General features: G+C 43.8%; 2 protein-coding genes across 4 annotated transcripts in view; both read right to left on the reverse strand.

Moving 5' to 3' along the window:
- Positions 1-11867, reverse strand: part of LOC106581425 (P2Y purinoceptor 3) — a 16338-nt gene extending 4471 nt beyond the window's left edge. The window contains exons 1-3 of the mRNA XM_014163482.2: positions 11633-11867; positions 1492-1930; positions 1-1287 (exon numbers count right to left, since the gene is read on the reverse strand). The exon at positions 1-1287 is cut by the window's left edge and continues 4471 nt beyond it. Of these exons, the coding sequence (XP_014018957.1) occupies positions 573-1287; positions 1492-1913 (1137 nt within the window). The 5' untranslated portion in view covers positions 1914-1930; positions 11633-11867 and the 3' untranslated portion in view covers positions 1-572. The remainder of the gene's footprint in view (positions 1288-1491; positions 1931-11632) is intronic.
- Positions 11868-22720: 10853 nt separating this feature from the next.
- Positions 22721-72069, reverse strand: LOC106581423 (myelin-associated neurite-outgrowth inhibitor). Of its 3 annotated transcripts, XM_045704023.1 has the most exons (9): positions 71882-72069; positions 50733-50840; positions 50289-50380; positions 42907-42987; positions 25148-25329; positions 24858-24902; positions 24582-24762; positions 24225-24356; positions 22721-23624 (listed from the first exon to the last, which is right to left on the reverse strand). In XM_045704023.1, exons 2-8 carry the CDS (start codon positions 50792-50794, stop codon positions 24241-24243), a joined length of 759 nt encoding a protein of 252 aa, XP_045559979.1. In that variant the 5' UTR covers positions 50795-50840; positions 71882-72069; the 3' UTR covers positions 22721-23624; positions 24225-24240. The 3 variants fall into 3 exon arrangements, with proteins under 3 accessions (XP_045559979.1, XP_045559980.1, XP_045559981.1); XM_045704024.1 differs by lacking the exon at positions 24858-24902; XM_045704025.1 differs by lacking the exon at positions 50733-50840 and having other exon boundaries at positions 71882-72048.
- Between the last annotated feature and the right edge of the window lie 72110 nt (positions 72070-144179).

Here is a 144179-nt window from a genome sequence, read left to right on the forward strand (position 1 = left end):
CATGCTGTGTTGTCATGTGTTGCTGCTATGCTATGTTGTCTTAGGTCTCTCTTTAAATAGTGTTGTGTTGTTTCTCTTGTCATGTGTGTTTTGCCCTATATTTTTATATTCTTTTTTTTATTTTTAATCCCAGGCCCCGTCCCCGCAGGAGGCCGTTTGCCTTTTGGTAGGCCATGTAAATAACTATTTGTTCTTAACTGACTTGCCTAGTTAAATAAAGGTTAAATAAAAATAAATAAGGCCATGGGATATGTAGGTAATACACACCACCTAGTGGCTCATATAGAAAACAACTAGCAGTGTGCTTGGACATACAGGATACATTACATAATACTATGGCAACCAAAAGCAGTGTTATGTCTGACTACTTCATGCATTTTAGTATACAGTCACAAGCAGACACAGTAGCAAACACACTGACTTGTTGCCATGCTGGCAGTGCAGAAGTCAATGAGGGTTCTGGATTGGTTCTAGCTACCCAGAACCCATGTATCTAGGTGTAATACAACTGTGGACTATGGTTGTTTTATATACTCCTTGGTCCCTTTGTCTCAAAGCGAGTTTACCCTTGATTAAACATGGGATCTAAATAATCTAGGGGTTTTCACTTCCTCACACCTTGGTTCCCTGTCTCTGAGAGTGGTGATCTTGGTGATCAGTATTCTGGTGCTCCTGCGGAACCGTGGCTGTGTGAAGTAGAACAGTATAGGATCTAGAACGCTGTTCATGCTGGCGAACGGCCTGGTGCACTTGTAGATCACTGAGAACAGGTTCCGTGTCTCACACGGAGCACCTGGTAAGGTTCGTACCAACAGGTACATGGTCTTAGTAAGGTGGAACGGCAGGAAGCTCACAGCGAACACCGTCACCACGATGATTATCATCTTCACCGCCTTGTCCCGTTTCTCCTTTGAGGCTGCCATGGTAGCACCCTGATAAGATGGCGAGCGGCAGAGGAGGCGACCCATGCGACAGTAGCACGCCACCACACCCATAAAAGGCAACAGGAAGCCCAGGCAGGTCAGAGCCATCCCATAGGGGTAGTAGTCAGCCGAGTGCTCCGGTCGACTCAGGTCGTAACAGACGGTGCGGTTGCGTTGTGTTCCTGTGGCGGCGTAGTGGAAAGTGGGGGCACAGAGGAGGGCGACCACCAGCCACACACCCCCACAGACCACCCGTGCCAGCCTGCGACCCCCCTGCTTGTGCCAGCCGGCCATAGGCTGGCAGATGCCCACGTAGCGCTGGAGGCTGATACAGGTCAGGAACAGGATACTGCCATGCAGGTTACTGTGGAAACAATAAATAACATCAATGATGTTATAATGACAGGGTTTTCTCTCTACAATCCACTCAAAGATCTGTCCACAGAAAGGTAACATTCAGTATATGACTGATTATTCCCTGTAGGACTGTAAGTATATGAGTTTGAGTATTCTAAGTAATCTATAGAACTATGATATGAATATGTCAGTTAATGAGTAGCTATACTACCTGTAGAACTGAAAGCGGACCAGTTTGCAGGCCAGCTCTCCAAAAGGCCAGTAGTCATGACTGGCGTAGTTGTAGATGAGCAGAGGTAATGACATCACATACAGGAAGTCAGCCGTGGCCAGATTGAGCATGTAGACGTTGCTCCGGGTCAGGTTGGGTCGTGACCTCCAGATCTTCAAGATGACCGCCCCATTCAGAGGCAGACCAATCAGGAAGACCACACTGTAGACGGCAGGAAGTAGGAAGCGTTTAAAATCCTCCTTATAGGTGCAGACTGGCCATGTGACATTGTTGTCGCCCACGGCGATGAGGTATTCCTCCGAGTGGGATTCTGTGTAATGTCCAGAGGAGGAACCTTCTGCTGTGAACATTCCAATGAGGAAAGGTTCCGTAGAGAACACTTCTAGAGAGGATATCGACATGGCAACAGCTTCACATTCTGAAACAGAAGAGAGGCCAGGATGAATCGCATCAAAGTTGATAACCATGTAGTGCTGAGTGATTAATCGAAATGTTGTACTTTTTTGGTTATTAAACAACTAAATGACTGACATCGGTTCAATTACTTGAATTCCATGTATTTTATTGTTTTTGTGTGAGACCAACGCTCTAGAGAGAAATCAAATAATTCACGAGAGAAATCAAGTCAAGAACTATGTGGGACGCTGGGCTAAAGGGAGTTGTAGTTTTCATTCTTGTTCAGAGCAGAAATGTGGTAAATCATTTCCAGGGTGTATAACTAATGACCATAATTCATTGCATCTGTTCTTTCTGGCTCGGACAGAGATGGATACATTTTTATGCTTGCTACACACAGACCCAGGGGCATTATACACCCTGGAAATCTGAGAGGGCACAAAGTACATGAGGATGGCTGGGGGTGGGTGGCTAGGGTCCCTGTCCGTAAGTTGGAGAATTTCGCATTTTCAAACACCTGAAACACCCCTTTCCTGCAATCTAGAGCCATAATCATTATGTTTAGTTAATTCTATGTAAAATACATTTTATTTAAGCATACCTCTTGAGCTGTCTGTATCCTCCTGACTGGTGGTTATTTTGTTAAAGAAACGTAATATGTGAGAATGCTGTTCCTTGACTACAGCTCAGCGTTCAACACGATAGTTACCTCAAAGCTCCTCAGTAAGCTAAGGACCCAGGGACTAAACACCTCCCTCTGCAACTGGATCCTGGACTTCCTGATGGGCCGCCCCCAGGTGGTGAGGGTAGGTAGCAACACATCTGCCACGCTGATCCTCAACACTGGGGTCCCTCAGGGGTGTGTGCTTATTCCCCTCCTGTATTCCCTGTTCACCCACGACTGCGTGGCCAAACACGACTCCAACACCATCATTAAGTTTGCCGACAACACAACGGTGGTAGGCCTGATCACCGATAACGATGAGACAGCCTATAGGGAGGAGATCAGAGACCTGGCAGTGTGGTACCAGGACAACAACCTCTACCTCAACGTGAGAAAGACAAAGGAGCTGATTGTGGACTACAGGAAAAGGAGGGCCAAACATGCCCCCATTCACATTGAGGGGGTTGTAGTGGAGCGGGTAGAGAGCTTCAAGTTCCTTGGTATCCACATCACCAACAAACTATCATGGTCCAAAGACACCAACAGCTGCACCATCAAAAGCATCCTGACCAGTTGCATCACCACCTAGTATGGCAACTGCTCGGCACTCGACTGCAAGGTGCTACAGAGGGTAGTGCGTACGGCCCAGTATATCACTGGGGCCAAGCTTCCTGCCATCCAAGACTTTGATACCAGGCGGTGTCAGAGGAAGGCCCTAAAAATTGTCATAGACCCCAGCCACCCAAGTCATAGACTGTTCTCCCTGCTACCACACAGAAAGTGGTACCAGAGTGCCAACTCTAGGTCCAAAAGGCTTCTTAACAGCTTCTACCCCCAAGCCATAAGAGTGATGAACAGTTAATGAAATGGCTACCCAGGTTATTTGTATTGACCCCCTTTTTTTACGCTGTTGCTACTCGCTGCTTATTATCTATGCAGAGTCACTTTACCCCTACCTACATGTACCTATTACCTTAATTACCTAAACTAACCCGTACCCCCACACATTGACCCGGTACCCCCTGTATATAGCCTCGTTATTGTTATTTTATTGTTATTTTTTTTAATAATAAAAAATAAGTATATATGTAGGCTTTTCTTGCTATGCATTGTTGGTTAAGGGCTTGTAAGTAAGCATTTTTAATGTAAGATCTCGGCACATGTAACAAATAAAAATTGATTTGATAATATGCTTCTCTGCATCTGGGTAAGATTGAAAGGAATGTGAGTCTTAATCAGTACATTTACTAAATGTTTGAATATTAGTAAATGTTTGAATATCTTTTAACTGAACAGACCTCAAAAAGCACAAATCGCTCAGCACTACAACCCTGAGATTTATTTTCCCCCCTTCTACCGACTGTCCTCTTCATCTCAGTCTACCAGTACTCCCCACCAGGTGAGGTAGGAGAATATGGTGTTTTCATAGTAACTCACTTGGTTTAACGATCTCCAATTTCTGGCTGTGTGCTACGGGACCATCCATACGTACAGAATGAATGCATGCATGTCTGTAAGTCGCTTTGGATAAAGTGTCTGCTAAATTGCATGTATATATTAGTGTACTGGTCCAAACCTGTGGACCAAACGCAGCCAAAAGTACAGTATTTTAGCAGTGGGAATGCCTGTCTCTCTGTCAGCCCCCCACTACCCACTCTGATGTTGGACGTCTGTGGTTCAAGATGTGGCATCATCATCATCAATCTCTTATCCTAGCCCCTTCATCATCAATCTCTTATCCTAGCCCCTTCATCATCAATCTCTTATCCTAGCCCCTTCATCATCAATCTCTTATCCTAGCCCCTTCATCATCAACATCAATCTCTTATCCTAGCCCCTTCATCATCAATCTCTTATCCTACCCCCTTCATCATCAATCTCTTATCCTAGCCCCTTCATCATCAATCTCTTATCCTAGCCCCTTCATCATCAACATCAATCTCTTATCCTAGCCCTTTCATCATTAATCTCTTATCCTAGCCCCTTCATCATCAACATCAATCTCGTATCCTAGCCCCTTCATCATCAACATCAGTCTCTTATCCTAGCCCCTTCATCATCAACATCAGTCTCTTATCCTAGCTCCTTCATCATCAACATCAGTCTCTTATCCTAGCCCCTTAATCATCAATCTCTTATCCTAGCCCCTTCATCATCAATCTCTTATCCTAGCCCCTTCATCATCAACATCAGTCTCTTATCCTATCTCCTTCATCATCAACATCAGTCTCTTATCCTAGGCCCTTCATCATCAATCTCTTATCCTAGCCCCTTCATCATCAATCTCTTATCCTTTCCCTTCATCATCAACATCAATCTCTTATCCTAGCCCCTTCATCATCAATCTCTTATCCTACCCCCTTCATCATCAACATCAGTCTCTTATCCTAGCTCCTTCATCATCAACATCAGTCTCTTATCCTAGCCCCTTCATCATCAACATCAGTCTCTTATCCTAGCTCCTTCATCATCAACATCAGTCTCTTATCCTAGCCCCTTAATCATCAATCTCTTATCCTAGGCCCTTCATCATCAATCTCTTATCCTAGCCCCTTCATCATCAACATCAATCTCTTATCCTCTCCCCTTCATCATCAACATCAATCTCGTATCCTAGCCCCTTCATCATCAACATCAGTCTCTTATCCTATCCCCTTCATCATCAACATCAGTCTCTTATCCTAGCTCCTTCATCATCAACATCAGTCTCTTATCCTAGCCCCTTAATCATCAATCTCTTATCCTAGCCCCTTCATCATCAACATCAATCTCTTATCCTCTCCCCTTCATCATCAACATCAATCTCTTATCCTAGCCCCTTCATCATCAACATCAGTCTCTTATCCTAGCTCCTTCATCATCAACATCAGTCTCTTATCCTAGGCCCTTCATCATCAATCTCTTATCCTACCCCCTTCATCATCAATCTCTTATCCTAGGCCCTTCATCATCAATCTCTTATCCTAGCCCCTTCATCAATCTCTTATCCTAGCCCCTTCATCATCAACATCAATCTCTTATCCTAGCCCCTTCAACATCAATCTCTTATCCTATCCCCTTCATCATCAATCTCTTATCCTAGCCCCTTCATCATCAATCTCTTATCCTAGCCCCTTCATCATCAATCTCTTATCCTATCCCCTTCATCATCAATCTCTTATCCTCTCCCCTTCATCATCAATCTCTTATCCTAGCCCCTTCATCATCAATCTCTTATCCTAGCCCCTTCATCATCCATCTCTTATCCTCCCACCTTCATCATCAATCTCTTATCCTAGCCCCTTCATCATCAATCTCTTATCCTAGCCCCTTCATCATCCATCTCTTATCCTCCCACCTTCATCATCAATCTCTTATCCTAGCCCCTTCATCATCAATCTCTTATCCTAGCCCCTTCATCATCAATCTCTTACCCTCTCCCCTTCATCATCAATCTCTTATCCTATCCCCTTTCATCATTAATCTCTTATCCTAGCTCCTTCATCATCATCATCAATCTCTTAGCCTAGCTCCTTCATCATCAATCTCTTATGCTACCCCCTTCATCATTATCATCAGTCTCTTATCCTAGCCCATTCATCAATCTCTTATCCTAGCCCCTTCATCATCAACATCAATCTCTTATCCTAGCCCTTTCATCATTAATCTCTTATCCTAGCTCCTTCATCATCATCATCAATCTCTTATCCTAGCTCCTTCATCATCAATCTCTTATGCTACCCCCTTCATCATTATCATCAGTCTCTTATCCTAGCCCATTCATCAATCTCTTATCCTAGCCCCTTCATCATCAACATCTTGATCATAATTGTCAGTCACGTCTCGCCATCCAAACCACACGTCGGCGAGTATTAGATCGCTAGAGCTGACTTCCAAAGCCAAAGTCCAACACATACTAGGATTCTATTGTCTGAACAGTGACGCATGGTTTCACAACACTTCATACCAGGAATGACTAAGTGAGGGGGAAGGAAAGGGAGTGCCAATATGCCATATCACTGTGTGTGTGTGTGTGTGTGTGTGTGTGTGTAAGATGGCTGAAGTACCAGTTTCCTGGCAGCTGATTAACCTCCATTCTCCCCCCCCCCTTTCTCTTCCCCCATCTCTCTCTCCCCCAAGTCTCCCCCATCTCTCTCTTCCCCAAGTCTCCCCCATCTCTCTCTTCCCCATCTACCTTCTCCCCCCTCTCTCTTTCTCTCCACCACAATCTCTCTCCCTCGCACTCTGTGAATGTGTGTGATGTGTGTGTGTGTGTGTGTGTGTGTGTGATGTGTGTGTCATCACCAGCACCCTAAAGGGCCTTTAGGTGAAGTGTTTACACAAAGCCTCTCATTTTAATGGAAACATCCCTAGTGTGAGCATTTGTAATAAAAAGCTCCAGATTTCCCAGCTAATGTGTTTGTGTTTCAGTGACTTCTCCTTCCAGCTCTCATGTACCCCACCAGACGTGCCACCAGCGGTCTTTTCACAGTCCCCAGGTCCAGAGCAAATTCAAGGAAACGTACAGCATTATACAGATCTGTGCATGGAGCTGCCTTCCATATTATATAGTCCCTATAACCAGGTTTCATAAAACAAATAAAGCAACACCTCACAGCACAATGCTTCTCCCCATGTGACCTACTTGTTATGTGTATGTACTGACATGTGGAGCTGATAGATGCACACACACTGTACATGTTAATGTAAAGTATTTTGTCTGTCATTTCTTTTTCGTTATGTGTCAGACCCCAGTAAGAATAGCTGTCGCCAGCTAATGGGGATCCTAATCAATCAAGTTTAAGCTTTAGCGCCGAACTTTTAAGGTAAGGGTTAAGTTCAGGTGTTAACTTCAAATTCGTAAGGTTAGTCATTAACTCTGAAAGGTTAAAGTAAGGATCAATGTTTGGGACAAGCTTAATTTTTTAAAATCAAAAACAACTTTCTATTGCTGGATTCAAACTTGCAACCTTTGGAATCCAAGGCAGATGCTTACGCCCTAGCAAAACCGAAATCTACTTGAAGGTAACAGCACACAGCGTTGCCCCTAGTGGCCGGTTTTCACATCATCTACTGACATCCTCAGAGATGGATGGACGTCCAATACTGACTTGTATCCCGGGTGACCTGGCTGGAATTTTCAGCAAGCAGAGACAGATGCAAACTCACACACACACACACACACACACACACACACACACACACACGCACAGCTGGGCATTGAGGGAGAGTTATTCACATCACGTGTATGTGTGTGTGTGTGTGTGTGTGCATGCCAAGATTACACGCTATCGCACAGGCAGTGTAACACACTTATTTATAAACCCCATGATCACATGACCCGAAGCAGACACATCAGATAGAGCAGGCTAATGATATCATGTTGAACTTTCTCATGCACAGTGATTACACACACACACACACACACACACACACACACACACACACATCCCTTCCTTCCAGTCAGGTTTCATTACCAATCCTCAACCACGGTCATTAGATTGTAGGAGAGAAAGCAGAGCCTGTTGAATTGAATGACACACACACACACACACACACACACACACACACACACACACACACACACACACACACACACACACACACAAGGCCATATCTCATTCAATGAATTGAAATCATCAAGAACTCTGGAGACAGACATTGCAGCAATAGAAACAGACCCCATCAATCAATCTCAAGACAGTCAAGGTATAACTCTAAAATATACATATGACATATGGGAAAAGTGGAAGATGGCAGGGTTTATTTTGAACCCAAATCTGACCCTCACCTAACCCAGTGGGGACACCAACGCTTCCAGATAACAAGTTGCTTCCAGATTTCTGTATGCTACAGTGGGTCAATATTACAACAACAAACATTATCCACCATTACAGATCACTGTCTTCAGAGCTGGCTTCTCCCCCTAGGGTGACACAGTTAGGGAACAGTTAGGAGAACGTGGAGTAACTGGAAAGAGGCTAAAAGCAGATCTGATGCAGACGGAGGCAGTACTTTGCCTGAGTGTCCTGGGACACAGGTCTGTTCTGCTAAGTGCAACATCAAGCTATAATGACTATCTGATGTCATGACAAGTAGACCAGCTTATTCAGCATGTAGCTCAAAATCAATTCTTCAAACAACTTATTTCTGTCTCCGAAAACTTCAGTCTTACAGCTACGGACTTTCAGTTACACCCAAAAGGAGATCCTACAGGGGCGTTTAGGCACTTATGACTTGAAGAAGACCCACTCTAGTGCATTGTTAAAGGGTTTGTATAGATAACTCTGTCACCGAGAAAGAAGTTGTCATGGTTTTGGAAGGCGAGGAGGAAGTGAATGTGCATCTGTTGAATGTTAAACTACAGAGACATGCAGGACAGATCACAGCAGGGCCGTCGGTAAACTACAGAGGCATGCAGGACAGATCACAGCTGTTGAATGGTAAACTACAGAGGCATGCAGGACAGATCACAGCTGTTGAATGGTAAACTACAGAGACATGCAGGACAGATCACAGCTGTTGAATGGTAAACTACAGAGACATGCAGGACAGATCACAGCTGTTGAATGGTAAACTACAGAGACATGCAGGACAGATCACAGCTGTTGAATGGGCCGTCGGTAAACTACAGAGACATGCAGGACAGATCACAGCTGTTGAATGGGCCGTCGGTAAACTACAGAGACATGCAGGACAGATCACAGCTGTTGAATGGGCCGTCGGTAAACTACAGAGACATGCAGGACAGATCACAGCTGTTGAATGGTAAACTACAGAGACATGCAGGACAGATCACAGCTGTTGAATGGGTAAACTACAGAGACATGCAGGACAGATCACAGCTGTTGAATGGGCCGTCGGTAAACTACAGAGACATGCAGGACAGATCACAGCTGTTGAATGGGCCGTCGGTAAACTACAGAGACATGCAGGACAGATCACAGCTGTTGAATGGTAAACTACAGAGACATGCAGGACAGATCACAGCTGTTGAATGGTAAACTACAGAGACATGCAGGACAGATCACAGCTGTTGAATGGTAAACTACAGAGACATGCAGGACAGATCACAGCTGTTGAATGGTAAACTACAGAGACATGCAGGACAGATCACAGCTGTTGAATGGGCCGTCGGTAAACTACAGAGACATGCAGGACATATCACAGCTGTTGAATGGTAAACTACAGAGACATGCAGGACAGATCACAGCTGTTGAATGGGCCGTCGGTAAACTACAGAGACATGCAGGACAGATCACAGCTGTTGAATGGTAAACTACAGAGACATGCAGGACAGATCACAGCTGTTGAATGGGCCGTCGGTAAACTACAGAGACATGCAGGACAGATCACAGCTGTTGAATGGTAAACTACAGAGACATGCAGGACAGATCACAGCTGTTGAATGGTAAACTACAGAGACATGCAGGACAGATCACAGCTGTTGAATGGTAAACTACAGAGACATGCAGGACAGATCACAGCTGTTGAATGGTAAACTACAGAGACATGCAGGACAGATCACAGCTGTTGAATGGTAAACTACAGAGACATGCAGGACAGATCACAGCTGTTGAAAGGGCCGTCGGTAAACTACAGAGACATGCAGGACAGATCACAGCTGTTGAATGGTAAACTACAGAGACATGCAGGACAGATCACAGCTGTTGAAAGGGCCGTCGGTAAACTACAGAGACATGCAGGACAGATCACAGCTGTCCCTGAACACTAAGAGACCATGTTAATTCATTGTATTTATATTCATCACCAGGTCTCAAAGCACTTTAATCTGTAGGTGAGGAACTCTCCAGATCCACCATCTGTAGCAATGGCACCAACCTGTATAGTCTGTCCATCCCTGACTTAACGTTAACCCTATCAGACCAGGAGAGAGACAGTTAACATAGAATACACACTGCTTCTCAATCTCCCTCCATCCTCTATGTCAACTATTTCTGTGCCAGTGGACCCAGAGAAAGCAGCCACAGGACCCTGACTAATGTCCGGTGTGGTCCGACCCAAAAGGACCTTTACTGATGTGGTCGCTATACACATATTGTGCTTTCTATCACAAAAGATGCACACACAGGTACACACTGACACACATTTATTTTGCTGTAGTGAGGTGTGAAGTGATGTTATAGAGAACACTGTAATAATAATAGCACCAACTGTATATCATTCATCAGCCATGTGTTTTATTCAGAATGAAGTGTTTCTCCTAGGATTTATTTCAGCAGCGGTAGCAGAGTTAGCAGGGATCCACGATAAATGTCACTGCTAAATGCATATAGGGGAAATGGGAAACACTGAGTAGCCTAAACATGTCTGGGACAGAAGTTAGAGCAAGGGTGCTGGGGAGAACAGGCTCGTGGTAATGGCTGGAGGGAATTAGTGGATTGGTATTAAATACATGCAGTAGCCTCCACTGAGCTAGAGGTATGGAGAACTGTAAAACTGAGTGGGTTCTATACTCCATATGCACGACATAGTCCTTACTGTTCCTAATTAAATATTATTGAATCTCAAACACGGTGTGTTCGTGAGAAAAGCGCAACTCGTGGGTTGGCTTCATCAATGTGCTGCTATAAAGTGCACCACCAAAACAGTATTTATCAGAATTACAACAATAGGAGTACAAATTCCCCACCATTCATCATGATACACTGAAGGTTAGGAATACTAGGCTAGTTCATGTTGTTGACAGGTTTAGACAGGTTAAAATAGCTGTGGTTTAAAGGAGGAATCAAACCGAAACATCGGAGACAGGTATGACCGTTGAACTAAACTGACGAGACAGCTAGAAATTATATTCTCCAGGAATCAATGGGTATATATCGTTCATTTAAAAGTTTTTTAAAAAGTAATCTACTACCTACGCATCGTAGAATTCCCCTTTAAGGTATTTAACTAATACTATGTACCCTGCGCATTTAATTCGGAGGACCATTGCCAAAATGATTATATATTGTATGGAAACATGTTCCAGACTACTATGGTATAATGACTACACATTGTGCCAATGAGGTTGTTTCGAGTCGTCTGTATATAAAGTACAATTGTAACACTGTTTTTTACCTCTGTGGCTGCGACAAAATACTGACTTTCTCTGCTGCTGTAAACAAGTGGGAGATCCAAACCTGCCTCGTGTTTTACCAGGCAGTCGCCTAGTAAGTAGCCCAAACAAATGAATACTTTAGTGAGAAAAATCAGTAAACCAATCAATGGAGATCCTTCATAAAGTCCAACTGGTTTGGATATGTTTTTTGGAGCGCCAGAGCGCACGATATCAAAGATATTGGGCGGATTCGATTATGCTGAACCGCGGGGCACCGGTTTGTGGACGGTGACGTGAACGGGCAAAAGGGAGGAGCGCCCATCTCAAATCGAACAGCCTAATCTGCGCTGCTTGGTCATGTTGTCAACAAGGCAGCATGGTACAGAAATATATGGTACAGCATGATACAGAAATATATAACATCTCTTTTCCATAAAATATATGTTTGAATTTTCAAACGAGTTTTCATTGGAAAGGCAGATAAAGCGTTTTAAAAAATGTTTTAAAAATTCATAAAAAGCAATCATTACTCCACGTGCTAATTAGGTTGACTGCAGAAAGATTTTTTGACAGGGGGTGCAGGATTTTTGTTGCTGCCTTTTTTAGTTATGTTTCTGCTTATCATTTCTGACATTTTGGTAGGCTATTTGTTAGTCAACTTGTCTATAATTAGATACATGCAGCTTCTCTTCTGTCATTATATGTTGACGTAGCAGACTAAATCAACCCTTGCTCAACAAAATAATGTAATAGATCGATAGAATGAATGCTTCAATCTAGTTGAGATCAAATTGTATTTCAAGGCCTACCTTCAAACTCAGTGCCTCTTTGCTTGACATCATGGGAAAATCAAAAGAAATCAGACAAGACCTCAGAAAAAAAATTGTAGACCTCCACAAGTCTGGTTCATCCTTGGGAGCAATTTCCAAACGCCTGAAGGTACCACGTTCATCTGTACAAACAATAGTACGCAAGGATAAACACCATGGGACCACGCAGCCGTCATACCACTCAGGAAGGAGACGCATTCTGTCTCCTAGAAATGAACGTACTTTGGTGTGAAAAGTGCAAATCAATCCCAGAACAACAGCAAAGGACCTTGTGAAGATGCTGGAGGAAACCGGTACAAAAGTATCTATATCCACCGTGAAAGGAGTCCTATAAAAACATAACCTGAAAGGCCGCTCAGCAAGAAAGAAGCCACTGCTCCAAAACCGCCATAAAAAAAGCCAGACTACGGTTTGCGACTGCACATGGGGACAAAGATCGTACTTTTTGGAGAAATGTCCTGTGGTCTGATGAAAGAAAAATAGAACTGTTTGGCCATAATGACCATCGTTATGTTTGGAGGAAAATTATGTGGATATATTGAAGCAACATCTCAAGACATCAGTCAGGAAGTTAAAGCTTGGTCGCAAATGGGTCTTCCAAATGGGCAATGACCCCAAGCATACTTCCAAAGTTGTGGCAAAATGGCTTAAGGACAACAAAGTCAAGGTATTGGAGTGGCCATCACATAGCCCTGACCTCAATCCTATAGAAAATTTGTGGGCAGAACTGAAAAAGCGTGTGTGAGCAAAGAGGCCTACATACCTGACTCAGTTACACCAGCTCTGTCAGGAGGAATGGGCCAAGATTCACCCAATTTATTGTGGGAAGCTTGTGGAAGGCTACCCGAAAAGTTTGACTCAAGTTAAACAATTAAAAGGCAATGCTACCAAATACTAATTGAGTGTATGTAAACTTCTGACCCACTGGGAATGTTATGAAAGAAATAAAAGCTGAAATAAATCATTCTCTCTACTATTATTCTGACATTTCACATTCTTAAAATAAAGTGGTGAACCTAACTGACCTAAAACAGATAATTTTTTACTAGGATTAAATGTCAGGAATTGTGAAAAACTGAGTTTACATTTATTTGGCTAAGGTGTATGTAAACTTCCGATTTCAGCTGTATGTACGTACAGTCACTGTGGATATGACGTCTTCGATGCACTTATTGATGAAGCCAGTTACTGATGTGGTGTACTCCTCAATGCCATCGGAAGAATCCCGGAACATATTCCAGTCTGTGCTTGCAAAACAGTCCTGTAGTTTAGCATCTGCTTCATCTGACCACTTTTTTATTGACCGAGTCACTGTTGTTTCCTGCTTCAAAGTGTTTACTATCATCTTCTTTCACGACGTTTAGGGACTGGGGAGAAAATGCAATTACTGTTTATTGTCGAATAATTAATTATTGTATTTTTTTTGTAAGTGATATAAAAACATTCCGACCTTGTTAAGCATAATCTAGTCCAAATATGGCATTATTCCACTATTTGTATCTGTTTGGATCAGTTTCAATGCGTAACTTTTATTTTAAAGGCCAACAGAAAATTCCACTATTGTGTCTAATCCTTATAGTGGCTAGTTTCACACAGCTGTGCTCTCCTTGCATGATATTCTCCCGGGGAATGCGTATGTTTTACGTACACGCGCCCTCGTTCTCGCCGGATTAGAGACGAGGGTTCGCGCGTAAGGAGGGGGAGGGCCGCTAGTTGGGGCCTCACCTGTGACACAGTAAAATATCATACATGTATTTTACAACGTTAATGCTGTAGATTGCACTGCAGTCATTCTGCTGCCAGTATAATGCAGTACATTTACAGTACAGGATATGCTGGTCAACAATGATGGATATTCTTCATCCTGTTCTCTCCAGAGGGGAAAAAAACCTCTAAATAATGAAACGCCCTGCTCTGTCTCAACTTGTTATGCCTTTTTATTGAATCTGTCAATACTGCAGCCTGCCCGCTGTTCAGGATCTGGTGGCCTTGAAAACAATATGTCCTCAACTGAAATATGGTTTAACCTATGTCCTCAATTAACACCATTCTGCGTCAAATTACATAATGTTTGAATAAAATGCACATTTCATGTCTGATAAATTAATGAAGGAATAATAAATAAATAAACAAACAAATGAATACATAAATATATACAGCATATTTTTTATTTAATGTTTTGCACCAACAATGGCATCATGTGAAGTCCGGCATACCGTGAGTTATGGGAAAACACCTTGATAGAGATGGTTAACAATCAACTCAATGAGTCTGGGTTCTGAGATGGATTTATTTTGTGCAATAGCTGCCTTGCATCAAGTGTGTGTGTGTGTTGAAGAATGCAATATCGCCCAATGTTACTTGAGCAATAATGACTGTTAGTCAGAATGAAAACAAGAAGTTCTAAGGACCTGCTGCCTGCTTTGTGTTCCAGTTTACTGAAAAAGGGATTGAGTATCTTAAGTAATCCTACAAGACCCCCCTCGCACCCCCTCCTCACCCCCCCACCCCACAAATAAATATATCATAAGAAGAAATAAAAAGAATACTTGCCCTTCGAGTGGAAAAATGTCCTTACTATGACTATCTTAAGGATCAGACCCTTTTTTTAAATTTTCGCCTAAAATTACACCCAAATCTAACTGCCTATAGCTCAGGACCTGAAGCAAGGATATGCATATTCTTGATACTATTAGAAAGGAAACACTTTGAAGTTTGTGGAAATGGGAAATTCATGTAGGAGAATATAACACATTAGATCTGGTAAACGGTAATACAAAGAAAAAAACATGAGTTTTCTATGATTTTCTTTATTCCATCATCTTAGAAATGCAAGAGAAAGGTCAATATATCACTTAGGAGTCTAGGCGCAATTTAGATTTAGATTTTGGCCACAGCAGTGTATGTGCAAAGTTTTAGACTGATCCAATGAACCATTGCATTACTGTTCAAAATTTGTATCAAGTCTGCCCAAATGTGCCAAATTGGTCAGTTGATACATTTTCAAGTACATGACTATAGAGATCATACAAAAATGATATGGTAATAAAAAAATAACATTTACACACTCCCAGGAATGTCATCAATTATGAATAATTAGCTTCCCTACAGAAAATACACTAACCTTCACACATGTAGATGAGGGGGGGGTCCAAACAGGGGGTTCAAACTGTAGAACCCAGTTCCTACATTTGAATAAAAAAATATGATTTTATCAAACATAACTATGCTACATTTTATCTCTGGGACCCTCAGGATGACAAATCAGAGCAAGGTTACTGAATGTAAGGACACAAATTACCTTCAGAGGTGAATGTATCAAACCAGTTGCCGTGATAAAAGTTTTTTCTTGTGGACTCTCCTCAAACAATACCATGATATTTTTTCACTGTAATAGCTACTGTAAATTGGATAGTGCAGTTAAATTAACAAGAATTTAAGCTTTCTGCCCATATAAGACATGTCTATGTCCTGGGAAATGTTCTTGTCATTTACAACATCATGCTAATCACATTAGCACACGTTAGCTCAATTGTCCTGCGGGGGGGGAAACACTGATCCTGTAGAGGTTAAGATGAATTTACTAACTGTACGTCACTTTGGATAAGAGCGTCTGCTAAGTGCCTAAAATGTAAATGTAAAAATTTGAAAAGTTACATTACAGATACCATAACCTTTAACACATTACCTGACCAAGACATAACTAGCCCTTATCCATGACATTATAACAGCTCATTGTCATGACAATTTATCATGGTGGAATGGGTATTGTTGTGAAGGGTCATGGGATCCTTCAGAACCGGTATTACATAATGTACTGTATACCTGGTTAGTACTGTACATGCAGGGATTGCCGTAACCATTTCTCTCCTACAGGGTGTGAGTGCTGGGATTTATACCAGTTTTTCCACAGTAACCATGTTCCAACTGACTTCTTCTATCACCCTCAGGCCTGGAGCTGTATAACTACTGCATGTCAGCTATTTACCAGTGTGTGATCATTAATGTGACAGCTAGTCAAACAGGTGTGTGTAGTGGTGTGTGTAGTGATGTGTTTTGTCAGGGATACAGGGGAACACTTCACTGACTCTGAATGGTGTTATGATGACAGGGTGAAAGTACCTGGCAGGTATGTATCTACGCAATCATGCACAATGTGACATCCTTCTGTTTTTTTAAACCTTTAATTACCCACATACATTATTGAGAACTAGCGACAGAAAGAACATTAGCATAAGATAGCAATCACTGACAGGTTCATGGAGGATCCCACCCCCACCAGTACAGTGAGTGATTACTATTTACACGGTGGTTGCCAGCTGTACTGCCCCAGACCCTAGGGGAGGATGGACAGATAGCCAGCTGTACTGCCCCAGACCCTAGGGGAGGATGGACAGATAGCCAGCTGTACTGCCCCAGACCCTAGGGGAAGATGGACAGATAGACAGCTGTACTGCCCCAGACCCTAGGGGAAGATGGACAGATAGACAGCTGTACTGCCCCAGACCCTAGGGGAGGATGGACAGATAGACAGCTGTACTGCCCCAGACCCTAGGGGAGGATGGACAGATAGCCAGCTGTACTGCCCCAGACCCTAGGGGAGGATGGACAGATAGCCAGCTGTACTGCCCCAGACCCTAGGGGAAGATGGACAGATAGACAGCTGTACTGCCCCAGACCCTAGGGGAAGATGGACAGATAGACAGCTGTACTGCCCCAGACCCTAGGGGGAGGATGGACAGATAGACAGCTGTACTGCCCCAGACCCTAGGGGAGGATGGACAGATAGCCAGCTGTACTGCCCCAGACCCTAGGGGAAGATGGACAGATAGACAGCTATACTGCCCCAGACCCTAGGGGAAGATGGACAGATAGACAGCTGTACTGCCCCAGACCCTAGGGGAAGATGGACAGATAGCCAGCTGTACTGCCCCAGACCCTAGGGGAGGATGGACAGATAGCCAGCTGTACTGCCCCAGACCCTAGGGGAAGATGGACAGATAGACAGCTGTACTGCCCCAGACCCTAGGGGAGGATGGACAGATAGCCAGCTGTACTGCCCCAGACCCTAGGGGAGGATGGACAGATAGACAGCTGTACTGCCCCAGACCCTAGGGGAAGATGGACAGATAGCCAGCTGTACTGCCCCAGACATTAATGGAGGATGGACAGATAGCCAGCTGTACTGCCCCAGACATTAATGGAGGATGGACAGATAGCCAGCTGTACTGCCCCAGACATTAATGGAGGATGGACAGATAGCCAGCTGTACTGCCCCAGACATTAGGGGAAGATGGAGACAGAGCAATCTTTATTACCATAGATATAGTTTATGGTCATCACCATTAGACATGAATAATAACCTACAGAATCTCTATGGTGATTATTATCTACTAGCTAGGTCTGGAAACTATGGTCCCTATTATCTACTAGCCAGGTCTGGAAACGCTATGGTCATTATGATCTACTTCACCCCATCAGTCTGGGCTCTCAACTTCACTCCTCCATCAGTCTGGACTCTCAGCTTCACTCCTCCATCAGTCTGGGCTCTCAGCTTCACTCCTCCATCAGTCTGGGCTCTCAGCTTCACTCCTCCATCAGTCTGGACTCTCAGCTTCACTCCTCCATCAGTCTGGGCTCTCAGCTTCACTCCTCCATCAGTCTGGACTCTCAGCTTCACTCCTCCATCAGTCTGGCTCTCAACTTCACCCTATCAGTCTGGTTCTCAGCTTCACCTCATCAGTCTGGGCTCTCAGCTTCACTCCTCCATCAGTCTGGGTTGCAGCTTCACTCCTCCATCAGTCTGGACTCTCAACTTCACTCATCCATCAGTCTAGACTCTCAGCTTCACTCCTCCATCAGTCTGGACTCTCAACTTCACCCTATCAGTCTGGGCTCTCAGCTTCACTCATCCATCAGTCTGGGGATGATGACAGCACTGACACAGAACCCTGGGGTTCAGCAGGGCCTGATCATCTTGTCCTAATCTAGGCGCTTGTCATATCCCATCTGGACTACTGCAACTCTCTGTTTGCTGGGCTCCCTGATTGTGCCATCAGTGTGTGTGTTTGCATAGGGAGTGGTGTTTATTGCTAGAAGTGAAAGACCGACATCTCTTTCTCAATAGGTTACACCCACACACACTTTCATGGTCTGTAGGATCAGCAGCAAGACCTCTACCATGTGTGCAATTGGACCTTAATGAAATCTGTAGGCTTAACCCATCACAATAGTCAGAGGCTACGAATTCACCCACCTACCACTACTATTACCTAAAGCAGTTGTAATGTAACCACACCTTACAGTACCCAGCCACTCCCCTGTCCACCCATCACTACTGGTTGTGTTAGTCATACCACTGCTTCTAGTACACACCCACTTCTACTATATTTAATGGAAAGAAACACTTGACAAAAGACAAAATTCCTTTTATAGGAATATTTTAATAGTTATTCAATGTTCTACATCTTACAGTAAATATTATACAATAACAAACTTGGCTTAGTTATGGTACGAAGATCACTAACTGATCTTCAAAAAATAAAAACAAAAAATTAACAAAAACATAAAAAAAGAAATGAAAAACAGATTTACACTTCATATCACAAGCCTGACATGGGTCCGCAACACTGGACCAATAGCTAACATACAATTCAGTTCACGCAATGGTTTGCCACAACGGTATGGTAATGTTACCATTGTTTGTGCAAACTGGGTACAAAACTTCAAGGGGGTTGTTCCTAAACTCGCTCCAGGGATAAAAGTATTTTGGAAGACGAGGAATTTCCACTTTTTGCACCACATTTAGTGTTCAAATTATTATTTTAGAAATCTCCAACAAGTGAAATAAAAAACTGCAGAACATTGAGGGAAAAACACAAAATTAAGTGCACTATTCCTCGAATAGTAGTGTTTTACTTTGAGGAAACTGCTAAGACATGACCACAGAGGCAAAAGAGAGAGAGAGAGAAGTGGGGGAGAGGTGGATGTTTGAGTGGGTATTTAAACATACAAACACCATCTTGATTTGACATAGTTGTGAAGAAATGAAGAGCAAAATACACAAAAACATCAACAACAAATAATCTTTTAACATCTTTAAAGGATCTTTAACTTCTTTCACATTTTAAAAAAACGTATTCAGAGATGGAATGATACAAAAGGCGAAGGACTCATAAGTTGATAGCGTATGAGTAAAAATACCTTCAAATATATCCTCCGTTGAGCTCTGCAGTTAAATGTTAATCAGGGCTGGGGTCAATTCCATTTCCACTCAGAATGAGCTGAAATTCAGTTCCCTTCCTGAAATGACAGCGTTGAAATGGAACTGGCCCGGACCCTATTCATTACATCACTCCCATCCAAAACACAGGCATGCAAACAAGTGTGAGCGAGAAAGTCAGAAACAAGCCCCCTCAGAGTGTGTGGGATAGCGGACCCTCAGACTTGTGCTCTATGTATGAATAATAAACACCAAATTGCAGTTAAACCTTAAATAACACTTATGGTAAAAAGCGCTCAACTTTACACGGCTCAGGAAGTCCAACATATTCTGTTTCCTATTTTAGGCTGAGGTGTAGAATACTGGAGGGAATTCCTTCGCCGTTCCAAAATGATCCCCTTTTTAGTTGCTTTTAAAGCATCAGATGGGTGTAAGCAACATGGTAATAGCTCCACCTACAGTAGCCTTCTGGAAGGTTCAGTGGAGTTGAACAACCATCTTGCTTCAACACATCCAAACGTCTCAGATCAACATGATGTGTGGAGGTAGAGGTTGATGTCAGACTGGGCACCAGACTCTGGTGGGTTAGTGACCCCACATCCAGAGTCCATCCTCAGATAGGATTAGATTGTATTACAGGAAACAGTCCTGCTTACTGTCATCTACATGGTTCCAGTCTGTCTGCCATTACACTTCACTTCTCATGACCTGTATCATCACTTTATCTCTGTTATGAAGAGGTACCAACGCTTAAGGGGGGGTGAGAGAGGGAGAAGAAGGGGGGGGAGAGAAAGCTGGAAAACAGAGCCACAGACAGAGAGAGAGCCACAGACAGAGAGAGCCACAGAGAGAGAGAGAGAGAGAGAGAGCCACAGAGAGAGTACGATAGAGAAAGAAAGAAAGAAAGAAAGAAAGAAAGAAAGAAAGAAAGAAAGAAAGAAAGAAAGAAAGAAAGAAAGAAAGAAAGAAAGAGAGCTGGAACACAGAGCCACAGAGAGAGAGGAGAGAGAGCTGGAACAGAGCCACAGAGAGAGAGAGAGAGGGGAGAGAGCTGGAACACAGAGCCAGAGAGGGGAGAGAGCTGGAACACAGAGCCACAGAGAGAGGGAGAGAGCTGGAACACAGAGCACAGAGAGAGAGAGAGAGAGCTGGAACAGAGCAGAGAGAGAGAGAGGGAGATACACAGAGCCAGAGAGAGAGAGCTCAGAGCAGAGAGAGAGAGGAGAGAGAGCTGGAACAGAGCCACAGGAGAGAGAGAGAGAGAGAGAGAGAGAGAGAGAGAGAGAGAGAGAGAGAGAGAGAGAGAGAGCTAGAACAGAGCCACAGAGAGAGGGGGAGAGAGCTGGAACACAGAGCCACAGAGAGAGAGAGCCACAGAGAGAGGGGGAGAGAGCTGGAACACAGAGCCACAGAGAGAGAGAGCCACAGAGAGAGGGGGAGAGAGCTGGAACACAGAGCCACAGAGAGTAAAATTGAGGAAGAGAGATTGAGAATCAGACCAGTTCCAACCCCGATGGCAGGATGTGGAGGTCATTAAGTAACGAATTATTAGACTTGAATTGAGGAACAGATTTTCAGACAGATCATGTCTGGAATAAACAACAGTTACTAAAATACATCACCAGTGATAGACAGAAATCAGACATTGCTCTCACCCTCCTTCCTTCCTTCCTTCACACCCTCTGGTTTTAGATTCTAAAGGTGGTGGATATCTTCATGTTGCTTTGCAGTAACACACAACCACTCAGTGTATAAATAGACTGCATTGTGATGCATGATGCTCCATGCTACAGTACACCTGAATATGAACCATCCTTATGCTCAGAAGACCACGGAAGGAAAAACACCCCATCTTTTTCTTAACCTCAATATGAAACAGTGGTTGATTAAATAAATGCTCAGGAACAATAAGCCATTTTCTTTTGTTGATATTTATACTAACTAGTACAAACATTATCAGGACTAAGGAAACCTTACTGAACGCTTGATATCTATTGGTTTGTTTTCTTAAATGACGGTTCAAACTGCCTCTCTGTTTCACTACAAAGCCTAGCTACCTGGTACCTAGTAGAAATGATTGTTGTCAGGTTTATTTTTTATTGTGCAACGCTTCCTCGTGAGATTATTACAATAACTCTGATATGTACTGCTGCCACCTCAGAATACAGTAACAGTGAACTCTGATATGTACTGCTGCCACCTCAGAATACAGTAACAGTGATTCAAATGGATTGTGGCTGGATACACAGCCCGTAATCCAGATTTAAGGATTACCAGAATAAGAATTTAAAAATGATTTTAATTCTAAATGACTATAAAATAATTACTGTGCGGTAACCGTATAACGAGGCATTTTATCTTATTATTGCAATTAACGACTTGATCTACTTTGATACACTGTAAATGCTTTGTAATGACCCGTGCCCCACAGATGCTAACTGTGATTCATACTCATCTATACCCTGAAACATGGTATACACACTGTTCCCTGCTGCACTCTCCTCTCCCCCTCCTGACCCTCCTCTCCCCCTCCTGACCCTCCTCTCCCCCTCCTGACCCTCCTCTCCCCCTCCTGATCCCCCTCTCCCCCTCCTGACCCTCCTCTCCCCCTCCTGACCCTCCTCTCCCCCTCCTGACCCTCCTCTCCCCCTCCTGACCCTCCTCTCCCCCTCCTGACCCTCCTCTCCCCCTCCTGATCCTCCTCTCCCCCTCCTGATCCTCCTCTCCCCCTCCTGACCCTCCTCTCCCCCTCCTGACCCTCCTCTCCCCCTCCTGACCCTCCACTCCCCCTCCTGACCCACCACTTTCCCTCCTCTGCCACGTCACCCTGCCAAGTGCTTCCACATCCCTTTAACTCCTAAACATGTTCTTCAATAAACAATCAGTCTGAGTGGTGGTCTAATGTACTGTGTGTGTGTGTTTGTGTGTGAGAGAGAGGGCGTATGTATATGTGTGTGTTTAACTGTGTTGGCACACGTTTGAATCCATGTATGATTATTTGATTGACATTAAGTGATCCTGCTTTAAGTATGACTTTGTGTGTATTTATGTGTGTGTATGTGTGTATGTATGTGGGTGACTGTGTGCATGACCACACATCCTGTACACACAGCTATATAAATATATTCACATTTGATAATTTATCAGTTTAAGCTAAATGATAAATGGCCTCTATCTTGAGATGAATTCAGTAACTGGTAAGTACTGTGACCTTGTGATGATGCATACCATGTCTTTACAGCCACACAGCAGATCTAGTCGTTACAGATCTAGTCAGGCAGCGGATCCAGTCAGATAGCGGATCTAAGAAACAGCTAGAAGCTGGAAGACAACCCTTGTTATCAGAAGTGGAAGATGAACTGAAGATCAGAAGGAGAAGTAGAACAGAGGATATTAACAAAGAGAAAAACAAGAGGTATGCTGTTCCAAGACAGTGCTTTGTTGGAAAGGAAAATGAAGGGATTAAAACAAATAGAAATGAATGAAATCAAAACCCTGTGCTGACATCTAATCGGTAGAAAATTTGGCAGCATAAATTGATGATGGCGTGATGATGAAGGTGGTGGAGGAAGTGTCCAGTACATTCCCACCATTGGAACTGGAACACACCAACAGAACACGGACCACAAGCAGAGCAACAGACACCCATGATTGGTCAATCACTCTGGAGTTCCAATGACAATGGAAAAATTGAAATGATGTAAAAAAAAAAATAGAAAAAAAAAATAAATAAAACAAACAAAAGAAAACAATGCAATGACATATTGGCAAATCAAAGGAGAAGAAAAGAATCGTTGAGTAAAAAAAGAATAAAAAAAAGCAGCTTTTATAAAACACTACAGAATGCAGCAAGTGTCCGTTGCTCTTTAGTTTTGTTGTTGCAGACAGATGTGAGGTTGCCGTGGTGACCATAAGAAGCCCGTGTAAGACTGGAGTAGTTGCATACGTTGGACTCCAGATCTGAAACGACAGAGACAGAGAAACAGAGATCTGAAACGACAGACACAGAGAAACAGAGATCTGAAATGACAGAGATAGACACAGAGAAACAGAGATCTGAAACGACAGATAGACACAGAGAAACAGAGATCTGAAACGACAGATAGACACAGAGAAACAGAGATCTGAAACGACAGATAGACACAGAGAAACAGAGATCTGAAACGACAGATAGACACAGAGAAACAGAGATCTGAAACGACAGACACAGAGAAACAGAGATCTGAAATGACAGAGATAGACACAGAGAAACAGAGATCTGAAATGACAGATAGACACAGAGAAACAGAGATCTGAAACGACAGACACAGAGAAACAGAGATCTGAAATGACAGAGATAGACACAGAGAAACAGAGATCTGAAATGACAGAGATAGACACAGAGAAACAGAGATCTGAAATGACAGAGATAGACACAGAGAAACAGAGATCTGAAATGACAGAGATAGACACAGAGAAACAGAGATCTGAAATGACAGAGATAGACACAGAGAAAGAGCGAGAAGACATTGGATTGATTGAGAGTGGAATGTGGACATTTGGAATTCTAGGATGACTTACCTCTTGGGGGCGGTGTCTACCAGTGGGGAGGGACATAGCTGTAACCAGGTGTGCCCTGGGGCCGGTACTGTGGCATGGTGACGTGTTGGTGAGCACCCAGCTGAGCGTGCTGAGGCGTGGTCAACAGGGTTCCTACAGGACGACACCCACAACATGTCACTTTGTCACTATAGTTTTGACCGTAACATTAGGGTCTATATGACGCAGACCAAACTAATACAACTTACACCAAAAACACAATCATTTTAGCATAAGAATAACCCATTTTGCATTGGAAATGAAATAGAAAATATATTTCATGTTCACGTGATGTCAACATGACGTAGCCACATCAGCTTCCTCAGTCATCTGTCCTACCTGCACTCATAGCCATGGTGGTCCCGGCAACCATCCCCATGGCAGCCATTCCGTTGTTTCTAGGGGCTTGGACCGGGGCGGGGTAGAGGGCTGAGGGCATGCTGTTTGGCTGAACCACTGTGGTGTGGTGGATTACATGTGGCTGAGGCTGAGCAGCATACACAGGCTGGGTGTAATACGCCTACAGACACAGAGACAGAGGTTAGAGTGTGTCTGTGTTAGTGTGTGTCTGTGTGTGTTGATGTGTGTGTGCATGTGAGTAGTGTGTTGATTTACATAGGGCTGGGCCGCATACACTGGCTGGCCATAATACGCTGCTGCCTACAGGGAGACAGAGAGAGAGGTTAGGGTGTGTGTGTGCTTATCAGTACATAAAGGTTCTACTGAGGGTAGATGTTGAGGGAGTAGGGTGGGTGTGTGTATGCTGAGGTTAGGATTGTATATAGGTGTGTGTGTGTGTGTTTGTATAGAAGCTGCTGAGGATAGGAGTAGGGTGTGTGTGTGTGTGTGTGTGTGTGTGTGTGTGTGTGTGTGTGTGTGTGTGTGTGAAGGGTATGTGTGCTTACCTGTGCATATAAGTTCTGCAGGTTCTGCATGCTCTGCAGGTTCTGCATGCTCTGCTGGGGGTAGGCACTTCTGATGGGGTACATGGCTGTTTGGTAGGGGTTGGGGGAGGGGGAGTAGGGTGGGGGAGCTCCGTTCGTCTGGGTGGGGGGCACTTTATACGGAGTACCCGCTGTTGTGTATCCTACACACACACACACACACACACACACACACACACACACACACACACACACACACACACAGAAAGAGAGAGATGAAACATAGTTCCAGCGGCCAAGACAGAGTAACACATCCTTCCTCTCAGTCCTAATGTAGTACCTTAGCAGTGTTCATTTCATCAACAACAATAGTGACAAAAATATTTGTGAAACACCTATTTTTCAGTGGCAATTGACGAGACTTTAACTGACTAAATAGACCCAGAAAAAACTAACTAAATGAAAATTATTTCTGTTGACTAAAACGGGACAAAATCACCTCTGTGACTAAAATCAGACTACTAAATGGACTGGACAAGAGGTTTTGGAGAGATTGAGAGCTTTTCAGAAATTACCCATAATATTACCCATAATGACCCCAACTATTACCCATAATGACCCCATAATATTACCCATAACGATCCATAATGACCCCAACTATTACCCATAATAACCCATGATATTACCCATAATGACCCATGATATTACCCATAATGTTACCCATAATGACCCATGATATTACCCATAATATTACCCATAATGACCCATAATAACCCACTGGCTCTATGTTTTGTTTCTTTCTATCGTCCATTCATGAAGCATATTGTGGTCCGCTCTAAAACTAGGCTACTTGCAGACCTTGTTCAGTCATGTTACCTCATTAACTAGCTATAGCTAACAACCTGCATTCAGCAGCATGCAACGTTTTGGAACGTTCAGATAGACATATGGTATGTAGAACAAACATGCCTCTGACATAACGTTAGGTCTATTATCAGAATTTCTATCTTCAAATATGTTGGTAGGACAAGGCTATGTATGGTTGTGCACATAGAAGTCAGTGATTTGTTTAATATAGTTTAATGAGGCAATACAAATCTGATGTGACTAAAATGAAAGGGCATTTAGTTGACTAAAATGGCCCACTGTTTTTGTCATTTTGACTACAACTAGAGTAAATTTAAAAAAATAGTGCCAAAATGAACACTGCAATAGAATGCAATCTAGTCAGAGTATGACTAGTCAATGTCTCCTCCTAGTGGTAAAACATCATCACTACAGTCTCCTAGTGGTAGAGCCTCATCACTACACTCTCCTAGTGGTAGAGCCTCATCACTACAGTCTCCTAGTAGTAGAGCCTCATCACTACAGTCTCCTAGTGGTAGAGCCTCATCACTACAGTCTCCTAGTGGTAGAGCCTCATCACTACAGTCTCCTAGTGGTAGAACCTCATCACTACAGTCTCCTAGTGGTAGAGCCTCATCACTACAGTCTCCTAGTGGTAGAGCCTCATCACTACAGTCTCCTAGTGGTAGAGCCTCATCACTACAGTCTCCTAGTGGTAGAGCCTCATCACTACAGTCTCCTAGTGGTAGAGCCTCGTCACTACAGTCTCCTAGTGGCAGAGCCTCGTCACTACAGTCTCCTAGTGGCAGAGCCTCGTCACTACAGTCTCCTAGTGGCAGAGCCTCGTCACTACAGTCTCCTAGTGGCAGAGCCTCGTCACTACAGTCTCCTAGTGGCAGAGCCTCGTCACTACAGTCTCCTAGTGGTAGAGCCTCGTCACTACAGTCTCCTAGTGGCAGAGCCTCGTCACTACAGTCTCCTAGTGGCAGAGCCTCGTCACTACAGTCTCCTAGTGGCAGAGCCTCGTCACTACACTCTCCTAGTGGCAGAGCCTCGTCACTACAGTCTCCTAGTGGCAGAGCCTCGTCACTACAGTCTCCTAGTGGTAGAGCCTCGTCACTACAGTCTCCTAGTGGTAGAGCCTCGTCACTACAGTCTCCTAGTGGTAGAGCCTCGTCACTACAGTCTCCTAGTGGTAGAGCCTCGTCACTACAGTCTCCTAGTGGCAGAGCCTCATCACTACAGTCTCCTAGTGGTAGAGCCTCATCACTACAGTCTCCTAGTGGTAGAGCCTCATCACTACAGTCTCCTAGTGGTAGAGCCTCATCACTACAGTCTCCTAGTGGTAGAGCCTCGTCACTACAGTCTCCTAGTGGCAGAGCCTCGTCACTACAGTCTCCTAGTGGTAGAGCCTCGTCACTACAGTCTCCTAGTGGTAGAGCCTCGTCACTACAGTCTCCTAGTGGTAGAGCCTCATCACTACAGTCTCCTAGTGGCAGAGCCTCATCACTACAGTCTCCTAGTGGCAGAGCCTCATCACTACAGTCTCCTAGTGGTAGAGCCTCATCACTACAGTCTCCTAGTGGTAGAGCCTCATCACTACAGTCTCCTAGTGGTGGAGCCTCATCACTACAGTATCCTAGTGGTAGAGCCTCATCACTACAGTCTCCTAGTGGTAGAGCCTCATCACTACAGTCTCCTAGTGGTAGAGCCTCATCACTACAGTCTCCTAGTGGTAGAGCCTCATCACTACAGTCTCCTAGTGGTAGAGCCTCATCACTACAGTCTCCTAGTGGTAGAGCCTCATCACTACAGTCTCCTAGTGGTAGAGCCTCATCACTACAGTCTCCTAGTGGTAGAGCCTCATCACTACAGTCTCCTAGTGGTAGAGCCTCATCACTACAGTCTCCTAGTGGTAGAGCCTCATCACTACAGTCTCCTAGTGGTAGAGCCTCATCACTACAGTCTCCTAGTGGTAGAGCCTCATCACTACAGTCTCCTAGTGGTAGAGCCTCATCACTACAGTCTCCTAGTGGTAGAGCCTCATCACTACAGTCTCCTAGTGGTAGAGCCTCATCACTACAGTCTCCTAGTGGTAGAGCCTCATCACTACAGTCTCCTAGTGGTAGAGCCTCATCACTACAGTCTCCTAGTGGTAGAGCCTCATCACTACAGTCTCCTAGTGGTAGAGCCTCATCACTACAGTCTCCTAGTGGTAGAGCCTCATCACTACAGTCTCCTAGTGGTAGAGCCTCATCACTACAGTCTCCTAGTGGTAGAGCCTCATCACTACAGTCTCCTAGTGGTAGAGCCTCATCACTACAGTCTCCTAGTGGTAGAGCCTCATCACTACAGTCTCCTAGTGGTAGAGCCTCATCACTACAGTCTCCTAGTGGTAGAGCCTCATCACTAGTCTCCTAGTGAAAGTCACCCAGTAAAATATTACTTGAGTAAAAGTCTTTGGTTTTAAATTCTGTATATTAAGCAAAGCAGACGGCACAATTTTCTTCTTTTTTTTCTTGACGGATAGTCAGGGGGCACATTCCAACACTCAGACAATTTACAAACGAAGCATGTGTTTAGTGAGTCCGTCAGAGCAGAGGCAGTAGGGATGATCAGGGATGTTCCCATGATAAGTGTGTGAATTTGACCAATTTCCTGTCAAAATGTAACGAATACTTTTGGGTGTCAGGGAAAATGTATGGAGTAAAAAGTACTTTATTTTCTTTAGGAATGTAGTGAAGTAAAAGTTGACAAAAATATAAATACTAAAGTACAGATACCCCAAAAAACTACTTAAGTAGTACTTTAATGTATTTTTACACCACTGAGTATAGGCATTAGGCAGGCATCTAAAATATTGCTTCCCCCTGTCCAGTGTTTTCAGATTAGAACAGGTAAAGGAGATCAAGCCACTGACATGATTCAGATCCACCACATTAATTACACAATATCTTATTAGCTACTTATATTGCTTTATGCTACATACATTAAACTATTAGGCAATATATAGAGGGTTATTGTGATGTGTCGATGGTTACCCTAGGACTGCTCTATAGACCTCTTTCTGTGTTTGCAAACAGTGCCGCACGAGGCCGATGCGCGCAAGTTGGAGGGAGTTCTTATAGAACGGCAGCAACAAAAGCCTCTATTTACATGTTGCTTTTGAGTGCATTTCGTACTACTTTTGGATTATAATTGGATTTTAAGGCTCGTATGAATGTCCTGCTTAATATAATGTTTGTGTCATCATCGCAAATCAACTGCATTATACTTAAAAAAACACTTCAACCAGTAAAATGGATCTTTGGCTAGCTTTTGTTACAGCCTACATCATTCTAGCTAACAACCGCTGCATCCAAAATAGTTATTTTGAAACGATCACAACCAAATATAATCTTCAAGCAAATATAATCTTTAAGCAAGAAACAAAACATAATTGTAAGTGTACGAGAACCCAAGAAAGTGATTTTGTTTTGAAGTAATAGAACATAAATTTAGGCTATGTTGAATTGGTGCAGAAGGCGATGGCATCTTACTGCAGCCATGAGTCGCACACATCTGTGCATGACGTCAGTGTGTCGTGTGCTGGAAAAGGGTCTCTGTGTAGTACTCTGCTAGAACCACCAGGGGGAAAGCTGACTACTCTATACCAGGGGTCTCCAACCTTTTCTAGCTTGAGAGCTACTTTAAAATAATGAAATATGTTGCGAGCTCATTCGAGCTTTCAAATAGGCACATTATTCTCTTCTCTCCTGGGTCCTTAGCGTACAAGAGAAAGTAGTGCAGTGTTTTCTGTCAATATACCTGTTCAAATAATGGTTAATAAACAACTCTAAGGGGGTCCTATAAAATCTGAGTTTTATATATTCCCAAATTATGTTGTTTTCTCAGTTTTACATTTCCTGGTTTTAGATCGTTTTTATATTTCACTCTCAAAATTACAATTGTTTATAGAGAAAATATGCAATGCTTAAATAAAACGAACACGTTTAGATTTGAGTGTAATTTCCCTTTAATTGCTCATCTAACGTGTGAGGAATGTGCTGGTCTAGTGATGGTTCTGTACTGCTGCTGCTCATTTCATGGCAAAGTTCACAAATAACAAATAATAGATAAATGACAAACACTGAACAAAAAAGTAAAGTAAAGTGTAAAGTGTTGGTCCATGTTTCATGAGCTGAAATAAAAGATCCCAGAAATGTTACATTCGCACAAAAAGCTTATTTCTCTCAAATTTTGTGTACAAATTTGTTTACATCGCTGTTAGTGAGCATTTCCCCTTTGCCAAGATAATCCATCCACCTGACAGGTGTGGCATATCAAGAAGGTGATTAAACAGCATGATCATTACACAGGTGTACCTTGTGCTGGGGACAATAAAAGGCCACTCTAAAATGTGCAGTTTTGTCATACAACACAATGCCACAGATGTCTCAAGTTGAGGGAGCGTGCAATTGGCATGCTGACTGCAGGAATGACCACCAGAGCTGTTGCCAGAGAATTGAATGTTAATTTCACTACCATAATGTCGTTTTAGAGAATTTGGCAGTAAGCCCAACTGGCCTCGAACCGCAGACCGCGTGAATGGCGTCGTGTTGGCGAGCGGTTTGCTGATGTCAATGTTGTGAACGGAGTGCCGCATGGTGGTGGTGGAGTTATGGTATGGGCAACGAACACAATTGCATTTTATTGATGGCAATTTGAATGCACAGAGATACTGTGATGAGATCCTGAGACCCATTGTCGTGCCATTCATCCACTGCCATCACCTCATGTTTCAGCATGATAATGCACGGCCCCATGTCGCAGGTATCTGTACACAATTCCAGGAAACTGAAAATGTCCCAGTTCTTCCATGGCCTGCATACACACCAGACATGTCACCCATTGAGCATGTTTGGGATGCTCCGAATTGATGTGTACAACAGCGTGTTCCAGTTCAATATCAAGCAACTTCACACAGCCATTGAAGAAGAGTGGGACAACATTCCACAATCCCTATCTTTTTATAAGGTATCTGTGACCAACAGATGCATATCTGTATTCCCAGTCATGTGAAATCCATAGATTAGTGCCTAATGAATTTATTTAAATTGACTGATTTCCTTAAATTAACTGTAACTCAGTAAAATCTTTGTAATTGTTGCATGTTGCATTTTTGTTCAGTATACTTATTATATAATTCTGCCAGGTAAGCCTACTTTGCAGTTAACATTTAATTGAGAAGGTTTTGGGGAAAGTATTTCTGTCAACCTACATCAACTGGCTACAGACAGACTGATAGACAAACGTGTGCATCACAGACAGACAGGGGCAATATTTATGGAAATGAATTGGCAGATTTTGAGTTAAGTTATTTTTTTTTAAGCAAATAGTGGCTAACCGGGGGTGGGATAAAGTCAATGTTGCGTTGATTAGATAAAAGCTGGAAGCTTGCGTTGTCTGATACTTGTGAGATTTGATTGACAGTTCGCAGTGGAAAACATAAAAAATTGCATGTACTTTCAGAATTGTTTGGTGAGCTACTCATTTGTGGGATGCGAGCTACTGGTGGTTCCCGATTGACCTGTTGGGGACCCCTGCTCTATGGTTTGTGTAGTACACGAGTAGTACTTTGAGTAGTACTCTATTAGAACCACCAGGGGGCAGCTGACTTGTGTAGTACTTTGTGTAGTAATCAGTTAGAACCACCAGGGGGCAGCTGAAGATCATACTGCTCAGAGGATTATAGAACACAAAGCCAAGGACACAGGAACAAAGAGAGCGAGAGATGCTGAGGAGCTCCACTGTGCATCACCATCAGCCAGCTCTGAATGGCAGTTACACAAGCATCAGCATGCAGCCGATATCAGTCTGTGTTATTGTGTCCAGTCTGAAGGCCATGGGTGAATTAATATTATGTGGACAATATATTAATCAAGATGTTGCCCTCAAAATATGACTTGAGGGGGGTAGGCTATTCAGAACGTTGAAGTCTAGTGCTGTAGAAGAAAACATGTAGTCCACAAGTAACCCGCCAGAGAATCACTAGGGCCGGAAGGTGGAGATGAGACAAGGTTGTTAGCTACAGATTCTGGGAAAAGAAAATGAAAAGCCACTTGTAGCTCCGATGCAATCATTTATTCGCCAATGTTTCAACAGCAAGCTGTCTTCTCCAGGGTAGCTTTAGATTTCTACCAAACAATCCTTGGCCAAACCTTAGACATAATCACCTGAACTGTACACATACACACTGACGTCCTAGTCTAGTGGGCCTGCTGTTCCACTAACACAGTGTGTGTGGAGCATGAGGACCACTGCTAGCCCATCTGCTGTGGACACAGACAGGGGGACAAACCCTCCCATCAGGGAAGCTGTCAGTCACTATCACTCAGACCTTCAGAATATAAACTGGCCAGCAATGCTTTTACCCTCCACCTTCTAGACCAGGGATGGGCAACTTTGATGTGGGTGGGAGCCACAAAAAAGCTGAACTCATCACCAGGGGCCACAGTTGCATCTATCCATTTGGTCTGCGTGCTCACATCCATTTGGTCTGCGTGCTCACATCCATTTGGTCTGCGTGCTCACATCCATTTGGTCTGCGTGCTCACATCCATTTGGTATAGGTTGGAGAGAATTGTTCGGAGTTCTTAATATGATATCTGAGTGAGACTGACTAAGAAAATAAATGGGGGCCCCCCCGGCCGGTAATTCAACCATGATTACTAAGTTTAGATAGCTGGCCGCTAGGCTAACTTAACAATCTAAAACATGTTAGCTGACATGGGTTAATTGAGTGACTGACATAAAAAGAGAAACTGCTGATACACAACCACATTTCTAAATTCCACCTAGTGAATTCTACTATTCTAACGCTCAACTGGAAATTTAGACCGCGACTGATCTGATTGACAGCTACAGTAGTAACTCCTCTACTTCCTAGAGCTAGCTGACAGCTACAGTAGTAACTCCTCTACCTCCTAGAGCTAGCCGACAGCTACAGCAGTAACTCCTCTACCTCCTAGAGCTAGCCGACAGCTACAGTAGTAACCTCTACCTCCTAGAGCTAGCCGACAGCTACAGCAGTAACTCCTCTACTTCCTAGAGCGAGCTGACAGCTACAGTAGTAACTACCTCCTAGAGCTAGCTGACAGCGACAGTAGTAACTCTACCTCCTAGAGCTAGCTGACAGCGACAGTAGTAACTCTACCTCCTAGAGCTAGCTGACAGCTACAGTAGTAACTCTACCTCCTAGAGCTAGCTGACAGCTACAGTAGTAACCTACCTCCTAGAGCTAGCTGACAGCTACAGTAGGAACTCTACCTCCTAGAGCTAGCTGACAGCTACAGTAGTAACTCCTCTACCTCCTAGAGCTAGCTGACAGCTACAGTAGTAACTACCTCCTAGAGCTAGCTGACAGCTACAGTAGTAACTACCTCCTAGAGCTAGCCGACAGCTACAGTAGTAACTACCTCCTAGAGCTAGCTGACAGCTACAGTAGTAACTCCTCTACCTCCTAGAGCTAGCCGACAGCTACAGCAGTAACTCCTCTACCTCCTAGAGCTAGCCGACAGCTACAGTAGTAACTCTACCTCCTAGAGCTAGCTGACAGCGACAGTAGTAACTCTACCTCCTAGAGCTAGCTGACAGCTACAGTAGTAACTCTACCTCCTAGAGCTAGCTGACAGCTACAGTAGTAACTCTACCTCCTAGAGCTAGCTGACAGCTACAGTAGTAACTACCTCCTAGAGCTAGCCGACAGCTACAGTAGTAACTACCTCCTAGAGCTAGCTGACAGCTACAGTAGTAACTACCTCCTAGAGCTAGCTGACAGCTACAGTAGTAACTACCTCCTAGAGCTAGCCGACAGCTACAGTAGTAACTCCTCTACCTCCTAGAGCTAGCCGACAGCTACAGTAGTAACTACCTCCTAGAGCTAGCCGACAGCTACAGTAGTAACTCTACCTCCTAGAGCTAGCCGACAGCTACAGTAGTAACTCTACCTCCTAGAGCTAGCCGACAGCTACAGTAGTAACTCTACCTCCTAGAGCTAGCTGACAGCTACAGTAGTAACTACCTCCTAGAGCTAGCTGACAGCTACAGCAGTAACTCCTCTACCTCCTAGAGCTAGCCGACAGCTACAGTAGTAACTACCTCCTAGAGCTAGCCGACAGCTACAGTAGTAACTACCTCCAAGAGCTAGCCGACAGCTACAGTAGTAACTACCTCCAAGAGCTAGCCGACAGCTACAGTAGTAACTCCTCTACTTCCTAGAGCTAGCCGACAGCTACAGTAGTAACTACCTCCTAGAGCTAGCTGACAGCTACAGTAGTAACTCTACCTCCTAGAGCTAGCTGACAGCTACAGTAGTAACTCCTCTACTTCCTAGAGCGAGCTGACAGCTACAGTAGTAACTACCTCCTAGAGCTAGCTGACAGCTACAGTAGTAACTCTACCTCCTAGAGCTAGCCGACAGCTACAGTTGTAACTACTCTACTTCCTAGAGCTAGCTGACAGCTACAGTAGTAACTCTACCTCCTAGAGCTAGCCGACAGCTACAGTAGTAACTCCTCTACTTCCTAGAGCTAGCCAACAGCTACAGTAGTAACTCCTCTACTTCCTAGAGCTAGCCGACAGCTACAGTAGTAACTACCTCCTAGAGCTAGCTGACAGCTACAGTAGTAACTACCTCCTAGAGCTAGCTGACAGCTACAGTAGTAACTACCTCCTAGAGCTAGCTGACAGCTACAGTAGTAACTCTACCTCCTAGAGCTAGCTGACAGCTACAGTAGTAACTCTACCTCCTAGAGCTAGCTGACAGCTACAGTAGTAACTCTACCTCCTAGAGCTAGCTGACAGCTACAGTAGTAACTCCTTCCTAGAGCTAGCTGACAGCTACAGTAGTAACTACCTCCTAGAGCTAGCTGACAGCTACAGCAGTAACTCCTCTACCTCCTAGAGCTAGCCGACAGCTACAGTAGTAACTACCTCCTAGAGCTAGCCGACAGCTACAGTAGTAACTACCTCCAAGAGCTAGCCGACAGCTACAGTAGTAACTACCTCCAAGAGCTAGCCGACAGCTACAGTAGTAACTCCTCTACTTCCTAGAGCTAGCCGACAGCTACAGTAGTAACTACCTCCTAGAGTAAGCTGACAGCTACAGTAGTAACTCTACCTCCTAGAGCTAGCTGACAGCTACAGTAGTAACTCCTCTACTTCCTAGAGCTAGCTGACAGCCACAGTAGTAACTACCTCCTAGAGCTAGCTGACAGCTACAGTAGTAACTCTACCTCCTAGAGCTAGCCGACAGCTACAGTTGTAACTACTCTACTTCCTAGAGCTAGCTGACAGCTACAGTAGCAACTCTACCTCCTAGAGCTAGCCGACAGCTACAGTAGTAACTCCTCTACTTCCTAGAGCTAGCCGACAGCTACAGTAGTAACTCCTCTACTTCCTAGAGCTAGCCGACAGCTACAGTAGTAACTACCTCCTAGAGCTAGCCGACAGCTACAGTAGTAACTACCTCCTAGAGCTAGCTGACAGCTACAGTAGTAACTCTACCTCCTAGAGCTAGCTGACAGCTACAGTAGTAACTCTACCTCCTAGAGCTAGCTGACAGCTACAGTAGTAACTCTACCTCCTAGAGCTAGCTGACAGCTACAGTAGTAACTCTACCTCCTAGAGCTAGCTGACAGCTACAGTAGTAACTCCTTCCTAGAGCTAGCTGACAGCTACAGTAGTAACTACCTCCTAGAGCTAGCTGACAGCTACAGAAGTAACTACCTCCTAGAGCTAGCTGACAGCTACAGTAGTAACTACCTCCTAGAGCTAGCTGACAGCTACAGTAGTAACTACCTCCTAGAGCTAGCTGACAGCTACAGTTGTAACTACCTCCTAGAGCTAGCTGACAGCTACAGTAGTAACTACCTCCTAGAGCTAGCTGACAGCTACAGTAGTAACTACCTCCAAGAGCTAGCTGACAGCTACAGTAGTAACTCCTCTACCTCCTAGAGCTAGCTGACAGCTACAGTAGTAACTACCTCCTAGAGCTAGCCGACAGCTACAGTAGTAACTCCTCTACCTCCTAGAGCTAGCCGACAGCTACAGTAGTAACTACCTCCTAGAGCTATCCGACAGCTACAGTAGTAACTACCTCCTAGAGCTAGCCGACAGCTACAGTAGTAACTACCTCCTAGAGCTAGCTGACAGCTACAGTAGTAACTACCTCCTAGAGCTAGCCGACAGCTACAGTAGTAACTACCTCCTAGAGCTAGCCGACAGCTACAGTAGTAACTACCTCCTAGAGCTAGCCGACAGCTACAGTATTAACTCTACCTCCTAGAGCTAGCCGACAGCTACAGTAGTAACTCTACCTCCTAGAGCTAGCTGACAGCTACAGTAGTAACTACCTCCTAGAGCTAGCCGACAGCTACAGTAGTAACTCTACCTCCTAGAGCTAGCCGACAGCTACAGTAGTAACTACCTCCTAGAGCTAGCCGACAGCTACAGTAGTAACTCTACCTCCTAGAGCTAGCCGACAGCTACAGTAGTAACTCTACCTCCTAGAGCTAGCTGACAGCTACAGTAGTTACTACCTCCTAGAGCTAGCTGACAGCTACAGTAGTAACTCTACCTCCTAGAGCTAGCTGACAGCTACAGTAGTAACTACCTCCTAGAGCTAGCCGACAGCTACAGTAGTAACTACCTCCTAGAGCTAGCCGACAGCTACAGTAGTAACTCTACCTCCTAGAGCTAGCTGACAGCTACAGTAGTAACTACCTCCTTGAGCTAGCCGACAGCTACAGTAGTAACTACCTCCTAGAGCTAGCTGACAGCTACAGTAGTAACTACCTCCTAGAGCTAGCCGACAGCTACAGTAGTAACTACCTCCTAGAGCTAGCTGACAGCTACAGTAGTAACTCCTTCCTAGAGCTAGCTGACAGCTACAGTAGTAACTACCTCCTAGAGCTAGCTGACAGCTACAGCAGTAACTCCTCTACCTCCTAGAGCTAGCCGACAGCTACAGTAGTAACTACCTCCTAGAGCTAGCCGACAGCTACAGTAGTAACTACCTCCAAGAGCTAGCCGACAGCTACAGTAGTAACTACCTCCAAGAGCTAGCCGACAGCTACAGTAGTAACTCCTCTACTTCCTAGAGCTAGCCGACAGCTACAGTAGTAACTACCTCCTAGAGCTAGCTGACAGCTACAGTAGTAACTCTACCTCCTAGAGCTAGCTGACAGCTACAGTAGTAACTCCTCTACTTCCTAGAGCTAGCTGACAGCTACAGTAGTAACTACCTCCTAGAGCTAGCTGACAGCTACAGTAGTAACTCTACCTCCTAGAGCTAGCCGACAGCTACAGTTGTAACTACTCTACTTCCTAGAGCTAGCTGACAGCTACAGTAGCAACTCTACCTCCTAGAGCTAGCCGACAGCTACAGTAGTAACTCCTCTACTTCCTAGAGCTAGCCGACAGCTACAGTAGTAACTACCTCCTAGAGCTAGCCGACAGCTACAGTAGTAACTACCTCCTAGAGCTAGCTGAAAGCTACAGTAGTAACTACCTCCTAGAGCTAGCTGACAGCTACAGTAGTAACTACCTCCTAGAGCTAGCTGACAGCTACAGTAGTAACTCTACCTCCTAGAGCTAGCTGACAGCTACAGTAGTAACTCTACCTCCTAGAGCTAGCTGACAGCTACAGTAGTAACTCTACCTCCTAGAGCTAGCTGACAGCTACAGTAGTAACTCTACCTCCTAGAGCTAGCTGACAGCTACAGTAGTAACTCCTTCCTAGAGCTAGCTGACAGCTACAGTAGTAACTACCTCCTAGAGCTAGCTGACAGCTACAGTAGTAACTACCTCCTAGAGCTAGCTGACAGCTACAGTAGTAACTACCTCCTAGAGCTAGCTGACAGCTACAGTAGTAACTACCTCCTAGAGCTAGCTGACAGCTACAGTTGTAACTACCTCCTAGAGCTAGCTGACAGCTACAGTAGTAACTACCTCCTAGAGCTAGCTGACAGCTACAGTAGTAACTACCTCCAAGAGCTAGCTGACAGCTACAGTAGTAACTCCTCTACCTCCTAGAGCTAGCTGACAGCTACAGTAGTAACTACCTCCTAGAGCTAGCCGACAGCTACAGTAGTAACTCCTCTACCTCCTAGAGCTAGCCGACGGCTACAGTAGTAACTACCTCCTAGAGCTATCCGACAGCTACAGTAGTAACTACCTCCTAGAGCTAGCCGACAGCTACAGTAGTAACTACCTCCTAGAGCTAGCTGACAGCTACAGTAGTAACTACCTCCTAGAGCTAGCCGACAGCTACAGTAGTAACTACCTCCTAGAGCTAGCCGACAGCTACAGTAGTAACTACCTCCTAGAGCTAGCCGACAGCTACAGTATTAACTCTACCTCCTAGAGCTAGCCGACAGCTACAGTAGTAACTCTACCTCCTAGAGCTAGCTGACAGCTACAGTAGTAACTACCTCCTAGAGCTAGCCGACAGCTACAGTAGTAACTCTACCTCCTAGAGCTAGCCGACAGCTACAGTAGTAACTACCTCCTAGAGCTAGCCGACAGCTACAGTAGTAACTCTACCTCCTAGAGCTAGCCGACAGCTACAGTAGTAACTCTACCTCCTAGAGCTAGCTGACAGCTACAGTAGTTACTACCTCCTAGAGCTAGCTGACAGCTACAGTAGTAACTACCTCCTAGAGCTAGCCGACAGCTACAGTAGTAACTACCTCCTAGAGCTAGCCGACAGCTACAGTAGTAACTCTACCTCCTAGAGCTAGCTGACAGCTACAGTAGTAACTACCTCCTTGAGCTAGCCGACAGCTACAGTAGTAACTACCTCCTAGAGCTAGCTGACAGCTACAGTAGTAACTACCTCCTAGAGCTAGCCGACAGCTACAGTAGTAACTACCTCCTAGAGCTAGCTGACAGCTACAGCAGTAACTCCTCTACCTCCTAGAGCTAGCTGACAGCTACAGTAGTAACTACCTCCTAGAGCTAGCTGACAGCTACAGTAGTAACTACCTCCTAGAGCTAGCCGACAGCTACAGTAGTAACTACCTCCTAGAGCTAGCCGACAGCTACAGTAGTAACTACCTCCTAGAGCTAGCCGACAGCTACAGTAGTAACTACCTCCTAGAGCTAGCTGACAGCTACAGCAGTAACTCCTCTACCTCCTAGAGCTAGCTGACAGCTACAGTAGTAACTACCTCCTAGAGCTAGCTGACAGCTACAGTAGTAACTACCTCCTAGAGCTAGCCGACAGCTACAGTAGTAACTCTACCTCCTAGAGCTAGCCGACAGCTACAGTAGTAACTACCTCCTAGAGCTAGCTGACAGCTACAGTAGTAACTACCTCCTAGAGCTAGCTGACAGCTACAGTAGTAACTCTACCTCCTAGAGCTAGCCGACAGCTACAGTAGTAACTACCTCCTAGAGCTAGCCGACAGCTACAGTAGTAACTACCTCCTAGAGCTAGCTGACAGCTACAGTAGTAACTCTACCTCCTAGAGCTAGCTGACAGCTACAGTAGTAACTACCTCCTAGAGCTAGCTGACAGCTACAGCAGTAACTCCTCTACCTCCTAGAGCTAGCCGACAGCTACAGTAGTAACTACCTCCTAGAGCTAGCTGACAGCTACAGTAGTAACTACCTCCTAGAGCTAGCCGACAGCTACAGTAGTAACTCTACCTCCTAGAGCTAGCCGACAGCTACAGTAGTAACTACCTCCTAGAGCTAGCCGACAGCTACAGTAGTAACTACCTCCTAGAGCTAGCTGACAGCTACAGTAGTAACTCTACCTCCTAGAGCTAGCTGACAGCTACAGTAGTAACTACCTCCAAGAGCTAGCCGACAGCTACAGTAGTAACTACCTCCAAGAGCTAGCCGACAGCTACAGTAGTAACTCCTCTACTTCCTAGAGCTAGCCGACAGCTACAGTAGTAACTACCTCCTAGAGCTAGCTGACAGCTACAGTAGTAACTCTACCTCCTAGAGCTAGCTGACAGCTACAGTAGTAACTCCTCTACTTCCTAGAGCGAGCTGACAGCTACAGTAGTAACTACCTCCTAGAGCTAGCTGACAGCTACAGTAGTAACTACCTCCTAGAGCTAGCTGACAGCTACAGTAGTAACTACCTCCTAGAGCTAGCTGACAGCTACAGTAGTAACTCTAACTCCTAGAGCTAGCTGACAGCTACAGTAGTAACTCTACCTCCTAGAGCTAGCTGACAGCTACAGTAGTAACTCTACCTCCTAGAGCTAGCTGACAGCTACAGTAGTAACTCTACCTCCTAGAGCTAGCTGACAGCTACAGTAGTAACTCCTTCCTAGAGCTAGCTGACAGCTACAGTAGTAACTACCTCCTAGAGCTAGCTGACAGCTACAGTAGTAACTACCTCCTAGAGCTAGCTGACAGCTACAGTAGTAACTACCTCCTAGAGCTAGCTGACAGCTACAGTTGTAACTACCTCCTAGAGCTAGCTGACAGCTACAGTAGTAACTACCTCCTAGAGCTAGCTGACAGCTACAGTAGTAACTACCTCCAAGAGCTAGCTGACAGCTACAGTAGTAACTCCTCTACCTCCTAGAGCTAGCTGACAGCTACAGTAGTAACTACCTCCTAGAGCTAGCCGACAGCTACAGTAGTAACTCCTCTACCTCCTAGAGCTAGCCGAAAGCTACAGTAGTAACTACCTCCTAGAGCTATCCGACAGCTACAGTAGTAACTACCTCCTAGAGCTAACCGACAGCTACAGTAGTAACTCTACCTCCTAGAGCTAGCCGACAGCTACAGTAGTAACTCTACCTCCTAGAGCTAGCCGACAGCTACAGTAGTAACTCTACCTCCTAGAGCTAGCCGACAGCTACAGTAGTAACTACCTCCTAGAGCTAGCTGACAGCTACAGTAGTAACTACCTCCTAGAGCTAGCTGACAGCTACAGTAGTAACTCCTCTACCTCCTAGAGCTAGCCGACAGCTACAGTGGTAACTACCTCCTAGAGCTAGCCGACAGCTACAGTAGTAACTACCTCCTAGAGCTAGCCGACAGCTACAGTAGTAACTACCTCCTAGAGCTAGCCGACAGCTACAGTAGTAACTACCTCCTAGAGCTAGCTGACAGCTACAGTAGTAACTACCTCCTAGAGCTAGCCGACAGCTACAGTAGTAACTACCTCCTAGAGCTAGCCGACAGCTACAGTAGTAACTACCTCCTAGAGCTAGCCGACAGCTACAGTATTAACTCTACCTCCTAGAGCTAGCCGACAGCTACAGTAGTAACTCTACCTCCTAGAGCTAGCTGACAGCTACAGTAGTAACTACCTCCTAGAGCTAGCCGACAGCTACAGTAGTAACTCTACCTCCTAGAGCTAGCCGACAGCTACAGTAGTAACTCTACCTCCTAGAGCTAGCCGACAGCTACAGTAGTAACTCTACCTCCTAGAGCTAGCCGACAGCTACAGTAGTAACTACCTCCTAGAGCTAGCCGACAGCTACAGTAGTAACTCTACCTCCTAGAGCTAGCCGACAGCTACAGTAGTAACTCTACCTCCTAGAGCTAGCTGACAGCTACAGTAGTTACTACCTCCTAGAGCTAGCTGACAGCTACAGTAGTAACTCTACCTCCTAGAGCTAGCTGACAGCTACAGTAGTAACTACCTCCTAGAGCTAGCCGACAGCTACAGTAGTAACTACCTCCTAGAGCTAGCCGACAGCTACAGTAGTAACTACCTCCTAGAGCTAGCTGACAGCTACAGTAGTAACTACCTCCTTGAGCTAGCCGACAGCTACAGTAGTAACTACCTCCTAGAGCTAGCTGACAGCTACAGTAGTAACTACCTCCTAGAGCTAGCCGACAGCTACAGTAGTAACTACCTCCTAGAGCTAGCTGACAGCTACAGCAGTAACTCCTCTACCTCCTAGAGCTAGCTGACAGCTACAGTAGTAACTACCTCCTAGAGCTAGCTGACAGCTACAGTAGTAACTACCTCCTAGAGCTAGCCGACAGCTACAGTAGTAACTACCTCCTAGAGCTAGCTGACAGCTACAGTAGTAACTACCTCCTAGAGCTAGCCGACAGCTACAGTAGTAACTACCTCCTAGAGCTAGCTGACAGCTACAGCAGTAACTCCTCTACCTCCTAGAGCTAGCTGACAGCTACAGTAGTAACTACCTCCTAGAGCTAGCTGACAGCTACAGTAGTAACTACCTCCTAGAGCTAGCCGACAGCTACAGTAGTAACTCTACCTCCTAGAGCTAGCCGACAGCTACAGTAGTAACTACCTCCTAGAGCTAGCTGACAGCTACAGTAGTAACTACCTCCTAGAGCTAGCTGACAGCTACAGTAGTAGCTCTACCTCCTAGAGCTAGCCGACAGCTACAGTAGTAACTACCTCCTAGAGCTAGCCGACAGCTACAGTAGTAACTACCTCCTAGAGCTAGCTGACAGCTACAGTAGTAACTACCTCCTAGAGCTAGCCGACAGCTACAGTAGTAACTACCTCCTAGAGCTAGCCGACAGCTACAGTAGTAACTCTACCTCCTAGAGCTAGCTGACAGCTACAGTAGTAACTACCTCCTAGAGCTAGCTGACAGCTACAGTAGTAACTACCTCCAAGAGGTTGGGTGTGTGTTCTTACCCGGTGGGTACCCTGGACTACCCGTTTGGTAGAGGTTGGGTGTGTGTTTGTTTTCTTACCCGGTGGGTACCCTGGACTACCCGTTTGGTAGAGGTTGGGTGTGTGTTTGTTTTCTTACCCGGTGGGTACCCTGGACTACCCGTTTGGTAGAGGTTGGGTGTGTGTTTGTTTTCTTACCCGGTGGGTACCCTGGACTACCCGTTTGGTAGAGGTTGGGTGTGTGTTTGTTTTCTTACCCGGTGGGTACCCTGGACTACCCGTTTGGTAGAGGTTGGGTGTGTGTTTGTTTTCTTACCCGGTGGGTACCCTGGACTACCCGTTTGGTAGAGGTTGGGTGTGTAGGTGGGAGCAGCAGTGGGGTAACCTCCTGGGTAGCCTACAGACACAGGACAAGAGAGAGTCTTAAGGCGCCCGCATGCTTCCCATCTGAAACAGTTTGTGCATATATTTTGACAATTTTTGTTTGTTTTGGTCTCTGGCAAGTTTTTTTCCGGCTGTTTGTGCACAAGCCAAAGTTCGATAGCTGAAGTCCACGCCCTTTCGTCGATGATTGGTCACCAGTAGGGATTCTTCAATTAAGTGTTTGTTGTCATTCAACGAGAGACAACACATTTTTACACTTGAAAAATACGGCACCAAACATCGTAGATGTAAAATTTTGCGATTAAGACCTCCCCAGCAAAAAACGTCAACAACTAACGACATATTTCATGATTGATCTTAGATTGAATCTGACTATTTTGAGGAAATGCACCTGATTATGTTGGTATGGCGTCTCAAGGAGGGACAAACAGTATTAGTACCCTTTTCTTCTTGTTTTTCAAAGGAACATATTTTAAGGGAGTATGAGAGCACAGACGTTCACTTCGCCTAGCCGAGTTCTGCTGGGAGCAAACCCAACCTATGTATGCTGACGCCTTGAGAGAGCGAGACACCAGTAGGTAGAGAATGGGTAGTTACTGAGCAGGATGTGCACAGATGGTGATCATAACACATTGTCTGTCTCAATAACACACACTCGGATGAACGCAACACACACACACACACACACACACACACACACACACACACACACACACACACACACACACACACACACACACACACACACACACACTGGCATTCAACACACTCGTGTAATCGTTGACATAGGAATACATGCATACAAAGGAACCCCTTAACCTAGGACACACAGCTATGACCTGCAGGGAGGGGTGTGTGTGTATATAAGGCCTATATCTCTGTCTTAATGTATGTATGCATATGGCTCTAAAACACAGCAGGAGGGGGAGAGCTCTCATGCTGAGTTAACACCTGTGTCTGTCTCTGTGTGTGTGTGTGTGTGTGTGTGTGTGTGTGTGTGTGTGTGTGTGTGTGTAGACAGAACATAGTGCCTGTGTCACAAAGAAAAGAAAAGGAGAGCCGCACACACTAGGAGCTCAGATGCAATAATTGAATAACGAAGTATCCAACCGTCTTCATCTGGTCTGTCATTATACCCTGATGAAGACAGTTTGGTCTGTCATTATACCCTGATGAAGACAGCTTGGTCTGTCATTATACCCTGATGAAGACAGCTTGGTCTGTCATTATACCCTGATGAAGACAGCTTGGTCTGTCATTATACCCTGATGAAGACAGTTTGGTCTGTCATTATACCCTGATGAAGACAGTTTGGTCTGTCATTATACCCTGATGAAGACAGCTTGGTCTGTCATTATACCCTGATGAAGACAGTTTGGTCTGTCATTATACCCTGATGAAGACAGCTTGGTCTGTCATTATACCCTGATGAAGACAGCTTGGTCTGTCATTATACCCTGATGAAGACAGCTTGGTCTGTCATTATACCCTGATGAAGACAGCTTGGTCTGTCATTATACCCTGATGACGACAGCTTGGTCTGTCATTATAGCCTGATGAAGACAGCTTGGTCTGTCATTATACCCTGATGAAGACAGCTTGGTCTGTCATTATACCCTGATGAAGACAGCTTGGTCTGTCATTATACCCTGATGAAGACAGTTTGGTCTGTCATTATACCCTGATGAAGACAGTTTGGTCTGTCATTATACCCTGATGACGACAGCTTGGTCTGTCATTATACCCTGATGACGACAGTTTGGTCTGTCATTATACCCTGATGAAGACAGTTTGGTCTGTCATTATACCCTGATGACGACAGCTTGGTCTGTCATTATACCCTGATGACGACAGTTTGGTCTGTCATTATACCCTGATGACGACAGCTTGGTCTGTCAGAACGTTGGATACTAGGTTATTACATTATTGCATCTGAGCTCCTCGTGTGTGCGGCTCTCCTTTAATTTGTCAAGTGTTCTACTCCGCTAGCCAGCACCTCGCCTGAACAGGTGTGCGTTTCTTTCGCCTCCAGATTAGCCTGTGTCACAAAGAACACACTGCAAAGTGCATAAACACATGCAGATAGTATCCTGATGTTTTGTTCAGCAGTCTACAGCAGGTTGAATAGTGTCGGTTCAAACTGTTCATTACACACACAAACACATATGGTTAACACACTGTCTGGTCCCAGTTGTCTGGTTGTGTGAAACACCTAAGACAGCTAATTGTCTCACCAATTAGCAGACATTACAACCCCCCACTCTAACCACTAACGAGACACTGTGTCGGAGGAGGGTGAGAAATGAGAGGGGGAAGGGGAGGGAACGATGAATAAGAGAGTGTAAATGAAGGAAGTAGACACAGAAGAACAGGAAGAGAGAAAGAGGATATATAGTATGTACACTATATATACACAAAGGTAGGTGGACAGCCCTTCAAATGAGTGGATTCGGTTATTTCAGCCACCTGTTGCTGACAGGTGTATAAAAATCAAGCACACAGCCATGCAATATCCACAAACATCAGCAGTAGAATGGCCTTACTGAAGAGCTCAGTGGCTTTCAACGTGGCACCGTCATAGGATACCACCTTTCTAACGAGTCAGTTCGTCACATTTCTGCCCTGCTAGAGCTGCCCCGGTCAACTGTAAGTGCTGTTATTGTGAAGTGGAAACATCAAGGAACAACAACGGCTAAGCCGCGAAGTGGTAGGCCACACAAGCTCACAGAACGGGACCGCCGAGTGCTGAAGATCGTCCTTGGTTGCAGCACTCACTACCGAGTTCCAAACTGCCTCTGGAAGCAACGTCTGTTCGTCGGGAGCTTCATGAAATGGATTTCCATGGCCGAGCAGCCGCACTCAAGCCTAATGCCAAGCGTCGGCTGTAAAGCTCGCTGCCATTGGACTCTGGAGCAGTGGAAACGCGTTCTCTGGAGTGATGAATCATGTTTCACCATCTGGCAGTCCGACGACAAATCTGGGTTTGGCGGATGCCAGGAGAACAGTATCTGCCCCAATGCATAGAGCCAACTGTAAAGTTTGGTGGAGGAGGAATAATGGTCTGGGGATGTTTTTCATGGTTTGGACCTCTTAGTTCCAGTGAAGGGAAATCATAATCTTAATGCAAAACACCAGTTTCAACGTCAACAGTGAAGAGGCGACTCCGGGATGCTGGCCTTCTAGGCAGAGTTAAAGAAAAAGCCATATCTCAGACTGGCCAATAAAAATTAAATATTAACATGGGCAAATGAACACAGTCACTGGACAGAGGAACTCTGCCTAGAAGGCCAGCATCACTGTTGACGTTGAGACTGGTGTTTTGCGGGTACTATATAATGAAGCACCCAGTGGAGGACTTGTGAAGGGTCTGTTTCTCAAACTCCTATTCTGGTCAGAGCCAGTTTGTGCTGTTCTGTGAATCGAGTAGTACACAGCATTATACGAGATATTCAGTTTCTTGGCAATTTCTCGCATGGAATAGCCTTAATTTCTCAGAACAAGAATAGACTGACGAGTTTCAGAAGAAAGATTTTGAGCCTATAATCGAACCCACAAATGCTGATGCTCCAGATACTCAACTAGTCTAAAGGCCAGTTTTATTGCTTCTTTAATCAGAACAACAGTTTTTAGCTGTGCTAGCATAATTGCAAAAGGGTTTTCTAATGATCAATTAGCCTTTTAAAATGATCAACTTGGATTAGCTAACACAACGTGCCATTGGAACACAGGAGTGATGGTTGCTGATAATGGGCCTCTGTACGCCTATGTAGATATTCCATTCAAAATCAGCCATTTCCAGCTACAATATTAATTTACAACATTAACAATGTCTACACTGTATTTCTGATCAATTTTATGTTATATTAATAGACAAAAAATGTGCTTTTCTAAAAAAAAAAAAGGACATTTCTAAGTGACCCCAAACTTTTGAACGGTAGTGTACAGTACCAGTCAAAAGTTTGTACACACCTACTCATTCCAGGGTTTTTCTTAATTTCGACTATTTTCGACATTGTAAAATAATAGTGAAGACATCAAAACTATGAAATAACACAAATGGAATCATGTAGAAACCAAAAAAGTGTGGTCCAACTCATCCCAAACCATCTCAATTGGGTTGAGGTCAGATGATTGTGGAGGCCAGGTCATCTGATGCATCACTCCATCACTCTCCTTCTCGGTCAAATAGTCCTGGGTCATTGTTTTGGGTCATTGTCTTGTTGAAAAACAAATTATAGTCCCACTAAGTGCAAACCAGATGGGATGGCGTATCGCTGCAGAATGCTGAGATATATGCCTGGAATCGAAATAAATCACCGACAACTCCTCCTCCATGCTTCACGGTGGGAACCACACTTGCGGAAATAATCTGCTCACCTACTCTGTATCTCACAAAGACACGGCGGTTGGAACCAAAAATCTCAAATTTGGACTCATCAGACCAAAGGGCAGTTTTCCACAAGTCTAATGTACATTACTCATGTTTCGTGGCCCATGCAAGTCTGTTCTTCTTATTGGCGTCTTTAGTAGTGGTTTCTTTGCAGCAATTTGACTATGAAGTCTAAGGACCCTGGGACTAAACACCCCCCTCTGCAACTGGATCCTGGACTTCCTGACGGGCCGCCCCCAGGTGGTAAGGGTAGATAACAACACATTCGTCACGCTGATCCTCAACACGGGGGCCCCTCAGGGGTGCGTGCTCAGTTCTCTCCTGTACTCCCTGTTCACTCGTGACTGTACGGCCAGGCACGACTCCAACACCATCATTAAGTTTGCCGATAACACAACTGTCTCAGCCTTCAGTATTTACGCTGCAATAGTTTATAGAGTATTTCTCCTGTCTTATCCGGTGTCCTGTGTGAATTTAAGCATGCTCTCTCTAATTCTCTCTCTTTTTCTCTCTCTCTTTCTTTTCGGAGGACCTGAGCCCTAGGACCTGATGACTCCTTGCTGTCCCCTGCTGTTTTCAACTCTCAAGAGCGGTATTGATACTCTGAATGATCGGTTAACATCGGTTAACATCCCTGTTATATCTGGAGTATTTAACCTGTCTTATCCGGTGTCCTGTGTTAATTTAAGTATGCTCTCTCTAATTCTCTCTTTCTCTCTCTCTGAGAACCTGAACCCTAGGACCATGCCTCAGGACTACCTGACATGATGACTCCTTGCTGTCCCCAGTCCACCTGGCCGTGCTGCTGCTCCAGTTTCAACTGTTCTGCCTGCGGCTATGGAACCCTGACCTGTTCACCGGACGTGCTACCTGTCCCAGACCTGCTGTTTTCAACTCTCTAGAGACAGCAGGAGCGGTAGAGATACTCTCAATGATCAGCTATGAAAAGCCAACTGACACTTACTCTTGAGGTGCTGACTTGTTGCTCCCTCGACAACTACTGTGATTATTATTTTCTGACCATGCTGGTCATCTATGAACATTTGAACATCTTGGCCATGTTCTGTTATAATCTCCACCCAGCACAGCCAGAAGAGGACTGGCCACCCCTCATAGCCTGGTTCCTCTCTAGGTTTCTTCCTAGGTTTTGGCCTTTCTAGGGAGTTTTTCCTAGCCACCGTGCTTCTACACCTGCATTGCTTGCTGTTTGGGGTTTTAGGCTGGGTTTCTGTACAGCACTTTGAGATATCAGCTGATGTAAGAAGGGCTATATAAATACATTTGATTTGATAGTGAATGGTACCATCACACCCATACAGGCCCAGTCATAACATCCCTGTTATAGTGAATGGTACCATCACACCCATACAGGCCCAGTCATAACATCCCTGTTATAGTGAATGGTACCATCACACCCATACAGGCCCAGTCATAACATCCCTGTTATAGTGAATGGTACCATCACACCCATACAGGCCCAGTCATAACATCCCTGTTATAGTGAATGGTACCATCACACCCATACAGGCCCAGTCATAACATCCCTGTTATAGTGAATGGTACCATCACACCCATACAGGCCCAGTCATAACATCCCTGTTATAGTGAATGGTACCATCACACCCATAGAGGCCCAGTCATAACATCCCTGTTATAGTGAATGGTACCATCACACCCATACAGGCCCAGTCATAACATCCCTGTTATAGTGAATGGTACCATCACACCCATACAGGCCCAGTCATAACATCCCTGTTATAGTGAATGGTACCATCACACCCATACAGGCCCAGTCATAACATCCCTGTTATAGTGAATGGCTGTCATACTATGATTGTAGAGGAGACGGTTGTAGAGGAGACTGATAGATCTGAACGGGTCACTTCCTGAACGTCTGCTGTCGGCATAGGGATTAGGAGTGTGAACGTTTAAATGTTAAAACTTTTAAACGAACGACTGAGATCATTAATGTTAAGTAAAATCCTTAAGGGAATTTTATTTTATTATTATTTATTTTTTTAAATCACAGTGCAGCTGTCTGGCCTGCTCTTTCTCTTTGCTAACGATGCCAGTGTGAGTACAGTCTGTTGCGTGTAGAATACCCTTGCCTATTCAGTAATGATAGGTTTTGCTTTACTGAAGTTGCGAGACATTACAAGCCAATAAAATGGCAAAATACAACATTCCATTGCGAGGTAAAGCTTTTGATTGCCGATAAGAAAGGCCTAGTACTCGGTTCTGCCTCCATCTGCCTGGTGGCTGACCTGCCTATACCGTACCCCTCCTCTCGCTCCGTCCCTCGCTAGCTCTCTATGAAAGATGCCAGGTTTGTGTTCATGGAAGTACGACAACTAATCAGTCTCCTCCGTTTCAGAAATAGTGAATATTAGGATTCGCCCCCTACCGGAAGATGTGTTTTCGTTCTGCTACATGTCTTGGTAAATCACGGCATTTAACTAACTTTAAAGGACTTTTTTAGGAGACAGTGGTCAGCGCACAGGAACTGGCATTCCTTTACAGACAAGTAAAACAACCGTTCAGTGGCACAAAACAATCTTCAGAGGTTTCGTGTCAGCATTTAAAAAGCTAGTGTACCGTACAGACAAACAAACAAGCCGTAGCCTATGCGCTTTCAAGGGTATACGGCCAGGGTAGATAGAACTTTCTTGTAAGGCCCTAGTGGTCATACACACGCCACAGGACCATCATTCTTATCGTTTTAACAGAAAGACCATAATAAATGGAAGTTTAAACATTAAGCAAAATTGTGCATTTGCCACATTCCTAGTAAGGATCCAGCATGGCACATCTTAGACCAGACAGACCTGTTTCCTTCTGTCTACCGTTAGCTAGCCCAATCACGTCAGTTTGATTAGAGGGTGTTGACTGGTGTATGGGAGCAAGGTAATGTATGCGTGTCTCACCTGTGTAGGCCATGTTCTTGGGGTTACCGTAGGGAGCTCCAGGCTGAACAGGACTGTAGACAGGATTCATACTGCTGGATAATCTGTTCTTACTGGGGGGGAGAGAGACAGGGGCGAGGGAAGGGGGGAAAGGACATATTAGAGCGTATAGAAGGACAAGACAACAGGACAAGCACAATCTCTCACACAATCTACATTGATAGAGAGGAGAAGAACAGAGTGAATCATACAGTTTATAACACCTCATCATAATGTGTGTACTTACCTCTTTCTACTAGGTAGGTCTTACTGGTGTGTGTGTGTTTTACCTCTCGTACATGTCTGGTGTGTGTGTGTGTGTGTATTTTACCTCTCGTACATGTCTGGTGTGTGTGTGTGTGTGTGTGTGTGTGTGTGTGTGTGTGTGTGTTTACCTCTCGTACATGTCTGGTGTGTGTGTCGTACCTCTTGTGCGTGTCTGGTTGGTACATGAAACTGTATTTGTCAGTGGGGTGCCCGCTCGCCATTCTCGCTGTATGCAAATGAGGAAGAGGTGGGAGTGGATATGCAAATCTGAAATTAAAACAGCGACAGAACATGATTATAATGAACACAGCAAAGTAAACACATCAATCACAGTCATGGTAGAGGTACGTGTTTGTTTATGTTGAGGGATCTTATGCTGAACGGTTGTACTGATGTGTGTGTGAGAGAGAGAGAGAGAGAGAGAGAGAGAGAGAGAGAGAGAGAGAGAGAGAGAGAGAGAGAGAGAGAGAGCTACAGAGAGAGAGAGCTACAGAGAGAGAGAGCTACAGAGAGAGAGAGCTACAGAAAGAGAGAGAGAGCTACAGAAAGAGAGAGCGAGAGCTACAGAGAGAGAGAGAGAGAGCTACAGAGAGAAGAGGAGCTACAGAGAGCAACAGAGAGCTACAGAGATACAGAGAGAGCTACAGAGATACAGAGAGAGCTACAGAGAGAGCTACAGAGAGAGCTACAGAGAGAGCTACAGAGAGAGAGAGAGCTACAGAGAGAGAGAGATCTACAGAGAGAGAGAGAGATCTACAGAGAGAGAGAGAGAGCTACAGAGATACAGAGAGAGCTACAGAGATAGCTACAGAGATACAGAGAGAGAGAGCTACAGAGAGAGAGAGAGAGCTACAGAGAGAGCTACAGAGAGAGCGAGAGCTACAGAGAGAGAGAGAGAGCTACAGAGAGAGAGAGAGCTACAGAGAGCTCAGAGAGCAACAGAGAGCTACAGAGAGAGCTACAGAGCTACAGAGAGAGCTACAGAGCTACAGAGAGAGCTACAGAGAGAGAGAGAGCTACAGAGAGAGAGAGAGAGCTACAGAGAGAGAGAGAGCTACAGAGAGAGAGAGAGCTACAGAGAGAGAGAGCGCTACAGAGAGAGAGAGCTACAGAGATAGCTACAGAGAGAGCTACAGAGAGAGCAGAGAGAGAGAGCTACAGAGAGCTACAGAGAGCTACACAGAGAGAGAGAGAGCTACAGAGAGAGAGAGAGCGCTACAGAGAGAGAGCTACAGAGATAGCTACAGAGATAGCTACAGAGAGAGCTACAGAGAGCTACAGAGAGCTACAGAGAGAGAGAGAGCTACAGAGAGAGAGAGAGCTACAGAGAGAGAGAGAGCTACAGAGAGAGAGAGCTACAGAGAGAGAGCGCTACAGAGAGAGAGCGCTACAGAGAGAGAGAGCTAGAGAGAGCTACAGAGAGATCGAGATGCATGTTCATGCTTGTATATGGTAGGAATGGTTGTGTTAATTGATGTGTGTGTATGTACACTTGAGTGCACAAAACATTAGGAACACCTGCTCTTCCAAGTCATAGACTGACCAGGTGAAATCTATGATTCCTTATTGCTACCACTTGTTAAATCCACTTAAATCAGTATAGATGAAGGGGAGGAGACAGGTTAAAGAAGGATTTTTAAGCCTTGAGACAATTGAGACATGGATTGTGTATGTGTGCCATTTAGAGGATGAATGGGAAAGACAAAAGATTTAAGTACCTTTGAACGGAGTATTGAATTAGGTGCCAGGCGCACCGGTTTGAGTGAGTCAAGACCTGCAACGCTGCTGGGTTTTTCACAGTCAACACTTTCCTGTCTGTATCAAGAAGGGTCCCTCACCCAAAGGACATCCAGCCAACTTGACAACTGTGGGAAGCATTGGAGTCTACATGGACCAGCATCCCTGTGGGACACTTTCGACACCTTGTAGAGTCCATGACCCGACAAATTGAGGCTGTTCTGAGAGCAAAAGGGGGTGCAGCTCAATATTAGGAAGATGTTCTTAATGTTTTGTATACGTGTGTGTGTGTGTGTGTGTGTATATATATGTGTGTGTGTGTATATATATCTATGTCCATGCAATGCACAGAAGGCAGCAAAGCAAACACACCACCAGCCAGTGAGAAGGCACAAAAACACAGAGAGACAGAGAGAGAGAGACAGAGACAGAAGGAGAGAGAATATAGGGGTTTGCCAAATCATCCACCAAGCAATGGCTCAATACACAGATGAGCTAACCAAAGCAAATGTGTTGCGAGTCAAGTGTGTGTGTGTGTGTGTGTGCGCCTGTCAGTCAGTGTGGTGCTTTGTGTGTGCCCATCTGTATTTCACTGCATTGTGTGTAGACTGCGTAAATGTTATTTAGTGTTGAGTTATTGTGTGTGTTGTGTGCTATTCTGCTAGGTGTGTTGTTCCACTCTGTGTTTGATTAATCAGGCCTTGACAGGATCACCTTGTGCTGCTGATAGAAAATTAAGGTGCCTCCGAGTGATCTACATCCCTCTCTTCCTCCATGTTCCTCCCTCCCTCCCTCCCTCCATGGTCCTCCCTCCCTCCCTCCCTCCATGTTCCTCCCTCCCTCCCTCCCTCCCTCCATGTTCCTCCCTCCCCTCCATGTTCCTTCCCTCCCTCCCTCCCTCCATGTTCCTCCCTCCCTCCCTCCCTCCATGTTCCTCCTCCCTCCCTCCATGTTCCTCCCTCCCTCCCTCCCTCCATGTTCCTTCCTCCCTCCCTCCATGTTCCTCCCTCCCTCCCTCCCTCCCTCCATTTTCCTCCCTCTCTCCCTCCCTCCCTCCATGTTCCTCCCTCCCTCCCTCCCTCCATGTTCCTCCCTCCCTCCCTCCCTCCCTCCCTCCCTCCATGTTCCTCCCTCCCTCCCTCCCTCCATGTCCCTCCCTCCCTGTCTCTCCCTCCCTCCCTCCCTCCCTCCCTCCCTGTCTCTCCCTCCCTCCCTCCCTCCCTCCCTCCCTCCCTCCCTCCCTCCCTCCCTCCCTCCCTCCCTCCACTCACTAGCTCTCTTGTTATACTTTCTACTTTCTTTTTTTAATTGAAAATGTATTGCGTTTTCAATAAATAGGCCTATGTTGTTGCAATATGAACATGTTCAAATGGAAAAAATAAAGAATATTTTTTAATGAGTGCATTAAACTTTAAGCCTGATACTTCCCATAAACAGACAATTACAAATCACACTTAAATCCTACCATGCACACTTAAATCCTACCATTCACACTTAAATTCTACCATTCACACTTAAATCCTACCATTCCGTAATAGATGAGCAGACCACCTTGTTAAGGAATGTGATTGCTTTTCTTAAATTGCTTGTAAATTTTGTATGTTTTTATTACGTTGTACTTGTATAGTAAATGTTTTACAATTTTTGTACATGCAGGGTTTCCATTAGCCAGACAATTTTCAGAGAAGAAGAAAAAAAAAATGTCTTGTGAAATAATGCTTTTTTTTCCTAGTCATTGATGCAAATACCAGTTGATATAAATACATTTGACCGGTCACACTTATCGGTCTATGGGTTAATTTGCATAATTTTGTGTAATTAGATTGCCGCGTGTATATATTCTTTAAGTATCTTATTTATCACATGTGCATATCCTACAGATACAGAGTCTTGGAGTAGGGATCTGTCAGACAGCGGTTTTAAGCCCAATCATTTGGCAACAATTCCAAATGCAATTGTGTGTTAAAAATAGTTTTTGGGACACGATTAAAAATACCTATTATTTTTATTTCTCAACTGGTAATTGAAGCGTGCTTCCCATTCGCCATTCGAATGCATAGTCAGAAGGCAGGCTTCATCAGCGAGTCACACACCACTTTGCAATGAGCTGGAGGCAGTATGAATTTTGAAAACATACAGCAACTTAACGTTTTAATACATATTATGAGGCATGTTTTACCTTGCTTCAAAATAGCCTAGCCAAAATCAAAGCGTATCCGTGGAGCCAATTGTTTTATAAAGACTTCCATATGCCATTGACACCAGCAGCCTACTACTCTCAGGTTCTAACGTTTTACCTGCTCACATTAGATTTTGCTTCACAATTAGCTTTTTTTAATCATCATGATTTATTAAAATCGGTAATGTGCAATTGCCAAAAATAAACCAACTTTCTGAAGAGGTTACAACGGCACGGGAATGGCCCGTCAGGGCTCGGCCTACAGAGAAGGTTCTGGAAACCCTCCGGGCCAGTCGATCATCCTCGTCAGTGGCCAGCTTTGGCCAAAAAATATTGTAATAATGCTATTTTAAATCTAGGCTATATAAATGCTATATAAATAAAAAAAAACAGATGGATTGCTGAAGCTGTTCGTTTGTTATGTTATTTATCACGCGCGCTGCACACATATAGCCTGGATAACGTCTGGCAGAGAGAATGCACCGCTCTCAAACAACTAACTGGTTGTTGCATGGAGTGAAGACTGACAGCGGTAGGGGTAGGAAAGCAGTAAGAAAGAGTTTCCAAGTTATGATATCTACCAGTAAATTCTAAGGCAAGAATGGGTATGTAAACCAGGTATTTAAAAAGTTCAAAGTGTTGGTTGAAAACTTGTGATCCCCAATTCAGTCATCATGGAATAGCTTACCTTGAAAATCTGACATTTCCTCTAGGCTCTTTGGTCCTTGAAAAGTCACTGAAGTTATGGTAGCCGCTTTTTAAGTTCTACTGCTCCACTATAATTATCTGTGATTTAATTTCTGATCACTTTTTATGAGAGATGTAAGCGCTTTCGTTTGTTTCCCGCCGCTTGTGTTGTGCTACTCTGTTGCTGTAAAACCATGTGCAGTTATCATGAGCAAGACAACATCAGAATGATGGCTTCAACTTGGTTTCCCATTCAAAGCGTTACATTACAAAGGGAACATGGTTTTTGGTCGCTTTCTCATTTTAAAACATGATACAGAAACACTCAATAACTCTTCAACATCTGAAATGGTGAGTCTGACTAGCTACCACATAGACAGACTTCATTAGTGTGCTTGTGTCGGGGGCATGTTGCCCATTTAGTCAGGCAATGCCCACAATATTCAGACATATTTTAGAATGTGAAAATAATGTAGGGCTGTCCCTGACAAAAACAAAATCTTGTTATACAGCGTCGTCTGTTCTTTTGACCAATCGATTGGCAGAATAATTTTTACGTGTATTTTTCCATATATAGACCAATGTTTTAATAAAATTAACTATATGTAGGCTACTGAGCTTGTCTGAAGCTTTAAGCACTGATATTACAAATGAACACACACAAATGACTAAAGAGGGAGCCAGAGATCAATATAGCCTAACCAGAAGGAAAAAGGCCCTACCCTCCCTACCCTCCTCCCGCTGCTGCTAGTCTTTGCAGAATTTGCCATTAAGCTCCTAAAGTTGCCGGTAATAGGCTACACCAGCAGTCGGCAACCTTTTCCATTTGGAGTGCCAAGTTATCCTACCATTTCTACTGATCTGTGTGCCAGTTATGATTTTCAATATATACAAATTCTTATTTACTGACTTGCCTAGTTAAATAAATGTAACAAATAAAAATTAAATACAAATAATTGCCTACATAAACCAACAAAATAAATACATAGCAGCCTGCAGGTAGAAAATAAATCCTGAAATAATACATTTCCTATAAATCATATTGGCTAAGCATGGCCTGTCCACAAGGAATTCTGGGCACTCAGTTTCCCGCGCCAGTGACATTCGGACAGACTGACAGACACGGCTGTAGACTATTTGCGCAAGGGATAAGAAGAAATCCGATAGGCCTATTTCATGACATGTTTTCCCTTTTCATGGTGACTGGTTATGGAAAGGCAGAGAGCTGGAAAGAGTTTTCAAATGGGCTACGTTGAGGAACTGTCATTCTCCATGGTTGTAAAAACAGACTTTGTTTGCTTGCCGAAATAAACCAAAACTGCCTCCCGAGTGGCACAGCGGTCTAAGGCACTGCATTGCAGTTCTTGAGGTGTCACTACAGACCCGGGTTCGATCCCAGGCTGTGTCACAACTGGCCATGACTGGGAGTCCCATAGGAGGGCACATAATTGGCCCAGGGTCGTCCGGGTTAGGGAGGGTTTGACCGGGGGGGCTTTACTTGGCTCATCGTGCTCTAGCGACTCCTTGTGGCGGGCCGGGCGCCTGCAGGCTGACCTCGGTTGTCAGCTGAATGGCGTTTCCTCCAACACATTGGTGCAGCTGGCTTTCGGGTTAAGGGGGCAGGTGTTAAAATGCGTGGTTTGGCGGGACATGTTTCGGAGGACGCATGAATTGACCTTTGCCTCCTGAGCCCGTTGGTAGGTTGCAGCTTTGAGACCAGATCAAAATTGGGGAGAAAAAAAGGGGTGCCATTTTTTTTTATATAACAATAAAAAGTGTAGCTTAGGTTGTGCACTCTGCAAACAACGTGTCTACTCAGACAATGAAAACAGGAAGACTGGAATAATAATATTGAATGCATTAACAGAAATTACTGTAACCAAACAAACATTGTAGATTAAAAATGATGGCAATTAACAGTAAATGTAGTACTGGTGAACCATCCTCGCGGTCTCCGCAATGGATTAGTCCACGGAGACAGGCATGAATAAGACCGGTGTCTCGTGTGCCACATTTTTTAAATATATTTGCCACTTCTCAACCAACAGCCTATCAACCAAACAATCAACTAAATGGGGACGGCCTATATCTACTACTTTGTGTAGCTGTTAGTGATGCAAAATGATGGTCTTACCGGTTTCAGGTAGATGAAATGCAATGAAAAGGTAGCCTATGCCTACCTGGCAGAGCCATGATTATTTGCATCAATCCAGTGGCCATTTGTTTTGAAACCTCCATCACAAGCGAGCTGCAGAAACACAGCTAGCCAAACACAACTGTCTGGCTGGTGTGCATCGGAATTAAAGGGTAACTATCTCAGATTTTCTCAAACAATGGTCCCTTGATGTGGTTTAAGCATTGTTGTGGACTTAGAAAATCCAATTCTGTTGTTTTTCTATTAAGTGTGTTCTCGAGAACAGAAACCTGAAAAAACAGGGGAAAATCATAGTCCTTCTCCTCGTAATTGTTTTCATCTTTTTGTGGTATTCTTTTGGTATCAAACTTGATGCCCCAAATCTCACACAAATTATCAATGAACCTACCAGGTACAACCCCAAATCCGTAAACACGGGCACCCTCATAGATGTCATCCTAACCAACCTGCCCTCCAAATACACCTCTGCTGTCTTCAACCAGGATCTCAGCGATCACTGCCTCATTGCCTGTGTCCGTAATGGGTCTGCGGTCAAACGACCACCCCTCATCACTGTCAAACGCTCCCTACAACACTTCAGCGAGTAGGCCTTTCTAATCGACCTGGCCCGGGTATCCTGGAAGGATATTGACCTCCTTCCGTCAGTAGAGGATGCCTGGTTATTCTTTAAAAGTGCTATCCTCACCATCTTCAATTAGCACGCCCCATTCAAAAAATGTAGAACCAGGAACAGATATAGGCCTTGGTTCTCTCCAGACCTGACTGCCCTTGACCAGCACAAAAACATCCCGTGGCGTACTGCATTAGCATCGAATAGCCCCCGCGATATGCAACTTTTCAGGGAAGTTAGGAACCAACATACACAGGCAGTTAGGAAAGCAAAGGCAAGCCTTTTCAAACAGAAATTTGCATCCTGTAGCACAAACTCCAAAAAGTTCTGGGACACTGTAAAGTCCATGGAGAATAAGAGCACCTCCTCCCAGCTGCCCACTGCACTGAGGCTAGAAAACACTGTCACCACCGATAAATCCGTGATAATTGAGAATTTCAATAAGCATTTTTCTACGGCTGGCCATGCTTTCCATCTGGCTACCCCTACCCCGGTCAACAGCCCTGCACCCTCCACAGGAACTTGCCCAAGCCTCCCCCATTTCTCCTTCACCCAAATCCAGATAGCAGATGCTCTGAAAGAGCTGTAAAAGCTGGACCTCTACAAATCAGCCGGGCTAGACAATCTGGACCCTCTCTAAAATTATCCGCCCGAAAATGTTGCAACCGCTATTACTAGCCTGTCAACCTCTCTTTCGTATCGTCTGAGATCCCCAAAGATTGGAAAGCTGGCGCGGTCATCCCCCTCTTCAAAGGGGGAGACACTCTAGACCCAAACTGCTACAGACCTATATCTATCCTACCCTGCCTTTCTAACGTCTTTGAAAGCCATGTTAAACAGATCACTGACCATTTTGAATCACACCGTACCTTCTCCGCTTTGCAATCTGGTTTCCGAGCTGGTCATGGGTGCACCTCAGCCACGCTCAAGGTCCTAAACGATATCATAACCACCATCGATAAGAGACAATACTGTGTAGCTGTATTCATCGACCTGGCCGAGGCTTTCGACTCTGTCAATCACCACATTCTTATCAGCAGACTCAACAGCCATGCTTTCTCAAATGACTGCCTCGCCTGGTTCACCAACTACTTCTCAGACAGAGTTCAGTGTGTCAAATCGGAGGGCCTGTTGTCCGGACCTCTGGCAGTGTCTATGGGGGTGCCACAGGGTTCAATCCTCGGGCCGACTCTTTTCTCTGTATACATCAATGATGTCGCTCTTGCTGCAGGTGATTCTCTGATCCACCTCTACGCAGACGACACCATTCTGATGGTCCTTCTTTGGACACTGTGTTAACTAACCTCCAGACGAGCTTCAATGCCATACAACTCTCCTTCCGTGGCCTCCAACTGCTCTTAAATGCAAGTAAAACTAAATGCATGCTCTTCAACCGATCGCTGCCCACACCTGCCCACTCGTCCAGCGTCACTACTCTGGACGGTTCTGACTTAGAATATGTGGACAACTACAAATACCTAAGTGTCTAGTTAGACTGTAAACTCTCCTTCCAGACTCACATTAAGCATCTCCAATCCAAAATTAAATCTGGAATCGGCTTCCTATTTCGCAACAAAGCATCCTTCACTCATGCTGCCAAACATACCATTGCAAAACTGACCATCCTACCGATCCTTGACTTCGGCGACGTCATTTACAAAATAGCCTCCAACAATCTACTCAGCAAATTGGATGCAGTCTATCACAGTGCCATCCGTTTTGTCACCAAAGCCCCATATACTACCCACCACTGCGACCTGTATGCTCTCGTTGGCTGGCCCTCGCTTCATATTCGTCGCCAAACCCACTGGCTCCAGGTCATCTATAAGTGTTTGCTAATTAAAGCCCCGCCTTATCTCAGCTCACTGGTCACCATAGGAACACCCACCCATAGCACGTGCTCCAGCAGGTATATTTCACTGGTCACCCCCAAAGCCAATTCCTCCTTTTGCCGCCTTTCCTTCCAGTTCTCTGCTGCCAATGACTGGAACGAACTGCAAAAATCACTGAAGCTGGAGACTCATATCTCCCTCACTAGCTTTAAGCACCAGCTGTCAGAGCAGCTCACAGATCACTGCACCTGTACATAGCCCATCCAACTACCTCATCCCCATACTGTTATTTATTTTGCTCCTTTGCACCCCAGTATCTCTACTTGCACACCTATCACTCCAGTGTTTAATTGCTATATTTGTAATTATTTCGCCACTATGGCCTATTTATTGCCTTACCTCCCTTATCCTACCTCCTTTGCACACATTGTACATAGACTGTTTCTATTGTATTATTGACTGTATGTTTGTTTATCCCATGTGTAACTCTGTGTTGTTGTTTGTGTCACACTACTTTGCTTTATCTTGGCCAGGTCGCAGTTGTAAACGAGAACTTGTTCTCAACTAGCCTACCTGGTTAAATCAAGGTGAAATAAATAAAAAAACGTTTCGTTTTTTTTTTTTAAATGGTGCCCTCTAGAGGATTTCTCAGAAAATAACACATGGCACTATTTTCTTTGTGGTTACAGTAAATCTATCCAAATCAATGTAAGAACACAAAGGCATGGTCATTTAAGAGATGGCTAGACATTACTAGCCTGGTTCTGTACGGAATGCAGGCACATTATGAGACACAGGCCAGGTCATTATAAATTATCACATTTTTATTAAAAATGTTTACGGTTAAATTTGTATTGTTTATTATCTATTTAATGTTAACATACGTTTCCCATGCCAATAAAGCCCCTTAAATTGAGAGAGGGAGAGAGAATAAATAAGGCCAGGTATAAATGATTCATCTGCTGACTGCTGAGAGGAACAGTGTAGCAGCATAGCAGACCAGAAGAGTCTGTGTGTCACTCGGTGGGAACCCTGTGTGTTCCACTGTGCAGTCCCGCTGGTTAACTAGCTACCGCTGGCCAAACGACAGGTTCAGAGGCAGCCACTGACACACACACACAATTAGTTGACTCGTGTATTTTAATGCTGGGCTTGAAGCTGCACAGCGTCTGGTTCTCTACAACCCAGGTTCCATGATTGGAATTGAATGAGTGAGAGTGGAACTGAAGAGGAGAGATGGCAGGGCTGAGTCACTGATTGGAACCCACTCAACCTCAATCAATCAGATATATTCCGCCCTCTGTTTACCCCTTCCATATTCTCTCTCAGTTCCTCTCCTTCCCGTTTGTCCCCCCGTATCCATGGTGACGGCTGGCTCATACTTGATAAAGGAGGTCGTCAGTACAATCTAATTGCAGTGTTTCTAATTCAATAACACAGTGGGAACCAACCACTGTGATACCACTAATATACCTCCACACACATACAGTCTGCTCCCATTACTGTTGCCACTCAAATCCAACATTAAATAGGGGTGTTTTTTCTTTTCTCTCTGGTAGTTAGACTAATTGATAGTTTATTCTTCATTAATTGGCCAGAAATTCAGTAGTCAGGAAACAGGGGAAAACCTCTTGTAAAATGGAGTGAAACGGCTACCCATCATTCTACCGTCACCTCCTCCTTATCAACACCACCTCCTTTCTCCTCCCCTCTTTCTGTCTACCATCCTCTTACTCCTTTTACTTAGTCATCCTCTCCCTCCCTCCATCACCTCCTTTCACCTCTCCACAGAAACCTACCTCCACCTCTCCACAGAAACCTACCTCCACCTCTCCACAGAAACCTACCTCCACCTCTCCACAGAAACCTACCTCCACCTCTCCACAGAAACCTACCTCCACCTCTCCTTTCACTCATTCAGTACACATGAACAGAACACACAATAATCATCCCTTCACACACACACACACACACACACACACACACACACACACACACACACACACACACACACACACACACACACACACACACACACACACACGTGGACAGGACAGGTGGCTAAACTAGCTCTGGGGGTCCCATCCTAGGCCCCCATGGTACCTCCCAGCTGTCTGAACAGAAAGAAAGACAGGTGAAGTGAATGTGTGTCAGAGTATGACTGAGTGTGTGTGTGTGTGTGTCTGGGGAAAGGGAAATGGGAGTGTCTTTACCGAACAGCCCTTAGTTTTAAAATGGTTGATGTTGAGTGTTTTTGGTGCCTTGGTTGTGAAAAGCCCATTCTTCTCCTAAACCCTCCATTCAGCAGACCACTACCTCCATTTGTAAAGACTATTCTTCACAGGACAATCACACTGAACCTACAGCAAAAACAGATGGAGAGATCTTTAAATTCCTACAGGCATCATGAGTGATCGACACCTTTCTTTGTGTCAGAGCTACAATTCACACAACTACCATGTCACAGAACCACATGATTGGACATATGAGGAGGTCACGATTAAGTGTAACACACCTGATCCCAGACTCAGCTGTGCGGTGGCCCTTGGGGCACAACAATAACAGAGAGCAGCTGTTCCTATCCTGGTGGAAAAAAAACACTTCAGGGTTAGGGTTTGTGTGTATTTGTGGGGGGGTTATTAGGGTTTATGTGTGTGTGTGTGTGTGTGCAGGAGCAGGTGTTTAACTTCTTTGGGGTAGGGGGCAGTATTTTCACGTCCGGATAAAAAGCGTGCCCAGAGTAAACTGCCTGCTACTCAGGCCCAGAAGCTATTATTAGTAGATTTGGATAGAAAACACTCTAAAGTTTCTAAAACTGTTTGAATGATGTCTGTGAGTATAACATAACTCATATGGCAGGCAAAAACCTGAGAAAAATCCAACCAGGAAGTGGGAAATCTGAGGTTTGTAGTTTTTCAAGTGATTGCCTATCCAATATACAGTGTCTGTGGGGTCAAATTGCACTTCCTAAGGCTTCCACTAGATGTCAACAGTCTTTAGAACGTTGTTTCAGGCTTCTACTGTGAATGGGGAGAGAATAAGAGCTATTTGAACCAGGTGTCTGGAAAAATGCCATGAGCTCAGTCACGGTGAGAGCGAGCTGAGTTCCTTTTCATTTCTAAAGACAAAGGAATTGTCCGGTTGGAATTTTATTGAAGATTTATGATAAAAACATCCTAAAGATTGGTTCTATACATCATTTGACATGTTTGTACAAACTGTAATGCAACTTTTTTGACTTTTCGTCTGGACTTAGTGCATGCGCCTTCTGCATTTGGAATAGTGAACTGAACGCACGAACAAAAAGGAGGTATTTGGACATAAATATGGACTTTATCGAAACAAAACAAACATTTATTGTGGAACTGGGATGCCTGGGAGTGCATCCCGATGAAGATCATCAAAGGTAAGTGAATATTTATAATGCTATTTCTGACTTTTGTTGACTCCACAACATGGCGGGTATCTGAATGGCTTGTTTTGGTGACTGAGTGCTGTACTCAGATTATTGCAAAGTGTGCTTTCGCCGTAAAGCTTTTTAGAAATCTTACACAGCGGTTGCATTAAGGAGAAGTTTATCTTTAATTCTATGCATAACAGTTGTATATTTTATCAACGTTTATGATAAGTATTTCTGTGAATTGATGTGCTCATTCACCGAAAGTTTTGGAGGCAAAACATTTCTGAACATTACACGCCAATGTAAAATGGGATTTTTGGATATAAATATGAACTTTATCGAGCAAAACATACATGTATTTTGTAACATTGAGTCCTGGGAGTGTCATCTGAAGAAGATCGTCAAAGGTTAGTGATTAATTTTAGATGTATTTCTGGTTTTTGTGACGCCTCTCCTTGCTTGGAAAATGGCTGTGTGGTTTTTCTTGTCTCGGTGCTGTCCTAACATTATTTAATGGTATGCTTTCGCCGTAACGCCTTTTTGAAATCGGACACTGTGGTTGGATTAACGAGAAGTTTATCTTTAAAATGGTGTATAATACTTGTATGTTTGAGAAATTTGAATTATGAGATTTTTGTTGTTTTGAATTTGGCGCCCTGCTATTTCACTGGCTGTTGGCGAGTCCCACATACCCCAGAGAGGTAAAAAAAAAAAAAATGGCCTACGGTTCTCTAGTGGGCCTAGTTGGTAGCTATGGAGGGGGAGGGTGAAGAGGGTAGCTGGAAGGGGTGATTATGGTGAAAGAATATAAACCTATCACGTACAATTCTCCCCCCCTCCTCCTCACCTCACCCAGCATCTGCTATCTGGGCACAATGACGTACTACTATTCACATCCACTCCTCCATCTCAGAAATAACCCTGGGCTCTAGAGCATCAGTAGCACTGTTCTACAGTTATGTTACACACACACACACACACACTTTCTTGTTCATCCATCAAGTGGATTAAGAGAGATGATTATTACAGACATGATTACGTCTCTGATCCAGAAATAGATATTAACTTTATAGTCTAGCTGCTTACATTCTGTTCCAAGTTCCATGTTCAACGATATCAAAAGCGCCGACAGACAACTTTGCAGTATTTTTTTGTTTTGTTATTTCTTATATTATTTGCTAAGAACATGTCTTGTATTATTATATTATTACCTACAGCTGAAAGCAACTTTTGCACATTAGATTGGCAGTCACTCACCAGTAATTCAAGCAGAAATTCAACTTCCCTGACCTGGATCCTGTTTGAACTTCCCAAGGCTGCTTTATTCATCCCGGGGGCTGTACCAAAACGCTGACACCAGAGAAGAGGAAGAAGTGGGGCCCTAGTCAGACTCAGGCGGTTTGCAAACCATCCACCGCATATTACTCGCTAAAGTTCAGTCCCTGGACAATAAATTACACAAGCTCAGGGCGAGGATCTCCTTCCAGAGAGACATCAGGGACTGTAACATACTCTGTTTTACGGAATCATGGTTCTCTCAGGATAATTCGTCCCTGTCCATTCAGACAGCTGGGTTCTCTGTCCATTGCGCAGAATAACTTACCATCAAAAGCCGACGGCATTGCCTCATTAGAAAATGTTCTTTGGTCATTGCCACTGCGTTGTAGAATTCCCGGTCTGCGTGATCGAAGCGATGTTCCTGGTCGCCTCAGAATAGTATCGATGTATACACTGACCCGATGACTGGGTTCATCAGGAAGTGCATAGATTATGTTGTTCCCACAGAGGTTTAAAATTTACCCAAACCAAAAACAATGGATAGATGGCAGCATTCATGCCAAACAAAGCACGAACCGCGGCTTTTAACCAATGCAAGGTGACTGGAAACATGGACGTGCACAAACAGACCAGCTATGACCTCCAAATGGCAGAGGCTACAGTACAGGGAAGTGGAGTCGCAATTCAAGGGCTCAGACACGATACGTATGTGGGAGATCGTGGACTGCAGGAGACTGCAGAGAGAGCACGCCCCCATTCACGGGGCCGCAGTGGTGAGGGTCAAAGGATTCAAGTTTCTTTGCGTGCACATCACTGATGACCTAAAACGGTCCCTTCACACAGACAGTGGTGAAGGCGGCGCAACTCTGAGGGGGAAAAAAATGGAATCCATTTTACAATAAGGCTGTAATGTAACAAAATGTGGAAAAAGAGAAGGTGTCTGAATACTTTCCAAATGCACTGTTTGTATGCATGTATGTATGTTTGTATGTATGTATGCATGTATGTATGTTTGTATGCATGTATGTATGCATGTATGTACAGTTGAAGTCGGAAGTTTACATACACCTCAGCCAAATACATTTAAACTCAGTTTCACAATTCCTGACATTTAATCCTAGTAAAAAAATCCCTGTTTTAGGTCAGTTAGTATCACCACTTCATTTTAAGAATGTAAAATGTCAGAATAATAGTAGATAAGTATTTCTTTCTTTCATTACATTCCCAGTGGGTCAGAAGTTTACATTACACTCAATTAGTATTTGGTAGCATTGCCTTTAAATTGTTTAACTTGGGTCAAACGTTTCAGGTAGCCTTCCACAAGCTTCCAACAATAAATTGGGTGAATTTTGGCCCATTCCTGCTGACAGAGCTGGTCAGGTTTGTAGGCCTCCTTGCTTGCACATGCTTTTTCAGTTCTGCCCACAATATTGATTTGTGAACTCTTTTTAAGTTAAAACATTAGTATTGTGTTGTTTAAAAATGAATATGAACTTATTTTCTTTGCATTATTCCAGGTCCGACGTTTATTTTCTGAAAATAAATGCTCTAAATTACAATATTTTTATTTGGAATTTGGGAGAGATGTCAGTAGTTTATAGAATAAAACCAAAACGTTCATTTTACCCAAACACAAACCTAGAAATAGTAAAACCAGAGAAACTGAGAATTTTGCAGCGGTCTGTTAATTTTTTCTAGAGCTGTATATATTCTGGACTCTGACTGTGCTCGCTCTGACATTTCTTAATTTCCTTCTTTTTACTTCCTTTTTGGATGACGTGCATATTGTTTTGTATTGCTAGGGTACAACTAGAAACAAGCATTTCGCTGCACCTGTGATAACATCTGCAAATGTGTGTACGCAACCAATAAACTTGGATTTGGTTTGATTCAAGAGGGGAGCTAATTTATTCCTGTTTGGAAAAGCAGGGAGCCTGAAGCTGTCATATTCTGGGAAGGACAGCTAAAGAAGATGAGATGAAGCTGCACTAATCAATTATAAATCAAACAGGCCCCTAGATGGCTTCCACTTAGACCAGCCCAGGGCCTGTGGGCCTGCTAAAAAAAATACTGGGAGCCAGGATGGCTCCACCAGGGAACATGAATGAGGGTAGGACAGAAATGTGTGAATCAAATATTAACTCTTGGGGTTCTTTAAAAACAGGGGTCTAGACTAACATCAATAGTCCTATTCTTTATGCTTATGGGGTGTCCTGATTTAGGGTTTCAGTTAGGCGGTAACTGACGGCTTTTGACGGTTAAATAAAAATGGATAAATTGTATCCGGTCCGGGAGGAAAAACAACATTAGGTCAGCCATCAGCGTTTCACCCACCACTTTACAATATGAGCTAGAGGCAGTATGCATTTTGAAAACATACTTAATTGTTTGAAAATCCGACCATAGAAAGGTGTAGGCAATTATTTTATAAAGACTTCATAGACGGCGGGTGAGTTTCAAGTTTGGGGAAGCATACAATTTATCCTAGCATTTCTACCAGTCTGCGTGTCAGTTCTGATTTCATATGTGCATTTCAATAATAACGTTTTTAGATCCTCAACATCATTGTCACGTGGTTAATCCTAAAAATCTTAATTAAATGATAAAAATATAAAAGCTAACAATCAACTAAAGGCCTACTGCTCTGGGCTACTGACCTGACCTGCCTACTAAAATAAAAACGATTACGGTGAATCGATGTGTCCATATGGCAGAGGCTGGTGCTTTCAGATTCTGCCAATTTATCTTACCATTTCCACCTATCTGCGTGCTAGTTATGACTTTCATATGAACATTCCCGAGGAAGAGTATTCATTTATTTTATAATAAAGTCGTCGTATATCATTGTCATGTGATTAATAAAAATTATATGTAAATCTAAATGAAAATTATACAAATCTAAAATGAACTTCCATTACCATTGCCAACTAGAAATAGACTAGACTTGTAAATGGAATGAAATAACCAAAACGTGTTTCTTACAAGTGTAGCCTAGGTTAATAATGATTTATTATGGATCCTCATTAGCTGCTGCCTCTTCCTGGGATTCGGCAAAATGAAGGCAGTTATACAATTTAAAAAACATCACAATACATTCATTACAGAATTCACAACACACTAAGTGTGTGCCCTCAGGCCCATACTCCACTACCACATATCTACAACACAAAATCCATGTGTACGTGTGTGTATAGTGCATATTTTATCATGTGTGTGTATGCATGTGTCTGTGCATTTGTGTGTTGCTTCACAGTCCCTGCTGTTCCATAAGGTGTATTTTTATACATTTTAAAAAATCTGATTCTACTGTGTGCATCAGTTACCTGGTGTGGAATAGCGATCCATGTAGTTATGGCTGTATGTAGTACTGTGCGCCTCCCATAGTCTGTTCTGGACTTGGGGACTGTGAAGAGACCTCTGGTGGCATGTCTTGTGGGGTATGTATGGGCGTCTGAGCTTTGTGCTAGTCGTTTAAACAGACAGCTCAGTGCATTCAACATGTCAATACCTCTCATAGATACAAGTAGTGATGAAGTCAATCTCTCCCCTACTTTGAGCAGGGAGAGATTGACATGCATATCTTTGTTCTCTGTGTACATTGAAGGGCCAACCTTGCTGCCCTGTTCTGAGCCAATTGTCATTTTCCTAAGTCCCTTTTTGTGGCACGGGACCACACGACTGAACAGTAGTCCAGGTAAGACAAGGACCTGCCTTGTTGACAGTGTTGTTAAGAAGGTAGAGCAATGCTTTATTATGGACAGACTTCTCCCCATCTTAGCTACTGTGGTATCAATATGTTTTAACCATGACAGTTTACAATCCAGGGTTACTCCAAGCAGTTTAGTCACCTCAACTTGCTCAATTTCCACATTATTTATTACAAGATTTACTTGAGGTTTAGGGGTTAGTGAATGATTTGTCCCAAATACAATGCTTTTAGTTTTTGAAATATTTAGGACTAACTTATTCCTTGCCACCCATTCTGAAACTAACTGCAGCTTGTTAAGTGTTGCAGTCATTTCAGTTGCTGTAATAGCTGTATAGTGTTGAGTCATTTCAGTTGCTGTAATAGCTGTATAGTGTTGAGTCATTTCAGTTGCTGTATAGTGTATAGTGTTGAGTCATTTCAGTTGCTGTAATAGCTGTACAGTGTTGAGTCATTTCAGTTGCTGTAATAGCTGTATAGTGTTGAGTCATTTCAGTTGCTGTAATAGCTGTATAGTGTTGAGTCATCCGCATACATAGACACACCGTCTTTACTCAGCCTAGACAGCCACCCTGGGGAATTCCTGATTCTACTGGGATTATATTGGAGAGGCTTCCATTAAATAACACCCTCTGTGTTCTGTCTTCATTTTTACCACTTTTTCTCCCCAATTGGTAGTTATATTATTGTCCCATCGCTGCAACTCCCGTATGGACTCGGGAGAGGTGAAGGTCGAGAGCCATGCATCCTCCAAAACACAAAACGCACTGCTTCTTGTCACAGTGCTTGCTTAACCCGGAAGCACCAATGTGTCGGAGGAAACACCATACAACTGGCGACCGAAGTCAGCGTGCATGCGCCCGGCCAGCCATAAGAAATCACTAGAGCGCGATGGGGCAAGGACATCCCGGCCGGCCAAACCCTCCCCTAAACCTGGACGACGCTGGAACTGCTCGACTAAAAAGTCGATCGACCAGTCGACTAAATGGGGTTAGCCCTACCAAATGAGAAACCCATCCTAGTTGTTGCATCTTTAGATCCACCATCTTTCTCTAACATCTACCGTGCTGTTTTTCCCTTTCAATTACATTTTGGCAAATGTTTGAAAATGACGTTTCATTGGCTGCTTCATTACAGGAGTTGCATGTTTTTGTTCAGATGAATTACCATAATCTACATGTGATTTCTGTCATTGTGATCACTGTGCGTGGATGCACTAATGGGTTACACACCCAATGAATACGTGTCTGGTACATTTCTCAAATGGCCGCTAAATTAAAAATCTTCCTGGTCATGTTGTCCAGCGCCACAAGGGATGTACCAGGATGTAGTTGGTGTTACTAGAGAAAATAGAGGGAGTCCCTAGACACACACCTCTCTGTAGTAGTGTCTCAGAGAGCAGACTAAACAGATGACTAGCCAACTGGTCACAGCATGGCTGGACAGCATGACTGACTCACAGACCTGGCCTTGGACTTCAGCACTTCTGTCCGTCTGGTGGGACAAGCTCACCTTTTGGGGATACCACAGAGAATACGGTCTAGGCCAGAATTAACCTCTCACAATGTAAGAGGACATAGAGGCATTTTCCATTCAACTCTGATTTGGCAGACACTACACAGTCACCAAGAAGAAGCAGAAGCAGCACTGTCAGCTAGGGCAAGAGATAACAAGGCACAGAGGTGGGCCAGCACACGTTGTGACACCTGACTGGACTAGCCATGGGATTACTTCCAGGTGTAAAAGGAATAACACAGGAAACAAATGATCCTGGATCAGAACTAGGGCCACACACACACAGATTGTTGAGAGTGAGACCACAGAGAAATGCACTCATGGCCCTGCTAGCTTCCAGTTTCTACTCTGGCACCTCCGCCACGAGAACAGAAAGACACACAGGATTGTTTGATCCTGGCACACACACACACACACACACACACACACACACACACACACACACACACACACACACGAGTCAAGAAGCACACACATCTTGCACTACAACAAATGATACTGAGGACACTGACACCCAATGACAGCATCGTTTCACCTAAAAATTAACAAGCAGTCAAAGGACATAATGGAGAAAAACTGGAATGAACATTCTGTCAACACTTCTGTCAAATCATTTCTACAGATAGACGATTTAGCCTATTTCAAAATCGACCTGCCACTGTAATATCCAAACACACAACCCTAGAGATCAAAACAAGACATCAACAATAATGTTCTGAAGTCAGGAAGCTGTTCAAATTCACATCTTTCAGTCCTTGACAGTTGAGCATTCATTCAATACACAAAGAGGACTAAGTAATTAATGCCTCTGATAGGATGATTCCTCCTGAATTGAGAGTAACCGGCCTGTACTGACCCACTGGTTCTGTTCACAAGCAGAATGATCACATAGCAGTGCAGTCTATTCCCGTCTGCAGTCCTGTAGGCCCTTATCCTTCTCCCTCCCTGTGACACTTTTATGGCTGCATTGTTTGTGCTGCCCTACCATTCAAGCACACAACAGTTTATAACTCACGACGCACACAAAGGTAGGCCTACACGTGGTTTCAGGATTTATCGGGTTAAATCATTGTAGTTTGAGTGCCGTCCACTTTCTCTACAGCGCATATTTGAATGGCTGTCAATACTGGGTCTTTACTTTGTGTCGAGGTATGCAGTTATGAATAAAAGGCACAATGACATTAATTGTCCCACTTCATTTGCGATAACTAGACGCCTGTGTTGTCAATACTGCTTGGGCCATGAATGATTTTCAGTGATGTGTTATAACATTATTACTTGGCATAATTATTAAACCATATATAGACAAAATTACAAAACGTTCCACATTTACATGTGCTAATTATTATGATTGTCGTGATTGATTGCACAAATTCCAACACGGGTTATAACGCCAGCCAGTAGTCACAAAACCAGCGATATATCTCTATTATAAAACGGATAATCCGAAATTCGCAGATTAGGCTCACTTCAATACAATAATCCAGAAAGGATTCGGGCTGTTAACGTTTCTCTTTTAACTCGCATCTGAAATTGCTGATTGCCTTGTTAAATCTGTTAAATGAGAACAACGCAATGGCCACTTCAGCTATTACTGGTTTGAGGACGGTAAACAAAAATGTAATTTCATTTTTGACAAAGCGCTTTGGGAAAGTGATTTAGCTAAAACCCACATCCACAACAACGGTTTAAGCGAGTTACATTCCAACATTATTAAACAGAACAGAGATGGTTTGACAAACATGGACACATAAGCTTTAGACACCATTTTGAAAAACCACTCTGTTCTTTACTGCGCTGCGTGGAATGAAAAATGCGTGACTAGCGAGTTATTGAAAACTAGCTAGGCACTAGACAATTCCAACGCTATCATACTGTATCCCATCACGTTTACTAACATAGTTGCATCAGTCACACACTGTCCCTTCTCTTACAATCTGTCAATCGATAACTAGATTGACGAGCTATTTTATCCCAAACGCTGGAGGAAATGCATTACATTTCGTCACACCAAGTAGCTAGCTATCAAGTCCATCACTGAACTGTTATTTTTGTCCACCAACTAGGCTAGCTAGCTCGCTAATGCTAGCTATCCTCCATCATCATTGTATTTTCCGAGTACCATGCCATATCCGTGTCGGACAATTGACGGGAAAAGGGGGAAAGAGTATAGATGACACAACAACAACATTTAGCGGGTGATCCTTACCAATGTCTGATTGACAAGTGTGGCTCTCTAAATTCCTTATTTTGTTCAGGTATCTTCAAACTCGCTGGCACTGGCAATGTAAACGGTGTCGGTGCTCTAGTTTCTCACTACAGCGATTTGGAGCTTGCAGCGGCGTTCGGAACACCGCGGAATGGGGGATGGGGATGCCGAGAGAGGGAGGGAGGGAGGGATGGGGGACTGGGGGGAGCGAGGGGCCAGCAGCAGGCAAACATTGGACGTTGATGGGCTTTTCAGGCTCGCAAAATTACACCGCCTCTAGAACTTCAGCTTTAAAGTGAGTATAACTATATCAGTTTGGAAGTAACTCATTTTGAAGACAACTTCTGCAAACCTCAACCTGCCTCTCTCGCACAGGACATTTCTGATTCCCAGTCCCATGGGCACACCTACAATTAACACATACCACTACTTTCCCCAATGCTACACATTCCTTTGTCTCATGCCCTTCTGCACACTTCTCACACCTAGGATCCTCCCTCCTACACATTGCTGCCACATGCCCATAAACTTGACACTTGTCACAACATAATGTATTCGGCACAAAAGCTCATATGGGCTAACATATATCCTAACATAACTTTTTCAGGCAAAGACAACATCAAAACTCTCCAGGACAGACAACGACTCTTCTGTTTCACCACTCACGCCACCCTGTCTGCGTCTCACCAAACGACGAGCATCACAAACACCACTAATCTTCCCCTTCAGTTGGTCAACTTTCACATTTACCCCTACCTCAGTATTCACTCCTTTCACATTTACCCCTACCCCAGTATTCACTCCTCTCAATGGTGCCCTTTCCTTGAGAGCAAAACAATTCACCTCTCGTCCCCATTCGTTTAACAAGGAGCACCTGCTCCCCCTGACCAGCAGAAACACAAACAATTTCACAAGACCACTTCTGATTACCCTCACCGATTCCACAGCACCCAACTCTGTTTTCATCCACCCAGAAGCCACAAATAAATCAGTCAAAAGGCAAGGGTCCACTTTTAACAAAAACTTCACTCCTACTGTCATAGACTCATCTTTATCCTGACCCCTGGTGCAAGCCTCGGGCTCCCGAGAACTTCACCACACCTACCACCTCCGATACGTCGACATCATTCACTTCCATTTCTCGTCCTGTCTTCAGCTCACTCTGCTTACACTTTCTACCATTCTTCTTTAGCAAACCATCTCCCTTTTTCCCGCCATTTTTAACTGACTCAAGCTCACCCTCTTTCTCTCTCTCTCTCTCTCTCTCTCTCTCTCTCTCTCTCTCTCTCTCTTAGACCTCCTCCATTCCTCCTCTGTATTCCAAAGTATACGTCTCCTTATGATAATACTGCACTTCTCCTGACATACATCTTGTTCTTGCCTTCTCAAGGGATGCCATTTAACCGGCTGTCACAATCTCTGTACAATCAGCACCAACTCCTCAGGATGTAGTGCTCAACAGTACATCCCACTGATAAAGCAGCTGCTTCGTCTGGATGTTCTTCTTTTCCTGACCACGGTTCTTGCTTTCTTCTTCTTCTTCTTCCTTGGGTAGTTAGTTAGATAGCAGATACTTAATATACTGCCTGGCAAGTTTGATGTGTTAGTAGCCAACTAACGTTAGGTAACTAGCTAACATACCAAATCAAATTGTATTTGTCATATGCACCCAAAACAACAGGTGTAGACCTTACCGTGAAATGCTTACTTACAAGCCCTTAACCAACAGGTGTAGACCTTACCGTGAAATGCTTACTTACAAGCCCTTAACCAACAATGCAGTTTTAAGAAAAATAAGTGTTAAGTAAAAATTATAAGTAAAAAAATAAAAGGAACAAATAATGAAAGAGCAGCAGTTAAATAACAGTAGTGAGGCTATATACAGGGGGTACCGGTACAGAGTCAATGTGAGGGGGCACCGGTTAGTCGAGGTATTTGTGGTAATATGTACATGTAGGTAGAGTTAAAGTGACTATGCATAGATAATAAACAGAGAGTAGCAGCAACGTAAAGGGGGGGGGGTAGAAGCTGTTAAGAAGCCTTTTGGACCTAGACTTGGCGCTCCGGTACCGCTTGCCGTGCGGTAGCAGAGAGAACATTCAATGACTAGGGTGGCTGGAGTCTTTGATAATTTTTATGGCCTTCATCTGACACCACCTGGTATAGAGGTCCTGGATGGCAGGAAGCTTGGCCCCAGTGATGTACTGGGCCGTACGCATTACCCTCGGTAGTACCTTGCGGTCAGAGGCCGAGCAGTCGCCATACCAGACAGTGATGCAACAAGTCAGGATGCTCTCGATGGTGCAGCTGTAGAACTTTTTGAGGATCTGAGGACCCATGCCAAATCTTTTCAGTCTCCAGTTACATAATGCTGTAATGCTATGCCGTTCGTAAGGATAGCGTAGCTAACAAATTGAAAACTTATTTGAAAAGTCATTACTTTATTACATTGCTCAACATTTTTTAACATTATTAGTCATAATTAGTTAAAGCAATGAATTTGTAACCTCTTTCGTCAGACTTCGGCTACATATTTTCCACCATTTTCTTTAAATCTGAAAATGTTTTCTGAAGAATTGCATTATGGGCCCTAAACGCACGGAAATAGTGTCGACTGCACATATACTTCGTTTTTTGGCGAATTTAGTACAACATTCAGGAACTTTTGGCATACTAACTATATCCATACTATGACCAATAAGCATACTATATACTCAGCATACTTACTTACCCCAGCTGTAGGTCTATTTGAGTGAGGATGGTCACTTAGGCCTGCACATCAACCAGTACTGGGACCATTGGAGACTTGGGGTGCTTGCTGTCAGAGTGCTGCTTGAATGTCTTTGGGGTTGCATCTATAAAGGTCAAGTACAAAATGGAGGAAGTTGACAATCTGTGATTGAATTCAAAGTTGACACAAATTATAAACTAAGCAATACGACGCAACAAACTACTACACAGTTGAAAGACTTTGCCACACAGGCCAGTACAATAGCCTACACATGGAGAGTAACCTAAAGGCATATACAATATCAACCAATACTACTCACCCGACAGACAGGGCAGGTGTGGACCAGTGCTGCCTTGGCTGCAGTCTTCTGGTTCGCAGCTGCTCCCTTCTTGGCAGCCGCTGCCATGTCATCAGTCAACAAGTTCAACTTTAACTTGAGAGTGGAGCAATGACATAAACAGGTGGATAACTCCAGATCTGAATGGCAGGAGTGTGTATAAGCTTTAGTTCCAGCTCATATCGGATTACAAATAATAGTCAATCGCTATGTTGTTTATTTAAGTCAGGTGTTAGAGCTGGGCTGGGACAAAACCCTTCACACACTCCTGCTCTTCAGGACATCCTGCAATGACTGAACCAGACCAAAGGAGGAGAATAGTGTTCCAGGTTGAAACAGCTGACCTAGTTGAAAGGTGAAAAGACTCGGGCACACCCATTGGTTCTGGAATAGAGAAGGTGCAAATAAATGTTGTAATTTGTCATCAATAACATGACAGTAATTCTACCTCAAAAACAAACCAATACCTCTGAATTTAAAACCCACCATAGTAGGTAGGACTAAATAAGGTTACATAACATTGCCTACTAGCTATAGCGGACTAAGACACTGCATCTCAGTGCTTGAGGCATCACTACCCTGGTTCGATTCCAGGCTGTATCACAACCGGCTGTGATTGGGAGTCCCATAGGGCGGCACACAATTGGCCCAGCGTTTGGCTCAGGTAGGCTGTCATTGTCAATAAGAATTTGTTCTTAACTGACTTGCCTGGTTAAATAAAGGTTAAATAAATAAATACAAAATAAAATACTATGGATCTGCTGTCAAGAGGGTAACAGCAAACATATCAATGTTTTCCCACAGTAAAGTAAGCACACTGTTGACTCAAGAGAGGATGATAATCAGTCCATCTCTGAAGCCTCTCAAAAAGCCAGACTGAAATAATACAGCTAGCTAGGGTAGCTACATTCAAGTAGCTAGTACTTGAAGTAGGCTACCCACCCATTAACCAGACACAGACATTATCAAGATCACCTAGCCCTAGCTTCATCATCTAAGTTAGCTATCTAGTTAACTAGCAAGCTAGACTGTTAGTGTGTAAAAGGCAAAGAAAGTTAAACTAGTTTTTTTCTCATGCTTTTAAATGTCTAGACAAATAGACAGCTAATGTAGCCATCAAGCCAGGCTAATGCTGTTAACTAGCTAACCATAAGTTAGCTAGCTAGATAACGGGCATTTTCAATTTAAAACTTGCCCAAGACAGTTCACACAATTGTCAATATAAACAACTTTAGCCAATTTATTATTGACAAAATTTAGCTAACATTAGATAGTTAATCCAGAGATTCTTAAATTTGCCTCGATTCTGCAGTCTTGTCCAGATCATCATGGCCCTGGTGAGTGACGTGAATTTTGAGACAGGCATTTGTAGCTTTGCATGACCTAATTAGCATTTCATTTTTGGGGGGTAAATACAGGTGAAAATATTGATAAAATTCACATTGTCCTAGAGAGATTTACATGGTTATCAAAATGTCACGCCAGGGTTAGCCTACACGAAACACAGCCCTTATTTTGAGTGTTTCTAAAATCTACAATGGATAAAATGAATGGTGTAAAAACGATTTGAACCATTTCCGTTATTGACCGCTAGGTTTTATGGGTATTATGTCTCATACTGTGGTAGACTATATTACTAAGTAAGCTAGATCTCCTCAGGGTTTTCTAAAGCTAGCCAGCTTCAGTAAGCTTCCCATTCCAGTTCAGGCTTCATCCATACTGTTACGGTGGATGTTGCTCTAGCAGGCTTGTAACTGTGTGTGCATGTCGCACATGGCTAGCATTGATGCTAAAACAATCCATGGGCAAGTCAGTGCCACATTTTAATTTGTGCCAAAATCTAAACTAAAGAAAAGTTATTTTGCAAATTCAACCAGTGGAGGCTCATCAGACGAGGACGGGAAGGACCATCCTCCTCAGTGAATTTCATAAAACTTAAAATAGTAAAACATTAAAAAAGTTATCCTTTTTAGATAAAACTATACTAAATATAATCACATCAAATAATTGATTAAAACACACTGTTTCGCAAACAAGTTCTACAGTAGCCTCAACAGCAATCTGTAGTGTAGCACCGTGGTGTAGCCGGAGGACAGTTAGCTTCCGTCCTCCTCTGGGTACATTGACTTAAATACAAAACCTAGGAGGCTCATGGTTCTCAACCCCTTCCATAGACTTACACAGTAATTATGACAGGCTGGAGGACATCCTCCGAAAGTTATCAGAGCTCTTGCAGCATGAACTGACATGTTGTCCACCCAATCAAAGGATCAGAGAATTCATCTAGTACTGAAAGCATAAGCTACAGTTAGCTAGCACTGCAGTGCATAAAATGTGGTGAGTAGTTGACTCAAAGAGAGAGAAAGACAATAGTTGAACAGTTTTGAACAAATTAATTTCTTCCAAAATGAAGGAGAAGCAAGAGAGAAATAGAGAGAGAGATTGTCATTTTTCTCCACTTTCAGTTTCACTTAATTAGCTAGCAAATGCAGCGAGCTAGTTTAGCCTACTGAAACACCTCACTCAAATAGAGGGATGCTATGTTAGCTAGCTGGCTATGACTTACCAACAGAACACTGGAACTCTTCCAAGTCAAGGTATACTTTTGGTATTACTAATTTATTGCCACGGGGATGCGCCGGTGTAACTGCTTACTGACTGTACACTGTAACGTTACTGCATTATTGTAGCGGGTTTACTAACGTGTTAGTTCTATTAGCTATGCTGACTATGACTAATTTGGTGACAACGATGTAGGATGTGTTTAGCGGTTTGGCTTGGAAAGTTTTTTTCGCCTGGTCACATACAGCTGATGTGTTGTGCATTGAAGTCAACAAGTGAATGGAAGAGGTGAGAGGAGGAGAGATGCGAGAAGGAATACAACTTGGCTGCTATGAAATTGAACTGTGTTTATGCGTGATCAGGGGTGTATTCGTTTCGCCGATTCTGTTGAAAAACGTTTCTTAAATTAAAGCAAACGGAAACAAAACGGGGAAAAACATAAATGAATTTGTCCAATAGAAACTCTCGTTGGCAACTGTTGGACTAATGATTACACCCTAGATCAGCTAGACACAGGCAAAAGTGTGCAAGGCGGTATTGAATGTCACTGTTTGTCCATGTGTCACTGTCTGTCACCTCAAATTTGTCTCTCGACCTGTGTGCACCTACGTTGTAAACTTTCATTCATGGCTAGGTTGTAGCAACCTGATGATGGCTACAGGGAAAAGTAGAGTATCATGTAGTAGCCTAAACTTATCAATGTTACATTAAACTGGGTGAATGGAATAATAGCAATAAGGCCATGCAGGCCTCCCTAGTGGCTCAGTGGTCTAACTCACAGCATTGTAGTGCTAGCTGTGTCACTAGAGATCCTGGTTTGAGTCCAGGCTCTGTCGCAGCCGGCCGTGACCGGGGGAGCCATGGGGCAGCGCATAATTGGCCCAGCGTCGTCTGAGTTAGGGGAGGGTTTGGCCGGCAGGGATGTTCTTGTCCCATTGTGGACTAGCGACTACTGTGGCGGACCGGGCGCAATGCACGCTGACACGGTTGCCAGGTGTACGGTGTTTCCCCCGACACATTGGTGCGGCTGGCTTCCGGGTAAGCGAGCAGTGTGACAAAAAGCAGTGCGGCTTGACTGGGTTGTGTTTCGGAGGACACACGGCTCTCGACCTTCGCCTCTCCCGAGTCCGTACGGGAGTTGCAGCGATGAGACAAGACTGTAACTACCAATTAGATACCACGAAATTGGGGAGAAAAAGGGGATTTTCTTTTTTTTAAATACCAAATTTAGAAATAAGGCCATGCTCATAAATTTTTTTTAATCTTCCTTCATCTTAAACGGCGCTGACCGCCACTGAATTCAACAGACTATTGAATTCTGACCGCCACTGAATTCAACAGACTATTGAATTCTGACCGCCACTGAATTCAACAGACTATTGAATTCTGACCGCCACTGAATTCAACAGACTATTGAATTCTGACCGCCACTGAATTCAACAGACTATTGAATTCTGACTGCCACTGAATTCAACAGACTATTGAATTCTGACCGCCACTGAATTCAACAGACTATTGAATTCTGACCGCCACTGAATTCAACAGACTATTGAATTCTGACCGCCACTGAATTCAACAGACTATTGAATTCTGACCGCCACTGAATTCAACAGACTATTGAATTCTGACCGCCACTGAATTCAACAGACTATTGATGACATCTATTGCGTGAAATAGACTTTCAGTGGTTACCTTTTCCTCATTCCTTTAAAATGATTTATTAAGTCAAAAGTTTTAGTGTGCGTGAGGTTTTAAATGCATTTGACATTACCAAAAGTAATGTAATGTGATAGGAATTTTAACATAAAATACACGCAAAAACAAATTTGATTAATAAAACATTTAATCAGTTGTCTTCCTCAAGTAAAGTGGAGGAGGATGCAATCTTTGCAAGAAGGAGGGAATCGGATTTCATTGGTCCTCAGCTCGCGGCTCAGACCCTTCATTGAGAATCTACAAATCATCTTGTGCCATAAATAACTACTCATTATTATTTGTAGATCAGTCACCATTTACCCACAACATCATAGCTTTGATAGTCTCGAACACAGCTTATTATTTGTGTGAGGGCAACCATTTTGGGGACCATGCAGTCTATTCCATTTGCTCTTATATCCTGACCAACTTGACATGCATGTTGTTTTTGCTGTTGACTTTACATTAAAAAGAGCAGGTTTCTTTTGGCGTAGGCTACGACCAAACAGTAGTCTGTGGTTAACAAATAATCTGTTTAATTAGAGAATTCTACAACACGTTCTGGACCTTCTTTAATTCCTGCGTTTATGGATTACTGAGGCCATTACAAGAATACATGTTTTTCTATGAGTCAGGTAATTCTTTCACATGAAATGATTGGATGGAAACCTGGTTATTGTTCCTTTTAAATTGACAGTGGTTGTCATGGTAATGCCAGGTCATGTGCAAAAACACCACTTCAGAGCAAATAAATCTGATCTGAGCATCCAGAAAGAGGTTGCATATTGAAGATTGGGTTTGTATCAGGATTCAGATCCACAATGGCTGCGTTTACACAGGCAGCCCAATTCTGATCTTTTTTCCTCTACTTGGCCTTTTACCAATCACATAATGTTTTTTCACATCAGATCTTTTTCAGAGCTGATTGGTCAAAATACCAATTACTGAAAAAAATATATAAGAATTGGGGAGCCTGTGTAAACGCAGCCATATGGAAGTGGTATTAAACAGGAAGTTAATACAACATCAGATTCCCCATGTGTTTTTTTGCTGTTTACACATTAGGTATTAGATCAGATTGATATCAGATATGCAAATAATTGGCAAAATATCTGAATTAGGCTGCCAGCGTGAAGGCAGCCGTTGTTACACAGTAGTTGAATTTATTTATATGCTGCACCACCTAGCGTATGAGGTATGACATGAGAAATATTGCTTATTGCGTGTGGCACTTCCTCCCTCTGGTGGATTTCAGCATTCATTTCAGAAATACATTTTCAAACAGGGAATCTGAGTGCTAAACAATAGTGTGTGTTTGTGTGTGTGTGTGTGTGTTTGTGTGTGTTTGTGTGTGTGAAGAAATACAAGCCTGTTTAGACTATTGAGGTGCTCCCAGAGTGCTGTTCTGGAGTGATGAATGTAGTCTGATACAGGAACAGGTCTGTTGCTGCTTTGATGCAGAGTCTCCTCTAGAGGGCGATGTGACTCCACAGCACCTCAGACGGACAGACACATTTCCCTGGGGACCACCCTCTCTCAGTGAAGCCCGGAGGTTTGCATGGCATCAGTAACACTGACACACTCACAGCTGAGCATGCCCATGTGGGTGGGAGAGTTAGTCTTGACAAAGAACAGGTGTTCTCTCTCATAGTTTAAAGGGGCTCCCGAGTGCCGCAGCGGTCTAAGGCACTGCGTCTCAGTGCTAGAGACATCACTACAGACTCTGGTTTGATTCCAGGCTGTATCACAACCGGCCATGATTGGGAGTCCCATAGGGCGGTGCACAATTGGGTTAGGGTTTGGCCAGGGTAGGCCATCATTGTAAATAAGAATTTGTTCTTGACTGACTTGAACAAATTCTTGACTGAATTTAAAATTTGAGTCAGGACTCCAGAGAACTGTTGACAATCAGGGGAAATTACTTTATAGGGGATAGTTGAAAAAGAAAGAAAATGGATTTTCTCTGCTGTACAGTTCTTTCATGACCATGCAGATGAAGGAGGCGAGACAAGGGAAGAAGCGTCCTTAGACTTTGTCTCCTTTCCTGACCAGTCTGTCTTTAGACAAGGGCAGATTCATCTAGCAAACACTCCGAGGAATCCCACAACCTCTGCACCTGTTGCACTGTGCTGCAATCCAGTAGTGAACTGCTACTCCACTCTGTGCACAAGGAGCACAGACCTTTCTTCGTCTAGCCAAGGAGCACAGACCTTTCTTCGTCTAGCCAAGGAGCACAGACCTTTCTTCGTCTAGCCAAGGAGCACAGACCTTTCTTCGTCTAGCCAAGGAGCACAGACCTTTCTTCGTCTAGCCAAGGAGCACAGACGAGTGTGTGTTCTGTCTTTGTGCTGTGATCTTGCTTGGCTCCCGTCTGAAAAGTCAGTGTTGTTTCTGCTCATCATGGCATGGTAAATGTGACTGAGGCAAATGGAATGTGTGTTTCTATGGTGACCAGCTCATCATGGCATGGTAAATGTGACTGAGGCAAATGGAATGTGTGTTTCTATGGTGACCAGCTCATCATGGCATGGTAAATGTGACTGAGGCAAATGGAATGTGTGTTTCTATGGTGACCAGCTCATCATGGCATGGTAAATGTGACTGAGGCAAATGGAATGTGTGTTTCTATGGTGACCAGCTCATCATGGCATGGTAAATGTGACTGAGGCAAATGGAATGTGTGTTTCTATGGTGACCAGCTCATCATGGCATGGTAAATGTGACTGAGGGTAATGGAATGTATGTTTCTATGGTGACCAACTCATCATATCTTCCACTCACGTCCCTCTTCTTGTCCCTCTCTTCTGGCTGACTGACACCCTAGGCACTTTGATCACTCTTCATGTTTGTACTGTTCTGTAGAGACTGGTAATGACAGTGTGGGGGAGAATGAGAGAGAGGCAGAAAAAGAGAAAAAACCCATCCCTGCCTTTGTTTTCTGTGAGCGTCGTGGCTCACAGAAAGGGGAATCTGATGTCTGCCAACCCTCGGGACCACCACAGTCTCTCTCTGACTTCTAAAAGTCCTCCAGCGGTCTGACGCACCCACACACACACACACACACACACACACACACACACACACACACACACACACACACACACACACACACACACACACACACACACACACCGCAGTGCTCTTAACCAGACATACACACCAAGCTACCAATGGAAAAGTAGAAGGGGAAAGACAAAGGGGGAAACCTAAGGATGAGAAGAGAGGGAAAATTTGAGAGAGAGTGGGGTGAGAGGAGAGAGAAAATAAAGGACAAGGAGAGGCAGAGATGGAGAGAGAGCGAGTGAAACCAAAGACGGAGGAGGATGGGGGGGATAGAGAGGGGGAGAGAAAAAGAGAGATAATAAAGGGAGGATAGAGATGTACTTTGGAAGAACAAGACAGACATGAGACAGCTGTCAAGGTGACAACAAGTACAGATGGCAGCGCTCTTCAGAAATATGCGTGTGTTTGTCGTTTGACGTATGGCTGGGTTGAGACTGAGGTTAAACGCATTGGTAAGTAGAGGCAACAGCCACACTGTACGTGCCTCAGGTAGTTCCCGGAAACATCAAGGACTCATTACTGCTTGCATCAGCAAAAGTCACCAGCTTTAGAAGACATTGGACAGATCTTAATGGTCTACAGTGGCTTCCTCGCCTCACTTCCTTTCCTTACTCTCCACTCACATGAAAACATAGGATAGGTGAAAGCAACATGGATGCCTACTAGGTATTTGCTCCAGTCACCTGTTGAATGATTTCACATTAGTAATGAAAAGAGAAGTTTCGAGGAAGTCACCATATCCTACTGAGATTGTCACACCCTGATCTGTTTCACCTGTCTTTGAGATTGTCTCCACCCCCCCCCCCCTCCCCCTCCAGGTGTTGCCCATCTTCCCCATTATCCCCTGTGTATTTATACCTGTGTTCTCTGTTTGTCTGTTGCCAGTTTGTTTTGTTTCGTCAAGCCTACCAGCATTTTCCCCTCTGGTCCTGTCTCTCGATTGTTCCTGTTTTCCAGGTTTTTACCTTTTCTGCCTGCCCTGTCCCTGAGCCTGCCTGCCATCCTGTACCGTTGCCCCACCTATCTGGATTACTGACCCCTGCCTGCCTTGACCTGTCTTTTGCCTGCCCCTGTTGGATTAATAAACGGTTGTTAATTCGATGTTGTCTGCATCTGGGTCTTACCTGAAACGTGATAGAGATGCATCATTAGTGTCCTGTCCTCCCAAACACAAACCAGTAGACTTTATCAGAAGTGTTAAGATACAACTGGGATTTGAACAGGCAACCTTTCTCCTGGTCGTCTCCAGTTAAAGAGGAGGATGTTGCTGGATCAAACAACTCCAGTCAGCTAACCAGTTGCATCATTAAAGATGAAAGCCAGAAGGAATGCCCCCTTCCTGAGGGAACACACACACATGCACCACGTGCACACACACACACACACACACACTCGCGCGCGCACAGATGGAAACACCCCACTCACAGTTCGACCCTCACATTTCTGATTGAAGCAGGGCGGGTTCAGAAACAAGTGAAAGACCAAACTGATTGGTATGTGTGTGTGTGCGTGTGTGTGTGTGTGTGTGTGTGTGGGGGGGGTTGGTTAGCATTGTGTATGGAAGACTTTAAGGTTGCGACCTGACTTGAAAAACTTGACACAGACACCATAAACTCTCTCTTATATAACACAACGAGACACTCCCAGATCTGACAATCAAATAAATGAACAGGTTCTGCTCTCTCTTTCTCCCTTTCACTTCCTCCTTTCTCTTTCTATTCTCTGTCTGTTGGTCTCTCTCCTCTGAGCGCAGGCGGGACATCAAAGGGGTCAGTCGAGAAATGAGAGCTATCTAAATGGAAAACATAAGAGCAGTGAATGAAGCTGTACTGTCTGTCCCTGTCTCCCTGCACTGTAATGATGTGTTCAGAAGTGAGGAGATGGTGCTCTCAGAAAGAGCCATTTAAACAGATAAAAGAAGCTAGTGTGTCAGTAAAACTACATATTTTCTTTGTTCAAGCATGATGAAGACCTGCAGTGGTGGAAAACGCAACATATACCATGACCAGGCATAGCCTTTATGGAGGACTAAGAGAGAGAACTTCAGACACCTCCGCTGGGTTCTGAGAGAGACCGATAGAGAGAACTTCAGACACCTCCACTGGGTTCTGAGAGAGACCGATAGAGAGAACTTCAGACTCCCCCACTGGGTACTGCCGTTCATCTCCCAATATTCACACACACACACACACACACACACACACACACACACACACACACACACACACACACACACACACACACACACACACACACACACACACACACACACAGGCATGCTTTCAAATGAACCTACACACCTTCCTCACCAAACTCCACAGCAGGAGACACCACAGCAGACACCACAGCAGACACCGCAGGAGACACTGCAGGAGACACCGCAGGAGACACAGCAGGAGACACAGCAGGAGACACAGCAGGAGACACAGCAGGAGACACTGCAGGAGACACCGCAGGAGACACCGCAGGAGACACAGCAGGAGCTGGTTAGCACTCATATTTGTCGTCTCTCTGTCTGTTTTTTCCACAACTCTTTTATATTTCAAAGAGACAGGATTCAAGAGGCGACAGTCAGAGAACACCTCTATGTTGAGAACTCTTTACAACGGTTTAGTGTTCGTAACTGTTCATAACTGTTCACAAGTACAGTAGTGTAAGGGAACAGATCAGTGAATAATCTCCCTCATTCACTTTCTTTGCTTCCTCCCTTCCTCTTTTGCTCCATTGCACTCTTTCTCTGCTCCCTATCTTCTTCCCTCTCTCCCTCCTTTCCTCCCTCCTCCTTTTTGGAAAAGCTAAAAATCTGAAACAACGTGAGCTAGGTCTAATCATCTGTTTAATGAAGTCCGTTCATTTACTTTGTTAATGACTGCATTACACCGGCTACTGACATGCAGGTACAAAACACACACACACACACACACACACACACACACACACACACACACACACACACACACACACACACACACACACACACACACACACACACACAATGCTCTTAGATCAGAAGGACATGGGGTCAGACAGCAATTAAAATGGTGTCTTGTGTTCAGGGTGGTGAGACTACTGACATGTGTTGCCCTGAACAGTTTATAATGAGGGCTAAAGATATTTTAAAAGACTGAGTCTAACCTTCTGGAACTCCGTGTTTGTAACTTATTAAGGCCCCACTAGGCTACCAAACACTACATGCATTTCATCAATGTGTTGTTTAACTGAGTCGATTCCTAAATGTTCTGCACTGTGACCCACCTAAGGGATTTAGAGTTCTGTTGTGACCCACCTAAAGGATTTAGAGTTCTGTTGTGACCCACCTAAAGGATTTAGAGTTCTGTTGTGACCCACCTAAAGGATTTAGAGTTCTGTTGTGACCCGCCTCAGGGATTTAGAGTTCTGTTGTGACCCACCTAAAGGATTTAGAGTTCTGTTGTGACCCACCTCAGGGATTTAGAGTTCTGTTGTGACCCACCTAAAGGATTTAGAGTTCTGTTGTTGTCACGACTTCTGCCGAAGTCGGCTCCTCTCCTTGTTCGGGCGGCGTTCGGCGGTCGACGTCACCGGCTTCCTAGCCATCGCCGCTCCATTTTTCATGTATCCATTTGTTTTGTCTTGTTCCCTGCACCTCTGGTTTTCATTCCCCAATCAATCTACATGTATTTATTCCTCTGTTCCCCATCATGTCTTTGTGTAAGATTGTTTGTGTTACGTGTGTATTGTTGTCGCGCCAGACTGGCTTGTTTTTCCCGTGTTATTTTCACGAAGATGTTTATTGTTAAACATAATTCTTGTGACTGTTTTGCGCGTTTTCCACTTTTGCCTCAATAAAGTGTGGGCCTGTTCACAAATCTCTGCTCTCCTGCACCTGACTTCGCTACCAGTACGCACACACCTGACAGTTGTGATCCACTTAAAGGATTTAGAGTTCTGTTGTGATCCACCTAAAGGATTTAGAATTCTGTTGTGACCCACCTAAAGAATTTGGAGTTATGTTGTGACCCACCTAAAGGATTTAGAATTCTGTTGTGATCCACCTAAAGGATTTAGAGTTCTGTTGTGACCCATCTATAGGATTTAGAGTTATGTTGTGATCCACCTAAAGGATTTAGAATTCTGTTGTGACCCACCTAAAGAATTTGGAGTTATGTTGTGACCCACCTAAAGGATTTAGAATTCTGTTGTGATCCACCTAAAGGATTTAGAATTATGTTGTGATCCACCTATAGGATTTAGAGTTATGTTGTGACCCACCTAAAGGATTTAGAGTTCTGTTGTGACCCACCTAAAGGATTTAGAGTTATGTTGTGATCCACCTATAGGATTTAGAGTTATGTTGTGACCCACCAAAAGGATTTAGAGTTATGTTGTGATCCACCTATAGGATTTAGAGTTATGTTGTGATCCACCTAAAGGATTTAGAGTTATGTTGTGATCCACCTATAGGATTTAGAGTTCTGTTGTGACCCACCAAAAGGATTTAGAGTTATGTTGTGACCCACCTATAGGATTTAGAGTTATGTTGTGATCCACCTAAAGGATTTAGAGTTATGTTGTGACCCACCTAAAGGATTTAGAATTCTGTTGTGATCCACCTAAAGGATTTAGAGTTCTGTTGTGACCCATCTATAGGATTTAGAGTTATGTTGTGATCCACCTAAAGGATTTAGAATTCTGTTGTGACCCACCTAAAGAATTTGGAGTTATGTTGTGACCCACCTAAAGGATTTAGAATTCTGTTGTGATCCACCTAAAGGATTTAGAGTTATGTTGTGATCCACCTATAGGATTTAGAGTTATGTTGTGACCCACCTAAAGGATTTAGAGTTCTGTTGTGACCCACCTAAAGGATTTAGAGTTATGTTGTGATCCACCTATAGGATTTAGAGTTATGTTGTGACCCACCAAAAGGATTTAGAGTTATGTTGTGATCCACCTATAGGATTTAGAGTTATGTTGTGATCCACCTAAAGGATTTAGAGTTATGTTGTGATCCACCTATAGGATTTAGAGTTCTGTTGTGACCCACCAAAAGGATTTAGAGTTATGTTGTGACCCACCTATAGGATTTAGAGTTATGTTGTGATCCACCTAAAGGATTTAGAGTTATGTTGTGATCCACCTATAGGATTTAGAGTTCTGTTGTGATCCACCTAAAGGATTTAGAGTTATGTTGTGATCCACCTATATGATTTAGAGTTATGTTGTGATCCACCTATAGGATTTAGAGTTCTGGTGTGATCCACCGAAAGGATTTACAGTTATGTTGTGATCCACCTAAAGGATTTAGAGTTCTGTTGTGACCCACCTAAAGGATTTAGAGTTATGTTGTGACCCACCTAAAGGATTTAGAGTTATGTTGTGACCCACCTATAGGATTTAGAGTTATGTTGTGACCCACCTAAAGGATTTAGAGTTATGTTGTGATCCACCTAAAGGATTTAGAGTTCTGGTGTGACCCACCTAAAGGATTTAGAGTTATGTTGTGACCCACCAAGTTAACAACTTATATATGTTTCTAGTCAGGACACAGTCTGTAGCTGTGACATTCAGCCTACTGAACAACAGGTGCCAACTATGCCACAGTAGATAGTACAAAAACAGACTTCTGTCTCGACGAGACACTGGTCAAGTAAAGCTTAGAGCAAGAAAGTGACATTTTAATGATCCACCACCTTGAGAGTGTTTGGGAGGTGGGGAACACTGAATCATTTGTTTTTCCTAGATAGGGAAGGAAAAGTGACAAGAGGGAGTGGACTGATGGGATGTTACTTGGCAAGTAGGCATCAGTATCGGGCCAAACAACTGTGACGACAGTGTGTGTGTGTGTGTGTGTGTGTGTGTGTGTGTGTGTGTGTGTGTGTGTGTGTGTGTGTGTGTGTGTGTGTGTGTGTGTGTGTGTGTGTGTGTGTGTGTGTGTGTGTGTGTGTGTGTGTGTGTGTGTGTGTGTGTGTGTGTGTTAATTAATTCTGCAGTAATTCTGGGTGCCAATACTGTGCCCCATTTTCACATGTCACTGGAGCAGATGCCATGTGTTCCTCCACACATGTCACTTTTACTTTCAGCTCCCTTTTAAAGGAGAGAGCGAAACATTGAAAAATGAACAGATTTTCCCCAAGACGTCTCTCCTCATGGGCCTCTGTATTCACAAGCCAAGAAAATGGAGTGAGGATTTAAAAGGGAAAAAATGAATAAAATAAAATAAAATTCTTTACAAATGTCAGAAGGACATTTTCTAAATGGATTCCCAAACACAATATTAAAATGTTTTAACACTCTTTTCGCATTTCTTTCCAAGAGTGTATTTCCATATGAAGAAGGCTGGCTGCTGGCATACACTTTAGTCTTTATAGCCAGCACACGCAGACACAATTGGTTCTTGGCATCTTTTCAGCAGGCAAAAACCTGATTTTCTATTTCTGTGTTTGCTGCATTGATGGAGATGCAGGTGCATATGTGTGAGAGGGAGAGGGAAAGAGAGAGGAAGATAGAGGGAGTGAGTGAAAGTGACACACACCATATGTCAGGGAAGATGGGGGTAGGCACAGCATCAGGGGCTAAAACAGAAGGAACCGTGTTTTTAGTCTTTAAAGAGCAAAGTTTCCTCTCTTGAAACCTGCAGGAGGGTTCTCATCTCCACGTCTCCTCCTATAAACAGACACACTGAGAGACAGCAGCACTCTCTCTCTTTACTCTCTCCTTTCTCTGTCTTTCATCTCTCTTCATCTCTCCTAACTATCCAAGATTCTCAGGTTTCTGTTTGAACCTGCAGGTGACTGTATGTGTGAGTGAGTGTGTGCGTGCGTGCCTGTGTGTGTGCAGGTTAATTGGGAGACCTCCCTGCTGTGCTCTCAGTTCCACATTTTCACGAAGATGTTTATTGTTAAACATAATTCTTGTGACTGTTTTGCGCGTTTTGCACTTTTGCCTCCATAAAGTTTGCGCCTGTTCACAAATCTCTGCTCTCCTGCACCTGACTTCACTACCAGCACGCACACACTTGACAGTTGTGAACCAGTCTCAACAGCCATCATGCTATCAACTTAGATGAAGACACAAATATGTAGCCTAGTGGGTAGAGAGGCAAGCTAGCAACCGGAGGGTTGACAGTTTGAATTCTAGGTCTGACTGGAAAAATCGAGCGGGAAGTGAGCTGGCAACAGGAGAGTTGCTGGTTTCAAATCCTACATGCCATTGCCTGCTGTTGTGCCCTTGAGCAAGGCACTTAACCCCCCACAACAACAACTCCCTGGGCACACAGTGTGGCAGCCCCCCGCACCTCTCCAAGGTGTGTGTGTCTTTCGAGGGGTTAAAAGTGGAAGTCAAATTTAACTTGGATCTTGTGTCCAATTAATATCAATCTCTGGTTTGTGTGCCATTTAAGGTTTTAGAAGGAAATAGTTGTTGGCAATTTTTTTTCATCTGAAGCCAAGGACAAGACAATCCTCTGCAAGACCAAGGACAAGACCATCCACTGTAAGAACAAGGACAAGACCATCTGCTGCAAGACCAAGGACAAGACCATCTGCTGCAAGACCAAGGACAAGACCATCCGCTGCAAGACCAAGGACAAGACCATCCTCCGCAAGACCAAGGACAAGACCATCTGCTGCAAGACCAAGGACAAGACCACCTGCTGCAAGACCAAGGACAAGACCATCTGCTGCAAGACCAAGGACAAGACCATCTGCTGCAAGAACAAGGACAAGATCAACCACTGCAAGAACAAGGACAAGACCATCTGCTGCAAGAACAAGGACAAGACCATCCTCCGCAAGACCAAGGACAAGACCACCTGCTGCAAGACCAAGGACAAGACCACCTGCTGCAAGACCAAGGACAAGACCATCTGCTGCAAGACCAAGGACAAGACCATCTGCTGCAAGAACAAGGACAAGATCAACCACTGCAAGAACAAGGACAAGACCATCTGCTGCAAGAACAAGGACAAGACCATCCACTGCAAGAACAAGGACAAGACCATCCACTGCAAGAACAAGGACAAGACCATCTGCTGCAAGAACAAAACCATCCGCAGCGTCATCGACCCCAGCAAGGAGAAGTGTAGCGGTGGAAGGTCAGGTGAAAGACATTGTGAGTCAGAAGGGCAGCAGGATTCTACCGACTCTGGTAGACTAGGTAGTAGTGTGCTGGGGTCGGCAGCACTAACCCCTGGACCACACAGGCCACAGTTGCTAACAATTTTGCAATCAGCAATATGAGGGCACATGCACGCACAGGCAGCACACACACACGACCTGTACTTTCCTTCCTCTACTCCACAGGCATCCAAACCCGGAGATCTGTCTAGCTCCTTGCATATGACAGAGAAACAAGCAGATGTATCCATCTATAACGAGACGTCTTATTATTTCCAGTGTATGATTGATATCTATATTCTGTCAGCTGTTCTACAAACACATCAGTCTACTTTGGGCTTGGTTGTTGGATGCTTGTCCTGAATCACATGCACACATATATATATATACACATATATATATATATATATATATATATACACATCCAGTCATACTTTAGGCAGGTAGCCAAGAGGTTAGAGAGGTCGGCCAGCAAGTCAGCTTAAATCCTGGGCGCTGTGCCATGGCTGATCCTTCTCCAGGGGCGCTGTGCCATGGCTGATCCTGCTCCAGGGGCGCTGTGCCATGCCTGATCCTGTTCCAGGGGTGCTGTGCCATGGCTGATCCTGCTCCAGGAGCGCTGTGCCATGCCTGATCCTGCTCCAGGGGCGCTGTGCCATGGCTGATCCTGCTCCAGGGGCGCTGTGCCATGGCTGATCCTGCTCCAGGGGCGCTGTGCCATGGCTGATCCTGCTCCAGGGGCGCTGTGCCATGGCTGATCCTGCTCCAGGGGTGCTGTGCCATGGCTGATCCTGTATTCTAACCTCTACAGCCTCAGTGTGTAGGTGGGGTTTGGGATAAAGCAGAAGACACATTTTCTCTTCCTGTGGATGATGAAAGAATGTTCTTCATCTTCAGTCACAGGGGGAGTGAAGTTATGTTTAGGTAATATTGTTACATCAACTGTGTACGTGTGCATGGATGATGGTTTGTGTGAGTGTGTGTGAGATCAAGATTAATGAGTTCTGAATAGGAGAACAAAAAAGTGTTTGTTGGTAAGAGAGAGAAACCCTATGTGTGTTTCAGTGTGTATGTGTGTGTGTGTGTGTTTGTATGTGTGTGTGAGAGAGAGAAAGAGACAGACAAATGATGTGTATGTTCAGTATAAGTGTGTGGACACAAACATAACTTCCTTAGTATCGTGAGTGTGTTTATGTGTGTATGCGTGTCGGTGCAAGTGTGTGTGTGTGTGTGTGTGTGTGTGTGTGTGTGTGTGTGTGTGTGTGTGTGTGTGTGTGTGTGTGTGTGTGTGTGTGTGTGTGTGTGTGTGTGTGTGTGTGTGTGTAAGAGAATAGAGGCATTACATTGTAACCAGAAGCTGTCAGACACTCCTCTCTTAAGGCACTGGGCTCATTAGAGTGTCTGTCGGCATTACATTATATTGTTAAATCCCAAATCCCATTCCAATCCTGCCCGACACTACACAGGGATTTACGGTTGATTGATTCAACTATGGGAAAAGGCGAATGGGAATGTGTAGGAAATCCATGACAATATGTGGGAGTTTCATATGATTTGAAGATTGCACAGGGAGCAACCTTGTTGATTGGCAATGCTAGACAGCAGTGAGATTTCACTGGATCTGTGGAGGGAGAGGACAGGAGAGTAGAGTAGAGTAGAGTAGAGTAGAGTAGAGTAGAGTAGAGTAGAGTAGAGTAGAGTAGAGTAGAGTGGAGTTGAGTGGAGAGGAGTGGAGAGGAGAAGAGAGAGTGGAGAGAGTGGAGTAGAGAGGAAAGAGTAGAGTAGAGTGGAGTGGAGTGGAGACGAGACGAGACGAGACGAGACGAGACGAGGAGAGGAGAGGAGAGGAGAGGAGTCTACTGGGAGTAGTCCTGCATGTCTTATTTGGTAGAGCATGGCGCTTGCATCTCCAGGGCTGTGGGATTGATTCCCGCTTTGGATAAAAGCGTCTGCTAAATGGCTTACACCGAGTATACAAAATATTAAGAACACCTGCTCTTTCCATGACATAGACTATCCAGGTGAAAGCTATGATTCCTTATTGATAACACTTCAATCGGTGTAGATGAAGGGGAGGAGACATGTTAAAGAAGGATTTTCAAGCCTTGAGACAATGGATTGTGTATGTGGGTCATTCAGAGGGTGAATGGGCAAGACAAAAGATTTAAGTCCCTTTGAAGGGGGTATGGTAGTAGCTGCCAAGCGAACCGGTTTGAGTCGAGAACTGCAACGATGCTTGGTTTTTCACTCTCAACAGTTTCCCGTGTGTATCAAGAATGGTCCACCACCCAAAGGACACTCAGACAACTTCACACAACTGTGGGAAGCATTGGATTCAACATGAGCCAGCATCCCTGTGGAACGCTTTCGACACCTTGTAGAGGTGTCCCTCGGGGACGGGGCATGGAAGGTGTTCCTAATGTTTGGTATAATCAGTGTATACAGTATTTAAGCAATAAGGCCCAAGGGGATGTGTTATATGACCAATATACTAAAGCTAAGGGCTGTTCTTACACATGAAGCAACGTAGAGTGCCTGTATACAGCCCTTAGACGTAGTATATTGGCCATATACCACTAATCCCAGAGGTGCCTTATTGCTATTATAAACTGGTTACCAATGTAATTAGAACAAGTACAAATCATACGATATGATATACCACGGCTTTCAGCCAATCAGGATTCAGGGCTTGAACCACGCAGTTTACAATATATTATTATAATCGTCTACTGGGGAGTGGAGAGAGACAGGAGCAGAGTGTTGGGGAAGCTACTCTGAAAATATAGTTTACCAAGCTATCAATTACTTCTTACTGGAAGAAGTTAATCTACACTAAAGTGACCCTTAAGAAAAATATAGTTAATTTAACTAAAGTTACTTTGATAAATTATATCTAAATCTGAAATGTCATAGACTACAAATTGCATGAACAGATCACTCTGGAGTCAGATGATAATAGCAAGAACAGATCACTCTGGAGTCAGATGTTAATAGCAAGAACAGATCACTCTGGAGTCAGATGTTAACCTCAAGAACAGATCACTCTGGAGTCAGATGTTATTAGCATGAACAGATCACTCTGGAGTCAGATGATAATAGCAAGAACAGATCACTCTGGAGTCAGATGATAATAGCAAGAACAGATCACTCTGGAGTCAGATGTTAATAGTAAGAACAGATCACTCTGGAGTCAGATGATAATAGCAAGAACAGATCACTCTGGAGTCAGATGATAATAGCAAGAACAGATCACTCTGGAGTCAGATGTTATTAGCATGAACAGATCACTCTGGAGTCAGATGATAATAGCAAGAACAGATCACTCTGGAGTCAGATGTTATTAGCATGAACAGATCACTCTGGAGTCAGATGATATTAGCATGAACAGATCACTCTGGAGTCAGATGTTATTAGCATGAACAGATCACTCTGGAGTCAGATGTTATTAGCATGAACAGATCACTCTGGAGTCAGATGATATTAGCAAGAACAGATCACTCTGGAGTCAGATGTTAATAGCAAGAACAGATCACTCTGGAGTCAGATGTTAATAGCAAGAACAGATCACTCTGGAGTCAGATGTTAATAGTAAGAACAGATCAATCTGGAGTCAGATGTTAATAGTAAGAATAGATCACTCTGGAGTCAGATGTTATTAGCAAGAACAGATCACTCTGGAGTCAGATGATAATAGCAAGAATAGATCACTCTGGAGTCAGATGTTAATAGTAAGAACAGATCACTCTGGAGTCAGATGTTAATAGTAAGAACAGATCACTCTGGAGTCAGATGTTACTAGCAAGAACAGATCACTCTGGAGTCAGATGTTAACCTCATGAACAGATCAATCTGGAGTAAGATGTTAATAGTAAGAATAGAATGCTCTGGAGTCAGATGTTAACAGAATGTGTAATTTAGCCTATTAAAGAAAAACGTAATTAACTACACAGCAAATTGTCCAGTGTTAACAAGTGTTCATTTTCTTGGTGTTACATTTTTAGTGTTAAGAGGTGTTGATTTAAGAGTTGTTTTTACACCTTTTGTACTAATATAACTTCCAGGTGAGAGTTACTGTACAGAGGCAGGGCGGTGGCACTAAGCAGTGTTGATTGAGCTTCCGTTTTTAACTTGAAACTTCCTTTTCATCTAATTGCATCTAGTTGCAATCTACTGCAGAGATAGCCTGCAGAGTTCTGTCCTACTATCCAGGTCTGTACCCAAACAATTTGAACTTCTACTTTTAAAAATCCACCTCTCTAAAAACAAGTCTCTCACCGTTGCCGCCTGCTATAGACCAACCTATGCCCCCAGCTGTGCTCTGGACACCATATGTGAACTGATTGCCCCCCATCTATCTTCAGAGCTCGTGCTGCTAGGTGACCTAAACTGGGACATGCTTAATACCCCAGCCATCCTACAATCTAAGCTTGATGCCCTCAATCTCACACAAATGATCAATGAACCTACCAGGTACCACCCCAAATCCGTAAACACGGGCACCCTCATAGATATCATCGTAACAAACTTTTCCTCTAAATACACCTCTGCTGTTTTCAACCAAGATCTCAGCGATCACTGCCTCACTGCCTGCATCCGTAATGGGTCAGCGGTCAAACGACCTCCACTCATCACTGTCAAACGCTCCCTGAAACACTTCAGCGAGCAGGCCTTTCTAATTGACCTGGCCCGGGTATCCTGGAAGGATATTGACCTCATCCCTTCAGTAGAGGATGGCTGGTTATTTTTTTTAAATGCCTTCCTCACCATCTTAAATAAGCATGCCCCATTCAAGAAATTTAGAACCAGGAACAGATATAGCCCTTGGTTCTCTCCAGACCTGACTGCCCTTAACCAACACAAAAACATCCTGTGGCGTTCTGCATTAGCATCGAACAGCCCCCGTGATATGCAACTTTTCAGGGAAGTTAGAAACCAATATACACAGGCAGTTAGAAAAGCCAAGGCTAGCTTTTTCAAGCAGAAATTTGCTTCCTGCAACACAAACTCAAAAAAGTTCTGGGACACTGTAAAATCCTTGGAGAATAAGAGCACCTCCTCCCAGCTGCCCACTGCACTGAGGATAGGAAACTCTGTCACCACCGATAAATCCACTATAATTGAGAATTTCAATAAGCATTTTTCTACGGCTGGCCATGCTTTCCACCTGGCTACCCCTACTCCGGTCAACAGCATTGCACCCCCCACAGCAACTCGCCCAAGCCTTCCCCATTTCTCCTTCTCCCAAATCCAGTCAGCTGATGTTCTGACAGAGCTGCAAAATCTGGAACCCTACAAATCAGCCGGGCTAGACAATCTGGACCCTTTCTTTCTAAAATGATCTGCCGAAATTGTTGCAACCCCTATTACTAGCCTGTTCAACCTCTCTTTCGTGTCATCTGCGATTCGCAAAGATTGGAAAGCGGCTGCGGTCATCCCCTCTTCAAAGGGGGGGACACTCTTAACCCAAACTGCTACAGACCTATATCTATCCTACCCTGCCTTTCTAAAGTCTTCAAAAGCCAAGTCAACAAACAGATTACCGACCATTTCGAATCCCACCGCACCTTCTCCGCTATGCAGTCTGGTTTCAGAGCTGGTCATGGGTGCACCTCAGCCACGCTCAAGGTCCTAAATGATATCATAACCGCCATCGATAAGAAACAATACTGTGCTGCTGTATTCATTGACCTGGCCAAGGCTTTCGACTCTGTCAATCACCACATTTTTACATTTAAGTCATTTTGCAGATGCTCTTATCCAGAGCGACTTACAGTAGTGAATGCATACATTTCATTTCATGCATTTGTTTTTGTACTGGCCCCCTGTGGGAATCGAACCCACAACCCTGGCGTTGCACACACCATGCTGGCGTTGCAAACACCATGCTCTACCAACTGAGCCACAGGGAAGACCACATCCTCATCGGCAGACTCAATAGCCTTGGTTTCTCAAACGATTGCCTCGCCTGGTTCACCAACTACTTCTCTGATAGAGTTCAGTGTGTCAAATCGGAGGGCCTGTTGTCCGGGCCTCTGGCAGTCTCTATGGGGGTGCCACAGGGTTCAATTCTTGAGCCGACTCTTTTCTCTGTATACATCAATGAAGTCGCTCTTGCTGCTGGTTAGTCTCTGATCCACCTCTACGCTGACGAGACCATTCTGTATACTTCTGGCCCCTCTTTGGACACTGTGTTAAACCTGTTAAGGTGTAGGGGGCAGTATTTCCACGGCCGGATGAAAAACGTACCCAAATTAAACTGGTTACTACTCGGGCCCAGAAACTAGAATATGCATATTATTAGTAGATTTGGATAGAAAACACTCTGACGTTTCTAAAAGTGTTTGAATGATGTCTGTGAGTATAACAGAACTCATATGGCAGGCAAAAACCTGAGAAAAATCCAACCAGGAAATGGGAGATCTGAGAATTGTAGTTCTTCTTTTGAATCCCTATCGAAACTACACTGTCTGTGGTGTCATGTTGCACTTCCTATTGGCTGTCAACAGCCTTCAGAAAGTTTTTTCATCATTCTCCTGTTACTGGGCAGAGAATAGTAGCTCAGTCAATGAGTGGACCGCCTGAGAACAAAGGGCTTGGTGATGCGCGATCCCGCGAGCACGCCATTGCTTCTTTTTCTCCTGGAATGAATACGCTATTGTCCGGTTGGAATATTATCGCATTCTTACGTTAAAAATACCCTAAAGATTGATTGTAAACAACGTTTGACATGTTTCTACGAATGGTAATGGAACATTTTGACTTTTCGCGTCTCGAATTACGCTCGCGCATTATGCCTTTGGATAGTGACCTGAACGCACGAACAAAATGGAGGTATTTGGACATAAATATGGATTATTTCGAACAAAAACAACATTTCTTGTGGAAGTAGCAGTCCTGGAAGTGCATTCTGACGAAGATCAGCAAAGGTAAGAGAATATTTATAATACTAATTCTGAGTTTAGGTGACCCCAGAACTTGGCGGGTGTCTGTATAGATTGCTTTGATGGCGCGCTATGTACTCAGAATATTGAAAAATGTGCTTTCGCCGAAAAGCTATTTTAAAATCTGACACAGCGGTTGCATCAAGGAGTAGTGTATTTACAATTCTTAAAATAATTGTTATGTATTTTGTCAACGTTTATGATGAGTATTTTTGTAAATTGATGTGCTCATTCACCGGACGTTTTTGGTGGGAATACATTTTCTGAACATCATGCGCCAATGTAAAATGCTGTTTTTGGATATAAATATGAACTTTATCGAACAAAACATACATGTATTGTGTAACATGATGTCCTAGGAGTGTCATCTGATGAAGATCGTCAAAGGTTAGTGCTTCATTTAGCTGTATTTTGGGTTTTTGTGACATCTCCTTGCTTGGAAAATGGCTGTGTGGTTATTTTTGTCTATGTACTCTCCTAACATAATCTAATGTTTTGCTTTCGCTGTAAAGCCTTTTTGAAATCGGACAATGTGGTTACATTAAGGAGAAGTGTACCTTTAAAATGGTGTAAAATAGTCATATGTTTGAGAAATTGAAATTATTAGATTTTTGATGTTTTGTATTTCGCGCCCTGCTGTTAGCGGAACGCCTGTCCTCAACAGGTTTTAACTACCCTCCAGACGAGCTTCAATGCCATACAACTCTCCTTCCGTGGCCTCCAACTGCTCTTAAATACAAGTAAAACTAAATGCATGCTCTTCAACCAATCGCTGCCTGCACCTGCCCGCCCGACCAGCATCACTACTCTGGACGGTTCTGACTTAGAATATGTGGACAACTACAAATACCTAGGTGTCTGGTTAGACTGTAAACTCTCCTTCCAGACTCACATCAAACATCTCCAATCCAAAGTTAAATCTAGTATTGGCTTCCTATTTCGCAACAAAGCATCTTTCACTCATGCTGCCAAACATACCGTCGTAAAACTGACCATCCTACCGATCCTCGACTTCAGCGATGTCATTTACAAAATAACCTCCAATACCCTACTCAATAAATTGGATGCAGTCTATCACAGTGCCATCCGTTTTGTCACCAAAGCCCCATATACTACCCACCACTGCGACCTGTACGCTCTCGTTGGCTGGCCCTCGCTTCATACTCGTCGCAAAACCCACTGGCTCCAGGTCATCTACAAGACCCTGCTAGGTAAAGTTCCCCCTTATCTCAGCTCGCTGGTCACCATAGGAGCACCCACCTGTAGCACGCGCTCCAGCAGGTATATCTCTCTGGTCACCCCCAAAGCCAATTCCTCCTTCGGCCGCCTCTCCTTCCAGTTCTCTGCTGCCAATGACTGGAACAAACAACACAAATCTCTAAAACTGGAAATTTTATTTATTTATTTTGCTCCTTTGCACCCCATTATTTCGATTTCTACTTTGAACTTTCTTCCACTGCAAATCTACCATTCCAGTGTTTTACTTGCTATATTGTATTTACTTCGCCACCATGGCCTTTTTTTACCTCCCTTATCTCACCTCATTTGGTCACTTTGTATATAGACTTATTTTTCTAACATTGCAAGCCTTCAGCATATTGATTGTGCTACCAACTTCCGCGACGCATATAAGGCCCTCCCCCGCCCTCCTTTCGGAAAGCAGACCACGACTCCATTTTGTTGCTTCCAGCCTATAGACAGAAACTAAAACAGGAAGCTCCCGCGCTCAGGTATGTTCAACACTGGTCCGACCAATCTGATTCCACGCTTCAAGATTGCGTCGATCACGTGGACTGGGATATGTTCCGCATTGCGGCAAACAACAATATTGATGAATACGCTGATTCGGTGAGCGGGTTTATTAACAAGTGCATCGGCGATGTCATACCCACAGCGTCTATTAAAACATTCCCAAACCAGAAACCGTGGATTGATGGCAGCATTCGCGCAAAACTGAAAGCGCGAACCACTGCTTTTAACTAGGGCAAGGTGACTGGAAACATGACCGAATACAAACAGTGTAGCTATTCCCTCCGCAAGGCAATCAAACAAGCTAAGTGTCAGTATAGAGTCAACGTAGAGTCACAATTCAATGGCTCAGACACGAGAGGTATGTGGCAGGGTCTACAGTCAATCACGGGCTATAAAAGGAAAACCAGCTCCGTCGCGGACCAGGATGTCTTGCTCCCAGACAGACTCAACAACTTCTTTGCTCGCTTTGAGGACAATACAGTGCCACTGACACGGCCCGCTACCAAAACCTGCGGGCTCTCCTTCACTGCAGCCGACGTGAGCAAAACATTTAAATGTGTCAACCCTCGCAAGGCTGCAGGCCCAGATGGCATCCCTAGCCGCGTCCTCAGAGCATGCGCAGACCAGCTAGCTGGTGTGTTTACGGACATATTCAATCAATCCTTATCCCAGTCTGCTGTCTCCACATGCTTCAAGAGGGCCACCATTGTTCCTGTTCCCAAGAAAGCTAAGGTAAGTAATCTAAATGACTATCGCCCCGTATCACTCACTTCCGTCATCATGAAGTGCTTTGAGAGACTAGTCAAGGACCATGTCACCTCCACCCTGCCTGACACCCTAGACTCACTGGTGAGGGTAGGTAACATTATCTCCACCTTGCTGATCCTCAACACTGGGGCTCACAAGGGTGCGTTCTCAGCCCTCTCCTGTACTCCCTGTTCACCCACGACTGCGTGGCCATGCACGCCTCTAACTCAATCATCAAGTTTGCAGACGACACTACAGTGGTAGGCTTGATTACCAACAATGACGAGACGGCCTACAGGGAGGAGGTGAGGGCCCTCGGAGTGTGGTGTCAGGAAAATAACCTCACACTCAACGTCAACAAAACAAAGGAGATGATCTTGGACTTCAGGAAACAGCAGAGGGAGCACCCCCCTATCCACATCGACGGGACAGTAGTGGAGAGGGTAGAAAGTTTTAAGTTCCTCGGCGTACACATTAAGGACAAACTGAAATGGTCCAACCACACAGACAGCGTGGTGAAGAAGGCGCAGCAGCGCCTCCAGAAGGTAGTGAGGTCTGCACAACGCATCACCGGGGGCAAACTACCTGCCCTCCAGGACACCTACACCACCCGATGTCACAGGAAGGACAAAAAGATCATCAAGGACAACAACCACCCGCGCAACTACCTGTTCACCCCGCTATCATCCAGAAGGCGAGGTCAGTACAGGTGCATCAAAGCAGGGACTGAGAGACTGAAAAACAGCTTCTATCTCAAGGCCCTCAGACTGTTAAACAGCCATCACTAACATTGAGTGGCTGCTGCCAACATACTGACTCATCTCCAGCCACTTTAATAATGGAAAAATTTATGTAATAAATGTATCACTAACCACTTTATCCAATGCCACTTCATATAATGTTTACATACCCTACATTACTCATCTCATATGTATATACTGTACTCTATACCATCTACTGCATCTTGCCATCTTGATGTAATGTATCACTAGCCACTTTAAACAATGCCACTTTTATATGTTTACATTTACATTTTAGTCATTTAGCAGACGCTCTTATCCAGAGCGACTTACAGTAGTGAATGCGTACATTTCATACATTTTTGTTTTTTTTTGTTGTTTTTTGTTGTTTTGTTTTTACTGTTTACATATCCTACATTACTCATCTCATATGTATATACTGTACTCTATACCATCCACTGCATCTTGCCTATGCCGTTCTATACCATCACTCATTCATATATTTTTTTATGTACATATTCTTATTCATTCCTTTACACTTGTGTGTATAAGTTAATTGTTGTGAAATTGTTAGGTTAGATTACTCGTTGGATATTACTGCATTGTCGGAACTAGAAGCACAAGCATTTCACTACACTAACATTAACATCTGCTAACCATGTGTATGTGACAAATAAAATTTGATTTGATTTGTTTTTGAGCGGGAAGCTTCCCACTCGACAGAGAGAACGTTATGCTCTTGGAATTGTGACACTCTTTCCTTTGTTGAGAGACCATTTTCCCCCAAAGGCTATGTAAATGCTGGCAGAGCATGCTTGCTTTAATATTTTGACATTTGTTATGGGGACTGAAAGGGGCATCAAACAGTCATAGAATCAAGTCTAAAAATAATTACCATTTGACTACCATGTTGGTCGCCTTTTCCCATATCTAAATCAAATCAAATCAAATTATACAGGTGTAGATCTTACAGTGAAATGCTTACTTACAATCCCTTAACCAACAAAGTAAGAATAAGAAATAAAAGTAACAAATAATTAAAGAGCAGCAGTAAAATAACAATAGCGAGGCTATATACAGGGGGTACCAGTACAGAGTCAATTTGAGGGGGCACCGGTTAGTTGAGGTAATTGAGGTAATATGTACATGTATGTCTAGTTATTAAAGTTATGCATAGATAATAACAGAGTAGCAGCAGCGTAAAAGAGGGGGGGGGGGGGCAATGCAAATAGTCTGGGTAATCATTTGATTAGACATTCAGGAGTCTTACGGCTTGGGGGTAGAAGCTGTTTAGACTTGGCGCTCCAGCACCACTTGCCGTGCGGTAGCAGAGAGAACAATCTATGAGTAGGGTGGCTGGAGTCTTAAACGATTTTTAGGGTCTTCCTCTGACACTGTCTGGTATAGACATCCTGGATGGCAGGCAGCTTAGCCCCAGTGATTAACTGGGCCGAATGCACTACCCTCTGTAGAGGCCGAGCAGTTGCCATACCAGGCAGTGATGCAAACAGTCAGGATGCTCTCGATGGTGCAGCTGTAGAACCTTTTGAGGATCTGACCCATGCCAAATCTTTTCAGTCTCCTGAGGGGGAATAGGGTTTGTTGTGCCCTCTTCATGACTGTCTTGGTGTGCTTGGACCATGTTAGTTTGTTGGTGATGTGGACACCAAGGAACTTGAAGTTCTCAACCTGCTCCACTACCCCCCCGTCGATGAGAATGAGGGCGTGCTCGGTCCTCCCTTTCCTGTAGTCCACAATCATCTCAAATCATATCAAATGTATTTATATAGCCCTTCTTACATCAGCTGATATCTCAAAGTGCTGTACAGAAACCCAGCCTAAAACCCCAAACAGCAAGCAATGCAGGTGTAGAAGCACGGTGGCTAGGAAAAACTCCCTAGAAAGGCCAAAACCTAGGAAGAAACCTAGAGAGGAACCAGGCTATGAGAGGTGGCCAGTCCTCTTCTGGCTGTGCCGGGTGGAGATTATAACAGAACATGGCCAAGATGTTCAAATGTTCAAAAATGACCAGCATGGTCAAATAATAATAATCACAGTAGTTGTCGAGGTGGCAACAGGTCAGCACCTCAGGAGTAAATGTCAGTTGGCTTTTCATAGCCGATCATTGAGAGTATCTCTACCGCTCCTGCTGTCTCTAGAGAGTTGAAAACAGCAGGTCTGGGACAGGTAGCACGTCCGGTGAACAGGTCAGGGTTCCATAGTCGAAGGCAGAACATTTGAAACTGGAGCAGCAGCACGGCCAGGTGGACTGGGGACAGCAAGGAGTCATCATGCCAGGTAGTCCTGAGGCATGGTCCTAGGGCTCATAAACTACTGCAGCATAAATACTGGAGGCTGAGACAGGAGGGGTCAGGAGACACTGTGGCCCCATCCGGACAGGGCCAAACAGGCAGGATATAACTCCACCACCTTGCTAAAGCACAGCCCCCACACCACTACAGGGATTTCTTCAATCACCAAATTACCATCCTGAGACAAGGTCAAGTATAGCCCACAAAGATCTCCGCCACGGCACAACCCAAGGGGGGGCGCCAACCCAGACAGGAAGACCATGTCAGTGACTCAACCCACTCAAGTGACGCACCCCTCCTAGAGACGGTATGGAAGAGCACCAGTAAGTCAGTGACCCTGTAATAGGGTTAGAGGCAGAGAATCCCAGTGGAGAGAGGGGAACCGGCTAGGCAGAGACAGCAAGGGCGGTTAGTTGCTCCAGTGCCTTTCCGTTCACCTTCACACTCCTCGGCCAGACTACACTCAATCATAGGACCTACTGAAGAGATGAGTCTTCAATAAAGACTTAAAGGTTGAGACTGAGTCTGCGTCTCTCACATTGGTAGGCAGACCATTCCATAAAAATGGAGCTCTATAGGATAAAGCCCTGCCTCCAGCTGTTTGCTTAGAAATTCTAGGGACAATTAGGAGGCCTGCATCTTGTAACCATAGTGTACGTGTAGGTATGTACGGCAGGACCAAATCGGAAAGATAGGTAGGAGCAAGCCCATGTAATGCTTTGTAGGTTAGCAGTAAAACCTTGAAATCAGCCCTTGCCTTAACAGGAAGCCAGTGTAGGGAGGCTAGTAATATGAGTAATATGATCGATTATTTTGGTTCTAGTCAAGATTCTAGCAGCCGTAGTTAGCACTAACTGAAGTTTATTTAATGCTTTATTCAGGTAGCCGGAAAGTAGAGCATTGCAGTAGTCTAACCTAGAAGAAACAAAAGCATGGATTCATTTTTCTGCATCAATTTTGTACAGAAAATGTCTGATCTTTGCAATGTTACGCAGATGGAAAAAAGCTGTCCTTGAAACAATCTTGATATGTTTGTCAAAAGAGAGATCAGGGTCCAGAGTAACGCTGAGGTCCTTCACAGTTTTATTGGGGACGACTGTTCAACCATCAAGATTAATTGTCAGATTCAACAGAAGATCTTTTTGTTTCTTGGGACCTAGAACAAGTATCTCTGTTTTGTCCGAGTTTAAAAGTAGAAACTTTGCAGCCATCCACTTCCTTATGTCTGAAACACAGGCTTCCAGCAAGGGCAATTTTGGGGCTTCACCATGTTTCATTGAAATGTACAGCTGTGTGTCATCTGCATAGCAGTGAAAGTTAACATTATGTTTTCGAATGACATCCCCAAGAGGTAAAATATATAGTGAAAACAATCGTGGTCTTAAAACAGAACCTTGAGGAACACCGAAATGTACAGTTGATTTGTCAGAGGATAAACCATTCACAGAGACAAACTGATATCTTTCTGACAGATAAGATCTAAAGCAGGCCAGAACTTGTCCGTGTAGACCAATTTGGGTTTCCAATCTCTCCAAAAGAATGTGGTGATCGATGGTATCAAAAGCAGCACTAAGGTCTAGGAGCACGAGGACAGATGCAGAGCCTCGGTCTGACACCATTAAAAGGTAATTTACCACCTTCACAAGTGCAGTCTCAGTGCTATGATGGGGTCTAAAACCAGACTGAAGCATTTCGTATACATTGTTTGTTTTCAGGAAGGCAGTGAGTTGCTACGCAACAGCTTTTTAGAAAATGTTTGAGAGGAATGGGAGATTCGATATAGGCCGATAGTTTTTTATAATTTCTGGGTCAAGGTTTGGCTTTTTCAAGAGAGGCTTTATTACTGCCACTTTTAGTGAGTTTGGTACACATCCGGTGGATAGAGAGCCATTCATTATGTTCAACATAGGAGGGCCAAGCACAGGAAGCAGCTCTTTCCGTAGTTTAGTTGGAATAGGGTCCAGAATGCAGCTTGAAGGATTAGAGGCCATGATTATTTTCATCATTGTGTCAAGAGATATAGTACTAAAACACTTGAGTGTCTCCCTTGATCCTAGGTCCTGGCAGAGTTGTGCAGACTCAGGACAACTGAGTTTTGGAGGAATACGCAGATTTAAGTAGGAGTCCATCATTTGCTTCTAATGATCATGATCTTTTCCTCAAAGAAGTTCATGAATTTATTATTGCTGAAGTGAAAGCCATCCTCTCTTGGGGAATGCTGCTTTTTAGTTAGCTTTGCGACAGTATCAAAACTAAATGTTGGATTGTTCTTATTTACCTGCTTATTACTCCAAAGCACAGTTGTCCTGAGTCTGCACAACTCTGCCAGGACCTAGGATCAAGAGAGACACTCAAGTGTTTTAGTCAAGTGTTTTATAGCACGTGTTGAGGATCTCCTTTCTCTTGATCACGTTGAGGGAGAGATTGTTGTCCTGGCTCCACATGGCCAGGTCTCTGCCATCCTTCCGATAGGCTGTCTCGTCGTGATCAGGCCTACCACTGTTTTGTCATCAGCAAACTTAATGATGGTGTTGGAGTCGTGCCTGGCCATGCAGTCATGAGTGAACAGGGAATACAGGAAGGGACTGAGCATGCACCCCTGAGGGGCCCACGTGTTGAGGATCAGTGTGGCGGATGTGTTGTTGCCTACCCTTACCACCTGGGGGCGGTCCGGAACACTTCTATGATCCTGACACGGGCAAAGGATATCAGAATTATCGCCTGAAGGCGGTATCAAGGAAGACCTCACGTCGACCCTTAAAGAGAATATTTTACCCCAGTGGACTTTGTTTTAGGTGAATCAGGACTTTTTACTGATATTCGACGATGAAACATCCTCTAAGCTCCTTGAAAAGTGGGACACTGTATTGAAGCCTAAAGTCATGAAACTGGCAAAATCCCTGACTACGACCACCGATTTGCATTGCCTCCTGAAGTCTGCAGAAAAAGTGCCAGAGAATGACAGCGAAAGTGGATTATCTCGTGGGTAGTGCAATGTTTCAAACTCAGCAATATCGTTTTATGTGATTTTGGGTGTTTGCCTTTTCTTGCCCTCAGACTGGGACAATGATATATCCTCCCTGCTGCTTCATCTCATCCCACAACCAGCAGGAGGGAAGAGGATCAGTGCCAGTAATGCTGTGGGCAGACTAGTGCACTTCACAAGGTAAGTGACTTAAAAAAGATCCTTTGTGTGTTGCAGTCATGCTGCAGTATTAAAGACCATCTTGCTAGGACCCATGGTCGACAGACATACCTCCTTGCTGTCGACAGAGCAAGATTGACAACTCCGACATCGTGGTGGACAAGAGCCTTGTTCCCTGCCAGGCAATTAGTGGTCTGTGTGCGTTTGATGAACTGTTCAAAGCCCACTTTGTCTTTAACCTGACGTATGATGATGCTCTTGTCAACTTCTACACATTTGTGCAGACAACCTTCTACAACATTGATGTAGGCAAAACAAGAGAGGCCCCTAGCGTGATAGAGTTGAGGACAAAACTTCTTAAGTAGATACATGTATGTTACGGGGCTTTTGTTGTCAAACGTTGCACAGAAACAGCCAGTCTGTCACGGTTGTTGGGATAGACGGTCCAAGGCGCAGCGTGATTTGAGTTCCACATCTTTTATTAGTGAAACTTAAACAAAACAATAAACAAACAATGACCGCGAAGTAACAGCATGCACATCAGCACTCAACAAAACAATATCCCACAACCCAGGTGGGAACAATGGAGAACTTAAGTATGTTCCCCAATTAGAGACAACGAACATCAGCTGCCTCTAATTGGGAACCATACCAAGAGCACCAACATAGAAATGAAAAAACTAGAACACCCCCTAATCACGCTCTGACCTACAACACCATAGAGAACCAAGGGCTCTCTATGGTCAGGGCGTGACACAGTCATTGATATCTCATTTGAGAATTGAGCCTAGCTTCTATCCCTCCACCAAGTTTAGATTGGTCTGTGCTCAAGATGGCTGTAGACGGCAGTTTTCAACATACTCAGGTTTCAGAAAACATTTTAATATTATTCATAAGGATGTTGGTCAAGTAGTTGATGCATTAAGCTTACAAGGGCCCTCTCATGTTGCTGATTCTCCAGTCCAGTCAGAAGCTCCACAAATGGGTGGTGACGTTGGTGTCCCACATGATAACCCTCAAAGTGATTGTTTTGAGAAGAATGGACAGAGTCTTGCCAAAGATATGTGTGCCTCCATAATTGCCAAGTTGCAAGCTAGTGGTGTTGCATATAGTGTTGTGTCAACAGTAGTGTGTGATTTAGAAGAGCTTAGAAGAAGTACTGGGCTGCACTCCCAAATTTAACAAGATATTCTGTCAGTTATGCCTATGGATAAACCCTCTTTATCTGCTGTAAAGGATAGTTTTGAGAACTTTGAAAACCCATTTGCCAGTTTTAACACAGAAACCAAGAGAACAAAGTACTTCAACCAAAAATGGGGTGTTGTGGAGCCAGTAGAAGTGGTGTTGGGAGTGAGATATGATAGCCAGCGAAATAAACAAACAGACATGTATGATCAAGTCCAAGTGAAAGACACTTTTGTATATATTCCTATACTGGAAACATTGACGTTCACGTGTTGCAATTGTGAAATCTGTATGTTATTGGAAAATGCACCTAGAGATACATCTGTGGGAAACACTTATGAAGACTTTTGTGATGGAAGTTACTTTAAGACTCATCCCTTGTTCTCAAAACATAGAAATATTTTACAGATCCAATTGTACTATGATGACTTTGAAACTGCCAACCCGCTTGAATCCAAGCGAGGTGTTCACAAAATATGCGCCATTTATTTTGTCCTCAGGAATCTGCCACCCAAGTTTAAATCTGCTGTGATGAATATTAATTTAGTGTCATTATTTCATTATCAAGATCTAAAGAAATATGACTTTGATGCCATTCTAGAGCCCTTGGTTAATGAGGCTTTGATGCTATTCTAGAGCCCTTGGTTAATGAGGCTTTGATGCTATTCTAGAGCCCTTGGTTAATGAGGCTTTGATGCTATTCTAGAGCCCTTGGTTAATGAGGCTTTGATGCTATTCTAGAGCCCTTGGTTAATGAGTCTTTGATGCCATTCTAGAGCCCTTGGTTAATGAGGCGTTGATGCCATTCTAGAGCCCTGGGTTAATGAGGAATTTGATACCATTCTAGAGCCCTTGGTTAATGAGGCTTTGATGCCATTCTAGAGCCCTTGGTTAATGAGGCTTTGATGCCATTCTAGAGCCCTGGGTTAATGAGGCTTTGATGCCATTCTAGAGCCCTTGGTTAATGAGGCTTTGATGCCATTCTAGAGCCCTTGGTTAATGAGGCTTTGATGCCATTCTAGAGACCTTGGTTAATGAGGCGTTGATGCCATTCTAGAGCCCTGGGTTAATGAGGAATTTGATACCATCCTTGAGCCCTTGGTTAATGATGTAAAAAAAACTGTGTAAATGTGTGATGGTGTAAATTTGCCCTTTTCCACTGATAGAGTTTATGGCACTATCTGCCAAATAACTGGAGACAATTTGGGATGCATGCAGTCCTTGGTTTCACAGAGTCCTTCAGTGGTCATTACTTTTGCCGGTTTTGTTTGATAGAAAAGTCTAATGCTCAGACGGTTTACAGTGAAGATGACCCTAAGATTGTCTTGCGTAGCAATTTGAAATGCATTTGATTCAGTTGCAATCAGACCCACAGCTCCCATCTGTGTAAGAAAAATTGTAAACTAAACAGTTTGCAGCACTTCCATGTTTGTAGTAATTGTTCTGTGGACATAATGCATGACATTCTTGAAGGGGTGGCTCAGGTCTACCAATTGTTTTTTTCTGAAACGTGCGCTTCTCTTTAGAATCTACTCGTTTGACTATGGGTACTTTAAGAGCAAAAACCGTCCAACTAAAGTTAACCTTATGAACGGTGGAAATAGCATAGCACTTCATTCTCTTCAAGCTCTGTGTTTTGTGAGAAACATTCCCTTGATTTTGGGTGATGTTGTTCCACCAGGAAATGAGAACTGGAATTTGCTGGTCATCTTACTGCAAATAATCAACATAGTCCCGTCCCCCTTTTCTTAGCCAGGGCACGACTGTGTATATGAAGCATTTGATAATTGAACATCACACACTTTTCAAACAGTTGTACCCACATAAAAACTTAATACCCAAACATAATTTTATGATATATTACCCAGCATGCATTACCCAGCATGCATAAAACAAATCAGTCCTTTATTACATATGTGGAGCATGAGGTTTGAGGCAAAGCACAAACTCTTTAAGAACACCCTCAACTTCAAGAACCTTACTAAGTCCCTTGCCAAAAAACACCAATTTGCTGTAGGCCATCACTGGGAGACATCACTGTTGGACCGATGAAAGCATTTTCCCTGAGCCATTTTACTGGTGGTAATGAGTTGGCACTGTCACTTCAGGTCACTATACAGAAAGCCATTTACTTTACCAGCTGGGATAAGATGGATGGCACGGAGTACAGAGAGGGACTGTTAGTCTTTTGTAAAATAACTAAGATCATTGTGGTTGACAATATTGTATACCTATTGCTGGACAAGTTGCATACTGATAATTTGAGTGAACATTACCATGCATTCACTGTGTTTGATGGTGTTGATGACAAAGTTGCTGTCAAAGTTGGTGATCTGAAATGTTATAAGCCTTTTATGTTGTTCTTTTGTTTGACATGATTGAGTAATAGTCAGATTATTGAAAAATTGCATACCTAGTCTTACGAGGACTTCCACTTGTGTTAAATAGCAACTCTCTTGTTATAGCAAATACTCTTGTTCTCATATAGTACATGTACTGAGGTGCCTGTGATGCACTGATTTCATTCTCATGTGCTTGCGATGCACTGATTTCATTCTGGTATGCCTGTGATGCACTGATTTCATTCTGATGCGCATGTGATGCACTGATTTCATTCTGATGCGCCTGTGATGCACTGATTTCATTCTGATGTCCCTGTGATGCACTGATTTCATTCTGATGTGCCTGTGATGCACTGATTTCATTCTGATGTGCCTGTGATGCACTGATTTCATTCTGATGCACCCTCTTTTTGTGGCCTAAATAAATTAAACAATGCAGAGTCACTACTCTTGTAACAAATCCTTTATTGCTCCTGTTTTACCTAGTGTGAATATTTAGCACTTCCTGGTGTCAATTCAGCTACAAGATACCTTCTCTAGAGTTGATCCTGAACACTGAAACGCGTTGCTGCTTAATACTGAGGCTGTTGAAATAAACACTCCCATGGGTCATTTAAACAACATCTGAGGTGTTATATTTGAACACTAAGTGTTTCAATATGAACACTACCAAAAGTGTTAAATTAACACTGAGTGGCATTATATAAACACTGGATGAGTGTTAGAAAAACACTCCCATGGGTCATTTGAGCAACACCTGAAGTGTTATATCTTAACACTCAGAGTGTTTCAATATTAACACTACAAAAAGTGTTAAATTAACACTGATGAGAGTGGACAAGTGTTAAAATGAACATGCCTGTTAAATTAAGACTCAAATTTGCTGTGCACTGAAAACACTACCGAGATTTGAATTCAGTTCAACTACCACCAAGCTACTGCAAAATGTACTTAACCTGTCTGGGCTAGGGGGCAGTATTTTCACGGCCGGATAAAAAAATGTACCCGATTTGGATAGAAAACTCTGAAGTTTCTAAAACTGTTTGAATGGTGTCTGTGAGTATAACAGAACTCATATGGCAGGCAAAAACCTGAGATAATTCCAAGCAGGAAGTGGCCTGTCTGTGATTTTGTAGTTCTCCCTTTGCTTCTCTATCGAAACTACAGTGCCCGTGGGGTTATGTAGCACTTTAAGGCTTCCATTGGCTCTCTAAAGAGTTCAGAAAGCGGATTGACGCATCTCCTGTCTCTGGGCAGATAACAGGAGCACAGTTTGTCAGTGGACTGCCTGGTGGCTAAGAGATTGGAAATGCGTGTTCGCCATTTTTTCTCTTCCTTTTTGAATGAATACAGCATTGTCCGGTTGGAATATTATCGCTATTTTACGAGAAAAATACCATAAAAAATTGATTTTAAACAGTGTTTGACATGCTTCTAAGTACGGTAATTGAACATTTTCACATTTTTTGTCTCGAAATGCGCTCGCGTGTTACCCTTTGGTTAGTGACCTGAATGAGGTATTTGCACACAACTATGGATTATTTGGAACAAAAACAACATTTGTTGTTGAAGTAGCAGTCCTGTGAGTGCATTCTGACAAAGAACAGCAAAGGTAATCCAATTTTTCTAATACTAATTCTGAGTTTAGTGAGCCCCGAACTTGGCGGGTGTCAAATTAGCTAGCCGTGATGGCTGAGCTATGTACTCAGAATATTGCAAAATGTGCTTTCGCCGAAAAGCTATTTTAAAATCTGACATAGCGATTGCATAAAGGAGTTGTGTATCTATAATTCTTAAAATAATTGTTATGTATTTTGTCAACGTTTATCATTCTTACGTTCTCCCCTCGGGTGTAACTCGTCTGAGGAGGAGACGTAAATGCCTGGGCCTAAACACACCAGGTAACACGGATGAAAGGGGAAGAAATGCGGGGTGCAATGAGCGATAAATAAATCAGACCACAACCAGAACTCAATTTTAACCCTCAGGGGATGTTTAGTGAATTAGTTAAATAAACAATATAAAACACCCATAAATAATCAGTAAGATACAAAACAACCACAACAAGGGAAGGTAAGAGAAGGGAATGTTTGGGATCGGGGTCCAAGTAATGAAAATAAACAAAATGTCCCTCTACACACCTAATCCTTCCTAACACACTCTAAACCCTAACCCACTGTCCTACCTGGTTCCTAATCCTTCCTAACACACTCTAAACCCTAACCCACTGTCCTACCTGGTTCCTAATCCTTCCTAACACACTCTAAACCCTAACCCACTGTCCTACCTGGTTCCTAATCCTTCCTAACACACTCTAAACCCTAACCCACTGTCCTACCTGGTTCCAAGAAAATACAAGGGTGACACCCGCCCGGCTAACCTAGTGTATAAAACAATGGGTTATCTACGTGAGAATGTACACCCATGGGCAGATCTACCTTTTCCCTTCTCCAGGACCTAGGTAGGGTGGAGCGCCTCAGGAGGGCAGGCTGAAACACAAACAAAGAAATTAACACAAATACTCAAACAAAAAACAAGTGTCCTCTCTCTCTCCCCCTCTCTCTTCTCACACGGCAAACAGATATCCTCTCTGTAATCAGCTACAGCCACGCCCACCATCGTTAGCCGCAACTCGGTACACCTGTAATGCCCAGGACACAAACACACTAACAGGGGAAAATGGGGAACAAGAAAAACGTAACACGTAACAATCATGAGTAATTTAGTAAATTCACCGGAAGTTTTCGGTGGGAATACAATTTCTGAACATCACACGCCAATGTAATAAGCTGTTTTTTTATATAAATATGAACTTGATTGAACAAAACATGCATGTATTGTATAACATAATGTCCTAGGAGTGTCATCTGATGAAGATCATCAAAGGTTAGTGCTGCATTTAGCTGTGTTTTGGGTTTTTGTGACATATATGCTTGCTTGAAAAATGGCTGTGTGGTTATTTTTGTCTATGTACTCTCCTAACATAATCTAATGTTTTGCTTTCGCTGTAAAACCTTTTTGAAATCGGTCAACGTGGTTAGATTAACGAGAGTCTTATCTTTCAAATGGTGTAAAATAGTCGTATGTTTGAAATATTGAAATTATAGCATTTTTGAGGTATTTGTATTTCGCGCCACGCTCTTCCACTGGCTGTTGAATAGAGTGGGACGCTAACGTCCCACCTAGCCCATAGAGGTTAAATGACTAGTTGAACTACATGTAGTTTACTTCTCCCCAACACTGCAGGAGCGTGCCACATTTTGAGATGGCCCTATGTCTGAAGCAAGGCCTTGTAATAAACTCAGCTACATACCCCAAACCCACGAGATAAATCTGAACCCCCACTGTTCTCCATACGTACATTGACTACTTTAGGCCTATCTGTCTCCCTCCTAAACACAACTCCTCTCCCTCACATATAATATACATGTGTGTGTGCTTGTGTCGTCACAGTGTTGTTGGGTTCAGATCACAGTTAGAGTTTAGGTGGCTACAATTAGATTGACACTTGCACTGTTTCTAGCATGGCCATAGTGAAGATCGGTTAACTTGATGGAGGTGTGTGTATTTTTATGAGTGATGCCCATAGTGAAGATCAGTTATCTTGATGGAGGTGTGTGTATTTATGTGAGTGATGCCCATTGTGAAGGTCAGTTACCTTGATGGAGGTGTGTGTATTTATGTGAGTGATGCCCATAGTGAAGGTCAGTTATCTTGATGGAGGTGTGTGTATTTATGTGAGTGATGCTCATAGTGAAGGTCAGTTATCTTGATGGAGGTGTGTGTATTTATGTGAGTGATGCCCATAGTGAAGGTCAGTTATCTTGATGGAGGTGTGTGTATTTATGTGAGTGATGCTCATAGTGAAGGTCAGTTATCTTGATGGAGGTGTGTGTATTTATGTGAGTCAGTGTGACGCTCACTCTGTTGTGAAACATACAGTATAACAGCAGAGTCAAGTAGAGGTAGAATGTTCTAGGTCTCAGTTATAGGGGCAATCTGCAGTTGCTACATCCATTATTTGACTAAATTAGTGATATGTACCCATTGATTCTTGAAGAATATAACCTATACAGTGTAAATGCCTCATGAGCTTAGTTTAACTGTTGTACCCTATCCAGAGGCTGCTCCAAAACACCGCCGGCGGAGAAGAGATATTCGGAGTGGACTAGTCTGAGTCAGGAGGCGTGCACACCATCCACTGCTTCCGAGTATATTACTCGCTAATGTTCAGTCTCTGGATAATTAAGTAGACGAGCTCAGGGCGAGGATCTCCTTCCGGAGAGACATCAGGGACTGTAACATACTATGTTTCACGCAAACATGGCTCTCTCGGGATATACTGTCCCCGTCCATACAGCTAGCTGGGTTCTCAGTACAGCGCGCAGATAGGAATAAAGAACTCTCCAGGAAGAAGAAAGGCGGGGATGTATGTTTAATGATTAACTACTCATGGTGTGATTGTGATAACATTCATAAACTCAAGTCCTTTTGTTCACCTGACCTAGAATACCTCACAATCAAATGCCGACCGTATTACCTCCCATGAGAATTATCTTTGGTTATAGTCACAGCCATGTATATTCCCCCTCAAGCCGAAACCACGATGGCCCTTAAAGAACTGCACTGAACTTTATGCAAACTGGAAACCACATATCCTGAGTCCGCATTTATTGAGCTGGGGATTTTAACAAAGCAAATTTGAGGAAAACGCTACCGAAGTTCTACCAATACATTGACTGTAGTACTCGCTCTGGAAAAACATTGGACCACTGATACTCAATGCCTACAAGGCCCTCCCCTGCCCTCCCGTCGGGAAATCGGATCATAACTCCATTTTGCTCCTCCCTTCCTAAAAGCAGAAACTCAATAAGAAAGTACCCATACTAAGGTCTATTCAACGCTGGTTTGACCAATCGGAAACCATGCTTCAAGATTGTTTTGATCACGCGGACTAGGATATGTTCCGGTTAGCCTCTGAGAATAAAATCAACGAATACACGGATACGGTGACTGAGTTAATCAGGAAGTGTATGGGGGATGTTGTACCCACTGTGACCATTAAGCCTACCCAAACCATAAACTGTGGATAGATGGCAGCATTCGCACAAAACTGAAAGCGCGAACCACCGCATTTAACCATAGCAAGGTGACTGGGAATAATGACCAAATACAAACAATGCAGTTATTCCCTCTGTAAGTCAATCAAACAGGCAAAACGTAAGTGGAGTCACAATTCAATGGCTCAGACACGAGATGTATGTTGTAGGGTCTACAGACAAACATGGACTACTATTTTCAGGTCTCTCCAGAGATGTTCAATCGGGTTCAAGTCCGGGCTCTGGCTGGGCCACTCAAGGACATTCAGAGACTTGTACCAAAGCCACTCCTGCATTGTCTTGGCTGTGTGCTTAGGGTCATTGTCCTGTTGGATGGGGAAACTTCATCCTAGTCCTGAGGTCCTGAATGCTCTGAAGCAGGTTTTCATCAACGATCTCTCTGTACTTTGCTCTGTTCATCTTTCCCTCAAGCCTGACTAGTCTCCCAGTCCCTGCCACTGAAAAACATCTCTTCATCATGATGCTGCCTCCACCATGCTTCACCGTAGGGATGGTGCCAGGTTTCCACCAGACGTGACGCTTGGCATTCAGGCCAAAGAGTTCAATCTTGCTTTCATCAGACAAGAGAATCTTGTTTCACATGGTCTGACAGTCCTTTAGGTGCTTCCATCTGACCACTCTACCATAAAGGCCTGATTGGTGGAGTGCTGAGGAGATGATTGTCCTTCTGGAAGGTTCTCCCATCTCCACAAAGGAACTCTGGAGCTCTGTCAGAGTGACCATCGGGTACTTGTTCACCTCCCTGACCAAGGCCCTTCTGCCACGTTTGCTCAGTTTGGCTGGGCGGCCAGCTCTACGAAGAATGTTGGTGGTTCTAAACTTCTTCCATTTAAGAATGATGGAGGCCACTGTGTTTTTGGGGACTTTCAATAATGCAGATTTTTTTTGGTACACGTCCCCGGATCTGTACCTCGACACAATCCTCTCTCAGAGCTCTGCAGACAATTCCTTTGACTTCATGACTTGGTTTTTGCTCTGACATGTACTGTCAACTGTGGGACCTTATATAGACAGGTGTGTGTGTCACGGTTGTCGTAGTGATGAGACCAAAACGCAGCAGGTATGTGTATGCTCATCTTGAAGTTTAATAAACTCAGAATGAACGTACAAAATAACAAAAGAACTAACGATCAACAAAACAGTCTGGCAAGGCACAAGGCTAAACACAGAACAATCTCCCACAAATGACAAACACAAACACACCCTAATATATGGGACTCTCAATCAAAGGCAAATAGACAACACCTGCCTTCAACTGAGAGTCCCAACCCCAATTAACCAAACATAGAAACAGACACACTAGACTAAACATAGAATACATGAAAATCAAACAGTGCCCAAAAACCCCGGAATACTTAAATCAAATGCCCCTTCAACAAACACACCACCCTGAACCACATAAAACGAATACCCTCTGCCACGTCCTGACCAAACTACAATGACAATTATACTGGCCAGGACGTGACAGTGTGCCTTTCCAAATCATGTCCAATCAATTGAATTTACCACAGGTGGACTCCAATCAAGTTGTAGAAATATCTCAAGGATGATCAATGGAAACAGGATGCACATGAGCTCAATTTCGAGTCTCATAGCAAAAGGTCTGAATACTTATGCAAAAATGTCAAAAGACCTCTCATTATGGGGTATTGTGTGTAGATTGATGAGGAAAACATTTAATTGAATCAATTTAATAATAAGGCTGTAACGTAACAAAATGTGGAAAAAGTCAAGCGCTCTGAATACTTTCCTGTATGTTGATCATCTGGACTAATTAGAGTCTGACGATGTCTTCTGATTACATAAAAGTGTACTTCTGTTTCATATTGGTATGTCATGTATTTGTATCTTGAGGTGGAGGAATTTAAACTATTTAATCAACCAATCATACAAAGACCTTATGATTGTGTTGTATAGAGTACCACAGTATGAGTCATAATACCTATAAAGCTTAGTGGTCAAAAAGGGAAATGGTTCCAATTGTTTTTCCATAATTTATTTTTCCCATAGGGGATTTTAGAAACACTTAAAATAAGGGATGTGTTTCGTGTAGGCTTACTCTGGCGTGACGTTTAGATAACCGTGTAAATCTCTCTCGGACAAGGTGTCTTTTCACAATATATTCGGCTGTATCCATCCACCCAAAATTAAATGCAATTTAGCAGCTAATGTGGCTATCATAAAGAAATGCCATGATGATCTGACGAGACTGCCGAATCGAGGAAAAGGTAAGAATCGCTGGATTAACTATCTAATGTATTTTTTTTGTTTATATATATTTTGTTATGTGGTAGATCAGGTTTAATATTGCAGATAGATTAAGTGTTCCATCAACATAATTGTCTGCAAAATTTCCAATCCCTGTTTATTCTTTTGTAAATATACAGTGCTGTGAAAAGCCTTTTCCCCTTTTCTAATTTTCTCTAGTTTTGCATATTTTTTATACTGAATGTTATCAGATCTTCAACCAAAACCTAATATTAGATAAAAGGTATCTGAGTGAACAAATAACAGAACAATTAAATACTTATTTCATTTATTTCATAAAGTTATGCAACACCCAATGCTCTTGTGTGAAAAGTAATTGCCCCCTTACACTCAATAACTGGTTGTGCCACCTTTAGCTGCAATGACTGAAACCAAATACTTCCTGTAGTTGTTGATAAGTCTCTCACATCACTGAGGAGAAATTTTGGCCCACTCTTCCATGTAGAACTGCTTTAACTCAACGACCTTTGTGGGTTTTCAAGCATGAATTGCTTGTTTCAAGTTCTGCTACAAAATCTCAATTGTATGTTGACTTGATTGTGTGATTTGAAACATTGTCTTGCTGCATGACCCAGCTGCGCTTCAGTTTCAGCTCACAGACGGATGGCCTGACATTCTTCTGTAGAATTCTCTGATACAGAGCAGAATTCATGGTTCCAAAAAGTTAACTCCAGTTTGCCAAAAAGCACCTGGAAGCACGTGGATGATCATCAAGACTCTTGGAAGAATGTTCTATGGACAGATGAGTATCACTTTTTGGATGACATGGGTCCCATTATGTCTGGCAAAAACCAACCACTGCATTTCACAGTAAGAACCCCATACCAACGATCAAGCATGGTGGTGGTAGTGTGATGGTTTGGGGATGCTTTGCTGCTTCAGGACCTGGATGACTTGTCTTACTAGAAGGAACCATGAATTCTGCTCTGTATCAGAGAATTCTACAGGAGAATGTCAGGCCATCTGTCTGTGAGCTGAAGCTGAAGCGCAGCTGGGTCATGCAGCAATACAATGATCCAAAACACACAATCAAGTCTACATGAAAATGGCCAAAAAGCAACACATTTGAAGTTATCTTTTGTTTGTTTCTAGTCCCATTCTTCATTTACCCTGGTCTCTGAAGACCATCCAGTTTTGATTTCTATTTGCCATATATTTTTCAACCGTGCTGTTCACAAAAGTTCTGAACCTAAATACATTTTATGGACACATTATATTTCACATTATTTATCTTGTTATTTTCAGTCCCCCCTTCAGCTCCACTCATTTACTAACGCATAAATTGGCCAAATTTCTTTGAATTGACAATTCTGTGAACTGTCTTGTGCAAATGTTTAATTGACACAATACCTGTTAACAAAGGTGTCAGCTAGAGATGACCTGTTAACAAAGGTGTCAGCTAGAGATGACCTGTTAACAAAGGTGTCAGCTAGAGATGACCTGCAGGATCAATACCTGTTAACAAAGGTGTCAGCTAGAGATGACCTGTTAACAAAGGTGTCAGCTAGAGATGACCTGCAGGATCAATACCTGTTAACAAAGGTGTCAGCTAGAGATGACCTGTTAACAAAGGTGTCAGCTAGAGATGACCTGCAGGATCAATACCTGTTAACAAAGGTGTCAGCTAGAGATGACCTGTTAACAAAGGTGTCAGCTAGAGATGACCTGCAGGATCAATACCTGTTAACAAAGGTGTCAGCTAGAGATGACCTGTTAACAAAGGTGTCAGCTAGAGATGACCTGCAGGATCAATACCTGTTAACAAAGGTGTCAGCTAGAGATGACCTGTTAACAAAGGTGTCAGCTAGAGATGACCTGCAGGATCAATACCTGTTAACAAAGGTGTCAGCTAGAGATGACCTGTTAACAAAGGTGTCAGCTAGAGATGACCTGTTAACAAAGGTGTCAGCTAGAGATGACCTGCAGGATCAATACCTGTTAACAAAGGTGTCAGCTAGAGATGACCTGCAGGATCAATACCTGTTAACAAAGGTGTCAGCTAGAGATGACCTGTTAACAAAGGTGTCAGCTAGAGATGACCTGCAGGATCAATACCTGTTAACAAAGGTGTCAGCTAGAGATGACCTGTTAACAAAGGTGTCAGCTAGAGATGACCTGTTAACAAAGGTGTCAGCTAGAGATGACCTGCAGGATCAATACCTGTTAACAAAGGTGTCAGCTAGAGATGACCTGCAGGATCAATACCTGTTAACAAAGGTGTCAGCTAGAGATGACCTGCAGGATCAATACCTGTTAACAAAGGTGTCAGCTAGAGATGACCTGCAGGATCAATACCTGTTAACAAAGGTGTCAGCTAGAGATGACCTGCAGGATCAATACCTGTTAACAAAGGTGTCAGCTAGAGATGACCTGCAGGATCAATACCTGTTAACAAAGGTGTCAGCTAGAGATGACCTGCAGGATCAATACCTGTTAACAAAGGTGTCAGCTAGAGATGACCTGTTAACAAAGGTGTCAGCTAGAGATGACCTGCAGGATCAATACCTGTTAACAAAGGTGTCAGCTAGAGATGACCTGTTAACAAAGGTGTCAGCTAGAGATGACCTGCAGGATCAATACCTGTTAACAAAGGTGTCAGCTAGAGATGACCTGTTAACAAAGGTGTCAGCTAGAGATGACCTGCAGGATCAATACCTGTTAACAAAGGTGTCAGCTAGAGATGACCTGCAGGAGCTTGCAGGGATTTGTAGTCTTTCGTGATGTCTACTTTGATGCTAATTATCATTTTCGAATCTGAGTGTAAATAGAGCCGTATATATTGATAAAAGTCACCTTGTTATCTAAACGTCATGTATAGGGTAGGCCTACAGGAAACACAGCCCTTATTTGAAGTGTTTATCAAATCCCCTATGGGAAAAATAAACGCTAGGCTTAATGAGTATTATGACACCTCCACTGTGGGGCTCTATATCTTCTTTGAGAAGCGATGTGGTGGGGGACCTATGGAGAGAGAGAGAGAGAGGTGGGCTGTTTGTACAATATATACCATTTAGCAGACACTTTCATCTGAAACAACATAGTCATGCATGCATACATTTTACGTTCAGGATGGCCTCAGTGCGAAATAAACCCATGACCCTTCGCGTTGCAAGCGCCATGATCTACCGACTGAGCCACAGAAGACCGAGCATGTGTGTGTTTTTTGGTGTGTGTGTGTGTGTGTGTTTTTTGGTGTGTGTGTCTGTGTGTGCGTGTGTGTGTGCGTGCGTGTGTGGTTGCAGGATGTGTGTAAACATTCTGATTGGCTCTTCTAAACTGAAGGGATGAGGAGCAAACAAGAAAATGCAGACGCATAATTGAGCTGACAGCTGATTGTCTATATGTTATCTGTTTGACGGAGTGAGGGGAGGACAGCTGATTGTCTGTCTGTTATCTGTTTGACGGAGTGAGGGGAGGACAGCTGATTGTCTGTCTGTTATCTGTTTGACGGAGTGAGGGGAGGACAGCTGATTGTCTGTCTGTTATCTGTTTGACGGAGTGAGGGGAGGACAGCTGATTGTCAGTCTGTTATCTGTTTGACGGAGTGAGGGGAGGACAGCTGATTGTCTGTCTGTTATCTGTTTGACGGAGTGAGGGGAGGACAGCTGATTGTCAATCTGTTATCTCTTTGACGGAGTGAGGGGAGGACAGCTGATTGTCTGTCTGTTATCTGTTTGACGGAGTGAGGGGAGGACAGCTGATTGTCTGTCTATTATCTGTTTGATGGAGTGAGGGGAGGACAGCTGATTGTCATCTGTTATCTGTTTGACAGAGTGAGGGGAGGACAGCTGATTGTCTGTCTGTTATCTGTTTGACGGAGTGAGGGGAGGACAGCTGATTGTCTGTCTGTTATCTGTTTGACAGAGTGAGGGGAGGACAGCTGATTGTCTGTCTGTTATCTGTTTGACAGAGTGAGGGGAGGAAGGCTTGATTCTCTTGTCAGTTGAATGCTGTGAATTATTATTTGAGCCACTACTGATGGCCCACCCTCAAAGGTCTTATCAGCCATTCGCACATTCAGATGTGTTTTTCTCTGACAGGTTTTTCGCATTGGCAATGAAGTGCTCAACTCAATGCAGATTTAGATTAGGAACAGAAAGGTCAAGTAGGCTTCAATCTGAGCAAAGTCGTTCGTTACAGAAGTTAAGCAGCCTCTCGTCTGCTTTCCCTGAAGGAGCCAGTATAAACAGGATATGACCCCACCTACTCTGCTCCACAGGAACCAATGCAGAAGATCAATGAAGGACTGCGAGTCATCAGGCAATGATGAACCCTTTATGGCTCAATTTAATTCAAATAAATAACTAACATATGGAAGATGGAAGATTCCTATAATGTTTTATCTGAACCAGAGTTAATCAGTCAGACTACTACTGTTACATCTCTTAGGAACGTGTAAGAAATCAAGACATCCTTCTTCTCACCTCTCAACACAATACCATTATAATGAGTGTGGGGAGCAAGAAAAAGTGAGAGAGAGCGAGGGGAAGAAAGAGAAGGAGAGAGTGGGAGAGAGAGACATGTAGAGACAGAGAAAGAGAGAGAAGAAAGAGAGATTATCTACCACGCTTGCTTTGGCGATGTTAACATATGTTTCCCATGCCAATAAAACCCCTTGAATTTAATTTAATTGAATTGAGAGAGAGAGAAAGAGAGAGATGTAGAGATGGAGGTAGAGAGAGAGAGAGAGAGAGAGAGAGAGAGAGAGAGAGAGAGAGAGAGAGAGAGAGAGATAAAGTGATTTAGAGACAGTAGGGAAAGACTATGAGTTTGATTGAGTGTGACATACTTAATAACTCATCTCAGTGAGTTAAATAATCTCTCAGGTAAATGGAAGGACACTGTCACACACAGCCTCTAGGAGTCACTGTCACACTGTGGGCCTGAGCATTGGTGTCACTGTGGGCCTGAGCATTGGTGTCACTGTGGGCCTGAGCATTGGTGTCACTGTGGGCCTGAGCATGGGTGGTGGTGTGTTTGTTGTGTTTTGAGCCTGAAATAGTCTGCACTCCTTTGGGAGTGAGGCAGCATAATGTTACAACACAGGTACATCTCTTCTTTTAGACCCACAGGAGAGAGGGAGTGAAAGAGAGAGGGAGGGGAGAAGGAGAGAAAGAGGGGGAGGGGAGAGAAGGAGAGAAAGAGAGAGGGAGGGGTGAGAAAGAGAGACAGAGAGTGAGGGGTGAGAAAGAGAGGAAGAGAGAGGGAGTGAAGAGAAAAAGAGAGAGAGAAGTAGGGGAGAGAAAGAGAGAAAGAAAGAGGGAGGGGAGAGAAGGAGAGAAAGAGAGAGGAAGGGGTGAGAAAGAGCGACAGAGAGAGGGAGGGGTGAGAAGGAGAGAGCGAGTGGAGAGAAAGAGAGACAGAGAGAGGGAGGGGAGGGAAAGAGAGAAAGAAAGAGGGAGGGGAGGGAAGGAGAGAAAGAGAGAGGGAGGGGAGAGAAAGAGAGACAGAGAGAGGGAGGGGTGAGAAGGAGAGATGGAGTGGAGAGAAAGAGAGACAGAGAGAAGGAGGAGAGAGAAAGAGAGAAAGAGAGAGGGAGGGGAGAGAAAGAGAGACAGAGAGTGAGGGGAAAGAGAGTGTCATTGTATTCTCTCTTTGAACTTTTATTCTAAGCACAGGAGCTGTTCCAAAAGCCAGTTGTTCTGTCATCTAAACACAGGCAGTACTAGCCAGCTGATGAGGTGGTGGAGCATCTGTCCTCTGGGGATTGAGCAGGAAGCTGTACACACCAATCAGCAGAGCTGTGATGAAACAGTAGTTTGACCCAAAAGAGAGGCTGACACAGCAGTGGATTACGGATGATGCATTAGCTATGTATTATTGTCTAATTGAGGGAAGTTGACTTACCTGTGGGATGCAGTAAAAGCTCTGCTGTCATTGTTCTGTGAGTGGTCTACTGTTGGTCTGCTGTTGCCATGGCTCCCTGAACAATCCCACTGCTAGACTACATTTCATTTCAAAACAATGTTCTCTGTCTGGGACAGCTGGGTGAGCAATAGATTCACTGTGGTTCTGACAGAATTTGAAAGGGAGTGATGAGCGGGGGTGGGGATGAGGGGGGTTAATGTTGTGGATATAAATACAGCCCGAGTCTAAAAGTGCCATGCTGACTCATATCAAACTGGGACAGTGGGGCTTTTAACAATGACATTTTGCCACAGAGCGCTTCACAGTGAGATCAGACTGCTAACTACAGTATACTTCTGGGAGCACCATAAGTATAATGGCCTTCTAAAAACTTTGCCACAACTAAAATGTAGCTAGCGAAGCATGATGAGGAGGATGTGGCACATACTGTAGGATCCACATCAACCACATTGCTGCTGCCTTTTCATGTCAATCTTTACAAATGTTTGATCCTGATCAAAACTTTCCACCATTAACATCAGACAGGTACGTTCACATCAAAGACTGGACTATCTCTCCCTCTCTCTCTCTCTGGTCTAAATCACACCATCAAAGACTGGACTATCTCTCCCTCTCTCTGGTCTAAATCACACCTTGAAAAATGCATATGTTGAACAGCTATTACCTACTTTCACCTTATGTTGCCTTGGTAACAGGGTTGGGAGATGGTGTGGGTTGTGGGTAAGGGTTGCCGGTGTAGACCCAGCAGGAAGTTGTCAAAGAGCAGGATCAGTGTGTGGTGCTGTGAGGCTGGCGAAGATAGGACTCTTTTGTTGTTGTCGATAAAGATGTTCCTGTTTTGTATTTCATCATTTTTTTTAAGGTATTAGCGGTATAACCAGACACATGACTCCTGTTGAGGGGAAACAAGGACTAGAATTTGGGGGGGATTTTTTTGTCTCCCGTCTTTATGTCCACCCTCCGCATGTTGTGTGTAATCAGTGCCTGCTGTTAGGATGTGATCACGTCCCAGTTGTCTGGTTACTGGCTGCATCAGACGATGCACTCTTTCAGGAAGGTAACAACATCTACAGATTTCAGGCGTTCAGAATGCGATAGTGAATACATTAGCTACACCCACATCACATTGACCTCACCTCTTTCCACTGTTTACTTGACATGACACTGACAACATGTATTTGACAGTGGTCTAAAGTACTTAAGTAAAAATAATTTTAAGTACAACTTAAGTCTTTTTTTTGTGGTATCTGTACTTTACTATTTATATTTTTGACAACTTTTACCTTTACTTCACAACATTCATAAAGAAAGTATTGTAGTTTTTACTCCATACATTTTCCCTGACACCCAAAAGTACTCGATACATTTTGAATGCTTAGTAGGACAGGAAAATGGTCTAATTCACACACTTATCAAGAGGACATCCCTGCTCATCCCTACTGTTGTTTGTAAATTATGTCTGAGTGTTGGAGCGTAACACTGACTGTCCATAAATTTTAAAAACTAGAAAATGGTGCCGTCTGGTTTGCTTAATGTAAGGAATTTTAAATGATTTATGCTTTTACTTTTGATACATTTACATTTACATTTACGTCATTTAGCAGACGCTCTTATCCAGAGCGACTTACAAATTGGTGCATTCACCTTATGATATCCAGTGGAACAACCACTTTACAATAGTACATCTATATCTTTTTTGGGGGGTAGGGTGGGGGGGGGTAGAAGGATTACTTTATCCTATCCCAGGTATTCCTTAAAGAGGTGGGGTTTCAGGTGTCTCCGGAAAGTGGTGATTGACTCCGCTGTCCTGGCGTCGTGAGGGAGCTTGTTCCACCATTGGGGTGCCAGAGCAGCGAACAGTTTTGACTGGGCTGAGCGGGAACTGTGCTTCCGCAGAGGTAGTGAGGCGAGCAGGCCAGAGGTGGATGAACTCAGTGCCCTTCTTTGGGTGTAGGTACTGATCAGAGCCTGAAGGTACGGAGGTGCCGTTCCCCTCACAGCTCCGTAGGCAAGCACCATGGTCTTGTAGCAGATGCGAGCTTCAACTGGAAGCCAGTGGAGTGTTCGGAGGAGCGGGGTGACGTGAGAGAACTTGGGAAGGTTGAACACCAGACGGGCTGCGGCGTTCTGGATGAGTTGTAGGGGTTTAATGGCACTGGCAGGGAGCCCCGCAAACAGCGAGTTGCAGTAATCCAGACGGGAGATGACAAGTGCCTGGATTAGGACCTGCGCCGCTTCCTGTGTGAGGCAGGGTCATACTCTGCGAATGTTGTAGAGCATGAACCTACAGGATTGGGTCACCGCCTTGATGTTAGCGGAGAACGACAGGGTGTTGTCCAGGGTCACGCCAAGGCTCTTAGCACTCTGGGAGGAGGACACAATGGAGTTGTCAACCGTAATGGTGAGATCATGGAACGGGCAGTCCTTCCCTGGGAGGAAGAGCAGCTCCGTCTTGCCTAGGTTAAGCTTGAGGTGGTGATCCATCATCCACACTGATATGTTTGCCAGACATGCAGAGATGCGATTCGCCACCTGGTTATCAGAAGGGGGAAAGGAGAAGATTAATTGTGTGTCATCTGCGTAGCAATGATAGGAGAGAGCATGTGAGGATATGACAGAGCCAAGTGACTTGGTGTATAACGAGAATAGGAGAGGGCCTAGAACTGAGCCCTGGGGGACACCAGTGGTGAGAGCACGTGGTGCGGAGACGGATTCTCGCCACGCCACCTGGTAGGAGCGACCTGTCAGGTAGGACGCAATCCAAGAGTGAGCCGCGCCGGAGATGCCCAACTCGGAGAGGGTGGAGAGGAGGAACTGATGGTACACAGTATCAAAGGCAGCAGATAGGTCTAGAAGGATGAGAGCAGAGGAGAGAGAGTTAGCTTTAGCAGTGCGGAGAGCCTCCGTGACACAGAGAAGAGCAGTCTCAGTTGAATGACCTGTCTTGAAACCTGATGGATTTGGATCAAGAAGGTCATTCTGAGAGAGATAGTAAGAGAGCTGGCCAAGGACGGCATGCTCAAGAGTTTTGGAGAGGAAAGAAAGAAGGGATACTGGTCTGTAGTTGTTGACATCGGAGGGATCGAGTGTAGGTTTTTTGAGAAGGGGTGCAACTCTCGCTCTCTTGAAGACGGAAGGGACGTAGCCAGCGGTCAAGGATGAGTTGATGAGCGAGGTGAGGTAAGGGAGAAGGTCTCCGGAAATGGTCTGGAGAAGAGAGGAGGGGATAGGCTCAAGCGGGCAGGTTGTTGGGCGGCCGGCCGTCACAAGTCGCAAGATTTAATCTGGAGAGAGAGGGGAGAAAGAGGTCAAAGCATAGGGTAGGGCAATGTGAGCAGGACCAGCGGTGTCGTTTGACTTAACAAACGAGGATCGGATGTCGTCAACCTTCTTTTCAAAATGGTTGACAAAGTCATCCCCAGAGAGGGAGGAGGGGGGGGGGAGGGGGAGGAGGATTCAGGAGGGAGGAGAAGGTGGCAAAGAGCTTCCTAGGGTTAGAGGCAGATGCTTGGAATTTAGAGTGGTAGAAAGTGGCTTTAGCAGCAGAAACAGAGGAAGAAAATGTGTAGAGGAGGGAGTGAAAAGATGCCAGGTCCGCAGGGAGGCTAGTTTTCCTCCATTTCCACTCGGCTGCCTGGAGCCCTGTTCTGTGAGCTCGCAATGAGTCGTCAAGCCACGGAGCAGGAGGGGAGGACCGAGCCGGCCGGGAGGATAGGGCACATAGAGAGTCAAAGGATGCAGAAAGGGAGGAGAGGAGGGTTGAGGAGGCAGAATCAGGAGATGGAGAAGGATTGAGCAGAGGGAAGAGATGATAGGATGGAAGAGGAGAGATTAGCAGGAGAGAGAGAGCGAAGGTTGCGACGGCGCAATACCATCTGAGTAGGGGCAGGGTGAGTAGTGTTGGAGGAGAGCGAGAGGGAAAAGAATACAAGGTAGTGGTCGGAGACTTGGAGGGGAGTTGCAGTGAGATTAGTAGAAGAACAGCATCTAGTAAAGATGAGGTCAAGCGTATTGCCTGCCTTGTGAGTAGGGGGGGACGGTGAGAGGGTGAGGCCAAAAGAGGAGAGGAGTGGAAAGAAGGAGGCAGAGAGAAATGAGTCAAAGGTAGACGTAGGGAGGTTAAAGTCACCCAGAATTGTGAGGGGTGAGCCATCCTCAGGAAAGGAACTTATCAAGGCGTCAAGCTCATTGATGACCTCTCCAAGGGAACCTGGAGGGCGATAAATGATAAGGATGTTAAGCTTGAATGGGCTAGAGACTGTGACAGCATAGAATTCAAAGGAGGAGATAGACAGATGGGTCAGGGGAGAAAGAGAGAATGTCCACTTGGGAGAGATGAGGATTCCAGTGCCACCACCCCGCTGACCAGATGCTCTCGGGGTATGCGAGAACACGTGGTCAGACGAGGAGAGAGCAGTAGGAGTAGCAGTGTTTTCTGTGGTAATCCATGTTTCCGTCAGCGCCAAGAAGTCGAGGGACTTGAGGGTAGCATAGGCTGAGATGAACTCTGCCTTGTTGGCCGCAGACCGGCAGTTCCAGAGGCTGCCGGAGACCTGGAACTCCACGTGGGTCGTGCGCGCTGGGACCACCAGGTTAGAGTGGCAGCGGCCATGCGGTGTGAAGCGTTTGTGTGGCCTGTGCAGAGAGGAGAGAACAGGGATAGACAGACACATAGTTGACAGGCTACAGGAGAGGCTACGCTAATGCAAAGGAGATTGGAATGAAAATGAACTAAACAACTGGGGAAGCGAGAGAGCAGGGCCTCCCTCACTAACCATTCACTGAAACACTCAAATATAACTATTCCAACTTCCACTTAGAAATGATAATTGCTGTAAACTACAGTGGTTCAATGTTTCCAGGAATAGGCTCAAACTTAGTTTATTCAGCTAGATACTTAAGTATATTTTAGTAATTACATTTACTTTTGATATTTAACTATATTTAGACCCAAATACTTTTAGACTTTTACTCAAGTAGGATTTTAATGGGTGACTTTTACATTTACTTGAGTAATTTTCTATTAAGGTATCTTTACTTTTACTCAAGTATGACAAATGGGTACTTCTTCAACCACTGGTATTTGATAAAGCTCCTGTTAGTAACATTGTAGCGATTCAGGTCAGAGCAGGGCTTGAACCAGTAACCCTGAGGTTACATGACAAACACACTACATTATGTACTGCAGAGATCCAGATCTCTAGACAGGGTTACATTAACTCTTGTTCTTTCCCACTGTTGGCACAGAGCACCACTCCTGACTGTTGGCACAGAGCACCACTCCTGACTGGAGGCACAGAGCACCACTCCTGACTGTTGGCACAGAGCACCACTCCTGACTGGAGGCACAGAGCACCACTCCTGACTGGACGCACAGAGCACCACTCCTGACTGTTGGCACAGAGCACCACTCCTGACTGGAGGCACAGAGCACCACTCCTGACTGTTGACACAGAGCACCACTCCTGACTGGAGGCACAGAGCACCACTCCTGACTGGAGGCACAGAGCACCACTCCTGACTGTTGACACAGAGCACCACTCCTGACTGGAGGCACAGAGCACCACTCCTGACTGTTGACACAGAGCACCACTCCTGACTGGAGGCACAGAGCACCACTCCTGACTGGAGGCACAGAGCACCACTCCTGACTGTTGACACAGAGCACCACTCCTGACTGGAGGCACAGAGCACCACTCCTGACTGGAGGCACAGAGCACCACTCCTGACTGTTGACACAGAGCACCACTCCTGACTGGAGGCACAGAGCACCATCCCTGACTGGAGGCACAAAGCACCACTCCTGACTGGAGGCACAGAGCACCACTCCTGACTGGAGGCACAGAGCACCATCCCTGACTGGAGGCACAGAGCACCATCCCTGACTGGAGGCACAGAGCACCACTCCTGACTGGAGGCACAGAGCACCACTCCTGACTGGAGGCACAGAGCACCACTCCTGACTGGAGGCACAGAGCACCACTCCTGACTGTTGACACAGAGCACCACTCCTGACTGTTGACACAGAGCACCACTCCTGACTGTTGACACAGAGCACCACTCCTGACTGGAGGCACAGAGCACCACTCCTGACTGTTGACACAGAGCACCACTCCTGACTGGAGGCACAGAGCACCACTCCTGACTGGAGGCACAGAGCACCACTCCTGACTGGAGGCACAGAGCACCACTCCTGACTGGAGGCACAGAGCACCACTCCTGACTGGAGGCACAGAGCACCACTCCTGACTGGTGGCACAGAGCACCACTCCTGACTGGAGGCACAGAGCACCACTCCTGACTGTTGACACAGAGCACCACTCCTGACTGGAGGCACAGAGCACCACTCCTGACTGGAGGCACAGAGCACCACTCCTGACTGGAGGCACAGAGCACCACTCCTGACTGGAGGCACAGAGCACCATCCCTGACTGGAGGCACAGAGCACCACTCCTGACTGGAGGCACAGAGCACCATCCCTGACTGGAGGCACAGAGCACCACTCCTGACTGGAGGCACAGAGCACCACTCCTGACTGTTGGGACAGAGCACCACTCCTGACTGTTGACACAGAGCACCACTCCTGACTGGAGGCACAGAGCACCACTCCTGACTGGAGGCACAGAGCACCATCCCTGACTGGAGGCACAGAGCACCACTCCTGACTGGAGGCACAGAGCACCACTCCTGACTGGAGGCACAGAGCACCATCCCTGACTGGAGGCACAGAGCACCACTCCTGACTGGAGGCACAGAGCACCACTCCTGACTGTTGGGACAGAGCACCACTCCTGACTGTTGACACAGAGCACCACTCCTGACTGGAGGCACAGAGCACCACTCCTGACTGGAGGCACAGAGCACCATCCCTGACTGGAGGCACAGAGCACCATCCCTGACTGGAGGCACAGAGCACCACTCCTGACTGGAGGCACAGAGCACCACTCTTGACTGGAGGCACAGAGCACCATCCCTGACTGGGTAATGTGTAATGTGGTGTATACATTGGATTTTTTCCAACGAATGTATCAAATGGTATGCGTAAACAGCAAAAGGTGAATGATGAACTTTTGTTGCACACATATCCACAAACAATTTTGGATTACATAATGAAAAAAGTTTGACTGCAGAATTTATTACATGGCTTCGATGCTGTCGGTCTGATCGAGGCATTTCATCTGGGTTCTGAAACAGAGCACACAAACTCACTCTTCTCCTAATGGTGCTACTGGCATATGAGTGACACACACCATTGTGTCTTGTCTCTGACATCACTACAGAGGTGGATCCCTTTAGTCAATGGCACTTCCTGTTTAAATCCATCTCATTTTAACTCAAGGACAAGCTGTACCATCGAGAGCGGATTCGGATATTTTAGCAGATGCTTTTATCTAGAGTGACTCAGTAGTCAGAGTACAATTTTTTTTGGTGCTGGTCACCCATGGGAATCAAACCCACAACCCTGACATTGCAAGCTCCATTCTCTACCAACTGAGCCGCATGGGATATCTTGACTGTATGCATCACTGCTAGGTACGGCAACTTCAAGGCGCCCGACTGCAAAGCGCGACAGATGGTGCTGAGTACAGCCCAGTACATCACTGGGGCCGAGCTCCCTGCCATCCAGGACCTCTATACCAGGCGGTGTCAGAGGAAGGCTCCAACAAGACTTCTAAATAGCTAATCAAATGGCTACCCGGACTACCTGCATTGACCGCTTTTTTGCACCAACTCTCTTGCACTGAAATACTGAAATCTACCCACAAACTCACACATACTTACACTGACACCCCAACACACACACACACACACACACCTCAACACACACATACACACCTCAACACACACATACACACCCCAACACACACATACACACCTCAACACACACATACACACCTCAACACACACATAGACACCCCAGCACACACATACACACCCCAACACACACATACACACCTCAACACACACATACACACCCCAACACACACATGCACACCCCAACACACACATACACACCTCAACACACACATACACACCCCAGCACACACATACACACCCCAACACACACATACACACCCCAACACACACATACACACCCCAACACACACATGCACACCCCAAAACACACATACACTTCGTTGTACTAACTCTCCTGCAATGACTCTATGCACACACCCTGGACTCTACCCACACACTCACACATACTTACACTGACACCCCAACACACACATACACACACACAAACACACTACATACGCCCACACACACTTAACATGATTACACATGCATACTGACACCACACACACACACACACACACACACACACACACACACACACACACACACACACACACACACACACACACACACACACACACACACACACACACACACACACACACACACACACTACATACGCCCACACACACTTAACACGATTACACATTCATACTGACACCACACACACGCACGCACGCACGCACACACACATACACACCTCAACACACACATACACACCTCAACACACACATACACACCCCAGCACACACATACACACCCCAGCACACACATACACACCCCAGCACACATATACACACCCCAACACACACATATACACACCCCAACACACACACACACACACACACACACACACACACACACACACACACACACACACACACACACACACACACACACACACACACACACACACACACACTTAACACGATTACACATTCATACTGACACCGCACGCACGCACACACACACACACACACACACACACACACACACACACACACACACACACACACACACACACACACACACACACACACACACACACACACACTTTCACCTTCACCACATACACTGCTGCTACTGTTTATTATCTATCCTGTTGTCTAGTCACTTTACCACTACCTACAGTATACTGCTGTTACTGTCTATTATCTATCCTTTACCACTACCTACAGTATACTGCTGTTACTGTCTATTATCTATCCTTTACCACTACCTACAGTATACTGCTGTTACTGTCTATTATCTATCCTTTACCACTACCTACAGTATACTGCTGTTACTGTCTATTATCTATCCTTTACCCCTACCTACAGTATAGTGCTGTTACTGTCTATTATCTATCCTTTACCCCTACCTACAGTATACTGCTGTTACTGTCTATTATCTATCCTTTACCCCTACCTACAGTATAGTGCTGTTACTGTCTATTATCTATCCTTTACCCCTACCTACAGTATACTGCTGTTACTGTCTATTATCTATCCTTTACCCCTACCTACAGTATACTGCTGTTACTGTCTATTATCTATCCTTTACCCCTACCTACAGTATACTGCTGTTACTGTCTATTATCTATCCTTTACCCCTACCTACAGTATACTGCTGTTACTGTCTATTATCTATCCTTTACCCCTACCTACAGTATACTGCTGTTACTGTCAATTATCTATCCTTTACCCCTACCTACAGTATACTGCTGTTACTGTCTATTATCTATCCTTTACCCCTACCTACAGTATACTGCTGTTACTGTCTATTATCTATCCTTTACCCCTACCTACAGTATACTGCTGTTACTGTCTATTATCTATCCTTTACCCCTACCTACAGTATACTGCTGTTACTGTCTATTATCTATCCTTTACCCATACCTACAGTATACTGCTGTTACTGTCTATTATCTATCCTTTACCCCTACCTACAGTATACTGCTGTTACTGTCTATTATCTATCCTTTACCCCTACCTACAGTATACTGCTGCTACTGTCTATTATCTATCCTTTACCCCTACCTACAGTATACTGCTGTTACTGTCTATTATCTATCCTTTACCCCTACCTACAGTATACTGCTGCTACTGTCTATTATCTATCCTTTACCCCTACCTACAGTATACTGCTGTTACTGTCTATTATCTATCCTTTACCCCTACCTACAGTATACTGCTGTTACTGTCTATTATCTATCCTTTACCCCTACCTACAGTATACTGCTGTTACTGTCTGTTATCTATCCTTTACCCCTACCTACAGTATACTGCTGTTACTGTCTATTATCTATCCTTTACCACTACCTACAGTATACTGCTGTTACTGTGTATTATCTATCCTTTACCCCTACCTACAGTATACTGCTGTTACTGTCTATTATCTATCCTTTACCCCTACCTACAGTATACTGCTGTTACTGTCTATTATCTATCCTTTACCCCTACCTACAGTATACTGCTGTTACTGTCTATTATCTATCCTTTACCCCTACCTACAGTATACTGCTGTTACTGTCTATTATCTATCCTTTACCCCTACCTACAGTATACTGCTGTTACTGTCTATTATCTATCCTTTACCCCTACCTACAGTATACTGCTGTTACTGTCTATTATCTATCCTTTACCACTACCTACAGTATACTGCTGTTACAGTCTATTATCTATCCTTTACCCCTACCTACAGTATACTGCTGTTACTGTCTATTATCTATCCTTTACCCCTACCTACAGTATACTGCTGTTACTGTCTATTATCTATCCTTTACCCCTACCTACAGTATACTGCTGTTACTGTCTATTATCTATCCTTTACCCCTACCTACAGTATACTGCTGTTACTGTCTATTATCTATCCTTTACCACTACCTACAGTATACTGCTGTTACTGTCTATTATCTATCCTTTACCCCTACCTACAGTATACTGCTGTTACTGTCTATTATCTATCCTTTACCCCTACCTACAGTATACTGCTGCTACTGTCTATTATCTATCCTTTACCCCTACCTACAGTATACTGCTGCGACTGTCTATTATCTATCCTTTACCCCTACCTACAGTATACTGCTGCTACTGTCTATTATCTATCCTTTACCCCTACCTACAGTATACTGCTGTTACTGTCTGTTATCTATCCTTTACCCCTACCTACAGTATACTGCTGTTACTGTCTATTATCTATCCTTTACCCCTACCTACAGTATACTGCTGTTACTGTCTGTTATCTATCCTTTACCCCTACCTACAGTATACTGCTGTTACTGTCTATTATCTATCCTTTACCCCTACCTACAGTATACTGCTGTTACTGTCTATTATCTATCCTTTACCCCTACCTACAGTATACTGCTGTTACTGTCTATTATCTAACCTTTACCCCTACCTACAGTATACTGCTGTTACTGTCTATTATCTATCCTTTACCCCTACCTACAGTATACTGCTGTTACTGTCTATTATCTATCCTTTACCCCTACCTACAGTATACTGCTGTTACTGTCTATTATCTATCCTTTACCCCTACCTACAGTATACTGCTGTTACTGTCTATTATCTATCCTTTACCCCTACCTACAGTATACTGCTGTTACTGTCTATTATATATCAATTACCCCTACCTACAGTATACTGCTGTTACTGTCTATTATCTATCCTTTACCCCTACCTACAGTATACTGCTGTTACTGTCTATTATCTATCCTTTACCCCTACCTACAGTATACTGCTGTTACTGTCTATTATCTATCCTTTAACCCTACCTACAGTATACTGCTGTTACTGTCTATTATCTATCCTTTACCCCTACCTACAGTATACTGCTGTTACTGTCTATTATCTATCCTTTACCCCTACCTACAGTATACTGCTGTTACTGTCTATTATCTATCCTTTACCCCTACCTACAGTATACTGCTGTTATGGTCTATTATCTATCCTTTACCCCTACCTACAGTATACTGCTGCTACTGTCTATTATCTATCCTTTACCCTACCTACAGTATACTGCTGCTACTGTCTATTATCTATCCTTTACCCCTACCTACAGTATACTGCTGCTACTGTCTATTATCTATCCTTTACCCCTACCTACAGTATACTGCTGCTACTGTCTATTATCTATCCTTTACCCCTACCTACAGTATACTGCTGCTACTGTCTATTATCTATCCTTTACCCCTACCTACAGTATACTGCTGCTACTGTCTATTATCTATCCTTTACCCCTACCTACAGTATACTGCTGCTACTGTCTATTATCTATCCTTTACCCCTACCTACAGTATACTGCTGCTACTGTCTATTATCTATCCTTTACCCCTACCTACAGTATACTGCTGTTACTGTCTATTATCTATCCTTTACCCCTACCTACAGTATACTGCTGTTACTGTCTATTATCTATCCTTTACCCCTACCTACAGTATACTGCTGTTACTGTCTATTATCTATCCTTTACCCCTACCTACAGTATACTGCTGTTACTGTCTATTATCTATACTTTACCCCTACCTACAGTATACTGCTGTTACTGTCTATTATCTATCCATTACCCCTACCTACAGTATACTGCTGTTACTGTCTATTATCTATCCTTTACCCCTACCTACAGTATACTGCTGTTACTGTCTATTATCTATCCTTTAACCCTACCTACAGTATACTGCTGTTACTGTCTATTATCTATCCTTTACCCCTACCTACAGTATACTGCTGTTACTGTCTATTATCTATCCTTTACCCCTACCTACAGTATACTGCTGTTACTGTCTATTATCTATCCTTTACCCCTACCTACAGTATACTGCTGTTATGGTCTATTATCTATCCTTTACCCCTACCTACAGTATACTGCTGCTACTGTCTATTATCTATCCTTTACCCCTACCTACAGTATACTGCTGTTACTGTCTATTATCTATCCTTTACCACTACCTACAGTATACTGCTGTTACTGTCTATTATCTATCCTTTACCCCTACCTACAGTATACTGCTGTTACTGTCTATTATCTATCCTTTACCACTACCTACAGTATACTGCTGTTACTGTCTATTATCTATCCTTTACCCCTACCTACAGTATACTGCTGCTACTGTCTATTATCTATCCTTTACCCCTACCTACAGTATACTGCTGCTACTGTCTATTATCTATCCTTTACCCCTACCTACAGTATACTGCTGCTACTGTCTATTATCTATCCTTTACCCCTACCTACAGTATACTGCTGCTACTGTCTATTATCTATCCTTTACCCCTACCTACAGTATACTGCTGCTACTGTCTATTATCTATCCTTTACCCCTACCTACAGTATACTGCTGTTACTGTCTATTATCTATCCTTTACCCCTACCTACAGTATACTGCTGTTACTGTCTATTATCTATCCTTTACACCTACCTACAGTATACTGCTGTTACTGTCTATTATCTATCCTTTACCCCTACCTACAGTATACTGCTGTTACTGTCTATTATCTATCCTTTACCCCTACCTACAGTATACTGCTGTTACTGTCTATTATCTATCCTTTACCCCTACCTACAGTATACTGCTGTTACTGTCTATTATCTATACTTTACCCCTACCTACAGTATACTGCTGTTACTGTCTATTATCTATCCTTTACCCCTACCTACAGTATACTGCTGTTACTGTCTATTATCTATCCTTTACCCCTACCTACAGTATACTGCTGTTACTGTCTATTATCTATCCTTTACCCCTACCTACAGTATACTGCTGTTACTGTCTATTATCTATCCTTTAACCCTACCTACAGTATACTGCTGTTACTGTCTATTATCTATCCTTTACCCCTACCTACAGTATACTGCTGTTACTGTCTATTATCTATCCTTTACCCCTACCTACAGTATACTGCTGTTACTGTCTATTATCTATCCTTTACCCCTACCTACAGTATACTGCTGTTATGGTCTATTATCTATCCTTTACCCCTACCTACAGTATACTGCTGCTACTGTCTATTATCTATCCTTTACCCTACCTACAGTATACTGCTGCTACTGTCTATTATCTATCCTTTACCCCTACCTACAGTATACTGCTGCTACTGTCTATTATCTATCCTTTACCCCTACCTACAGTATACTGCTGCTACTGTCTATTATCTATCCTTTACCCCTACCTACAGTATACTGCTGCTACTGTCTATTATCTATCCTTTACCCCTACCTACAGTATACTGCTGCTACTGTCTATTATCTATCCTTTACCCCTACCTACAGTATACTGCTGCTACTGTCTATTATCTATCCTTTACCCCTACCTACAGTATACTGCTGTTACTGTCTATTATCTATCCTTTACACCTACCTACAGTATACTGCTGTTACTGTCTATTATCTATCCTTTACCCCTACCTACAGTATACTGCTGTTACTGTCTATTATCTATCCTTTACCCCTACCTACAGTATACTGCTGTTACTGTCTATTATCTATCCTTTACCCCTACCTACAGTATACTGCTGTTACTGTCTATTATCTATCCTTTACCCCTAACTACAGTATACTGCTGTTACTGTCTATTATCTATCCTTTACCCCTACCTACAGTATACTGCTGCTACTGTCTATTGTCTATCCTTTACCCCTACCTACAGTATACTGCTGTTACTGTCTATTATCTATCCTTTACCCCTACCTACAGTATACTGCTGTTACTGTCTATTATCTATCCTTTACCCCTACCTACAGTATACTGCTGTTACTGTCTATTATCTATCCTTTACCCCTACCTACAGTATACTGCTGTTACTGTCTATTATCTATCCTTTACCCCTACCTACAGTATACTGCTGTTACTGTCTATTATCTATCCTTTACCCCTACCTACAGTATACTGCTGTTACTGTCTATTATCTATCCTTTACCCCTACCTACAGTATACTGCTGTTACTGTCTATTATCTATCCTTTACCCCTACCTAGAGTATACTGCTGTTACTGTCTATTATCTATCCTTTACTCCTACCTAGAGTATACTGCTGTTACTGTCTATTATCTATCCTTTACCCCTACCTAGAGTATACTGCTGTTACTGTCTATTATCTATCCTTTACCCCTACCTACAGTATACTGCTGTTACTGTCTATTATCTATCCTTTACCCCTACCTAGAGTATACTGCTGTTACTGTCTATTATCTATCCTTTACCCCTACCTACAGTATACTGCTGTTACTGTCTATTATCTATCCTTTACCCCTACCTACAGTATACTGCTGTTACTGTCTATTATCTATCCTTTACCACTACCTACAGTATACTGCTGTTACTGTCTATTATCTATCCTTTACCCCTACCTACAGTATACTGCTGTTACTGTCTATTATCTATCCTTTACCCCTACCTACAGTATACTGCTGTTACTGTCTATTATCTATCCTTTACCCCTACCTACAGTATACTGCTGTTACTGTCTATTATCTATCCTTTACCCCTACCTAGAGTATACTGCTGTTACTGTCTATTATCTATCCTTTACCCCTACCTACAGTATACTGCTGTTACTGTCTATTATCTATCCTTTACCCCTACCTACAGTATACTGCTGCTACTGTCTATTATCTATCCTTTACCCCTACCTACAGTATACTGCTGTTACTGTCTGTTATCTATCCTTTACCCCTACCTACAGTATACTGCTGCTACTGTCTATTATCTATCCTTTACCCCTACCTACAGTATACTGCTGTTACTGTCTATTATCTATCCTTTACCCCTACCTAGAGTATACTGCTGTTACTGTCTATTATCTATCCTTTACCCCTACCTACAGTATACTGCTGTTACTGTCTATTATCTATCCTTTACCCCTACCTACAGTATACTGCTGCTACTGTCTATTATCTATCCTTTACCCCTACCTACAGTATACTGCTGTTACTGTCTATTATCTATCCTTTACCCCTACCTACAGTATACTGCTGCTACTGTCTATTATCTATCCTTTACCCCTACCTACAGTATACTGCTGTTACTGTCTGTTATCTATCCTTTACCCCTACCTACAGTATACTGCTGTTACTGTCTATTATCTATCCTTTACCCCTACCTACAGTATACTGCTGTTACTGTCTATTATCTATCCTTTACCACTACCTACAGTATACTGCTGTTACTGTCTATTATCTATCCTTTACCCCTACCTACAGTATACTGCTGTTACTGTCTATTATCTATCCTTTACCCCTACCTACAGTATACTGCTGTTACTGTCTATTATCTATCCTTTACCCCTACCTACAGTATACTGCTGTTACTGTCTATTATCTATCCTTTACCCCTACCTACAGTATACTGCTGTTACTGTCTATTATCTATCCTTTACCCCTACCTACAGTATACTGCTGTTACTGTCTATTATCTATCCTTTACCCCTACCTACAGTATACTGCTGTTAGTGTCTATTATCTATCCTTTACCCCTACCTACAGTATACTGCTGTTACTGTCTATTATCTATCCTTTACCCCTACCTACAGTATACTGCTGTTACTGTCTATTATCTATCCTTTACCCCCTACCTACAGTACACTGCTGTTACTGTCTATTATCTATCCTTTACCCCTACCTACAGTACACTGCTGTTACTGTCTATTATCTATCCTTTACCCCTACCTACAGTATACTGCTGTTACTGTCTATTATCTATCCTTTACCCCCTACCTACAGTATACTGCTGTTACTGTCTATTATCTATCCTTTACCCCTACCTACAGTATACTGCTGTTACTGTCTATTATCTATCCTTTACCCCTACCTACAGTATACTGCTGTTACTGTCTATTATCTATCCTTTACCACTACCTACAGTATACTGCTGTTACTGTCTATTATCTATCCTTTACCACTACCTACAGTATACTGCTGCTACTGTCTATTATCTATCCTTTACCCCTACCTACAGTATACTGCTGCTACTGTCTATTATCTATCCTTTACCCCTACCTACAGTATACTGCTGCTACTGTCTATTATCTATCCTTTACACCTACCTACAGTATACTGCTGCTACTGTCTATTATCTATCCTTTACCCCTACCTACAGTATACTGCTGTTACTGTCTATTATCTATCCTTTACCCCTACCTACAGTATACTGCTGCTACTGTCTATTATCTATCCTTTACCCCTACCTACAGTATAGTGCTGCTACTGTCTATTATCTATCCTTTACCCCTACCTACAGTATACTGCTGTTACTGTCTATTATCTATCCTTTACCCCTACCTACAGTATACTGCTGTTACTGTCTATTATCTATCCTTTACCCCTACCTACAGTATACTGCTGTTACTGTCTATTATCTATCCTTTACCCCTACCTACAGTATACTGCTGCTACTGTCTATTATCTATCCTTTACCCCTACCTACAGTATACTGCTGTTACTGTCTATTATCTATCCTTTACCCCTACCTACAGTATACTGCTGCTACTGTCTATTATCTATCCTTTACCCCTACCTACAGTATACTGCTGCTACTGTCTATTATCTATCCTTTACCCCTACCTACAGTATACTGCTGCTACTGTCTATTATCTATCCTTTACCCCTACCTACAGTATACTGCTGCTACTGTCTGTTATCTATCCTTTACCCCTACCTACAGTATACTGCTGTTACTGTCTATTATCTATCCTTTACCCCTACCTACAGTATACTGCTGTTACTGTCTATTATCTATCCTTTACCCCTACCTACAGTATACTGCTGTTACTGTCTATTATCTATCCTTTACCCCTACCTACAGTATACTGCTGTTACTGTCTATTATCTATCCTTTACCCCTACCTACAGTATACTGCTGTTACTGTCTATTATCTATCCTTTACCCCTACCTACAGTATACTGCTGTTACTGTCTATTATATATCAATTACCCCTACCTACAGTATACTGCTGTTACTGTCTATTATCTATCCTTTACCCCTACCTACAGTATACTGCTGTTACTGTCTATTATCTATCCTTTACCCCTACCTACAGTATACTGCTGTTACTGTCTATTATCTATACTTTACCCCTACCTACAGTATACTGCTGTTACTGTCTATTATCTATCCTTTACCCCTACCTACAGTATACTGCTGTTACTGTCTATTATCTATCCTTTACCCCTACCTACAGTATACTGCTGTTACTGTCTATTATCTATCCTTTACCCCTACCTACAGTATACTGCTGTTACTGTCTATTATCTATCCTTTACCCCTACCTACAGTATACTGCTGTTACTGTCTATTATCTATCCTTTACCCCTACCTACAGTATACTGCTGTTACTGTCTATTATCTATCCTTTACCCCTACCTACAGTATACTGCTGTTACTGTCTATTATCTATCCTTTACCCCTACCTACAGTATACTGCTGTTATGGTCTATTATCTATCCTTTACCCCTACCTACAGTATACTGCTGCTTCTGTCTATTATCTATCCTTTACCCTACCTACAGTATACTGCTGCTACTGTCTATTATCTATCCTTTACCCCTACCTACAGTATACTGCTGCTACTGTCTATTATCTATCCTTTACCCCTACCTACAGTATACTGCTGCTACTGTCTATTATCTATCCTTTACCCCTACCTACAGTATACTGCTGCTACTGTCTATTATCTATCCTTTACCCCTACCTACAGTATACTGCTGCTACTGTCTATTATCTATCCTTTACCCCTACCTACAGTATACTGCTGCTACTGTCTATTATCTATCCTTTACCCCTACCTACAGTATACTGCTGTTACTGTCTATTATCTATCCTTTACCCCTACCTACAGTATACTGCTGTTACTGTCTATTATCTATCCTTTACACCTACCTACAGTATACTGCTGTTACTGTCTATTATCTATCCTTTACCCCTACCTACAGTATACTGCTGTTACTGTCTATTATCTATCCTTTACCCCTACCTACAGTATACTGCTGTTACTGTCTATTATCTATCCTTTACCCCTACCTACAGTATACTGCTGTTACTGTCTATTATCTATCCTTTACCCCTAACTACAGTATACTGCTGTTACTGTCTATTATCTATCCTTTACCCCTACCTACAGTATACTGCTGCTACTGTCTATTGTCTATCCTTTACCCCTACCTACAGTATACTGCTGTTACTGTCTATTATCTATCCTTTACCCCTACCTACAGTATACTGCTGTTACTGTCTATTATCTATCCTTTACCCCTACCTACAGTATACTGCTGTTACTGTCTATTATCTATCCTTTACCCCTACCTACAGTATACTGCTGTTACTGTCTATTATCTATCCTTTACCCCTACCTACAGTATACTGCTGTTACTGTCTATTATCTATCCTTTACCCCTACCTACAGTATACTGCTGTTACTGTCTATTATCTATCCTTTACCCCTACCTACAGTATACTGCTGTTACTGTCTATTATCTATCCTTTACCCCTACCTACAGTATACTGCTGTTACTGTCTATTATCTATACTTTACCCCTACCTACAGTATACTGCTGTTACTGTCTATTATCTATCCTTTACCCCTACCTACAGTATACTGCTGTTACTGTCTATTATCTATCCTTTACCCCTACCTACAGTATACTGCTGTTACTGTCTATTATCTATCCTTTACCCCTACCTACAGTATACTGCTGTTACTGTCTATTATCTATCCTTTAACCCTACCTACAGTATACTGCTGTTACTGTCTATTATCTATCCTTTACCCCTACCTACAGTATACTGCTGTTACTGTCTATTATCTATCCTTTACCCCTACCTACAGTATACTGCTGTTACTGTCTATTATCTATCCTTTACCCCTACCTACAGTATACTGCTGTTATGGTCTATTATCTATCCTTTACCCCTACCTACAGTATACTGCTGCTACTGTCTATTATCTATCCTTTACCCTACCTACAGTATACTGCTGCTACTGTCTATTATCTATCCTTTACCCCTACCTACAGTATACTGCTGCTACTGTCTATTATCTATCCTTTACCCCTACCTACAGTATACTGCTGCTACTGTCTATTATCTATCCTTTACCCCTACCTACAGTATACTGCTGCTACTGTCTATTATCTATCCTTTACCCCTACCTACAGTATACTGCTGCTACTGTCTATTATCTATCCTTTACCCCTACCTACAGTATACTGCTGTTACTGTCTATTATCTATCCTTTACCCCTACCTACAGTATACTGCTGTTACTGTCTATTATCTATCCTTTACACCTACCTACAGTATACTGCTGTTACTGTCTATTATCTATCCTTTACCCCTACCTACAGTATACTGCTGTTACTGTCTATTATCTATCCTTTACCCCTACCTACAGTATACTGCTGTTACTGTCTATTATCTATCCTTTACCCCTACCTACAGTATACTGCTGTTACTGTCTATTATCTATCCTTTACCCCTAACTACAGTATACTGCTGTTACTCTCTATTATCTATCCTTTACCCCTACCTACAGTATACTGCTGCTACTGTCTATTGTCTATCCTTTACCCCTACCTACAGTATACTGCTGTTACTGTCTATTATCTATCCTTTACCCCTACCTACAGTATACTGCTGTTACTGTCTATTATCTATCAATTACCCCTACCTACAGTATACTGCTGTTACTGTCTATTATCTATCCTTTACCCCTACCTACAGTATACTGCTGTTACTGTCTATTATCTATCCTTTACCCCTACCTACAGTATACTGCTGTTACTGTCTATTATCTATACTTTACCCCTACCTACAGTATACTGCTGTTACTGTCTATTATCTATCCTTTACCCCTACCTACAGTATACTGCTGTTACTGTCTATTATCTATCCTTTACCCCTACCTACAGTATACTGCTGTTACTGTCTATTATCTATCCTTTACCCCTACCTACAGTATACTGCTGTTACTGTCTATTATCTATCCTTTAACCCTACCTACAGTATACTGCTGTTACTGTCTATTATCTATCCTTTACCCCTACCTACAGTATACTGCTGTTACTGTCTATTATCTATCCTTTACCCCTACCTACAGTATACTGCTGTTACTGTCTATTATCTATCCTTTACCCCTACCTACAGTATACTGCTGTTATGGTCTATTATCTATCCTTTACCCCTACCTACAGTATACTGCTGCTACTGTCTATTATCTATCCTTTACCCTACCTACAGTATACTGCTGCTACTGTCTATTATCTATCCTTTACCCCTACCTACAGTATACTGCTGCTACTGTCTATTATCTATCCTTTACCCCTACCTACAGTATACTGCTGCTACTGTCTATTATCTATCCTTTACCCCTACCTACAGTATACTGCTGCTACTGTCTATTATCTATCCTTTACCCCTACCTACAGTATACTGCTGCTACTGTCTATTATCTATCCTTTACCCCTACCTACAGTATACTGCTGCTACTGTCTATTATCTATCCTTTACCCCTACCTACAGTATACTGCTGCTACTGTCTATTATCTATCCTTTACCCCTACCTACAGTATACTGCTGTTACTGTCTATTATCTATCCTTTACCCCTACCTACAGTATACTGCTGTTAC

Source organism: Salmo salar, chromosome ssa20, assembly GCF_905237065.1.
Source record: "Salmo salar chromosome ssa20, Ssal_v3.1, whole genome shotgun sequence".
Lineage (NCBI taxonomy): Eukaryota > Metazoa > Chordata > Actinopteri > Salmoniformes > Salmonidae > Salmo > Salmo salar.

Bases quoted from the DNA above. Each gene is read 5' to 3' on its own strand.
- LOC106581423 (XM_045704023.1), bottom strand. From the start codon at position 50,794: ATGGCGAGCGGGCACCCCACTGACAAATACAGTTTCATGTACCAACCA. The intron at 42,988-50,288 runs GTGAGACACGCA...CTGTGTCTGTAG, and splicing joins CAAGAACATGGCCTACACAG to GCTACCCAGGAGGTTACCCC. The intron at 24,903-25,147 runs GTAAGCACACAT...GTCTCCCTGTAG, and splicing joins TGCAGAACTTATATGCACAG to GCAGCAGCGTATTATGGCCA.